The sequence below is a fragment of the Cricetulus griseus genome, chromosome 6 (assembly GCF_003668045.3).
Source record: "Cricetulus griseus strain 17A/GY chromosome 6, alternate assembly CriGri-PICRH-1.0, whole genome shotgun sequence".
Classification (NCBI taxonomy): domain Eukaryota; kingdom Metazoa; phylum Chordata; class Mammalia; order Rodentia; family Cricetidae; genus Cricetulus; species Cricetulus griseus.
Genome location: NC_048599.1, coordinates 142,853,371 through 142,997,084, shown reverse-complemented (window position 1 = coordinate 142,997,084; position 143,714 = coordinate 142,853,371). Strand labels below are relative to the sequence as shown.

The following is a 143,714-nucleotide window of genomic DNA, read 5'->3' as shown; positions in this document are numbered from 1 at the left end:
TTCCTGCAGGGAGGGACAAGCCTGAATCAAGCAGCCAGGAAGCTCGGGGAGAGGGGTGGGCACTGGAGGAACTCCCAGCTTCAGGCCAGGTTGGGGCTCAGCAGGGCTGGACCTAGCAGGGGGAACTCAGACTGCATAGCCTTTACCCACGGTGGGAGAGGGGTTTAGCAGAAGCCTGCATTTCCAAGTGCTTGCTCCACAGAGCCCAAGGGCTGCCAGCAGGAGGCAGGGAGATGTACAGACAGCAAAGCTAGGAAGACAGCATGGAGACAGGCTCAGAAGCACGGGCCGCTGAGGCAGCAAGACCTGGAAACCCCTGGGATACTCGGGAGGAAGTGGGTAAGTAGTAATAACCAGAGATGGATCAGCCCCTGCCCTTCTCCACCCCCACCCCCAACTCCGCACAGTGTCAGCTTCTCCCCACACCACCACTTCCTTGCCAGAATCCAGCCAGCTCATGGGCCTGGCTCTGCCCACCTAGCCAGGTCTTCAGTGAAAGCCAACAGAGCCAGGAAGGCTGGCCACGGCTCTGCCTTTCTGCAGCAGGGAATCTGATGTGCAAGTTTAGGGAACAGTCCCAGAGGACGTGGGTTCTTCTCCCCTCAAACACAAAGGTCTCTAAGCTCACCCCACCTCCATTCCCCCCCCCCCCCCGTTCACAGTGAGACCCTCTCCTGTCTGCCTCATATTACACTGTGACAGACATAACCTGCTGCTCACTTCCCCCTAGGTCCAGAGCAGGCATCACTAGCTCATTGCAGATTTCATTAATTCCTCACTGCTAAACTTTCTACCTGCATTGTCACATGCCACTTTAGAATCTTTCTTAACACAGTGCTTCAGATAGCCGCTACAGACTGATAGGAGATTCTCTCCTCTCTCAATCTCTCTCTCTCTCTCTCTCTCTCTCTCTCTCTCTCTCTCTCTCTCTCTCTCCCACTCCTCTCTCTCTCTCTTCTTCAAGACAGGGTTTCTCTGTGCAGCCCTGGCTATCATGGAACTCACTCTGTAGACCAGGCTGGCCTCAAACCCAGGAATCGGCCTGCCTCTGTCTCCCGAGTGCTGGAATTAAAGGCCTGCACCACCACTGCCTGTTCATCTAGTATTTTCTAAAACAGGCAACTGAGCCCCAGAGCAGGGAAGAGTGTTCTTGAGGCCCAGAGTGATTCTGTGATGAAGCCAGAACTGGATCTCAATCTCCTGACTTGTATCTCATGTGTGATGAGCAGGGTCTTCGATTAGCCAGCTGGATCATTTTAACTTTATGTGATGAGTGTTTGCCGCTTGTATGTCTGTGTTACCACATGTGTGCCTGGTGCCCAGAAAAGCATGCTGGAACTAGAGTTACAGACAATGGTGAGCTGAGATGTGGATGCTGGGAATGTAACCCAGGTTCCCTGGAAGAACAGCCAGTACTCTAGCAACTGAGCCATCTCTCCATCCTCTGGGCTGAGTCTTTTTTTTTTTTTTTTTTTTTTGGTTTTTCAAGACAGGGTTTCTCTGTGCAGCTTTGGAGCCTATCCTGGCACTCGAGCTGGAGACCAGGCTGGCCTCAAACTCACAGAGATCCTCCTGCCTCTGCCTCCCGAGTGCTGGGATCAAAGTCGTGCACCACCAACGCCCGGCTGGGCTGAGTCTTAATGGATACCACAAATTGGGGCTGGGGAGATGGCACTGCCGGCTAGATACCTGCCAGGCAAGCATGAGAATCTGAGTCTGGGTCCCCAGTACACATGAAAAATGCCCATGTGGTGGCATGCACTTATAACCCCAGTACTGGGGACATTGAAGAAGCAGAGACAAGGGCTCTCTGGAGCAATCTGGACAGTCAGCCTAGTCAGATTGGAGAGCCCTAGGTAGCAGTGAGGGACCTTGTCTTAAAAACAAATTGGCCAGGTGGTGGTGGTATGTGCCTTTAATCTCAGAACTTGGGAGGCAGAGGTAGGTGAATCTCTGTGAGTTCCAAGCCAGCCAGGGCTACATAGTGAGGCCCTATCTCAAAACAAACAAACCAGGGAGAAGGCTAGAGTGATGGCTCCATGGTTAAGAGCACTTACTGTAGAGGAGCAAAGCTTGGTTCCCAGCACCCATGTGGCAGCTCATGGGTACCCATAACTCCAGTTCGAGGAGACCCAATCCTTATTCGGACCTCCACAGGAACTGCATGCATACGGTACACATATGTACACGCAAGCAAAACACTCAAAGAAAATAAAAAACAAATAAATCATTATAAAGGGTAGAAAGAATCCACAAAACAAACAACAAACCAGGGGAGGAGTCACTGTCCTCCCCAGCCTGTTCAGTGGGCACTGCACAGCCCCGCATGACCGGGTGTGGATGTCTGTCCGTCCCCTGGACCCCTCCCTGTCCCACAGCCGTCCACCTGGGCCCCACACCCACCCCAGCACTCAGCAGCTTTGTCTACTCACCACTGCTGTACTTCCTTCTCGGTGACTGCAAGAGAAAAGAAGATGAAACGTTAGACAGGAGTCCCGGGACACAGGCTTTTTCGGGGGGCTCCTCCTGTCTCCTTACCACAGGCTGCCTGCCCCTCATGACTGCCAGCCCTCTCTGAATAAGAAAATGCGCCCCTAGTGAACAGTGGGTGAACAATCTCCACAGGCGCTCAGCCCAGGAGAAAACAGTATGCCCTACCTTCCCCAGGGCCACCTCCCAAACACCTTCAGACAGCGGGTCCCCTCCCTGCTCAGGAAGGCTGCTTAAGGTACATTCTTTCTGCCAGGTATGTGACTCGTGTCTTTAATCCCAGAACTTGAAAGGCAGAGGCAAATAGCTGAAAGCCAGCCAGAAAGGATGTCCACATCCTTTCTCCGCTCAGTCCTAGGACAGGAGAGCCAGAGTGGATGTTGCTTCCAGGCCTGGGATGGGGCAAGGAGCTTCTCAGAGCCCAGCACCCCAACCTCCTCACTGCCCTGCAGCCCTCTCGGTGGACAGTCCAGGTCTTTACTCTCAAGATATGACTGGACTGGAAGCTGAAAGGAGCTACATAAGTGGCTGAAGCTCAGCCAAGCCCAAGTCTTTACTGAACCACAAAATGAATGAAACCATCATTTTTTTTTTTCCTGCAAAGTATTGAATCAGTCTACAAGTCCATGTCAGGCAGCAGGAGAGAACGGAGCTGGGATATCTTCCCAGATCACAGGCTCAGGGAGACCCCTCTCCAAGAAGTGATCCAAACAAATGCAAACATAGCATCTACTAGCCTCCAGGTGCCATCTGTGCAGTGACTCAGCCACACCCCCAGCAGTCCCCAGAGAGCAATTTTCTGGCCTGGCTCCAGGTGGGCATAGCAAGCTACAAGAGGCCGAGAAGCAGCAGGTAGGGCTTCAGACCTGAGGTCTTGGCTGGGGACCCATGGTGGGAAGCCTGGATTGGTGCCTCCTCGCTCACCTGCACCCTTCCCTGTGGATCCTGGGAGCCACTAACCCAGAGCAGTAAGCTAATAGAGACTGGCCGGGCAGCTACATTTCCAAGAGCAGATTCTGGCAGATGTTACAAGGTAGGAGGTGAGGCATGGGAATGCAGAGGGGAGGGGACTGAGGAACAACCCAGCTATTGTCCTACTCTGGTTTCTGTTGCTGTGACAAGATACTGAGCAAAGCAATCTGGAGAGGAAAGGGTTTGTTTCCTCTTATAGCTTACACAGTCCATCAAGAGGGAAGTCAGGGCAGGAACTCCAGGCAGGAACCTGGAGGCAGGAACTGAAGCAGAGGCCACTGCTAAACTGGCTTCCTCTCCAAGATTTGTTCAGCCTGTTCCCTTATACCACCCAGGACGCCCTGCCCAGGAATGGTGCTACCCATCATGGGCTGAGCCATTCCACATCAGCCACCAATCAAGAAAATAGCCAAACATTTGTCTACAGGCCAACCTGATGGAGGTGTTTCCTTAGTTGAGGTTCCCTCTTCCCAGATGACTCTAGCTTATATCAAGTTGGCAAAAACAAACAAACAAACAAACAAACAACCAGCCCACCAGGCTAGGCTGTGCTGAGCTGCCCTGGACCTGCCACCCACACCATCTCTAGGTGTAGCTGATGCAGACGGAGGGACCTCAGGGCTCTGGGGCCAGACCTGAACACCTGAGCTCCAGGCCAGGCACAAGGCTTATGAGCTGGGTGTGGCTCAGAAGATGGCTTCCCTCTCTAAGCCCTGATTTCCTCATCTATAAATAGGCTTGCTGCCTTTCGTAAGAATCCCAAGGATAGTTGGGACAGCCCTACCTGTCAGGTCTACTTATTGTGCTGTATTGTGCTTATTACCAGAGGTCACTGTCCCAAGAGATGGGTGGTGCCTATAGGGCTCAGAATACATTGCTACTTCCAACCTTGAGTCAGCCAATGACTTCATGTGACCTTAGCAAGAGTGGCATCATGGACCATAAACAGCAGGAGGCAGTGGCAAAGGCTTGAATGGCTGGGCCTTTGGTGACCTCAGCTAGATCTCATGAGGCCAGAGAAGCAGACCTGGGAACCCTGATGCTTCAACTTCCCGCCTTCAATCTTCCAAAGCCTGCCCGGGACTGCCACCTGGCAGAGGGCCCTCCCTACCCTCCCTAGCCCATCACAGCTCCAGAAACTGCAGATGGTTTGGTAGGGTATAGTCTGCTGTTCTTCACCAGAATTGTCCCTAACATAGGAGATGAGTGACCAGCAGGCAGCCAAGCCTCTGGGTTGTGGAATGGGGTTGAAGAAAAAAGCCTTACTTAGTTTTAAGCAACTACTTTAGCTTTGTGACACTTGAAACTTCCAAGTGTCCCCTGCCTCTGAGATTCCTAGAGCTTCAGAGGACCCTGGAGGGTGGCAGTCAGGGAATCTTTCTGGGACCTGGCCACCCAGCCCAATCCTGGCAGGCCTATGTCACCACAAGTTGAGGTGTGTACAGCCTACACTGGGAAAATCAGTGTAGGGAGAAAATCAGACAGAGGGAGACACCCTAGACACGGGCAAAGGGGTCCCAGTAGTCACAGCTGCTCCTATGTTTTGCTTTGAGGAGCTGCCCTGTCACTTGTCCCAAGATTCACTGACTCTCTAAACTTTTTAAAGATTTATTTTTATTTATATGTATGTGGGGGAGGGCAGTCAGAAGAGGGTGTCAGGGTCTCTGAAACAGGAGTTACAGGTTGTGGTGAGCTACCATGTGGATGTTGTGGATAGAACCTTAGGACCTCTGGAAGGGCAGTACTCTTAACTTCTGATCCACTGTCCGACCGTGGATTCCTGTTTCATTGTCTCTGTTTCTGCTCACTTTTCTAGTTTTCCCCTACTCTAAGCAATATTGTCCACAAAACTCCCTGAGCCATGTGCTTGAGCTTAGTTTCCCAAACACAATAAAAAGTAACTACTAGGTAATGGTGGATGTCCTTCTGTATATATGTTTCTCTTATTGGTTGGTGAATAAAACACTGTTTGGCCAATAGAGACTGGGAAGATAGGACATGCCAGGCATTCTCTGGTAAGATTAGACCATGTAGAAATATGCACACTAGTAGTTATGGGTTAATAATTAAGACAAACCTAGCCAATAAGAAGCCCTAGCCTAGCTTTATAATTAATATAGTGTCCATGTGTTTATTTGGGGCTGAAAGTAGACAGCAGGAGCAGGCAGGACAAGAAAACTCCAGTAACAGCTAGGATGAGTGATGACCTTTGCTCAAGGTCATGTAGAGAGATGACAAGGGTTGGGTGCTGAGAGACAGATCAGCCATTAAGAGCGCTCACTGCTCTCACAAAGGACTTAGCTTTGGTTCCCAGTGCCCAGATAGTGGCTCACAACTGCCTATGTCTCATTCCACAGGATCTGATGCCCTCTTCAGACCTCCATGGGCTCCTACAATAAAAGATGACATTTGGTGCCCTAGATTGAGCACAATTAAGGACATGTTACCCATGGCACTCGCCTGTCAAATGGCCCTGAGTCTAATCAAGAAGCCATAATTGGGCTAATTTGGAAAGTGGCATCGATGATACTAGACCATCAGTCCTGCACCTTCAAATCAGAGCCACTAAACCCCAAGGAAGCCAGAGGAAGATTCTTGGGAAAGAGGCTGAAGAGTCACCCAGGCGTAAGTCACCCACACTGGGCTGGGGTGGGGTGGGGTTGGGGGTCAGGAGAACAGATGCTGATGTTGCAGAGCCTCAGAAGATAGCACTGTCCTGGGAGCCGCGCCCAAGTGCTTAAAGGTAAAGACTGGGGTGCTGTTTAATAAAAGCAGAGAAGCAATGCCCCTGGGAGGAAGCTGGCTGGGGTGGGGCAGGGGCGGGAAATGGTCTGGAGCATTCCTACACTGCTATATTCACAAATTTCAAAATAAAAGCTGAAGGGAATGACTCTTCCCCCAGTCTGTGTGCCCCCCACAATGTATGGAGGGCCAGGAGGCAGCCTGGGGGCCTATGCGCCTAGGACCAGATCACCACGGGCACTTGGAAAGAGCAGTTTCCCTCTGCCTCAGCCTTGGGACCAGATACAAGGGGAGCTTCCCAGGATGCAGCTCCCAGGATGCAGCTCCCAACTCCTCCCATCCCCCTTCTTTCCCCTCCTTCTCACCAAGCCTCCAACCAACTGTGAAATTAGCAGGGCCTCCCGCCTCTGGCTTCCCTCTACAGATCCATGCTCAGGGCTTAGGACTCAGTGTTCAGAGGCTCAGGCTCAGGGCTCAGGGCTCAGGGCTCAGGGTTCAGAGCTGAGAAGTACCAGTGATCATATATTGGCAGCCCCCAGCCAACACCCCAAATCAATGAACCTACCCAAGCTCCCAATGTCTCACCCTTGGTCACCAAAGGACCCATGTCCATCTTCCACAGCTGTGGTTGTTTGAATGAAATGGCCTCATTGGTTCATTGGGAGTGGCACTATTAGGAAGTATGGCCTTGTTGGAGGAAATGTGTCACTGGGGCTGGGTTTTGAGGTTTCAAGTGTTCAAGCCAAGCCCAGTGTCTCTTTCTTCATGCTGCCTGTGAATCTGGATGTAGAACTCTCAGCTATTTCTCCAGCACCATGTCTGCCTGCATGCTGCCATGTTCCCTGCCATGAAGAAAATGGACTAAATCTCTTGAAACTGTAAGCCAGCCCCCATTAAATTCTTTCTTTTATAAGAATTGCCATGTTCATGGTGTCTCTTTACAGCAATACAACACCGATTAAGACAGAAGTTGGTACCAGGGACTGGGGTATTGTGATGGGCCATACCATGTTTTTGCTTGAACTAGAAAAGTAATTGGACACTTTAAACAGAGCTCAATGGGCCATGTTAGTAGGATCATGGAAGACGGTGTTGAGGTGGGGGCCTGGCTCAAAAGGTTTCAGAGGAGAAAAATATCAATATGTGGCCTAGAGACTGTTTTTGTGATATTCTGCTAAAGAATGTGGCTGCTTTCTGCCCTTCTCCAAAAATATCTGCCTGAGGCTAAATTGAAGAGTTAGGGATTAACAGCTTTGGCAGAGGAGATTTCCAGACAGCCTAGTATTGACTGTGTTGCTTGGTTATTAATGGCCAGTCCTATGCAGATCTATAACAAAAGGGACAAGGTGGACAATGGAAAATACAAAATGTACAGTTTGAGGAGAAAAGCGGCACCAGGAAGTGAAAACAAATCAAAGAAAATCCTGATGCTAACTGGCATAAAGGGAGAGGTGCCTCAGAGCAAGACCCCACCCAGCTAAATTTCCATCTTGTGAAAAGGAATTGAAGAGAAGCTTAGGGCCAGCTTGGTACACCTTTAATCCCAGCACTCAGAAGGCAGACGCTGACAGATCTCTGAGTGGACAGCCTTGTCTACAGTGGGAGTTTCAGGAAAGCCAAGCTTAGGCTATGAGGGTACCCATCGAAAACAGAAAGCTGGTGAAGATGTGATTGAACAAGGGGACCATGTTCCAGCCCCAGCAAGCAGCAGAACTTGGCAGCCTCAGCCTCCTGGCTCTGGCTTTAGAGTCAAGGATAGAAGAAAGGGGTCATGGATCCTCCCTCCACAGCTAAGGAAAGCCGCTGAGGCCAGGCATGTGTCAGGGGTCTCCCTGCATGGCAGCGTAGAGAGGCCATTGTGTGACGCTGTGAAGGTGAAGCCTAGATTGCCTTGGAGACTCTAAGATGTTAGAGATGCCACAGCCATGAGATACCTGCTGAGGAGAGCTGCTAACAGGGAGTGGAACCAGCCCAAAAGAGAGAAGTCTGTTGCAGTCAACAAAGCTGAACAGAGTTGGAGATCTGAAGAGACGTTTGACATTAGACACGGAGATGCAGAGTTTGGAGTTTACCCAGTTGGCTTTTGGTCTTGCTTTGGTCCAGTATTTCCTCACTATGATCCCTTTTCTCTCTTTTGGAACAGTAATGTATATCCTGTGCCATGGTATGTTGGAAGTATGTGATTGCTTTTTTGTGATTTCACAGAGATTGCCATAATTGCCATGAGTCTCAGAAGAGACTTTTGAACTTTTGTTTAGTTGGTTTTTGGTTTTGTTTTTCAAGACAAGGTTTCTCTGTGTACACCTCTTGCTGTCCTAGAATTAGCTTTGTAGACCAGGCTGGCCTTGAACTCACAGAGATCCACCTGCCTCTGCCTCCCGAGTGCTGGGATTAAAGGCGGTGCACACACCACCACTGCCTGGCTTGATTTGGAGCTTTTAAACAGTGTGGAGACTTAATAGATTATGGATGAGAACTTTCGAAGTTGGACTGAATGCAGTTTTGCATTATGATATGGCTACAAGTGTACAGGGGCCAGGGAGTGAAATGTGGTGTTAGAATGAAATGGTCCCCATAGGCTCATAGAGAGTGGCACCGTTGGGAGGTGTGGCCTTGTTGGAGGAAGTGTGTCACTGGGGATGGGCTTTGAGGTTTCAAATGCTCAAGCCAGAACCAATGTCTGTCTCTTTCTACTGCCTGCCAACCCAGATGCAGAACTCTTGACTTCCTCTCCAGCACCGTCTACTTGCATGTCACCATGCTTCTCACCATGACAATAATGGACTAAAACCTCTGAACTGTAAGCCAGCCTCAATTAAATAAATGCTTTCCTTTGTAAGAGTTGCCATGGTCATGGTGTCTCCTCACAGCAATAGAAACACTAAGGCAACAGCCCTGCTGAAACCCGCTCTCAGCAAGCCCCTGACCCTTCCACGACCCTCCATAGGGACTCTGTCCCTCCAGTAACACCCCAGCACATGGCCAGTCGGAGGTCCAACCAAGTCAGGACAGGGTGGGGAGGACAAGGAGCCAAGAGGGAAGAACAGCAAGTTCTCTTCCCATCGGACACAACCCCGGGGCTCTGTCGCCATCGGAGCCAGCCCAGCTCCTGGGCTGGGGCTTGAACTTCCTAATGTGTATTTTGTGTAAGTGCACCTGCCTTGGGCTGACTTTCTTTCCCCAGCACGTTCCTGTGGCCAGATCAGGAAGCACTACTAATGGCAAAGCTTTTGACAAACACCAGCTGTGGGGCACCCTGAAGGGTGCGGTATCTTTTGGTCAAGACCCTGTTGGGGCTACTTGTAGGCTGGGTTACTTCTGAACAAGTTGTTTGGCCTCTCTGGACCTCGGAATCTTCATCTCTAAATCAGCATATAAACTCCCAGCAGGATCCTGAGAAACAGTTCCTTAGAATCCTGCAGTTGGAGGGCTGGAGCACAAAGCCATGAGGAAGGAGGGTGCTGGGCACCCACCTCCTTCCACTGGCCCCAGTGAGAGCCAGAACTGCAGAGGGAGAGAAATATCCAGGCCTCCCCCCCCTCCCCCCCCCCCGCCATCAACGCCACCTCAGGCCTGCTGACACCCTCCTATGTCCCCGTCTAAGTAGGGCCGCCCAGAGTACCCAGTGCCTCCTCCCACTCGCAGCAGCTCCTGAAGCTCCTTCAGGCTCCTCCTCCTCTCCACGCAGCTCTTGTCTGCCAGGAGTGAACACAAGAGCCGGTCCCAGGAGCCCAGGATAAACGTTGAGTCTGATTTTCATTTCCCTAAAGCAAAATACCTCTCTCCTGATTGAAGCTAAGCTCAAACATGGTGGGAACAGAACGCTAGAGCTGGCAGTCCCCACGAGGGGAGGGGCCTGCGGTAGCAGGAGGGGTGGAAGGCAGACTGCCTGCCAGCTTCCTGTGGCCAATCCGGATCCCACTTCAGTCTCTAGACACAAGGACTGCCCCCTGGGTCACCCACCCTGCCCAGGGCATTAGCAAGGGGGGCTTGGGAGATTACACAAAAGAGAAAAGAGGCCCTTGGGGGCCTGGCCTTCCACCCCAGTCTCTCCAATCCTGATGCCTTCATCACCAAATAGTCTCTCTCCAGAAGGGCAGTGAGCCTTCCTGTGCTCAAGTGCTGGAGCATTTTCCAAATACCCTCACAAGCCCTCTGGGTCAATCTGGGCCCCACACACTCCCGCCCCATCCAGGCTCAGTATTTATCCCCCACCCCCACTCCTATTGACTGTCTCACTGTAAACACCCCTGCCATGGTCATGGTCTTACAGTCCCCTCCTGGGTCCAAGAATAAAGCTCAAAGATCTCCATAGCCTGCCCCCTCCCTTACCCCTATTCTGGGTCAGTTCTACACAGACAACCCCTTTCCTTGTTGCCCACTCTGCACGGGGGTCCCCCTGCAACCCTCCTCCAGGTGTGTCTATTCTGGTTAGTTTTTTTTATCAACTTGGAATAAACTAGGGTCATCAATTGAGAGCTGTAGGCAAGTCTGTGGGGCATTTTCTTAATTAATGATTGATGAGGGAGGGCGGAGCCTATTGTGGGTGGTGTCAGCCCTGGGCACACTGTCCTGGATGTATAAAGAAGCAGGCTGAGTAAGCCATGAGGAGCAAGCCAGTAAGCAGCACCTCTCCATGGCCTCTGCTTCAGCTCCTGCCTCCAGGTTCCTGCCTTGCTGGAGTTCTTGCCCTGTAGATGAATGGATGTAAGCTGTAAGATAAAATAAACCCTTTTCTCTCCAGGTCGCTTTTTATCACAGTGACAGAAAGCAAACTGGGTTAGTGCTAATGACAGAACTTCCTCAGAGAAAGGGGACATGTCTGACCTACTCTGCTACACCAGCTAAGTCTGTACTCTTCCACCCTACAGATAGTGCCCCCATTCTCTCAAGGAGAATCTCCTAGAATGTAATCACTCACCCTCTCTGGGCCTCACTTTCCCAGTCTGAAAGTGAGGCAACTTGGGCAAGAGAGGGTTAAACTCCATGTGCCTCCCTCTGGGGCTAGTGAACAACCACCTGGCTTTCCAGCCCCCTTTGCTTCACTGGGTGACAGGGAGGTCCTGGCAGCCCACCCTGGCTTCTAGCTCAGTGAATAATCGTAGCCCTGGTGCTCCCCTCCAATCCCAGGGAAAGGCTCCAGAAAGTCCCCAGATGGATCCCTGCCACAAGATGACCAGTCCTAGAAAGTCAGCAGGGTCCACTAAGAGCATTCCCCAGAGAAGAGAATGGACAGGACAACAGCTTCATGTCCTGAGAAGAGCGGAGGGCCACCATGGGGACCAGAAGGTGGGCACTGTCCTGAGAGGAGAAGGGGACCCAAAGGTGGGCATAACTCTGATATGTTGGGACCTTGCCTTGCTCTAAGCTTCAGCACTGGGAATCACTGGCTCCAAGCAGACAGACCTAACATGACAGCACTTGCAGAGGGCCTGGCACCAAGCCGGAACGCTACTGTGATTACTACCCCACGCCTCTGCCAGAGGAAGAGAGGCAGAGCTCCTGCCCTACCCATTGCTCGTCCCCCAAAGAGGTCAGAGACTGACTCTGCCTAGACATATGCTGACCCCACCCAGAATCACTGGTCCCTCACTCAACATGACACAGAGAGCAGGACTCCTGGATCAACCCTCTGCAGGCCCCTCCTGGAACAGGGTGGCAACAGCCCAGCCTCCGTCTGGTAGGCGCTATTTCTACTCATATTAGTTGTGCCAGCCCACCTGGGCGGCTCAGGGCTGGGCACACCACAAATCAACAGGAAAGACATACAGGCCCTGCCGGCCTCCCCCACACTGCACCCTGTGCAACAGCTCTCCCCTTCCCCCACTCTGCTCACAGAGATACTATGGCAACTGGTAGGGACTGCTCTTTGGGTTGGCCACACACTAGGCCCTTCACCCAGGCCGCATCTGTGCCCCACATGGATCGGGGGTGGGGGAGGGTAGGGGAAGGGGGGTGTCAAAGGCTGTGGCTTGCTCTGATGTGGCAAAGCGATCTCACTCCTAAGCAAGAATCTCATTCCATGTTTAAGTTCAGAAGGCTAATCAGACTCAAACATTCCTGGCCTGGCTTCTCCCTGTGGCACCCAGCTGTCCATCTCTTCCCCTCACATCCCTGCAGCCTAGTGTCCATGTGTGGAGACTAGGGCAAAACACATAGCTTTGTTTCAAGGATGTTGAGTACAAGGTCTCTCAGCCTCTAAGGCACCTTAAGGCTGGACTGGACCAGCGTTGCTCCCTGGCTTCTAAGACCTCCTCACCTCCCCCACCACCAGAGCTCACAGCACTGGAACCCACACTCTCTCCCACCAACAGCCTTGGTGCAGATAGAGGCATAGCTACCTGGTCATTCTAAGACCCCAGTGGACACCTCTGTGAGCCTTGCTTGCTTCCTTTTGGCATAGGGCTGCCGACAGCGCCAATGGGTGAATACACGTGGCAAACAGCCCAGCACTGGACACAGGGACATTGCTGTTATTACACTGGTAACAAGTGGAGGTGTCAGAATAAAACACTGGGGCTCTCATTGCCTTCTGGGTGTGAGATGGGAGATGCAGCTGGCAGAGCCAAGCCACAGTGTCAGCACACACCAAAGCAGACAGCTTCTGGCTGCTGTCAAGGAGAGGAGCCAGGCCCTAGAGGGAACTCAGATGTGAGGCTGCTCAGAGCCATTCAAATCTCAAGTTCAATCCCATTTCCCTCCTAGTCCCTCAGATCTCCTGAGCCCCAGCTGTTTCCATTGGGGCTTAGGGGCTGCACCTGGCCCTGTGGAGAAAGAGCTCACTGCCAGCCACTGTGAGTAGAAAACTCCGAGGCTCCAAAGGGGCAATAGCATGCCACCAAAATCATACAGCCGGTGGCAGGGCAAAGTGAATCAGAGGCCCAGCAACAACCATGTCCTAAGCCGAGGCTCAAAGGCCTCAGCCTGGGAGCGTCACACCCAAGGAGAGCCTTGTGAGTCCCCAGGATGGTGAAAGTGTCTGCTGTGTGGCAATAGGAGGGGTGAGGCTTCAGGCATACTGTCCAGCAGGGCACATAGGCACCTGCCATCACTGCAGCCCTTCTGCTCTTAGATTCATCAGCTTCAATTCCATGCCGAGCCACAGTTCCCTCATCTGACAAAGCAATACTCAGAAGGAGACTTCTTCACCCCTGGAAGAGGGGGCTGATGGTGCCCTGGAGTTGGGAGACTCCAAGCAGCCATCAAAAGCAAGGTCTGAGAAACAGTGATGGCGGAGACAGTGCCTATCGAGTTCAGGTCCCCAGGACCCACATCAAAATCTGAATGTGACAGAGTGCATACAAACCCAGCCCTGAGGAGGTGGAGACAGGAGGATCCCTGAAGCTCATTGGCCAGGCAGTCTAGCCAATCAGTGAGCTCCAGGTTCATTGAGAGACCTGGTCTCAAAAAGTGAAGTGGAGAGGCACTGAGTAAGACACTTGATTATTGGCCACAGCATGTGTATGCACGCACGCGCGCGCACACGCGCGCACACACACACACACGCGCGCGCGCGCACACGCACACACACACCACACACCACACACGCACACGCGCGCGCTCACACAAACCACACACACACACACACACACACACACGCACACACGCACACCACACACACGCACACACCACACACGCACGCGCTCACGCACACACACCACACACACACGCACACACGCACACGAACACACCACACGCACACACACCACACACCACATGCACACACACACACACACACTCACGCAACGCAACACGCACGCGCACACACACACACACCACACGCACACACACACCACACCACACACTCACATAGGTGCACGCGCACACGCGCGCACACACACACACTCACATACGCACACACACACACACTCACACACACATACACACTCACATACGCGCGCGCACACACACACACACACACACTCACGCAACGCAACACGCACGCGCACACACACACACACCACACGCACACACACACCACACCACACACTCACATAGGTGCACGCGCACACGCGCACACACACACACTCACATACGCGCACACACACACACACATACACACTCACATACGCGCGCGCACACACACACACACACACTCACGCAACGCAACACGCACGCGCACACACACACACACCACACGCACACACACACCACACCACACACTCACATAGGTGCACGCGCACACGCGCACACACACACTCACATACGCACACACACACACACTCACACACACATACACACTCACATACGCACACACACACACACACACACACTCATGAGGCAAGTTTTGTTTGGAAGTTTGTATTCTGGCTCAAACATTTCTATAAATGTTACTATCTGCCCTATCATTTGTGGGTTTTAGTTTACTTCAAAAACAAAATTATAAACTATAGTGATTTTAATTTCTATGTCAACCAAAGTTTCCCCCAAAATTGTTGCAGTCAAATTACAGAAAGCTGCCCTTTGCTGTGTGGATTCCAGCAGTGGTACAAGAAGGAAGAAGTAGCTAAGAGGCACTCCCAGCATACCAAGCTAGCTCTCATCTAATTACATACCTGAACCATGCTGTCAGGCAAAGAGCTCGATGCTCTCCACTGCACAGATGAGGAAACCGAGTCACCCAAGGGTAAAACTCCCTACCCAAATTCATCTGCAGTAGAGGTGGAACCAGAACCAGGGTCTGCATAACTCCAGAACACATTGGAGAAAGTAAGTGTTTGAGACATTCCCCCAAGAACATGCTGGGAGTTGGTCCCTTAAATGTAATCCAACTCTTACACGGGTTTAGGATCCCTTATCAAAAGTTCCACAGATCTAGAGGTTCTTCTGGATTGTGGGTAATTTGCATATTCATAATGAGACAGCCCCAGGGAAGAGGACCCAAATCAAAACCCAATACCCACCCTTTACATACAACCTGAGGGTGATTTTGTACCGGATTTTTAGGGCAACTGAGTTGTTGCTGCTACCGTCCCATGAGGTCAGGTGTGGAATTTTCCACAGCAATCTCTTGTCACTGCTCAAAAGTGATGATTTTCAGAACAGGAATGCCCAACCTGCCCCAGCTCATAGGGTACCAAATCTCTGGCCCAGACTGACTCTCCAGTACCAGGTCTTGCTGGTACTAGACAGCAGAGGCCCTCAGCTTCTGCTGGTCCATCTGCTTGCACTGACTAACCCAGGTGCAGGTCCAGTCTTGGCTAAGCCCAACTGCATAACAGTGGACACATCAACTCATTTCTCTGAGTCTTGGCGTTTCTTTGTGGAAATGGGGATCTAAAACCTACCACAGTCTTTAACTATGACAAAAAGACTTACGGAAATGCCAATGGCCATGGCCTTGGGGAAGGAGCATGAAAATTGGCTCTGCCACTACTGCATGTCCAGTCCTACCCTTCCAATTGCTGCAAGCTCCAACAAGCAGGACATGCGGTTGAACGGTAGTGTTTGGTGTTAGCGGGTACTCAGTGTGCATGCTCCTGCAGAAGGTGTTCAGTAGCCAGGGTTGCTACTGCAGTTCCCAGCCTCCGTTCTCTCTCTTTGGGACACACACATACACGTGTACACACAAATGAGCAACACAACAGTGGCCCCAGGAACTGGCCCCTAGTCCAAGCCTTCTCCACTACCAGGCTGGGAACCTTGCAAGAGATGGGATCCTCTAGTGGTGAATGCCACCTTCTTCGTCCCTCAGGGAGATGCTGCAGTGAGGTGTTTCCTGCAAACTCCTGGCAGGGGGAGGCACTTCTCCAGGCTTCATACAGCCCAGTTCCACAATGCTTCCCAGACCACTTCTGCGGTTGCTTGTGCCAAGAGGCACCAAGACAGTATTCAATTCTTAGAAGAATCTTCCACTAAATTTAGTCATACTTTGTGTACCTTGTGACTTTGGGCAACTGAACCTGTTTCCTCATATGCAAAATGGGAGTTGTGATACCTTCCTGATAGGATGATCTTAAGAAACATGGGAGTTTTCTTTATCTACCCAAACCATTACAGCAGGCCAGACCCTGAGCTGGGCTTTGGAGGTACAGCAGTGACCTCCATGGGTTCCTGTCCTCCAAGCCCCTGATATAACCAGGACAGACCTTAAGTGCAGCCACAGAGCTGTCTAGTCACACAAGTGATAAGAAAGTAAAGAAAAGCCGGGCATTGGTGGCACACGCCTTTAATCCCAGCACTCGGGAGGCAGAGGCAGGCGGATCTCTGTGAGTTCGAGACCAGCTTGGTCTACAAAAGCTAGTTCCAGGACGGCCTCCAAAGTCACAGGGAAACTCTGTCTCGAAAAACCAAAAAAAAAAAAAAAAAAAGTAAAGAAAGATCAGAGTGACAAAAGTGAGGACATAGCTCACTGGGCAGAGAGCTTACTCAGCATGCACAGAGCCATGAGTTCAATCCCAACACCCTAATAAGACTGCACCATAATTGGTGCACGCCTGTGATCCCAGCCCTTGGGTCCAGCTATCTAGCAAGTGGGAGGCCAGCCTGGGCTACATGGGACTCTGTCTGAGATGCGGGGAGGCAAGCAGAACAGCATTTCACCCTGGCCTGGAGGGTGGAGGACAAAGCTATATGGAGGTTTACCCAGGAGCCGGAAGCAGTCCTCTGACAGGCAGAAGAGAGCAGAGGAGGTCTGTCAGAAGCGGCTGCCTGCACAGCTCAGACCTCACGGAGCACAGGAGGTGCCTCAGGTGGCCACATGCTGCTGGAACAAAGCTGTTGCCATCCAGAGAGAACATGTCCAGAAGCATTAGCAACTGCTACTGTCGTTAATCACGGTGTCACAGAAGCCACAGGAGAAGCATGGCAGGACCTACCAGCAGGACCTGGGCACCCCCACCCCACACAGGTCAGGCCACCTCCCTCCTGTCCCACAGCCCACCTCTCCACTTCAGTTAATGCCCTCCTTACATCCTCTCTCCGTCCTGGTCCTGGGGTGGGGACACACGGGGCTAGTCACCATCCACAACTCAGGCATGCCTGATCAGTCACGGTTGCTAATGTCACAACCCATGGAGCAAAGAAGCCCAGAACAGGAGTGGGGGAAGGGTGGCAAGGGATTCCTACTGTAGCACAGAGGAAAGGGGTGAAAAGAGAACACCCCAAAAGAAGTGTGCAAAGCCCCTACCCAGGGGATAACTAGCCAAACTGGCAGGGACACCGCTAGGGAGGGAAGCAGCTCCGCCTTCAGCAAGCTCCTCCCACCCCTCCCCTCCTGCCCCGGAACCAGTGACCCTGCTCCAGAAACCCATCTGCAGCCCCTGAGCTCCAGTTCCTGGGCATGAATTCCAAGGAATCTGGCCAGGGGGGGTTGGAATTCACATAGCTCCAGGCAAAAACTGGGCACAAGTGCGGCTTCTGGAGCTGGTCCTTTAAGAGCCAGGGTAGGGGCGTGGCTTTGACCTGCCCTCCAAAGAGGAGGCACCCCAGTGACTCACCACAGTGCTTGCAGTGCAGAGGAACCGGAGGAACCCTAGCTGGCTGGACAGGAGTTGGTTGCTGTCAGCCACCAGTCGAAGTGTCAGGTATAGAGGCACAGGTAGAAGCAAGTAGCACCAGAAGTCAAGCTGTGTGTGACCTTGACCACAGCATGTGCTGGTACCGTCCCCAGCTGCCTTACCACCTGTTTCCCAAGCTCCTCCTTTTCTTGGGGTGGGGGTGGGGGCTGGGGAGGGGGTAGCCACTGTTCAACAAGCTCAGCAGGACCTCCTGGAGTAGAGGCCACTGTCCCTCCCTCTGTGGACAGTAACCTGAAGCTCAGGAGGCTGCAGATGTTTGTAGAGCACTAGTCTAATGCACAAGGTCCTGGATTAGGTCTCCAGCACTTCACGGACCAGGTGTGGTAGCGCCGCTATTAAAGGCACAGGCATGAGGAATAGAGGTTCAGGTCATCCTTAGCTACTCAGGGGTTTTGAAGCCAGCCTGGGCTACAAGAGATGCTTCCAAGAAAGGAAGGAAGGAGCTAGGCGTGGTGGCGCACGCCTTTACTCCCAGCACTCGGGAGGCAGAGGCAGGTAAATTTCTGTGAGTTCGAGGTCAGCCTGGTCTATAGAGCAAATTTCAGGACAGCCAGATCTGTTACACAGAGAAACCCTGTCTAAAAAAAAGAGGGGGGCCGGGAGAAGGGTTCAGGAGATGTCTCAATTAGTAAAGTGTTTGCCCCCCTAGCACCCATGTAAAAATGTGTGGTTGTTTGTGCCTATAATCTTAATACTGAGAAGAAGAGTCAAGGACCTTGGGGCTCACTGGCAAATTGGTGAGACCTGGCTCAGTGAGACCTGTCTTAACAAATGAGGTAGAGAACAATTAAAAAAAAACCCTAGCCCTCGTCCGTAGCTTCCATATGTGCGCGCGCGCACACACACACACACACACACACACACACACACACACACACACACACCTGGAAGTTTAGAGGCAGATGTAGCTGGGCCTGCCTGTCCTTGCAACTCACCCTCTCACCTGTCCAGCTTGGAGTGCTTGGTAGGCACAGCACAGAACTCCAGCCACCAGTGCCCACTTCTCCCAAACCACTTCCTGGCCACAGGTCCTCAGAGTAGCCCCGTCCTGATGTTTTCATACCAGAAGCTGCTGCCAGGCAAACCTCTAGCCCAGATCTCCTCTACCCTTCCTCCTACTCGTCCCTCTGTCCAGGCTACCCACATCAGCAAAGAAATACACAAGAAGACACAAGCTGAACTGAGACATCAGCTAAGCCCTCCCGGGCGCCTAGGCCGAGTATGCCCCCATTGTACCGATGGCTTGCCTTGACATTTAAATGGCCTCACTTTTGCCTCTCCACCAGACGATGCATGCCACGTAGGCCAAAGAACCAACTGTCAATGCCTCCTTGTGTCAGCACCACGGGGTAAACTGAGGCAGATAATCTATAACCACTTTCTTGTCCAGGAAATGAGAAGTAAAGAGCAGCCCCAGGAACCCCTCAGCCAGCCGGGCCTCCCTCTGGGCCCTGGGTCCCCTGCCTTTCTCCCAAAGCTGCAGGGCATCCTTCCCAGAATGCCCTCGGGCACTGTCAGAGCCACCTTCAGCTCCTCCAATGTAGGGAAACAGCCATCCCAGCCAGAGCCCCTAAAGCAGGAGCCTCTATATTTTGATGGCCGCTGCTAGTTTTAATTAAGATCGTGTTCCCTTGAGCCCGGCAAGGGCCCTGTGACAAGCAGTGAGAAGACAATAGTGATCCTGCCTGGTTGGCTGTGTAGGCTACAGAGCCCCAGAGGATTCGGGGACCGTGGCAAGAGGCCCAGTGCCCAGCAGCACAGGCTTTGAGCAGGCCCAGCTCCCTGTTTGCACAGTGCACACCATGTATTTTTGAACAGAAGGAGAGCATTCGCCTCCCCCCACAGTGCCAAAAATAGCCCCATCTCCCGTTCTGAAGGGGAGCTTTGGTGCCTACCAAGAGCCAGGTGCGGGAGGGTGGGAAGGAAGGAGGAATGAGCAGCTGGCTGTCTCCCCAGCCACCCGAACTCACAGGGGACTGTGGTCTCCACTAGGCCTAGTCTGCTGAAGGCCTGGAGCCCCCAGACCTGGAAGAGGAGGTCCCAGGAGAAAGGAGCCAGTGCAAGTCGGGGGGAGGGGGCGAGAAGCAGGCTCCCGGATGTATTGGAAGAAGCCGGGACCATCCACTGGCTGATTGCTTCAGTCTTGGGGCGGGGCAGACAGAACCCGAGCCCTGCAAAGAGCCCTGTCTTCAGCCTCAGGCTCCACAGCCAAGTAGAGGTGAGTTAACACACTGTCACTACCCCATCCAAGACAGACACTGGCAGGGAGGACTGCCGGGCCTTGTTGTCGGCTGTGAGTGGCTGAGGATGGGTCAAGGGAGGTGGCCTATTCCTCTGGGCATCCGAAGCACAGTTCAAAGTTCACCACCCACATTGTATGGAGCCTGCAAGAGGTGTGACTCCCTCCATGGATTTGTGAAGCCACCAGGATGCATTAGGAGAGGGTGGCGTGCCCCTCAACAGTGTCCTCACATATACCCCTGCAGGCAGGGCTCAGTCACTCTGCCCATTTCACAGATTGCTCCTGGGCTCTGCAAGAAAGGGCTGACCTGAGTACCAGTAGGAAGTGGGAAGAAGGGTTTGAAGCTGGCCTTGGGGTTAGGGAATCCCTGAGCTGTAGTTCCCCACAGCAGATGACAGACAGGCCTCATGGCTCCACGTCCCTCCCTCCCTGGATGCACACAAGAGCAGGCTGAGGGCCGAGGAAGTAATGGCCTGTGTGTGTTTCCAAATCCAAACCATTCTCTGGTTTCCACAGCAACTCTTGGGGTAAAAAAAAAAAAAAAAAAAGAACTGGAAAAAGAGGTCACTGTCCCCAAAAGGTCAGAGCTGTGGGGGACCTGGGCAGCCATGGCCCTTGGCTGGAGTGAGAGTGGTGGCACCCTAAGCTGAAAACTGGAGCCCAAAATAAAGAAAGCAAAGTGTGCTATTTCTGCCCGGGTTAAACATTCCTCAGAGTCACATTCCTCCACTTGCCAGAATCCAGAACACGGGCCCTGAGGCCACCAGCTTCCTGGGCTACCTTGGGAAGCCATGCGTATCAGAGCCAGACCTTTCTCAGGCTCCCAACCTGCGTTCCTCAGGCCAAGAGAGCCCCCACCCCCCAGCCCCAAGCTGAATAACCCATCTTCCCAGAGTTGAGATTTATGACAGAACACCCTACAGACAAAAGGATAGATAAGAATCCACCTAAGAGGGGCATCAAGATACAAGGCCTTGGTTGGACCCAGCCCCAACAGTTCCCAGGGAACACTGCCTAGCAGTGCAGGCCAAGTGGGATCAAAGCAAAGGGCCCAGAAAGAATGGTCTGGAAAGCTTATGGGGACAATGGAAGTTACATCCGCCTGCCTGTCCCATAGCAGCTGTGTGCTATGGTCTAAGCCTCAGGGAGCTGTCAGTCATTGGGGATTCCATGTCACTGTATCCCCGAATCCACATCACATCCAGGAGGACTGAGTCTCTTTTATCTAAAGACACACCCTAAGGCAGCTAGGCTGTGCCAAGCACTGGGTAGGGCATCATCGAAGGCACTCTGGGACCTACCTCACCCTTGGACATCTCTCCCAGCCCCAGCCTACCATAAAAGCAGGAACAGGGGGCTGAGGAGACAGACAGTCAGTAAAGTGCCTGCTCCAGGATCTGAGAACAGCACCTGTGTAAAAGCGAGGCATGGTAAATCTTGCAACTGTGGTTGAGGAGACTCCAGATCCCTGGAACTCACTGGCCAGTCAGCCTAGCCAATCAGCGAGCTCCCAGTTCAGAGAGAGACCATGACTCACAAGACAAGGTGGAAGACAAATGACAGCAGCCTCTGGCCTCCACACACATGCACCCATCAAAAGCACATGCAAATGCACGCGCACGCGCGCGCGCGCGCACACACACACACCACACACTCACATACCACACACTCACACACACATACCACACACACTCACACACTCACATACACATGCACTCACACACACACTCACACCACACACTTACACACACTCACATACACACACACACCACACACTCACATACCACACACTCACACACACATACCACACACACTCACACACTCACATACACATACACTCACACACACACTCACACACACACACACACACACACACACACACACACACACACACACACACACGTAGTCTCGAGCTCAGAGGCTAGGGGGCCTCCATGAGATCCCAGAGCCAGGCACATTATCTTCATCTGCCTCCCTTGGGGTAGTTGGAGGTTGAGAGAGCCCTAAGGGCTGGAGACTGGGATCAACAGTCCCCTGCACGCTCCGGAACACAATCACTGGACACCTCCAGTGTTTCCAATAAGATCACTGCAGAACCAAAGCAAGAATTGCTCAAATATCCATGGGAGGCAAGACATCCAACTCACTGCCTGGCCCCACACCCACTCCACAAACACAGAACACTTGGCCAGCGTCTGACACTCCAGCAATGGGCACTCACTACCCTGTGCTCAGAGATCATAGGAGAGCATGCTCATGTCGGAAAAGAGCATGGTTTTGGCCATACAGAGATGAGATTAGCCTGGGCCCAAGACTGATGTTAACTGGCTAAAAGACCTCAGTATGCCCCTGGACCCTCCTGGGTCTCCTTACCATTTTCTGTAAAAATGGGTGCCAGTCCCCATTCTCAGCCTCGGGGGGCAGGGAGGGCACTATAATATGTGACATTTGCTCCTTGTTGATACTCCTGACACCAAGATCCGTCCTGATACACTAGTCCCCATTATATCATTCATCCCAATGATACTCTCTCATGCCCACCAGCAGCTGGCCTCTGATAACGACCATGGAAAGGGCAAGGGTGTGTGTGTGAGACACAGCAGCCATATTCCCCAGTCCCAGAGCCACTGGCTAAGATGTCCTCTGGCCAATGTGAGGTCTCTCTCTCCAGCTACCATCACCAGGTACATCTGCATTTACAACCCGCACAGAGCTACCCCCAACACACACACCTAGACACAATGTGTATTCATGCACAGACTGAGATGGCTCACCCACTCCTGACACATGGCATGACCTTGTCACACTCCGAATATGCACACGTGAGTCAGAGCTTGCACATGGGACCCTCAGCCCCTATCCAGCCTGCAACACCCACACAGGCACCCACACATGCTCACACTTAACCCCCACACCCCCACAGAGCCTTCTCAGTGCTCCCCACCAGCACAGACTGAGTGTTAAGTACTCAGGCCCAGGGTTCGATGGGACTGGGCTCAGGCTGGCTCTTGTCATGCCTCCACCTTACCCCCAAGCTTCTCTGTCCTTATCTGTGAGAGGGACCATACAGGGACTTGATGACGGATGCTCCTGGTCACTGAGCGTGGTTCTGGGCCACAGGGAACATGCATCACACGGGTCTCTCACGGCCACCACAGATCCCAGCCATGCAATGCTTTCAGAATTCGCTGCTGCCACCCCAGGTGTGAACAAGGGCGGGGCTGAGAAGAGCTGATAAATCCAACACTACACTTCCAGCCCCACCAACCCTGCATTATTGGGGTGTTATCATGTCAACTTCCAGATAAGGACACTGGGACATCAATAACCCAGAACAGGGCTAGGTGGTTAAGGGAACTCACTGCTCTTGTAGAAGACTCGGGTTTGATCCCCAGTATGCACACCAGGCAGCTCACATTGCCTGTAGCTTCAGTTCCAAGGGCATCAATGCCCTCTCCTGGCCTCTGCAGATATCTGTATGCACATGCTGCACATAAACTCACACAGATACACACGTAACACAAAGACTAAAATCAAACTTTTAATGACAGGCACAGAATGCCAAAAAACATTGGGTTTCTAACAGTGTTGTAGGAATTCATTCTGCCAACAGCTTGGAGTACCGGCCTTAGGGCGTGGCCTAGGATGCTACCTCAGGGGCTGATAAACCTGAGAGGAAAGCATGCTCACTGTCTGGTGCTCTGGCTCATGCTTGGTGTGGTCGGACAGGACGAGTGGCAGACAGGCAATGCAGAATCAGTGTCAGCTGGATCAGTAGCGGCTTCTGTTTTGTTCTGTATTCGTGAGTTTTGTCTTTCCATTATACCCCTTAATATATTGATTTTTTTTTTTTTTGGTTTTTGGTTTTGGTTTTGGTTTTTTGAGACAGGGTTTCTCTGTGGCTTTGGAGCCTATCCTGGCACTCGCTCTGGAGACCAGGCTGGCCTCCAACTCACAGAGATCCGCCTGCCTCTGCCCCCCGAGTGCTGGGATTAAAGGCATGTGCCACCAATGCCTGACTAATATATTGGTTTTTATTACCTCTGTGAGTTCATACATCAGAAGTACTTAGAACAAAGCACAGCACAGCAGACATTTTCAGTGAAGAAGCAAAGATAACACCCACCAAAAACCCAACATATTATGGCAAAATGGAAGGCATCCTGGCAAGAGTCCAGGGCCCAAGGCCCCTCATACTTGTTGTGCAATCTCAGGAGAGGTACTAAAGAATCCGAGCATGCACAAAGGCCTGGGTTCCATCCCTAGCATTACATAAAGGGTGGGGTGTGCTTGCCTGCAATCATAGCATTCGGGAAGGGAGCAGGAGGATCAGAAGTTCAAGGCCATCCTCAGCTACATGGTGAATTTTAGGTCAGCCTGAGCTACATGAGACTCTCAAAAACATGAAATATCTCAAAGACGGATGGATGGATGGACGGATGGATAGACAGATATTTGTACATGTCTCGCCTTAAAGATAAATAACACAAAATGAGATTATGGAGTTAAAGCCATGGTACATTTTGAAAGGTTTTTTTGTTTGTTTGTTTGTTTGTTTGTTTGTTTTGTGCAAGGTCTCCTTGTGCATCCTGGGCTGACTTTGAAGTCTCAATTCTTCTCCTTCCATCTCTGGAGTTCTAGAATTATAGCACGAGCTTCCATGCCTGGCTTGAAAGGCTTTTTGTTCAAACTGGCTGACTTGCTTTCCAGACGGGCACTCTAACCACGTTTTCAGCAACAGTTGGGTAGCACTGACTGTCACTGTTAGACTCCATCGCTGTCAATCTCATGGGGAGGAAAAGGAAGTTCATGGTCTCAAGCTCATCTACTTCATTATTATTAAATAGAATCGAAGAATCTTTGACCTGGAAGACTCTTGGAGCCACGTGGTTGGAGACCCTGTTGTGTGTGTACATACATACATGCATGAATATGAGTGTTCATGCAGGTTCCCTGGGCAAGGACTCTACCACCTGAGCCACATTCCCAGCCCATGTAAAAGACTCAGAACAGAAACAATCACCACAGCTCTATAATGGGGCTAGACACAATCTAGCTGTCTAGTAACAGGGGATTAAAGAAAAACATTCTGCATGTATATGTTGCAACATTAAAAACAAACAAACAAAAGTGATGTTGGCCAGTGGGATAGCTAAGTGGGTAAAAGCACTTCTCCGTTGCCTGGAGACCTGAGTTCAATCCCAGAACCAACATGGTAGAAGAAAAGAACTGACTCCCATAGTTTGTTCTCTGACCTAAACACACACACACACACACACACATACACACACACACCACATAGGTACACAAAATTAATAATGTAATTAACAAAAATTTTAAGTTGGAAATTGACAGCAGACAACCCCGACAGTGTGGAATGGTAAAGACCACCTATGGAGTCACTCTGAGCACTCCTGAAATACCCTAGACTCCGTCAGGCCATCCCCAGGGACACCCCTAGTTCATTGCCACGATCTTCCTCTGTCCCTATTACTGCTTCCTTTACTTTTTGGACTATATGCTCTTTCCAAACCTCACCTCAGAGGGCCCCCAACTCTGTCACCTGCCTTCCACAGCTTCCCACCCATCTTGGAAAATATCCACGTTCCTGCCTGTGACCTGATGATGACTCTGGTCAGGCCCACTTGCCCCCAGTGTCCACAGCTTGTGCCACAAGGGTCCCAACCTTGACCTGGAGCAGAGGGGGCTCAATCCTGATGTGGTGTGAGCTGCCAGGACAAGGGCCTGGCAGAGACACCTGGGGTTGGGAGAACTGTCTGGGCAGGGGACAGGAGGAGCCAGTCACATTCCACATAGAGCCATGAGTGACAGGGACAGGGAAGAGCCCAGGCTTCGTGGCTCAAGTCCTACACTGACCAGTCAGATGTGCACACCTGCAGCCTTCGGCAACTGTGATTGGAGATTGCCAGGGGAAGCATTAGGTTCTAGGTACCACACTGTCCTCTACATGTACCCTGAATCCTCCTCAACTCCTGGGCTCATCATGAAGCCCATTGTCCAGAGAAGAAGGGAGGGCCCCCCTCCTACCACAGGAAACTGCTAGAGCCTCCCAATATCTAGGTTACTGAGCCCTAATCCTGCCCAGGGACTCTGCTGCCTGTGGCCCCATGCCCTCTCTGGCCCTCAAAGCCTTGTCTTTCGCTGTCAGCTATGCTGACAGGTGTCACAGCTGAATACACTGGGGCCCAGAGAAGACATGTGACTAACTCAAGGCCACAGAGCCTGTGGGGGACCTAGCCTGCTCTCCACAGAGCTGGACTGTCACTGAGTCCCCCTAAGTTTCTCTTGCTGCTTTGTCCCCCTCTTAGTGAAGGAAGGAAGGCACTCAGGGACAACAGAAACCCATTCTCTGGTCCTTCCCTCTCCTGGGCAGGGATGAATGACCTGCCCACCACATTTCCATAGAGCCATCACTCTAGCTCTGGAAATTGTCCCAAGATGTTTGTCAGAGACTGCCTCCCTCAAGACTTCTCTCTGATTGATAGGAGTTGGGTAGAGGTAACTGAGCAGGGGACACATTTTTATCCTACACAACAGGTTTCCCTGGACAGACCCAAACCTGAGTGCCCAACTGGTCACTCCCTGAACCTCTCAGCATGACCCCATCTGGACCCTCCAAGCCAGGCCCCAATGGTGTCACCACTGCTGCACAGCCACCAAGTGCACTCATTCCCTCTTGTCCCTAATCTGCTTTGTGCCAGGAAACAGCAGGGATACCCAGGAAGCAGAAGAGGCTCAAGGTTGGCAGGCAAGGTCAAGGCCAAGCCAAAACTGATCAAGTGACAAGAAATGACCTCCCCTCCCCAACTCCTGAACAGCAGAGCTCTGGGTAGGAGCCAGCAGTAGTGTGGGATGGGGACAGACCATGGAGGATAAAGGCATCTCTGCCCCTTGCACACACTGAGTCCAGAACAAAGCATTTGCCTGTCCCTTGGCCAGTTTCCACTGGAGGCAGGAATTGTGTCTCTTCTTATCCATGGGCCCAGCAGAGTGGGACTCAGTGAATGGCAGGCTGGGGCAGTTCCAACATGACCAAGTGAGGTGGTAGGCTGCTATGTAAAAGTAAGAACCTCCTGGGCCTAAGGGAAAATAGCCCAGAACTCACTCCATCCTGAGTGTTAGGCACAAAGACTAGGATGGCAGGGAGAGCTGTTAGCAGAGATGAAACGCATGCACAAAGACACTTATGGCTGGTTCATATTGAAGCTCAAAGCTGAGGCTGGGGCTCATTTGATTATTGTGTGTGAAGCCCTGGGTTCCATCCCAGCAATGGAAGAGGAGGCGAATGGGGTGAATAACGCATTCAGAGCAATAGCAAAATGTTTGGGAATAGCCACTGGCTGCTTACCCAGCATGCAACATTACACTTCTGCCCACTTCCTACTGCAAAGACCATACCCATTTTGCAGAGGAGGAAAGCAAGGCTCAGCTAGGCAAGAGGGAGGGCTTGTCTCTCAGCTTGAATATATAGGGATGCAACAGCCTCACCAATCAGCTCAAGGAGAGTGAAGCAGACCCCCCCCCAGAACCCCCACTACTGTTCATGCCAATCTGTGAGTCTTGACTAGGCTGGGGGGCAGGCAGAGGTAAAAGGTAAAAGGGTTTTCCCCTCTGCTAATCTGCTGTCCTTAGAGATGGAGGGAATTCCTGGGAAGGTGGATACACACCATGTCAGCAAATAATCTCTTTGCATAGGAAGAACGCAGGAGGTTCCAGGGCATTAAGTGGCTGAAGCCAGGTGTATTGTCAACTCCTCATGGAGCCTTCAGCCCTTCTCCTGCACACACACACACACACACACACACACACACACACACACACTATAGTAGATCCATCTTACCCAGGATGGTACCCAGCACAGACACTCGGGTGGGAACATTGGGCCCCCAACCTAGAGCTTGCAGCACAGGACAGCCAGGGAGCCACAGTATCAGCATCAGTCGGAGCTATGGTTCAACGGATCTCCCCAGAACCAAGAACCAAAATCAATATAGGACTCTCTTGTCTCATTCCATGTATTGGTTGGTGTCCTGTGTGTGTGTGTGTGTGTGTGTGTGTGTGTGTGTGTGTGTGTGTGAGTGTGTGTGTATGCACTCTACCCTTATGAGTGCAGATGGAGGCCAGAGGGCTGGTATCTTCTTCTATGGCTCTCCACCTTAGTTTACTTTTAAAGGTTTTTGTTTTTAATTATGTGCAGGAGAGGGGTTCATGCATGTGAGTGCAGAGCCCATAGAAACCAGAGACTTTGGCTTACATTGAGCTTGAGTTACAGACAGTTGTGAGCTACAGATATGGGTGCTGGGAATTGAACTCTGGTCTTTAAGAAATAGCAGTGTGCATTCTTACCACTAAGCCAACCACTTCCACCTTACTGTTTGGGACAGTGTCTCTCAATGAACCCAGAACTCACCATTTCAGCTAGACTGGCCGGCTGGTGACCTCCTAGGATCCCTCTGTGTCTGTCTCCCAGTGCTGTCGTTATAGCCATGGGCCACAGCATCAGGCTCTCCCATGGGTGGGTATTGGGGACATGAACTCAGGCCATCATGCATGCACTGAGCCATCTCTCCACCCTCATGAGTCACACTTTTAAGGATTCAATCCCAGAGCTCAGCCCAGACCCAAGAGAAGAGCTGCCCAAGTACCAGGGACTTTGCAAACTCTTCAGTAGATGGTGACATTTGGGACTCCTTTCTGGATGATGCTTCTCTTGTCCCCTACTCAGAATCCCCTACCCCCAAGAAAGAGATGATGTCACCAACGCCTCATGAGAAAGAAAAAGTACAACTGGGGCCTGCCACAAGTTGCAGACCCTCCCTGTTTTACCTGATGAGATTATTTTACTTCCACAAAGATCTGCAGACCTATAAGTGCCCTCACAGGGAGAGATGGCTGTTGGCCACACAAAGGCCTGCCTGGAGGGAGCTGGCTTCCACAGGGAGACAGATGAAGGCAAGTGAATTCCCCTACCCCTAATAAGGTCTTAGTGGAGGAAAACTGCCCTGACCAAAACTGTTCTACATCACAAAAGCTCAGCAGAGCACCACCAAGCCCAAGCCCAAGCCCAAGAGTTTTGCTGGTCCCATTCTCCCCAAGTTGGTGGCCAGCCTTGCAGAGATGGGGCTGGCAAAGGATCTTGGCCCCTTGGTCTTCTGAATACAGACCCCACCAGCATGGGCCAGCATGGGAAAGAGAAGCACAAAAAGGCTGTTGCCATATGAGGTCTCTCCCTGGACATAGCAGGTGCAGAGCAACATACCCAGGTGCAGTTCCCAGTACTGCCTAGAGACTGTGACAAGCTAGCTATGCCACCTTGCCTGGCTCAGCCTGTTTCCTCTCTTTGAACAGCTGGAGTGGCCAGAACATGCCAACTTGTTGGTGTACAGTTACGCTAAGGATGAAGCTAATGGTGCATGACACACTCAATAAGCAGGACACTGACTTCACAAGGCTCACTGGTGCCGTCAGCCTTCCCACCATGGAGACAGTCTGGTACAACACACGCCACCATTTCTGGAGAAGTCCATGGAGCCCTCTGCCCTTCCCAGACTCTGGGGTCCCGGGGGCATCCCTACAGCCTACCTGCTAATGACTGGGCCACACCTTGGAGGGTCCAGTCAACCTCACAAACAGTAACAAGCTAGAGAAGGCCACCCACCCACTCTGGAAAGAGAGCAGAAGGCTTGGGCTGGGAGGAACACATCTCCAGGAGCAGTTCCTGGATGTGGCCTCCCTGATGCCCAATTCCTTAGGCCGGGACCAGGAGAGCCCAATCAGTAAGGCCCCCTTTGTTTTAAGTCTATGAAGAGTGAGGAGCATGGGGCTAAAGCACTGGGTTGGCCAAGACCTGCAAATGTGCACGGAAGACCGATATGGGGGAGTGGGGGGGGGGGAACAGAGGCCATGCACTGCACCAGAGCCTCCATCTACACCCAGCTGCCAGTCAATGCCTGTCCTTCTGGGTGGTGCAGAGATGGCCCAGTCAAAGCTGCGCAGATCCACTTCGGGGGGCTGGGTCCACCCCAAACCAGGCCACTGCTGCCTTGCAAGTCAAACAGCTTGGCAAAGGCCCTTGCACACACTCATCCATCTCCTGCTTCCCAAAGTAAAAGAAGGTGGTCGGGACCTATAGCCGAAAGCCCCTGGTGAGCAGGGCCTCCCCTGCCGCCCTTGGAGAGGCTGCTATAAGGGGGACACCTGGTGAGGAGACACTGGAGATGCAGAGACAGGAGATCTGTGAAGTTGGGCAAGTGGAGAGTCACACCTGGGACTGAACTAGGGGACTGTGGAGCGGGGCAGACCTTCCCTCATCCATCAGCTCGGGCTATAGAAACCCATTTCCTGGTGCAGCAAACAGGAGCAAAGGAAAAGAGTAGATGGGGAATACGCATCCAAGAGGGTGTCCAGGACCCTTGGACCCTTGCCATCACTACCTGAGCATTCTCCCAGTCTCGCCACCCCTCTCCCTCCCAAACACAGTCACATTTGCCAGGGAGGGGGCGACAGGCCAACCTCGCAGCGACAGGAGCCGCAGCATCATCATTAGGCATGAATCACCCACCCACCCCGCTCCAAGCAGCAGAGCCACACTCCGCCCGGGCGCCCCCTCCCGGGACCACCGCCCCCCTTGCTCGGGCACAGTCGGAGCCCTTAGGACTGGAGGGGGGCCGCGGGTGGGCTGGGGATGCCCTGAGGATCTGGGATGGTCCCTAGCTCACGCTGACAGGCGACATCCTGCCAGGGTCGGGGGCGGGGGTAGAACAATGGGCCAGGTGCGGGGCAGGGGCGCGGCCGGGAAGGGCGGAGGGAAGGTCGCGGTTCGACGGGGGATCAGGGATCGGGATCCGGGGCGCACTCACAGTAGGTTTTTCTGGTCAGCTCCTCCACAACTTCAGGCTTCAACTTGCTATTGGATTTCCCCATGCTCGGCGGCCGCGGCCCCCGCTCCCCGGGCCAGACCCGCTTGGGGCGCCCAGCGGAGCGGCTGGGTCGGGCCGGGGCGCACGGAGGCCGGCAGGCCGGGCTGGGCCGGTCCGGGGCCGCGCCTTTGTCTGGCCGTGCCCCGCGCGTCCCGTGCGCGGGCTCCGGCGAGCTGTGCGACCGCGGCTGGCGGCTCGAGGGGTCTCGGGGAACCGGCGGCGAGGGCCAGGCCTCGGAGGTACAGGCGGCCACGGCGCGGAGTTGCGCGGGGCTGGGCGCCGCAGCCGCCAGCACTCGGTAGCCGCGGTCGTCCCTGGTTACTGGGCTGCGCAGCACATGCTCGCAGCCGTGCGCCGCCGCCGCCCCTGCGCTCCCCGCCTCCCGCCCGCATCGGCGCGCCAGGGGTGGACTCGGAGCCGCCACTCAGCGCCCGGCGCCACCTCCCGCCCAACACCCGCCCGGCGCGCGCCCGGCGTGGAGGCGCCCCCTTTCCTGTTGGCTCTCCCGGGATGCCCGAGAGGTCGCCGCGCCACCCCCTCGGCAGATCCATCACCCTCTCCGCGGCGGCATGGGCGGGGAGGGCCCGGAAAATCGGACGTGAACGAGGCCAAGTCCCTGCCCGGCTCAATTCATTCATTCCACTCAGATATGTTGGGCGCTGGAGACGCAGCGGCCAACCCGAGAGGCTCGATCTCAGGCTTTTCCGGGAGCGTCCTGAAGTGCTGGCTGGCACGGGTTGCAGTGGGAACACTTAATGTGCGGCCTTGGAGGAAGTGACCTCTAAGATCAGGTTGAGAACGGGCTGGATCATCAACCCAGAAAGGGTCTGGCCTGAGAGGGAGAGCAGCCTCGGTACCCGAGGTTCCAGGCAAGGCTGGACAACCGTCTGCGGCCAGGAAGAAGAGCCAGAGCTTCTGGAAACCAAGCAAGCCGGCTTTCCCCAAGGACCTGACCTCTGTCCCAGGGACCCATGAGTACTAGCAGTTTAGGCCTCCACTGTTGTCGGGCTTGCTTGGAGAAGGTAGGGGAGCTGAGCCTGGCTGGTGGGGCTTCACACCTGGACTCTCAGAGGTTAGCACCTAGGGAGGGACTTTAGGGAGAGCCTGGTTGGCCTGGCCTGTCCCCTCCCAAAATGTCATCGTAATTAAGACCTACCTTTCCTGTCTTTCTGTCCAACACTGCATCTCCTTAACAGCTCAGGGAAACTTGGCCAATTTGGTTCAGTGTGGTTTGCTTCCTCCAAAGCATAAGCCCTCAGGGGCAGAAATATTCCCTGCTCCCAGAAGGCCCTCAGGACTAGTAGCCACCTCTGTCTTGGTGGCAGAAGCCTGGGAGCCCAGCTACCCAGGAAGCAGATGCAGGAGGTTGCCTGATTCACTACCAGCTTAGACAACATACTAGTACTCTCAGGGAAAGAGCAGAGAACAGAAGAGGAGGGAGGAATGACCCATGGCCGAAGCCAGAACCAGAGGTATGGAAAGACCGTGGCAGGGATGCAACCACAGACAGAAATTTTTCTCCCCCTTAGAGGGGCCAGAAGGCGGGTGGGTGGGGTGGTGGTGATCCCTGGCCAGGGCAATGATACATTTCAATCCCACTTGTCCCTTATCTCTCTGACCTTCAGACAGCCTCTGCTTCTGCCCTGACACCAGCCCACACCAGATGCAGGTCCCAGCTTGCTGGTGTGAAGGGCCCATTTGCTACAGAAACTGAGCGGGGCATGGACCCTGGAAGCTGGCACTCAATTCAGAATGGACACCAAGGAAAGGCCACAGAGAGAGGTCAGAGCTAGCCAGCCTAACCTGAGCCTCCTGCCCAGAGGGAAAACACGGACCAGTGATCGGGCAGCAGGGTTAACATTGCCTTACAGAGCTGTGAACCAGGCCTATCACTCCTCACTCAGGAGGTGGAGGCAGGAGGTTCAGCAGCTCAAGGCCAGCCTTGACCACATAGTGAATTCAAGGATAGCATGAGTTATATGAGATTTAAAAAATAAAAGGAAACCCAGGTGTCCTGCCATTTGTTGGGCACTGTGCTGAAGACGGGGGACACTACGAGTGGACAACATGAGAAATGGCATGTTTCAGCCAGCCCTGTGACATCAACAAAGCCACACCCGTCATGAACACCATACAAGGAACCAGGAGGATTCTGGGGGATACAAGGGTCAGGGAAGTGCCTGGCTTCTCACAGTTATCAACATTGGGCTAGTATTAACTGAGCACCTACTATGTGCCAGGTCACAATAGAACTGACAATTTAGTGATCAGAGGACAATAGAAAGCATGAACAAAAGAGATAATGTGTTCCATAACCTGGGGAATGGCACAAGTAAGATATGTCAGAGCTAAGGCAGGAACAAGGCCAGGGTCTGTGAGCCCCCTGGGAGGGGATCTGGCCAATGACCTGAAGCAGGGAGAAAGGAGTTGAGGACGCTGAGGACAAAGTGAGGCTCTGTGCAAAGCCAGGGCAGCACAGCTGGAACAAGAGAAGTCTCATGGTGGGTGGGTGGGTGGGCGTGAGGTAGGGTGAGAGGGCTAATTCATCAACTGTGGCAGATCAGTGAAATAACCAAAAGGGTTTATCCTGGCTCGTGGCTGTGGAGGCTCAAGGTCTAAAGACTGTATCTGGTGGCGGCCCTGCTGGTAGAGCGCCAAGCAAATAGAGGGAGAGGGAGAGCATTTGCTTTCTCTGCCTCCTCTCATAAAAGCCTCCAAACTTTCCAGGCACAGCGGTATATGTCCCTGGTCCCAGCACTGACACAGCTGGGGCTAGAGGCTGACTGCAGGTGAAGAGGGGAAGGCCAGCTAGGACACCAAGTAATAGCTCAGTGTGTGTGGAGTGGGGTGCAACTGAGATAATAGCTCAGCTGACGAAATGCTTGCCTCAGAAGCCTGAGGGTCTGAGTTTGATCCCCACAACACACATAAAAAAAAAAATACGGCCATGGACTGAGGAGACAGTCAATGGGTAAAGCACTTGCCACACAAGTGTGAGACAGGGGTGTGGCTCTCCAGCACCCATGTAAGTGTGAGGCAGCTCTCCAGCACCCGAGTAAGTATGAGGCAGCTCTCCAGCACCCATACAAGTGTGAGGCAGCTCTCCAGCACCCGTGTAAGTGTGAGGCAGCTCTCCAGCACCCGTGTAAGTGTGAGGCAGCTCTCTAGCACCCATGTAAGTGTGAGGCAGCTCTCCAGCACCCATACAAGTGTGAGGCAGGACTGCAGCTCTGCAGCATCCATGTAAGTGTGAGGCAGGAGTGTAGCTCTCCAGCAACCATGCAAGTTGTAAGACAGGACTGCAGCTCTCTAGCACCCATGTGTGAGGCATATGTGTGGCTCTCCAGTACCCATGCAAGTGTGAGGCAGGTGTGGCAGCCTACCTGTAACCCCAGTGTTCAGCAAGCTGGCTGGCTAGACTCACTTAATCCATGAGTTCTAGATTCCATGAGAGATTCTGCCTTAGTAAGATAAAGTGAAGAGTGGCCAAAGGTGACACTGATGACAACCTGTGACCATGCACATGCACACATGTGCACACTCACCCAACACATACGAATCCACGAACATGTGACCATGCATACATACACACAGCACACATATACACAGTGGGGTAGGAGAGCCAGGCATAGTGGCAAGCACATGACAGGCAAATCACTGAGCTCATTCACTGACCTAGCCTCTGGAGCCCAATAACACACCATCTCAAAAACCAAGGTGAGAGGCTGCTGAGAAATGACACCTGAAGCTGGCCTCTGATTTCACATACACATGTGTGTGCCCACCCACAAACCTGTACACACATGCACACTCATTTTTAAGCCCCCAATGCTGGCTCACAATCATTCATAACTCCAGTTCTAGGGGATCTCATGCCTTCTTCTGACCGCCAAGGATACCAGGCATGTGTGTGGAGCACATACATACATGCAAGCAAGACACTCACACATATAGAATAATAAAATAAATAAGTCTAAAGATTTTTGACCAATGTGAGCCACAACAGGCAAGTTAGAGGTGAGGGCCAGGTCAGAATCATGACAGGAAGGCTCACTCCAGGCAGGCATGCAGAGTAACTGGCTTGAGGACACTGCAATCCAGCCAAGAGCGATGATTGCCAGGCCAGTGTGGCTGGGGAGGACAAGAAGAGCCCTGACCAGAGCCAGACAGTGAAATCAGGAGCCCGGGGCACTGGGTAGGACTGTGAGATGGAGGCAACAGGGATAGGGCAACATATGTGACCTGGGCAGCTGGAAGGGAGGGAGGGGGCAGTGCGTAGGCAGGAAAAGCAAAGCCTGGTGATGGAGAGGTGACAGCCAAGGTCGCTGATAGACATGTACACAGAGGTGCATGGATGAAAGCTGAGGACATATGCACAGGGGTGCAGGGGTGAAGACTGAGGGGCTGATGAACACTGATGCACAGGGGTGCAGGGGTGAAGGCTGAGGCTCTGGTGGACACACAGGGGTGCAGGGGTGAAGGCTGAGGCTCTGATGGACCCAGAGGGTGCAGGGGTGAAGGCTGAGGCTCTGATGGACACATGCAGAAGGATGCAGGGCACAGGTGTAGGAGCCATCAGAGATGCAGGTCTAGGTGGAAGGCATTGTGCTGCAGACAGGGAATGGCACCTGAAACAAGGACAAGGCCACTCAGGGACAGCAGGGACTCTGGCAGGGTAGGGTGTCCTAGAAGTGACTTGGAAGAGGAGCAATTGGGAAGGAGGAAGCCCAGAGTAGTGCAAGAGCCCCTGGAGGCCCTGTGCAGACAGCCTGTTGTCCCCAGGGAAAGAGGACCCTTAGGTTGCTATGGGGGTGGCAGGGAATGGGGGAGGGTGGGGACAGCCCAGCACCTGTGAAAATCGAAATTGGTTGAGGAGCAATTGACTGTGTGTGGTGTTAAGAGGGCAGTCCCAGTGTGAGAGAGGGGTCAAGTGTGGGCCTGCAGAGTCCACTAGAAAAAAGCACTTTTGGGGGCTGGAGATATGGCTCAGTGATTAAGAGCACTGACTGTTCTTCCAGAGGTTCTGAGTTCAATTCTCAGCAACCACATGGTGGCTCACAACCATCTGTAATGTGATCTGGGGTCCTCTTCTGGCACTTACTGTATACATGATAAATAAATAAATAAATAAATAAATAAATAAATAAATAGATCTTTAAAAAAAAAAAAACTGCCTGCTTTGGAAACTCGGGGCCGTTCTCTTCCCAGGGAATGACCCCAAGGCGTCAGAATAAAATCCTGAAAGAAAGAAAGAAAGAAAGAAAGAAAGAAAGAAAGAAAGAAAGAAAGAAGAAAAGAAAAGAAAAGAAAAAAGCACTTTTGGAGTTGAGGACATCTAGGGGGAACAGGGTTGAAGAGAGTCATGAGCTGAAACACAGGATCCAAGATGTCTACAAGACATGCTACTGAGGATGAGGAGTTGCATGCTAAAAAGAAAAGCAGGGTTGGGGTGTACAGCTCAGTGGGCAGGGTGCTGCCTGGCAGGCACAGATCCCTGAGTGTGATCCCCAGCACTTCACAAACACTTGGGAGGAGCTCAGGACCAGCCTTGGTTACTTGGTGAGATTGAGGCTCTCCTGGCTTGTATGAGATTCAGAACCCACATAAAGGTGGAAAGAGAGAGTTGCCCTCTGACCTCCACATACAAACACCTGGAATAAATACATGAAATTAAAACAGAACAACAAATACACTGGTTATACTTCCCGCTCCACGGCTCAGGGAGCATTGTGGGGGAAAGTGGGTCAAAGAAAGGTAAGAGGCAGGCTGGAGACCAGGCTCAGGAGGTAGGAGCACTCCATGCTCTTCCAGAGGACCCCAGTTTGATTCCATGCACACACAGAAGCTCATAACTGTTTGTAACTCCACTACCTGGAGAGCAGACTCCCTCTTCTGGCTTCCTTGGATATTGCATGCATGTGATAAATGTGTACAGATGCAAACACCCACACAGATAAAACAAAATAAAAATAATTTTAAAAAATGTCAGTGCAGACAATAAGGAATAGAACCAAGAGAGGTTGTCTTATGGGCATGTATATAAATGATATTGTTAAAATTAATTTTTACAAAGATGGTATGTGTAGGTATTTTAAAAGACGGGATTTTGAAAAATTTGGTTGTTTGTTTTGAGACAGGGTCTCACTATGTAGCACTGGCTGGAACTCACTCTATAAATCAGGATGGCCTCGAACTCACAGATATCTGACTGCACTTGCCTCCCATTAAAGGCCTGTGCAGCCATACTATGCTTTTTAAAGGAGCATTTTTACTTTATGTGTATAAATGTTTGTCCTGCATGTGTGTCTGTGCACCATGTGTTTGTTTGTGTTATGTTCCTGTTGCTCTTGGAGGTCAGAAGAGGGAAATGGATCACCCTGGAACTGAGTTGTGAGCTGCCACATGGGTGCTGGGAACTGAACAGACAGTGTCCTTAACTGCAGAGCCATCTCTCTAGCTGGTCACATTATTTGGCTTCTGTGTAAACAGCATGAAGAGGAAGAGGAAGAAGAAAAAGAGGAGGAGGCCCTCCTGAGCCACAGGCACACCTGAGAGCTTGTCCTCTGCCACCCAGACACAGGGGATCAGAATGAGATGACCCATGGCCTGGGAGAATATAAAAACCCACCCTTGGCCGGGCATTGATGGTGCACACCTTTAATCCCAGCACTCGGGAGGCAGAGGCAGGTGGATCTCTGTGAGTTCGAGGCCAGCCTGGTCTCCAGAGCGAATGCCAGGATAGGCTCGAAAGCTACACAGAGAAACCCTGTCTCGGGAAAAACAAAAAAAACAAAAAAACAAAAACAGTACGGGTTGCTCTTCCAGAGGACTTGAGTTCAGTTCCCAGGACCATCACCCATAACTCTGGATTCAGGGATCCAATGTGTGGGCACAAGCACACATGCACGCACACAATAATAATGACAACAACAAAGGAATCTTTAAGCAGTCATCTGGGAGCAGTCATCAGGTTCAAGCCTCTGGCATGGAGGGCTGCTGGAAGAATGGCAGAGAGAGGAGACAGAGAGACAGAGAGACAGAGAGACAGAGAGAGAGAGACAGAGAGAGAGAGACAGAGAGAGGCTGGAAAACAAGTTAAGAAAACACAGTTAAAGGCTGGAGTAAAACTCAGTAGCAGAATAAGTGTCTAGCATGCCCAAGGCCCTGGGTTCCATCCCCAGCACTGGAGAAAAACAAACACAAAACCGACCAGACAGGAAAAATCAGTTCCGCAACCCTGAGTGGCAAAGGCTGTTGACACTGACTGATTATGCAGCGCATCACTCACTGGACTAGAACTCCCAAGCTCTCGTGCAAAGAAAGCAATGCCATTTGAGCAGCTGGGTGTACCACCCACCTGGATTTGATCGCTGGGCTTGGTACTGGGGTTGTCCTGTAGAGGATAACCACACTGTGCACTGTAAGTATACACCATTGCTGTGTGTCAATCAAATGTCTTCAAAAGGCATTGCACAAGCCCCTGGCAACATGTTACTGTCCTGAGGGCTAGGGTTGGGCTCAGTGTAGAGAGCTTTGCCCAGCATGTGCCAGGCCCCGGGCCCAACCCACAGCACTGAGGCAGTGTTTTACTATGTAGCCCTGATTGGCCAGGAATTTACAACATAGACCAGGCTGGTCTCCTCTAGCTCAAAGAGATACACCTGCTTCTGCCTTCCGGTGCTGGGATTAAAGGTATGCACCACCACCACGGAGCAACTTTAGCTTTCTAAAGTAGAGTTTTATCAGGGACTCAGAAAAAGATGAACCCCTCAATAGAACACTGGGGAAAGGACCTTGCGAGTGTGTCATCACTGTCAACCTGACTGAAATGGAATCACTGAGGGGACACGCCCCTGTCTGGGAGGGTATTTCCAGAGAGACACAGCAGAACACAGGGCCAATCCAGAATGCAAGTGGCACCATCCCATGGGTTGGGCTCCCAGACTGGATACAAAGGACAAAAGAAAGCCATGGTGCCCTGCTTTCTGCAGTGCTGGGATTAAAGATATGTATCACCATGCTGGGCCTCAACCACTTGTTTACCTTAGTTTTAGAGACAGAGTCTCTCATTCAATTTGAAGCTGGCCACTCCAGGTAGGCTGCCTGGTCTATAGCGTCCAGTCTACTGAGTCTGTCTTTCCGGCGCTGAGCTTACCGGTGTTTGTTGCCATGCCCTGATTTTATGTGGGTGCTGGGATCCAAAATCAGGTCTCCACGCTTGTATAACAACATGCTTCACCCATGAAAACATTTCCCCAGTCCCAGGTGTCTCCATAAACCATGAGCCAAAATAAATTCTTCTTCCTTAAGTTGCTTTCTGTGGGGCTGGGTGGTGGTGGTGCACGCCTTTAATCCCAGCACTCGGGAGGCAGAGACAGGTGGATCTCTGTGAGTTCGAGACCAGACTGGTCTACAAAGTGAGTTCCAGGATAGGCTGCAAAGCCACAGGGAAACCCTGTCTCAAAAAAACAAACAAACAAAAGTTGCTTTCTGTTCCTGAAAAGGCAACAGGAGCAAGTGCAGATGGAGTCCACCCAATCAGAGCTGTCCCTTACAAGTGGCCAAAGGGGCACAGAACAAATTGGAAGATCCTAGTGATGATGTGGACAGTGGTGATGGTGGTGATGGTGATGGTGGTGATAATATTACTAACAAATTTTAACAAAGAATCCAAATGTGGGCATGCATAGACCCCAGAATTCCATTCCTAGGGGAACAGTCTGAGATCTACATAATGCATTCAAAGGCATTGTTAGAACAGCATCAATGCCAAGGAAATGAGAGGAAGGTGCCAGGTGTTGGTGGCACACACCTTTAATCCCAGCACTTGGAAGGCAGAGGCAAGTGGATCTCTGTGAGTTCGAGGCCAGCCTGGTCTACAAGAGCTAGTTTTAAGACAGCCTCCAAAGCCACAGAGAAACCCTGTCTTGAAAGGAAAAAAGAAAGAAAGAGAGAGAGAGAGACAGAAAGAGAGAGAGAGAAAATGAGAGGAAGTCTAAAGGCTTGGCCTATCAGTTGGTACCATGAAATTCCACACTAAATAGTAGTTCATCAAGTATATTACATGTAATTCCGTAACTACAGCCTGATGGAAATGTAGTCAGCTATGATCTGCCTACAACATAGTGCACAAAGTTTCCAGAAGCCTGTAGGATGGCTCCAACAGTGTGAGGAAAAGAAAAATCTTTGTACTTCATGACTTGAATTGACTGAGACAAGGTTTCATGTAGCCCAGGCTAGCCTTAAACTTGTTATGTAGCTGAGGATGACCTTGAAGTTCTGATTCTCCTGCCTCTAATTCCCAAGTGCTGGACTTATGGGCATGAACTACTATGCCCAGTTTTGAATTAAGTAGTTTTAATCATGCCATGTTCTTATATTAGCCAGGGCTCTCTAGAAGAACAAAATTTATAAAATGAACACACACACACACACACACACACACACACACACACACACACACACACGGCTGGATGTGTCAGCTGGGCTTCAGTATATGCTGAAATCCCAAAGTAGGCTCTAATGCCAGTGAAGGAATGGACTTGCCAGTGACAGGCAAAGAGAAAGCAAACTTCCTTCTTCCATGTCTTTTTTTTAAGGTTTATTTACTTATTATGTATTATTATTATACAGTGTTCTGTCTACATGTATGTCTGCAGGCCAGAAGAGTGATTGGGGAAGTACTTCTGTGTATGTTTATATTGCTGATTATTGAATAAAGTTCTGTTTGGCCAATGAAACAGCAAGTTATACAGGACTAGGAGTCAAAGAGGATTCTGGGAAATGTAGTAGAGAAATGATGTTCCAGGCAGGAAGTGACATAGCAAGGAGACCCATATTTAAGAAAGGAGAAACAGGAAGTGTCCCTTTTTCCCCTTTGCATCCTCCAGTGGCGGGATGTGAGCCACCAGCAAGAGAGGGCACCAGCGAAAGGCATCCTCTATAAGATAAGTCTTATAAAATATATAGATTTATGATAATTGAAACTGAGCTAACAGATGAGAATCCTAGTCATTGGCCAAGCAGCATTTGTACCTAGTACAAGTTTCTGTGTATTAATTGGGGCCCTAACTCGGGCGGGCGACTGGTGTAAAGCACACACGTGGCGGTGGGGCTTGGCAGCTTTTGGCGGAAAAATTTATCGTAACAGAAGAGGGCATCAGATCCTGCTATAGATGGTTGTGAGCCACCATGTGGTTGCTGAGAATTGAACTCGGGACCTCAGGAAGAGCAGCCAGTGCTCTTAACCACTGAACCATCTCTCCAGTCCCTCCCCATGTCCTTTCTATAGGCTGAGAGCAGAAGGTGTGGCCCAGAATAGAGGTAGACCTTCCCACCTCTAAAAATCTGAATTAAAGGTGGATCTTCCCAGCTCAAATGATTAAATGTGTCTTTCCACTTCAAATGATTAAGAAAAACTCTCTCACAGGTGTGCCCAGCCATTTGGGTTTTAGTTAATTCTAGATGAAGTTAAGCTGACAACCAAGAACCACCATCACAGTTCTCTAAATTAGAAACTTCAAAAGTGCATTCTCCAATAGGCAATAAACAGTCTATGGGAGGCATGTCACATGGTAAAAAGTTTCCTTGATCACCTGTTTTTGGAGATCCCTATCTCCAAACGTTTGTTTTGTTTTGTTTTGTTTTGTTTTTTGTTTTTTTTTACATGTTTATTTAGCAGTGCTGGGAATGAAACACAGGGCCTCAAACAAGCTAGGCAAGTGGTCTCCCACTAAGGCACTGCCTGTACAGGCTAGTTTTATGTTGACTTGACACAAGCTGCAGTCGTCAGAGAAGAGGGAGCCTCAGTTGAAAAAAAATGTCTCCATAAGATCCGGCTGTAGGCAAGTCTGTAGGACATTTTCTTCATTAGTGGTTTACCAGAGAGGGCCCAAGCCATTGTGGGCTTGTCCTGGGTTTTATAAGAAAGCAGGCTGAGCGAGCCACGAGGAGCAAGTGAGTAAGCCGCCCCCTCACGACCTCTGCATCAGCTCCTGCCTCCAGGTTCCCGCCCTCACTGTTTTTGATGATGAACTGTTACCTGGAACTGTGAGTGACATAAACACTTTCCTGCCCAAGTGATTTTGGTCATGGCGCTTCATCATAGCAATGGTAACCCTGACTAGCACACTGCCTTCTTTTTGTTGTGATTTGCTTTTGTTTTTTGTGGGTTTTTTTTTGTTGTTGTTTTTATTGTTTTTTAAGACAGAGTTTCTCTGTGTAGCCCTAGCTGTCCTGGAACTCAGTCTTTAGGCCAGGCTGGTCTCAAACTCACAGAGATCCACCTGCTTCTGCCTCCTGAGTACTGTGATTAAAGGTTTTCACCAAAACATGGTTGGTGACACTGTCTTTGTAATGATTCACAGGAAAGATGTGTGTGTGTGTGTGTGTGTGTGTGTGTGTGTGTGTGTGTGTGTGTGTGAGCATACACTGTGCACAGGCATGTGGAGGTCAGAGGTCAACATCAGCTGTCTTCTCCCACTGCCCCCACCTTATTTTTCAAGGCAGGGTCTCTCCCTGAACCTGGAGCTTGCAAATGAGGCCAGGCTGTCTGGGAGCCCCAAGGGTCTGCCTGTCTCAGCCTCTCCGGCACTGGGGGTCACAAATGACAGTCCTGCATCTGGCTTTCTACATGGGTGCTGGGGACCTGAACTCAGAATGTCATGCTTGGACAGCAAGCAACCCCCCCTCATCTGAGCCGATCTCCCCAGCCCCCAACTTTGGCTTTTTAAATAAGTATTTTCATACTCATGTAGCTGTAGAACACACTGGTCAGAAGCTGGGTGTGGTGATGCACCCCGGCACTCAGGAGGCAGAGGCAGGAAAATCAGCCGTCCAAGGCCAGCCTGGACTCCATAGTAAGCCCCCAGGCTCAAATATTAGGAAAATTCCAAATGGCCTTTTGGAGACCCAGGTCCACGGGTAATTAACCTTGGGGAACTCATGGTCACAGGAGTTCCTGGAAGAAAGGACTGAGGAACTGGGCCTCCTTGTCTCAAGTTGAATGGGACATTGACCTTTGATGTGAAGGAGTGCAGCTTCTGGCTGTCAGTGGGTGCTGTGTAAGTTCCAGAGCTGGGAGGAGCCTGCCCAGCCACAGTTTCTGGCAATATGGGGTGTCAAAGCTGCTGGGTGCCTGGCCCACAGACGGTGCCATCAAACCATGTACTCGTGTCAGTAAGGCTCATCAGGGCTGTCCCCAAACCATGCTTTAGTGGGCTGCAGCTCTCCTCTTGGGCAGTGTCTGGGATAGCATTACACAGGGAGGGAGCCGAGGCAAGCCAGAGTTTAACTAGAGAGAATGGCATGAGACGCACGGAGGAGAAGCCAGGCTAGGGAGCAGGAATGCCTCAAAGAGTCTGCCCTCTTTCCTGATTACTTTGGCTACCAGGTTGCTGGCAGCACAGTCACCTGGAGTGAGTCACTTCCTAGCCAGTTTGCAAACCTGGGCTCAGGGGAGCCTAGGAGTGGGTTGCCCTCCCTCAGTGGGCCCTGGGCCGGTCTGTGTGCTTTAGGGACATACATAAGTGGCTAAACACCTCCTCCCCACTGAGGAAAGCCAGGAGAGCACTAGTTATCCCAGCCTGGTTGTAGGGGCAAACTACTTGAGCTTTAGATTCATCTGGAAAGTGGGGGAAGTGATGTCCTCATGGACAAGGTGTTACAAGACCACAGGGTCTGCATGAAAAACCACAGTGCAGGGTGCTGCTAATATTACTGACGTTGTTATTCATTTTCATGATGAAGATCATGATGGTGATGGAAATGGTGGTGGTGATGGTGGAGATGAAGAAGATGCTGATTGTGGTGATGATGATGATGATAGAAGGTCGGGCTGCTATGGACTGGACCCATGGCATTTCGAATGCCAACTAATCAGGCCCTCTACCACTCAGCTGTATACTAATTATTCTTGGCAGAGGAAAAAAAATCATAGGAACTTTCTGTGAAGGTGGCCTGAATCAGGTTTGTTCTAGCACTGGGACTAGGGATGGACACTAGACCCCCTTTGAGCCTCTGTGTTCTGGATTCAAGTGGGTACAGTGGTCGCCCCAAGAACCTGCTACTTTCAAGGCTATCTGTGGGCCTTGAAATAGGCTTCTGCCTTGAGAGGAGGATTTATGAACTCCACAGCCACCCATCTAGTCCAGGGACAAGTGCCTCCTTCTTCTGTCAAGTACCTGAAAGTGAGCATGAGCCTCTTTGCCACCTTGAAGGGAACCCACTGCCACCAGGCCAAGGACAACTTTTGCCAGGTGGAGGTTCTGCCATCCACAGTTGTCCCAGCCTGGGAGTTTGGCTTCATTTCTGGATGTCTCTGCCACAGCTATTCAGGCTGTGGGGGGCTGGGTTTAATGGGTAGCTGATGGTGAGCTCCAGGCATCCGATGGCAGCAATAGTGATCTGAGCTTATGCCTGTCTGTGGTGAAGGTTGGAATGGTGACACAGCAAGGCTCTCTGATGTGCACCTGTCTTTCCCAGCTTCATCAATAGCTTATGGGAGCTGGGCAGGGGAGGTGCATGCCTTTAATCCCAGCATTTGGTAGGCAGAGGCAGGCAGATTGCTGAGGTCAAGGCCAGCCTGGTCTACAGAGTGAGTTCCAAGACAGCCAGGTATACACAAAGAAACAAATTCTGTGTTAAAAACAACAACAACAACCAAACCAATAGTTTATGGAGATGTACACTCTTGCAGGGCTGCATCCCTGAGAAAGAAGAGGATATTATAAGCATAGGATAATTCTGGGCAGTGGTGGCTCACACCTTTAATCCCAGCAAGTAAATCCCTGAGTTCAAAGTCAACCTAGTCTACAGAGAGTTCTAGGCTGGCCAGGGATACACAGAGAAACACTGTCAAAAAACAAAACAAAACAAAAACCACAAAACAACAACAACAACAACAAAAGCATAGGACAGCAGCCAGGACACTGTAGCTACAGCCTGCAGGTAGGCCCCCTGCCAGGTCCAGCTGTTTATCGTCACAGCCTGGGGCTAAGACGTGGACTTCTCCAGTTTGCTGCATGGATGGGGCTCCCAGCAAGCCTTTCTAGAAGAATAAATAGAGTCTTGTTAATAATTCCATCTGAATCACCAGTTGCAGCCAGCTCTGGATGTGTGACGCCAAGAGTGGCTGCAAAAGGCCCAGGGAGACTCATTACGCAGAGGTATAACATGATTAAAAATCAACACAACCACCGTGCATGGATTTTATGAGGTCTGGACAGCAAAGGCCACAGGCAGAGCACAGTTACCCAAAAAGCATGGAAGCCAATGGAACTGGATAGGGGCTCCAGGTGAGGGAGAAGGGATCCTCTCAAAAGCAACATCAGTCACTCCTACCTGGGCCTCAGTCTGGAGGCTGTGATGCTACCAGTGAAGGGCAGGGGGGTGATGGATAGGACCAGCTCAGGGGACAAGCTCCTGAGATTCTGCCCTATCTACCATTCTGGGGTGACCTTGGGCAAACCAACTGGCCCCTGGATGAGGGGATGAAGTAACCCAGGAGGCAGCAACAGTTCAGCTTCCTTGTGCCCACACTGGGTCAAAGTCCCTCTGTAATAGCCTGTGACATTCAACAGGGTCATCTGTCCATATTCCTAGGAGAGAAGATACTTGAAGGCAGAGGCAGGCATATCTGTGAGTTCGAGGCCAGCCTGGTCTACAGAGTGAGTTCAGGACAGCCAGGGCTACACAGAGAAACCCTGTCTCAACAAACATTCTGATCTGGCACCTTCTTAGGATGCACTAGGAACCCAGAGAAGCCTGTCAGGCTTTCCCATGCCTCATGCAGCGTGGAAGCCCTGCAGTCATATGCATGGTCCAAATGTGCTGAAGCAGAAGTGGATTTGTGTAACTGGAGACTAGCAGCATCTGCCTTCAGACAAGGTTGATCCAGGGCTCCCAGGCTATACCTGAGTCTCAAGTTTTCTCTCTGCTGACTTTGCTCCATCCACATTGAGACCATTCTTGGAAACACAGCAGCTGAGGGATCCCATGTTGGGTTACATCTCACTGAGAGACCATTTCTCCCTATAACCTATTCTGCCCCCTAAGACTCCAGCGCTGGGTCCCAGTCTGCTCTGAATTTATCTGTATTCCACCTCACCCCATGTGTGTGTGTGTGCAGGGGTGCCTGTGCGTGCAAGTGTACATGTGCCCGCTTGGTGCTGAGATGGTGCTGGGAGCTTCTGCGTGCTAGACAGGCTCTCTTATTACTGAGTCACACTCCAGCTCCCATCTATCAATGTTTTGAATCAGTCAGTATATGGATAGGAAGGCAACGGACATGGCGACCAATTAAAACCAATCAGAGTTTGAGCCTAGAACTAGGCACATACTTGAGAAAGCAGAGTCTGATCTGGAATAGTGAACAGGGGATGAAGACCAGAGGAGAAGGCACATGCCTGGTGTCTGCTGCCCCTCTCTGAACACCCTGAGCCTCCTAACGCCTGAGGCCAATTCGTCATGTTCTGGTGCTTCCTCCATGCAGCCCTCTTTGACTGCATGTCACCAGGGTTGGGTAAACCCTTTTCTGCAGACACATGAGCTTGGTATTACATCGTTTTTTTTTTAATTTTTAAAAGATGTATTGGGCCGGGCGGTGGTGGCGCACGCCTTTAATCCCAGCACTCAGGAGGCAGAGGAAAGTGGATCTCTGTGAGTTCAGACCAGCCTGGTCTACAGAACAAGTTCCAGGACAGCCTCCAAAGCCACACAGAGAAACCCTGTCTCGAAAAACCAAAAAAAAAAAAAAAAAAGATTTATTCTATGTATATGAGTGTTGTATCTGCACATACAAGAACTGTGTGCATGACTGGCGCCTGTGGAGGTCAGAAGAGGGCATTGGCTCCCCTGAAACTGGAGTTAGGAATGGTTGTGAGCCACTAATGTGGATGCAGGAATCTGAAACTGCATCCTCCACAGGAGCAACAAGTGTTCTTAACGGCTGAGCTAGCCCTCCAGCCTCTATATGTTTTTTTAAAAAAATTAAAAGGGTGTGTGTTAGCCATTGTTCTATTACTGTGAAGAGATACCATGACGAAGGCAGCTTATGGCCAAAATCATTTAATTGGGGCTGGCTTACAGTGTCAGAGGGCTAGGCCATGATCATCATGACATGAAGCATGGCAGCAGACAGGCGGGCATGGTGCTGGAACAGTAGCTAAGACCTTACATCCAGTTCGAAAAATGGTGGCAGAGAGAGGGCAAGACTAGGTCTGGTGTGGGCTTTTGAAAGCTTAAAGCCCTCCTCCAGTGACACACCTCCTCCAACAAGGCCACACCTCCTAATCCTTTCTAAACAGTTCCACCACCAACTGGGAACCCAACATTCAAATATATGAGCCTATGGGGCCATTCTCATTCAAGCCACTAGCATGTATGTTATGTATGTGTGAGTACAAGTGCCCCCTCACATCTGTCAAATTTGTAGATCACCAAATTTAACACCAGCCTCAACTACATGAAGTTCTGTCTCATAAAACAAACAACAACAAAAGAGGGGAAAGTAAGAAAACCTTAACATGCTAGGTGAATTAGAATCACACACACACACACACACACACACACACACACACACACACACACACACACACACACAGAGTGCTTGGGGTGGGGAGGAAATGGAGACCTCTACTGGAGACACAGCATCAGTTTTTACAAGATGAACAAGCTCTCAAGACTGGCTGGCTGCACAGCAGGGTAAGCGTGTTCACATTATTGAACTGTGCACTCGAGAAGGCTAAGCTGGAACTGGACAGATGGCTGAGACATTAAGATTACTTGCTGCTCTTGCAGAGGACCTGAGTGCAGCGTCAGGCACCCATGTCAGGCAACTCATAAACCCAAGTAACTCCAGTTGCAGGGGAACTGATGCCTTTTTCTGGCCTATGTGGGCACCTGCACATGTGTAAACACACAGACACAGATACTCAGAGATATAAATAAAAATAAAATACATCTTTTTTAAGGCTATGATAGACCCAGGCATGTTGGCATATTCCTGTAACCCCAACACTCGGGTGTGAGGTGATGGTAGACAAATCTCTCTCTCCAAAATGTGTTGATCATTTTTAGAATAAAGTTTCCATTTATCAGCCTCTTCCCAGGTGTTTTGTTCTTCTCAGTAATGGCACTGTTTTCTTATACACTATTGATCCTAAATGTCTAGAAACATGATGGACTTCTAGGGAGTCCAGGCACGTCTTTAATCCCAGAACTTGAGAGGCAGAGGCAGGTGGATCTCTGTGAGTTCCAGGCCAGCCTGGTCTACAAAGTTGAGTTCCAGGACAGCCAGGGCTACACAGAGAAACCCTGTCTCGAAAAACCAAAAGTAAAAATACAAAACGAAACAAATAAAAAAGCCATGATGGATCATTTTGTTTGTGGCTGGCCTGGACCTCTTGAGTGCTGAGAAAAAGGGCATGCACCACCATGGCAGTTGGACTTCTTTACAATTAATTAAAGATATTTCTTAGGGTTTCTTTTTATGTTTGGGCATGAATATATACATAGGAGTGCAATGCTCTCTGGTGTCAGAAGAGGGTGTTGGATTTCCCAGAGCTGGAGTTGCAGGTGTTTGTGAGCACTATAGTGTGGGTGCCTGGAACCAAACTTGGGTCCCTTGGAAAAGCAGCAGCATCTTAGCCACTGAGCCTCTTCCAAGCCCTAAAATAATAATTTAAAACCATTTATTATGTATACATGCTTATCATAGCATGCAGCAGCGGAGGACAACTTTCAGGAGCCAGTTTCCCCCATCTTCCATTTAAGTCTTGGGGACTGAACCTGAGTCATCAGGCTCCGTAGCAGGTGTCTTTATCTGCTGAACCACACCCCTGGCTCCACAGTTAATTTTTGTGTATTGATCTGTTCATACCTCCGTGCTTAATCGAGGGGACAGGTGCTTCTGAAGTCACTTAGGCTGGCTCATACATGACAAGGCAAGACTGGAGGTGGGAGCCAGCTGGAAGAGGGAGCTAATGCTGTGTGGGAGGGGGGGCAGCCGGTGGGGAGAGGAGTGAGAAGGCTTGACCCATAGGGCCAGGATGGATGTGGAGCACGACAGTATCGAGAACAGGACAGGCTTTCCACTTAGGTCACACTGATCAGGGTTGGGGAGGGGTGTGGTACTTGGTTATGTGCCTTTGATGCACTTTTAAAAGAAGCACCAGGAAGTAGCGGGATAAGCCATCAGGAGCTCAGAGCAGCCGTAGGCTGAAACTAAACCAGTTATCGGGGAGCCTGAGGAGGATGGAGGAGCCTGCCCTGGGTGAAAGTTGGTGCAGAGCCAGAGGACCCAACACAAGGAAGGACACAGGAAGCTGGAACGGCAAGATGACTCAGACAGGAGCCTGACTTGCAGGTGGCAGAAGTCTAGAGGCAGGAGAATGTCTTATTGCACCCAAGCCACTCAGGTTAGAGAGACCATCCTATCAATAGGGCCTATTGCTGTTAAGGCGGAACTGAAACGATGCTCGTGCCACATGGACCACACAGGTCCTGGTGGCTCTCTCATTCTGTCTTGTGTCTCCCAACACTGCAAGTCAGATGTACCTGCTACTGCTCAGACTTGGCCGGGTGGGTGTTAGCACAGAAGGCAATGTTCAGCCCTCGCAGGCTGGAGCTGACTGAGGTAATCACTTCACGGTGTATGTACATCTAGAAAAGCTGAGGAGGCATGTTGTCAGTGTGCACCTCTATGCCTGGATAACGAGCACAGTCATTGCTTCTATGCAGGTCAGTCATGCCCTTGCAGTTCCTAAGTGGGTCACTTCTATTTTCCCAGATGCTGAGAAAATTTCTCTTGAGGCAGACAGGCCAGCACCAGGGGCCAGGGCTGAGTTCTCAAAGGCCAAGGGGCCTGCAATATCATGAGGTGCCCCTGGTGACACACAGCAGCATGCCTCCTTACAGGACACACCCAGTGTCTTGCTTGGGAGCCAGAGGAGCACACAGTTATTGTTCTGTCCACCTGACAGATTCCTGATGAAGGCCACCCAGAGGCAGCTGTGCCCACGAGGGAGGCAGGAGAGGGTGGAGAGGGCTCTCAGCCTGGCACATCTGAGCCAGACAGCTGCAGAAGCATAGCATCACAATGCTGCATTGCTTTGTCAATATGGGCAAATAGATGGCAGAAGGGCCAGCCCTCACATTACTTGGGCCAGTCAGCTCTTTGACTTCAGAACACTGCCTTTCAGACTGTCTTGTGGACAATACAATTATACCTCCTACCAAGGATGGCTGCCATCTGACTGGATTAGCCAAGGATAAGCCACAGTGTGACAAGTTTGTGTACTCGGGAAGAAACCAGGCACCATGGACAAGCACACTGAGCACTGGGATGGGTGTCCACAGTGGCTTTTGGATTTCCTCTTTGGGGCTGCTCTATGTCCCTTCCTGGGTCCTTGTGGAGGTTCCATTACCAGTCAGCATTCACTGTGAACTTAAAAAAAAGATAATACTATGAGGGTTTTTTGATCACATGTATGTTTGTGCACCACATGAGTGTCTGGTGCCTGAGGTCAGAAGAGGGCATCAGAGGCCCTGGAGCTGAAGTTATGGATGGCTGTAGGTTCTCTGTAAAAGCAGCAAGTGCTCCTAACCATGGAGCCATCTTTCCAGCACTCACTGTACACTTTTTTAAAAAAAAATTATTTATTATGTATATAGTGTTCTGTCTACATATTTGCCCGCACATCAGAAGAGAGCACCAGATCTTATTGTAGATGGTTGTGAGCCAATGTGTGGTTGCTGGGAATTGCAGTCAGGGCCTCTAGAAGAGCAGCCAGTGCTTTTAACCACTGAGCCATCTCTCCAGCCCCACTGTACACTTTTAAAAAAGATTTATTTATGTATTATGTACAGTTTTGTGCGTGCATGTATCCCTGCAGGCCTGAAGAGGGCACCAGATCTCATTACAGATGGTTGTGAGTCACCACATGGTTGCTGGGAATTGAACTCAGGACCTCTGGAAGAGCAGCCAGGGCCCTCAACCTCTGAGCCATCAATCCAGCCCCACTGTACAATCTTAGTGCCCAGGCTGAGGCCACTGCTGGAGCTCAGTGGGTACCAAACTTAGCAAATGGGGTTCTAGTGTTCAGTGTGTAGTAGGGTCAGGTGGGTCTCTTGGCCTTAGCAGGTGAACCCATGAGTTCAGACAACAGGCTTCTGCTTTCCCAGTGCCAAGCTGGGTCTCTGGTGTCAGAGTTCAGACAGCTCAGCAGCAGCATTTCTAGCTGGGTGCCCTAGGTAGCCCTGGGGAAAGAATGGGGAACAGCCAAGGGCCCCATTTAGGCTGGCTTCCTCCTTCTGCCTCTGCCCTGGCCAGCGTATGACACTTAGGTAGTCACACCTTGTTAGGTGGGCCTGCAGATATACGTTTTCACAAGCCATTGAGAGACCACCCCTGGATTAAAGGTCCTGATCAGAGCTGTTATCAAAATGCTAAGGACAGTCGCATCAACTCTGTCCAGCAGAGTTGGCTAGAAGGCAATCTCAGCCCTCTCCCCAAAAACCTTCAGAATCAGAAACTCTGGGCCTTGCAGGGCACCTGGAAGTGAGAATAGCTAGATTTGCTAATCTCCAGGGTTGCCTCTTTGCCATCCCTGCCTCAGCACTCTCTTTCTGGAGTCTTAAGACTGTCCCTGCAGCCTTTGCTGTTGATATAAACCCAAAATCATTGACAAGGGTTATAGCTGAGGCACTACTGCAGCAAACTCTTGGTCAATAAAATGCACCCTCAGGCTCTGCAGAACACAAGGCACATCTAACATTACTACAGATGCACAGTAGAAACCAGAGCCCCCCCACTCTGGCCTGGGACTGGACTCCATTCTCTTCTTCTACATAGATCTGGGCTTGGCTGCTGCCTGGGTGGCATGTGGCAGTGATACAGCTTTCTATGGATTCTGTGGAATAAGACCAGGCTTTGGGTGGACAAGTCACACAACGGGCAGGCTACCCAGGGGCCACTCACCCTGGAGCACCTCTGAGCAGGGAAAGAGCCTGTGGTGAGGCAGTGTGGGGTGGTGGTTGGCTCTGAAAAGCAGCATGGATGGGAATGGGATATGAACGTTCTACTCGGGGTGGGGGCCCCAGAATCACACTCTCACAACTTGGGACTGTACGCTGCTGCTTCTTCCTCTTCTCTGTATGTGATGTTTGTGTATTTGTGCCTGTGCACCCCACATCTTGACTCACCCTTTATCCCCTCCCCACCTTACTTTGAGGCAGTCTCTCACAGGACCCGGGACACACTGACCTACCTGTTCCCCATGTGTGAGGTTTACAGGCAGGCACCACCACAGCTGGCTTTTCTGTGGGTGCTGAGGACCCAAACTCAGTCGTCATGCTTGCATGGCTGGCACTCTATCCACAGAGCCACTTTTCAGCTCAGAGTTATAGTAAATGAACTTTTCCTGTATGGAGAGTGTCTCCACTGAAAACACTCCTAGTGAAGCACTCTGTGCCAACCGGATGTCTGATTCCACAGGAGACGACGGGCAGAGCCACTGTATAATCAGGAAGCCTGTCTCAGTGTGGGCTTAGCTCCAAATCTCTGCTGTCACCTCCCCCTCGGTGGCAGCAGTGCTGGATCCTGACCTGGAGTCTCCCATGACTGCACCTCAGTGGTCAGCATTTGTACCGTAGACCTGGTGGTGGAATTTTGCCAGGTAGGTACAAGGTGGCCAGCCAATCAGTACAAATCACACAGAAGCAATTACAATAGTTCTTAACCTGGGGTCTAATGGCCCTTTCTCAGGGGTCACCTAAGGCCATCTGCATATCAGATATCTATATTATGACTCATAACAGCAGCAAAATCACAGTCATGAAGTAGCAACAAAAATAATGTTATGGTTGGGAGTCACTACAACATGGGGAACTGTATTAAAGGATCGCAGGCAGCATCAGAAGGTTGAGAACTGCTGGATTAATAACAAAAAAGGAAACAGGGAGCACCCAGGCTTCCTTGGGACCACAGACACAAGTTTCCAGCATGGAATCTTTATTAGACATGTTCGCTTTGCTTCCATACAGTGTCCAGCCCACCAATCCTGAACACATCCACACCCCATGCTTGTAAATATTCAATGGTTAATGCTAAAGTTACTAAGTGGCCCCCCAGCCCCTCCACCCCAACCTGAGTAGGGCACACAGGCCCATAAGACCTTCTGCAGGTGAAATCTCTGGGTTACTCAGTCTGACAATTTGGGTCATCTAGAAAAGCTGCCTAGGGATTGGGAAATTCCCTTGTGTGGACAGGCTTTCTGGCCCTCTGCAGAGGGAGACAGTGCTTAGATGCTAAGGCTGACCCTCCTGCACAGCCTCCACTGCAAATGGCCATCCTGTCTTAGGAGTGAAACTGTCTTTGTTCTTGATGGACACACCAGGAACTTGTGTGCCTTCCCCAGGGGCCTGTCTGCAATCTCCTTATCCTCAGAATCACACCAGAGCCTGACATAGCATGACCATGTCTGCTCCCATGCTTGTCTCATCCCCCAGTGCAGCCTCTTTATAGTGCTGGGAAGTGAGGAGGTGGTCCCCAGCCCAGGCAGAGGGCCACCTAAATGTAGGATGCCTTTAAAGCATGAAACAGACACACCTCTACAAGACACAAGGGGCCTGGGGGAATTGGGAGACTCCTTGGCCTATGACCTGTGATCACATTCTAGGTGGTACAGGTATGAGCAAGTCTCCTAGGAACGTATGTTATAGATTCTCACTAGGGCAGCCTTAGGAAAGCTGGAGTAAAGGGCAGATTGTTGAGAACACCGGCCTGTTTCAAATGAACACCGTTCTTATAGCCAAGAGATAGGAATAAAGTCCTCAGCGAATTTCCAAGAGGAAAGGCGGCGGCAGCGGGCGGGGTGGCACTGTGATGCGGTGATGTGTTGAGGTGCCGGCAGGCCAGACAAGCTGAGGTGGGTGGTGGAGTGTGGGAGCAGGGCTGGGGTGGGTGGGGAGCTGGGATCTTCCTGTGAGGATCAGCAACTTGGCAGAGGGAGGCTGGAATGCTCAGCTGTCCTTCTGGATATATGGAGCGGGGCCAGCAACCTCATAAGATGAATGCTTCCTCAAGGAACATACTTGGGAATATGGAGGTGGCCAGAGGCCACTGAAAATGAACACCAGAATCTTTGACACTTCCCCTTTTCAAAGACTGGCTTTAGACTCCACTCCAAGAGTCAGATAGATGCTGTGGTATGGGGAGACCACCATGTGGTACAAAAGCAGCAGTACATAGTGTTAGTTTGCATAGTTTGCACTCTGGAGAGAATGCTCCCTGGTTTAGAAAATACATCCTGCACCTACCACTGGCAGACAATGCTGCAGTGCACCAGGCCTGCAGCCAGGATGCCAGGGAGGGCTAAGGGAGTCTGTGGGGTGGTGATGGTGATAGGGAGTAAGGGAGAGGAGAGGAGGGAAGAGAAGAGGAGGGAGAGGAAGACGGAAGGACCAAGAGGAGCAGAAATCCCACAAGCACCTCAGGAGCTGTGCGGGCCTGGCTGCTGAGCAGGCGGAGGGTTGGAGAGTGGGGACACTTAGGTATTTATTCTGAAGTGGTTTTTGAAGGAAAACTCAACAGACACAGGCCTGGTGTGAGGGAGGATCTTTGACCCTGGAGTGAGCTGTTCCTCCAGAGAGAATGAACCCCAGTCAGGCTAAACATTAGCCAACACTCTGCTATTCAAATGTAAGAGGCTGCCTGAGTCCTCGACACTATTAAGAACCAGGATTTGGAGTTTGATACTTGCTCCTGATGTCCAAGGAGTAATTTTCTAGCAGTCTACACTTTATTAGATGTCACAGCCTGCAGCTTCCAGTCCACAGCACTGTCAAAGGAAGCATGGACACCTCACACAGGCAGAAGCAGAGGGGGACACAACGCAGCGCAAGAGATAACACAGTGCAGTGCAAAGGGAACCCTGTTTTTGTCAGCCCCTCGTCCACAGGACTTCACCGTTCAAGCACGGCTGTGGAGAGCCAGGTGGGCTGGACTCAGGCTACAGAGGGCAGCTGTGAGCTGGGGCAGCTAGGCAGCCCTGCACTCCAATCAGCCTCTCCTACCCGAGGACACCACTGACTGCTGCCTCATGGCTCTCACACGATGGAGACGGCACATTTACAGTGCAGGATGAAGAGCTGCAAGGTCTCCTTCACAGTCTGGGCACACCAGGCCAGCCTTCCCAGCCCTGTGTTAGGCTTCTGACCCCATCACCCCTGACTTCCCACCTACAGCAGTTACAGGGCAAGACTTGGGAAAGGCACTGCCCTGGCCCACCTTCCTGCTTGTGCACCCATGCTCTGGAAGGACCAGGCTGTCCCCCTATAGCCACCCAGAGAGGCCTGTGGGCTAGGCTGTACACAGTTGCTTTCTTGTTCTCTGCCACTGAGCAAATGAGGCCCCTCCATAAAAACCCTGTCTGGGGGAGGCAGCCTCACCTCACACCTTCTGTGAGTCTAGCGCCTAGTCAACAATGTCTGCTGGCAGGGAAGCAGCCCCCCCCCCACACACACACAGGCTGCCATCTGAGGGGCAGGCCTAGATGTCACCACAGGAACATATTTCTGCAGTGCTGCTGAGTGCTTATGTGCAGAAAACAAAGCATTAAAAATTATCCTTGTCTCTTCTCCAACTCCCTTCCTGTCACATACCTTAAACAAATAAATAAGAAAACAAAACAAAACAAAAAGGACAAAGAGGTCCCTAAATCAACTCCTTCAGGCCTGTCAACCTTTCTCTAGATAGAACAGCTGTGGTAGAGAGGGGCCTCCTCAGACCTGGATGGCAGAGACGGCTTCTCACTGGAGGCGATGATATGGAAAGCTGGGTTGGGGCACGGAGACAGACACAACTGTTTTCAGGACAGATTTGATTCTTCTGCACTGGGAGGTAGTAACTGTCACCCCAGGGAGCCCTTGTTCCTTGAAGTTGTGACTCACCTACAAGTCCTGTGCACTAAGCAGCTTTGAGGTGCTGAGCTGGTCACCTGTGCCCTTGGTCACATGCCTTCTAAGATCGTCTCTGCGGCAGCAAACTGTCTCATGCAGGCAGCCGCTGGTGTTCTTGCCCAAGCTCTGTCTCAGATCCTCCAGCATGAGAGGCTCAACTGTGCTCACTTCCTTCACGCATGCTTGAACTACGTAGTTCAGGCCCAGAAGTCCTGCCTGGTCGTGCCAGCTGTGGATCAAGCCTTTCCTAAGGATTTGCTTAGATGCGGCCCTTTCTGCCCCCAGCGGCTCCTTAAGGAACATACTCCTGTTGAGAAGACACAGGTGGAAGGAGAGGAAGCCAGGTGGCTGGCTGCTCTGGACAGGTGGGGGGTGGAGTCTGGAGAGCCAGCTGGAGAATACTTCTGGAGCTCCAGGGCTCCTCTCCCCTTCTGACAGGCCTGGAGACAGCTATTCTCCACCAGCAGGGCTGTGTGTGGTGCTGGCAGCGGCCTGGACAGCAACGCCAAGGGCCCTCTTGGCTGGTCTCCAGCACCACAGTTTTACATCACGATTAGAAGAGGGGACAACATTTAGAGTGGTGCTTGGGGCCAGTGGCCCAGTCAGATGCTTCATACCACCTAGGGTGACTATTTGGCTTTCTAAAACAATTCCATTCATTTCTGTTGCTGTTGTTTGCCAAAGGTGGACAATCTCTCTCTCTTCTTCATGTCCTTGGCAGACATCTGCCTACATCCCAAAGTTAACTTCTTTCCCCACCCTGGTACTAGGAATTGAACCCAGAGCCTCGTGAATGCTTGGCCAAGAGTGAGCCACATTCTCAGCCTCCAAAGCTCTGTGAGCAGCGGCAGCCTGCCCTTCCCACCACCACAGCCTTTCTGAGTGGCAGCCGCTGGGGTTCCCCTGCATGGACCCCAGACTCCCAATTAGGAAGGTATATCTTTTACCCATCCTCTATGCTCCTACCCTCCCTGAGGGACAGTCCTAGCCGCCTGTAACCCACCACAATCCAGATCCTCTAAGAGTACAAAAGTAGATGTCCACGGCCCTCAGCCGTGCCATGAGCGAGCGCTGGGGTGTCACTGTTGGGAGATGCCACAGTTCTGTCAGGAACACGCTTGCTCACTGATAGGGCTATGAATAAGTTAGTTTTCATTGACAGTGCATCCTCAGAGTGGGTTCTATCACGCAGTGCCTTCCCAGTCACCCTGGGGCTCCACAACACCATTGGTTACTTTCCTGACTTTCTTCATATTCTCCATCACTCCTGATGTTGTCACTCTGAAAAAGAAAAGAAGCCAAAATGTTGGGGGAATCCATAACCCTGCAGTAAAGCTTCTAGGCCAAGTGGAAACCTGGCCCCCTTCCACTAGTGTGTTAGGTGCTGTGTGGTGCTGGCCAGGCCACTTGCCCTTTCTGAGTGTAAGGATAAAGAAAATTCCTACTTTCCAGAACCACCATGAGGAAAAGATTCCCTGTGTCTCCAAGCAAGCTATCATCACTGCCAACATTAATTTTTCTCTCTTTCACCACAGTGGCCAGAGATTGTAGGCCATATTCATATATTTGTTATGGTTATGGGACATTCAGGAAAGGGAGCTAACTAGTGGGGTGGACACCTACAGCAGCTACACACAGTCATTCCCAAGGCACAGGACAGAACCACGGCTCAGTGCTCAAAACTCTGCCCTATGAACAGTTACCACTACTTCCTTGTTGTCTGTCTGGTGTTCCCCAGCCATGGCAAGAAGCCCCCAGCTTCTCTTCCATGCTGCTGCTGCTGCTGCTGCTGCCTGATTCAGCTCTTTTTGCAGCTACCCTGCCCCCACCCTCTGCCTGCCCCTCACCTAGCTGACCAGCTTCATCTTATCTTTCAACTCAGGCTTCCAAGCTCTGTGTCCTGAGAGCTCTGTGTCCATGAGACAGCTGCTAGTGCCCACCTGCACTGCTGGGCCTGCGCTGCTGCTTTCATCCCTCTAGGGGCTGTGGGCTTCCTCAGAGCAGCAACAGAGCCTATACTTGACAAGCACTCTAGGGTGATCCTGCAGCCCTAAGGATGTGTAGATAGGAGAGACGGCAAGGTGAGGACAACAGCCCTCATAGACTAGGGGCAGTGGTACCAAGCGGGACAGCTGAGGGACACACTGTTGGGTTCATGATATGGTCACTCACCCTCTGAGGACAGGGAAGGTGGCCTAGATAGCTCCCCAGTGCTGCTGCTGGGCCTGGGTATGGAGCAGAATAATGCCCTACAGCCTCTGGACAGGACAGAGTCATTTCAAGTGCAGCTCTGTTCCCATCCAACTCCCAGCATCCACCCAGCAGCCCACACCGTAGCTGCCACTCTCTTCTTATGGACCTAGGGAATTCTAGTGACAGGCTCTGGAGCCACCCAGGTCACAGGTGGGAAGTGAGGCCTCCTGGGGGGCCACAGCTCCTACACAGGTCTGAGCAGCATGTCCCAGAGGGTCAGCCAATAGTGTGCTGAGAACAGAACAGTGCTGGGGACCCTCACCAGCTGTACCTCTGTCCACATTCCTGACAGACCTCCATGTCTCCCCAAACCCAAAGGGCAGAATGACCACAGATCATCCATCACAGCAGGCTGCAAGCAGACAGCTTGGCTGAAGCTGCCCACAGACACATCTATTTCTGTGTCTAAGACACACTTGGGGGCTACACTGTGAGAGGCCTAGGTAAGAGGATCCGGGCATCTAATTCTCCGTGGAATGGGAGCTTGGGGAGACCTCAGGCCCTCTCCACTTCTCCTACACACCACCCAGGTCAGGAACAACCAGATAGTAAGGAGCAAGGCAGATACTACCAAGGTTAGTCAGTGAAATATTTGTAACCAAAATTGGCAGGCTCAAGAAGAGATGTAAAAGAAATGACAAGGGAAAGCAAGCCCCTGTAACTTCCTTCTCAGGCTGAACAGAAAAGCCACAGGCCTTATGGAGTGACAGCCATGCGGACTCCACAGGCAAACCTGGGCCAGCACAAGGATGGAAGCAGTTCTGTCCTACACAGAGAAAAACAAGACAAGGAAATAACCCAGGACATGGTCACACAAGTCAGGGAGGGGCACCTACTGTGAGGTTTGTTAGGAAGGCCATGGACTTGTTCTGAGGATGTGGAAAGGAGAGGAGAGAGCACAGGCCATAGTTCTTTCACATACTGGGGCACCATCCATGGCAGGGTCAGACCTAGTTGCTCTTACAGAAGACAAACACCAATTGTGGCTGATGCCTTACAGAGAGCTAAAGACCTTCTAGAACATTGAGGCCAGAGCTCTGCTTGCATCTGGCACGAGTTATTTATGGAAGACTTAAGAGGTGCCATCAAGAACACACTCCCAAGCAGGAGGGGGTAATACCCCAGGTGCTGTGCCATTCACCTGTCCTGAGAGATCACCACCAGCAACAGGTGGGGGACCCCCATGAGTCTGTTCCTCCTTCACAGATTCTCAGTCTCCAGAACTCTCTCCTTCCCAGCCCGCCTCTCTCCCTTCGTCCTTAGTGGTAGAGATGGGACCCAGAGGCTTGTGTACATTAGAGAAGGTCTCAGTGGTGAGCTCAGGCCCATCCTATGTCCAGGGGTCCCAGTCCAATGTCCTTACTGAGCTAAGGTACTCTGCCTCCAACAGCTCCTGAGTTTCCGCTTCCCCTCAGAGTCTGGACTGCACTGAGGCTCCTGGTGATGCCAGTGCCCTAAATAAACAAACCTGTGTGGCCACCACTGCAGCATTCCTGTCACTGTAATGATAAGCCTCCATGAAGTCCCAAAAAATACCCAGCATGACCTGAGCAACTGAGGTCACCTCGGGATTATCTCCATCTCCAGCATTCCCCCTGGGCTATGCCTTGCCAGACTGGAGTATGTGTTCTCTCTAGTTACAAAGCTTCCCCTCCCTTCCTTCTAAGAGCCAAACACACTCAGAACTGCTATCTGTAAAGTTTATCCCTCTCACAGACACCAAAGTAAAACTTTAAAACACTGCCATGAAGGTCAGGCATGGTTGCTCTCTCCTTTAATTCTAGCACTTGGGAGGCAGAGCCTCTGTGAACTTTGAGGCCAGCCTGGTTTACATAGTCATCCACAGATATACAGTGAGACCCTGTCTCAAAAAATAAAATAAAACATTGCCATGAGACACACACATCCTCTTTCCAAGGCCAATGGTCTAGAATAGAAACACAGGGAACATAACTCCCACAGGACCACTTCACAGTTCCACTCAGCAGAGGATGCTATGACCTAGTCATTCAGCCAAGTACCCACCACCTTGCAGGAGAGGGTTAAGAGGGCCACCAGCTGACTTATGTTTGTGCCTCTTTCAACAGCCACTTGCAAAGACAATGCTACCTCTGGACAAGTTACAGCTGGAGGCTCTCCTGCTTCTCCCACTATGTGGAAAAGGAATTTCTGCATGGGGGATGAGATGTGGTCAGGGCCCAGGCCAGGATCCACTTTGCACTCACTGCCCTAGTGGAGCAGCCAACATGAAGAGCTGCCCTATGAGGCATGATGTGCCTGACAGCTCTGCCTGGGCTGTACCTCAGTCTTTGATCTGTGGAGAGGAAAAAGGCAAAGGACAGGGCAGTGGGAGTCTCAATCTGAGCTGACACACAGGTTATGGCCCATCTGGCATACAACTGCCTTTCCTGAAAATAAGGCCTGTAGTTCCTAAGTCTGTGACTCAGATGCAGGTCAGAGGTGCTACCTGCTGTCAACCTGTGGTGACTCAGAAAATGCCATTTTCAAACACTAATAGCAATGCTTGCAGCCTGACAACCCATTCTAAACTGGCCACTGGGAGCTGCTGCAGTGATGTTCAACAGTATGGCAAGTTCTAATTTTCCCTGACAAGACTGAACAATGGTTGGCAGATACTGCACTTCAAACTAGCTAAGCACACCAGGGGCTCCAGTGTCCATGTCCTTCTGCTAAAAATAGAGGCACCACCTCCAAGCTGCAGGATGATGAGACCAGGGGACCCACTGCACACCATGCCTTTCAGTTCAGAAGAGGGAGGGTGGGTGGGCGGGCAGCTTACACAGACTCCATCTCCAGGTCATCTTCCTCCTGAGAGAGCTGCAGGTAGGGGTTATCTGAAGCTGGGCGGAATTTATACCCCGTCAGGACAAAGAACACCAGTGTGGCTGTTTCATCCAGCAGCTGCAAATTTAAAATCCACCCCAAAATAAAAGGATTAGCAACACTGCTCTTCAGAAAGCAATAGAACTAAACAAGCTGCAGCCTCCTTCAGTCCCCACATGCTTTACCAAGAGCAAGAGCCAACTGCTTGGAGCATGGCCAGAGTGAACGCTGAGGTGTTCCATGGGAACCCACTTTTTATTTTATGATGAGAGGTTACAGTGTGCCATTACACTGGTTCATCTTATACCTTCTCTATCCTACTTGTTCTTCCTTTTCTGTGTATGTGTATGTGTGAGAGAGTGCGTGAGTGTGTGCGTGTGCGTGTGCGCATGTGTCTGTGTGTGTGTGTGTACACCATGGAGTTGAGTGTGGAGGTGACAGGACAACTTACTTATGGGACTACAATCTCTCCTTCCATCATGTGGGTCCTAAGGATCAAACTCAGGCCATCAGTCTTAGCAGCAGACACCTTCACCATCTAAGTCACTTCCCAGCTCAAGAACAAGGGGCGTGAGGTGATGATTCTATTAAATTAATTCTTCTTTTAAAAAAAGAAAGACTTATTTTATTTAAGTATGTGTGTGGATGTCTACTTGTGTGTGTGACCATCCGCACAATGGCTGAGCAGGCCAGAAGAGGGTGTTAGCTCCCTTGGGGCTGGGTCTACAAACCATTGTGAGTTGCCCACCCCATGTAGCTGCTGGGCTGAACTTGGGTTCTCTGGAAGAGTAGCAAGTGCTCTTGACTTCTGACTCATCTTTGCATATATAGTACTTGATGACCCATGACCAGTTCTAGTATCTTACAAGATAGTTTATGATTATAATAAAATGATAGGTCCACCCCCCCCCAAAAAAAAAAACCCACCACCAACAAAAACCAAATCCCCAAACCAAGAAGTACTGAACTCAAAACTGCTCAAGTTCTGAGACTGAGGGCAAAGACGGATAAATTCTAATTAAACAGGGCAGATCTCACTCTCTGTGCTTGAGGTTTCTCTCTTCAAAGACTTAGAATTAATCAATAATGCAATTACATCCAGATTTCTTGTGTAACCCAGCAGTTCTTCTGGGCACACAGATCATTGCACTTGGAGAGCAGAGGAGATGGAAGGTCTTAGCAGTCATTCCCAGGTAAGTCAGACACAATCTGAAGCTATGCCCCAAACATGACCCCCAGGCATAAATTCCAGACTGCCCCCAAGAACAGCAGACCTGGTAGAGCCACTTCCACTGGAATGGAACAGCGAACTTGAGAAGAAAGGCGATGATCCTGGTGAAGTAAATGTAGCACACAATCTACAGAAAAAGGAAGTCAGAAATTAGATACCGCTTTCTGCCACTAACTGCAAAGCAGAAAATAGTTCCCCGAAGGAAAAGATGTGGTCTATTGCCCCGGTTACCAATTCCCAGGGAAAGTGGGGGGCTCTGCTCTACACGTCTCCCTCATGGTGGCTATGGCACTGAACAGACCCTGCCGGGGAGACTAGCCCCTTTAGCATGGCTGTTCTAACACTTTCTCACAGCCCACATGTAGGCCCTTTGGTGTCAGTCTCCAAGGGCACTCTTTCCACTCCTTGGTGGCAGTTCCCAGCAGTTACAGCAAAATGGTCACATGGGGAACACACAGATGTAGTGAGCAGCTGAGGCCCATACTCCAGGACATACAGAACCATACACTCTAAGCTGCTAACACCTTCCTCTCCCTTCAATGAGGCCTCATTGAGCCGGCCATGAGACCACACTGAACACTAGACCAGGCTGGAGGTGGCTAGGTTTGAAGGCCAGGCCAGGTGGGTGTGATGTCTCCCTGGCCTTGTATCATCATAGCATCAGGAAATGCTCTGTGGTGACACCTGTTCTGACGATGACACACAATCCATGTAAACAAAACAGACACCAACACAGAAAGAGAGCAAGCAAGTACAAGAACACCAGCTGGATGGATGTCTGCCCTGCTTTTCTGCTGCCACCCCCAATGTTTGAACGTTTGCTAGGGCAGAGCTGTCAAGCGTCCCTGAGAGTCAAGAAAACACTGGGAGATTATACTCCATGTGTTCACACCACAGGGCTGCACTCACACAAAGCTTATGTTCATCACTGACTTGCTGGACGCAATGGTGCCCGCCTTTAATCCCAGCACTTGGGAGGCAGAAGCAATGGATAGAGGTTAGCTAGGGCTACACAGTGAGTGAAACCCTCTCTCAAACAAAAAACAAAACCCAAAATTCCCAAACAAAAGCAGCCTCAGTTTTCTGTTTTTAAGGGACGTATCACTGCAAAACAAGTAGCTCTTGCCTGGCAAATGGAGAGAGTGGTGAATACTCAGTAATTTTCTGTGGAGAGCTACAGAAAAGCACAAGAGTGCACCCAAATTTCTAAGAAGGGCAAGTTAGGGGATGGCTGGGTGTGGCCTAGGCCTAGAGATGCCCTTAGGGCAGTACACCGGACACTACACAAGGCCTAAGCCATTCTCTGCAGCTCTGGTTTCACGTCAAGTAGATGTGCTACTTTCTAAGTATTTAAAGACACTTCTAACACGAAGGCTTCAAAGCAGCAACCCAGTTTTCCATTTCCACTGTAAGAGAGGGGATGTGAGGTTGTGAGGCCACCGGTAGTTCCAGGTGCTGTCACCAGGCCTGTTCACTGATCTTATTACAGACTTAGTTGTGTTTCTACTCACCAAGACGTAGTAATGTCTGAAAAGCTTCAGCTTTGCTAAGTTAATGGCAGCTACAAAGAAAAGAATGAAAAGTACATTAACTTTCTTTTCATCCATTCACCGTCCGTCTATCCTGCCACCTACTCCCATTCATCCATATGGAGACAAAGTCTTGCTATGTGGGCCAGGATGCAATCAGGCAAAACCCCCCACCTCAGGCATAATCAGTTATGAAGCATAGGGCCTGAACTTCATCCATTTTAAAAACTGTATCCCTTCTATATGGGTGGAGGGCACACACACACACAAGAAATGGAGCAAGTTGAGTGCCTTCAAGATGCAATCAACCTCTCAACTGTTTGGGGCAACCCCTCACTTGCGAGATGGGCAGCTATGAGCACAAATTGATGCTATGGATGGGGTCTCAGTACAGACAAGGGCCAGGGCTAACCTCTCCAGCCCAGCACTGCTGCCCCTCTACCAGCATCAGCACGAGGCTGGCCTAAATGACCATCTGAGGGCCTCCCACAGGGTACAACTCTCAGGTACATTTGGGCAAATTTCACTTTAGTTTCTTTTACATGCTTCATAGTTAAGTCCTTTGAAATCAGGCTCCTTGGTTAAGCTCTACCTTCAAGAACATTCAAGGTCAGCCAAACCAGGACAACCAGCTTCCTGACACTGCCTATAGCAATGAAATATTGATGACCACAGAGAGTAGCCTAGCTCCCTCCCCGATTAGCAACCCTTTCATTCATCATAGCCTTCCTGCAGGAGGCAAATTAATTTTGCTTAATAGCATTCAATTACTGATTCAGTTTAAGAATGGGACTGTGGGTGGCAGACATTCAAATTTCCTCTTCCTCTCCCCTCTGGCTCATGATTAGTGGGGGGCAATGAAGCTTAGGATGCCCACAGAAATTCCAGGAACCCTAAGTCATCAAGGTGATTAGCAACTAAGAGTGCTGCCAGGTCTTCTGAGAGAATAAAGGCTGCCTTTCTGGAGAGTTCCAAAGTCTAAAGATAACATTGGCTTTTCATGTGTGCCTGTATGTGTGCAGTCATGCATGCATGTAGGAACAAGCATACACACCCAGCAAGCAAGGGAGGTGATAATTGGCAGATCACCCAACACTCTCATCTCAGAATCGTGGGTTTTTTTTTTTGTTTTTGTTTTTTTAAACAAACTCTCTGGTTCTCACCCTTTGTTTATCCAGTCAATTCTAGGTGACCAAGTCCTGACTTGCACTAGGCACTGGGTACAAGCAGTGCTCTGGGAAGCTGCAGCCTCCTCCCTGTTGTCGGGGACACTTAGAGGCTGAGAGGGGTATCGCTGAGGACAGATGCTAAATTTGAGACATAGGTGAATCAAACGGTCCTAGGACTTGGGTTTCGCCCACATGCACAGCCTTGCATCTCCTGCTTCCATAACAGGGCCAGCTCCCACCACACACTGCAGGAGAGCCAGCCAAAGCTTGAGGGTACTACAGCCTGTCATTCAGAGCAACCACTAACTGTCTCCTTTCCTAAGTAGCCATAAAGTGTTCCGTGCTCTCAATTTCTCTCAAAACTCTGCTGGCTAAGGGAGCCCTGCAAATGGACACTTTGCACCTGGAGAAAAGATTGCCTGGCAGGGGGTGTTCTGCTTTTCTTCAGAGTTCCAAGTGCTGAAACAAGGATGAGCTAACTGAGGGAGGATGGGACCAGGCTGTGAAGGGTGAGGCGGGGTTTTCCGGGGGCAGTGAATCAGGTAGGGATGGAACCAATGGGGTACCTCTGGGACAGTCTCATGGACAGGCAAGAGAGGGGCTCAGCATACTGGACCTTGGGGGAGCTGGCAACAGGGCTAGACAGAGTAAAGCAAGGTGAAGACACAAGACTGAACTTGTCCTTACTGGTTCTGAGGGCCTCAGGGAGTTTTAACAGAGAAAATCAATAGTAAGAGCCTAGCTGAGTTAATGCCCCCATAGACCTACAGTGACCCAGGTGAGGTTAGGGCATCGAGCAGCAGGCTTAGCCAGACACTCTGGCAGAGACAGGAAGGAGTCCTACAGGAACTATGAAGGAAATGAGGGGGGCACAAAGGGGTGTGAAGAGGGGGGACTGAGGCCCTGCAGATCTTAGGGCTAATTATGAAGAGTATGAGCAGAAAGTGACACGCTGGCATCTCCCTGGTACCACATGCCATGATGTCACACCTCCAGGCTACACAGATGCTTTCTGAAGGGGGGGGTAGTCTACAAACAGTTCTTTAACTGTGCCTGTGTGCCTCACACCCTCACATCAGAAGGGTTACTACAGAACAGCATTAGGTTACCCAGCATTCCCAGGGCTGACAAATAGGTCTTAGAAGAATATGAAGAGCTCTAGGCCATTTCCTAAATCAGTCATGATAACACCATGACATTAGTTAGCACTGCTGCTGACAGGGACCAGGCCCCTTAGCCTCTGGCTGGGTTTTCCTGCTCTGTTGGGGACAGACCCCAGAGCCTCAATCCTGTTAGTCAGCTCCTCTAGCCATCCCTGATGCACACTGTCCTGCAAGCTTCTAAGGGGAGGGGAAACAGGACAGCAGAGCACTCAACCATACAGGAGCAATGCAGCAGTACACCTAAGGTTCAAACCTCAATTCTTCTGCCAATTCTACTCATGTGATACTAGGCAAGTCACCTGCCCTTTCTGTCTGAACTTTAATTTGTTCATCTATTAAGGCAGAAACAGTAACATCTACCCTTAGGGTTACTGGAGTAATCAGCTGGGCAATACAGGTAGTGAACAGCTCATCACCTGGATGCTGTTCCAAATTTATCATAATCTTCTCAGGACTACATGGGGTTAGCCTGCATCAAGGGTGGCCACTAGGACTGGCAGAAACCCAGACTCTAGTAATGCTGGAACACGATATGAACCTGGGACTGCGAGCATGCCCAGGTTCTCCTGGAAACAGTGCAACCTGCCATATGGAGTTGATGAGTCACGACACAGAGCAGAGGAGCAGCTGCAAGGTGAATCTTCCCTGCATCATGAGAAGAACAGCCAGCAGCAGGTCACAGCCTGGAACCCCAAGCTTCCCTTTCTTCTATTCCAAAGATTTCCTGGGAGTTTAGGAGGCTGATGGCTTGCTGCTCCCTGGACCAGAGAGAGCTGGGCTCTCATGGGAGTGAAAGCTTGTGGAGGCTTGGCTGGCTATTTCTGACTCTGCTACATTGGAGTAGCGAATATGGTCAAAGAATGAGTAGGCAAGAGGGAGCCAGGCGCCCTCAATTCCAGCCCCTCCTCCACTGTAAATCTACACGCCTGCCCCTGACCTGTGCATCCTCCTGGCTCTGTGCTCCTCATCTGGAGGGGAGCTTCTTCGGGGCAGAGGCCCCTGCTCAGGGAGCACCAGAACGGCCAGAGCTTCATTAACTGAAGCATTTTATTTGTTTTCAAGACAGGGCTTCTCTGTGTGGCTATGGCTGTCCTGGAACTCACTCTGTGGAACTCAGAAATCTGCCTACCTCTGCTGGGATCAAAGGCATGTGCTGTCACCACCACCACCTGGCATAAATTGAAGGGTTCTTATGGAATTTGGTCAAATCTCATCGTGGAGGTTGGAGTTCCTGCTGGGAGGGGAACAAGCAGCATGGCCAGAGCTCCAGGGCTCCCCCAGTGAGAGCACCTGCAGACTCTTCCTGCCAAAGGCCTATGCCTTCCCTTCCCACCTCCAGGTCAGGAGTCAACTCACAGCCGCCACAGGAGGGGGGCACTGCTGACCTTCCCAGACTGCCACCCTCCCTCAAGTCATGGTGGCCAAGAAAACCACAGGGCAGGTGACAGCTACTTGGAGATGGTGGGCAAGAGACATTTTTCTTTCGGGATGCAGCTGGTGAGTTGCCCATGATCTTGGAAATCACCCCACACTAGGTTACCCAGGTAAGCCTAACTACACTCTGCTGGGGACTGGCCAGATGGCTCAGGAGATAAAGGAGGCCTGAATTTGATTCCCAGAACCCATGGAATAGATAAAAACAAACTATTATTACTCATAAGCAAACTTGTAACACTAAAAATTGTGGCTTGATGTTTGCCTGTAGAGGTTAGTGTTTATGTCTTGAGACTTCCCTAAGATTTAGTAAGAATTTTTCAGCTAAAAAAGAAAAACAAAAACAAAAAACCAGATACAAACAAATTCCTTAAAAAGTGTCCTCTTGACCCCCAATGGGAGCTCTATGGCTCACACACATTCTCCCTGTCCCTGTATATTAATGTGCACATTGCACACACACAATACACAAAATAAAAATCAAGGAGCAGAAAGATGGCTCAGCAGGTAAAAGCGATTGCTGCCAAACCCAACATTCTGACGTCATCTCTGGGACCCACACACTGCAAGGAGTGGATAGATTCAAGAAAGTTGCCCTTTGACTTTCACAACGGCACCCTAATACATGCATGTATGAAGTCTCATGTATTCGCGCATACATGCACATGCGCACGCACGCACGCACACACACACACACACACACACACACAGTGAAAAAAATTCAAAAATAAATAAAGGACAGGAAAGGAAGGCAATGTGTGGAGAGGAGTTCCAGCAGGGAGGCTAATGAAAGAAGATATGGGGCAGATGTAATCAAAACACACTGCAGATGTGTATGAAGTTGTCAATAAATTAAAAACCATTTCTAAAAGGAAGTTGGAAAGGGAGCTGTTATTAAGAGCATATGCTGCTCTTGCAGAGGACCCAAGTTTGGTTCCCAGCACCCACATGAGTTGGCTCACAACTGCCTGCAACTCCAGTTCCAGGGGACCTGAGCCCATCTTCTGGTCTCCTCAGGTTCTACATGCATGTGCATAACCAACCCTGTCCCTCCCCACCACAAGAATATACCAGAATTAATTTTTTTTCAGATCTTAAAACAAAACTCCCAAGAAGGCCAGAAACAGATCACACCTGCCCCCAACTGGCAGTTTTGAAACTACCCGGAAATGAGAAGCACTGCAACCATCATTGTCTGCTGAGTGATGTGAACATTGAGGGTGTCCCCACTATGTCATTTCTGCTTCTTCTCACAGGCGCCTTTGTATAGGAAGCCATGCTGTTAGAGATGTGCCTGGGTTGAAAGATCTGGCCTGATGAAAGATGGGCAGGCTAAGCCTGTAAGTGGAGGCCTCAAGCCGAAGGCCACCTTCCTTAGGACTAGTTCTCTCTGTCTACACTCCACATGAAGAGACAGACCAGCTCCACTTCTGACCCGCTGCCTTCAGGATTCCTGCTGGTGACAGCCAGTGCCACGCTCAGTAACAGCTGATGACTTACAGGCAGACAGAAGCGAAGGCCCAGGACAGCTTCTTCGTCTTTGCCTCCGTGTGAAGAAAGCCCCAGAGTTAAGACACTGCTCCTTGCTCTGCTCCCCTTGCTCCTGCTCCTCGCCACTGTGCCTTGGAAGCAATTCTTAGTCAAACACAAAGGCTGAAGGAGTAGTTTTTGCCAGCTGCATGAATCGCTCAGATTCACTCTGATTCTAGCCTTCCCTCCCCCGCAGTCTGCTTAAGTTGCAGCTCAAGCTCACCCTTCAGAGAGCAGAGGAGCTCTGTGCACTCTCATACATTTATGGCCTTAAAGTGTTAGTGGGGGGTCCTACAGCCTCCATGAAGAAATCCCATGGACAAATCTCAGACAGTTTGGAGAAGCAAGCACAGGGAAAGGGCTATAATTGCCAATCAGGATGGTAAAATGAGCTATGTTACTCAGAGCACAGGATACTTTCCTCTTCAAGCCATCAGGGGAGTGCTGAAAGTGATTAAAATCTATTCCTACATGCATCTAAACAACAGCCTAAGAGATGTCAAAGTCAGTGAGCTGAACCATTGGGGCTGTGCATGTGCACCGGACCATATCTTCAATGACAGAAATGAAAGTGGACCAGCTGGACAGGTGGCTCAGGCCTAGAGATAGCCCTGAAGTGAGAATCTCTAGTTTAGAAGTTCAGGATTAGCCCAGGCATTAAAGTTAAAAACCTGCCTCAAAAAAAAAAAAAAAAAAAAAAGTCAAAGACCACAGGGCAGGGAAGTGCAATGCTCATTTCCTGCTCCTCCTTCCCTTCGACTCCAGACCCCAACATCAGCACTGCTCAAGGAGGGGTACAAAGGGCTGGTCCGGACTGGCTCAGTGCCTTCACCTCTCCAGCACATAGCGTGCAGCTGCAGAGAATGAGCTCATCAGATGGACACAGTAGAGACTGCAGCCAAACTTGAGCACACGTCACTCTCAGCTCTCCACCCCCAGCTCTCCACGGCGGTCACAACCAGCAGTGAGCTAGGATGAAGGTCACACTTCTGCCTGCTTGATAACACAAGCCACCAATGCAGGCAACAATCTCTGGGTAAGAGAGCCCGACCTTCCTGGACTACTGCAGTGATCAATCAGGAAGAGCAAGCTGCGGTCCCGAGACATGCCAGCAGCCCTGGGCAGAAGCAGGACATGAGGGGGCAGCCACCACAATGCGGGCACACTGAGCTCCTGACACTTAATGAAGCGGTGCATCCGCCATCAGCTGCTTCTCAGCCTGTGCTTGAGAAGCCCCTGGGCTCTGGGCTGTGTGTTACATGACCTCAGGATGACATTTCTTATTAAGTAAGGGATTAATTGTTTCACAGTGTTGGAAGATACTAGTTGATAACAATTCAGGAATTTTCTGAGGGGGGAAGAAACCAAGTTTTTGGTGTATAACATAGTAAATATCCCTGTTTTAAACTGGTGTTATGACATATTCTTTCAACTGCTCTCTGAGCTGTGCTTGAGATTTTTCTAGGGTCCTGACCCTTTGATAATGTGAGAAAGTCCCAGCTTCCCAGATACCCTCACACCTAAACAACTGCACCCACAGTATGTGGCACCCGCAGGAGCCCTGCAGGAAGCATTTGCAGACAACAGCTTGTGTGAGAGCAGGACAGAACCCTCTGAGGCTTTCATAGGCACCACTGTGTGCCACAAGAGAAACCAGCCCATTTTTGGTGCTCCCAGGACAGCACTGAGAGAGAACATGTCTGCAGGAGGCTCTGGGGAGAGCACCCTGGCAAACAGACCTCTGGCCAGAGTGTTCCAACGTCCTTAGCTACAGGGACAAAAGGAAGGCGACAACGTTCTTTTATCAAATCAAGGAATTCATTTCTTTACCTCCTCTGTTACAAAACTCTGCTCTAGGTGACAGGGTCAACAACAGTGTATGCAAAGGCACTGCAGGGCAGGGAATCACACAGCCAGGCTGCACCAGCTCCAAGGCTGTCCCCACAGCAGGGAGGGAGGCTCAGAAAGAAAGATAGCTGGGAGGTCCCACTTCTCTTGGCCTCTTCCTTGAGGGTTTCCAGCTGGAGGTTCTAGGCTTCCTCTGGCAAAAGCTCTCACTGCCCACAGCATCATGGCTCCTACTTGGGAAGTGAAAAACCAAGGCTGGACAAGCCTGTTGCAAAGAGACACTGAATCGAAAGGGCTGGGGAAGAATGTGCTTACAACCCCACTAAATCAGAACAAATCTGTTCCATGTTCAAGGGCATCTGGGTAAGCAGAAGTACACAGTCCCCACATGACAGGCAAGGTAGGACAGCAGAGCAGCCTAAAGCTTCAAGAGCACAGCTCTGGCCACCAAGATGGAGCTCAGTAAACACTTAAAACAGCCAAGGTTTATGCTCAAGTACAGGACAGACCAGCAGTCAGTACTCAAAATGAAGTTCATACTATGGTTTGAAGCATGACATCTCTTAAATGTCTACAGCTGGGGTCGGCCAACTGTCTATGCAGGGCAGGATAGCAGATGTTAGACTCTGTGGACCCCAAAATCTCTGTGACTACCCAACTCTGCCACTGCAGGGCAAAGCAAGCCACCAGTAGACAGTCATGGCTACAGTCAAATACAATTTTATTTATAAAAACATGGGGATACAGGTGAGTTGAAGTTGTCTAGTGTGCACAAAGCCCAGGGTTTGATCCGCAGCACCCATAAAAATGGGTGTGGTAGTATATATCTATAATCCCAGCACATGGGATGTGATAGAGGCAGAAGTTCAAGGTCAGCCTTGGCTACATAGTTGAGTCGAGGCTAGCCTTGGCTATAAGAGATCCTGTTTCTTTAAAAAAAAAAAAAGCTAAGAGAGCAGTTTGAGTGCTAGAGGAATCACTCAGCAATTAAGAGCACTTTGCTCTTGCAGAAGATTCAATTCCCAGAATCCACATTAGCTACACCTCCCTGTAACTTCAGCTCCAGGGGCATCTGTACTCATCAGACACCCATGAGCACATGCACATACACACAATCAAAAAAAAAACAAACAAAAACAAAACAAAACAAAACAAAAAAACAAAAAAAACACAGCAACATGAACCAGTTCCCTAAAGCTAGCTCCAACAGCACCTATCATTGAAACTCCTCTACCACAAGCTTTGAATGGCCAGTAGAGCTCCAGAATGGCAAGTCACCGTGCTCTCATCTCTATGTGCAAAACAGACAGGCTGCTCTAAGGGTACAATGGTAGTAACCTGTCTAGGACAACCAGAAGACCCTGCAACAGCAACACCACCACAAACAAACCCAGCTGTGTAGCTCAAGGCTGGGACTTTAAAGAAAAGAAGACCTGTAACTCTCAGATCTGGAGGTCCCACAGCCTGACACCACACCTCCTGGTACATGGCTCAAAATGAAAACAGCAAATTCCTGTGGTGAATGGTGAGGGTGGGAAAGGCATTGGGGGGGGGGGTCAGGTGGGTTTTTAACATTGTGCTCTGGGGCCAGCAAGATGACTTAGTGGGCAAAGGTAGGTGCCTACAGCCAAGAGTTCAATGCCCAGGACCCACAAGGAGAGAACTGACTCCCACACATTGTCCTCTGACCACTACACATGTGCCACGGCGCACACATGCATACAAACACACAAATAAATGTAAAACAAAACAAAACAAAACAAAAACAAAAACAAAACTGTGTCCCTGTGAAACTGAAAACACACTCCCTAGAAGAAGCAGGCATTCCTTGTGTAGACCCAGTCACCTTCGACCAGGCCCATCTCCATCTCTTGAGCATCACACCACGGACCAAGCTCCAGCATATGGATCCTTGGAGGACAGAGTCATATCTAAAACACATCATGATCCAGTGAAAACATGGGCAAATGACTTGAAATGACATTTTTCCAAAGAAGATATACTAATGGCCATTAATCTCCTAGAAATATGTATAGTATCACTAATCACTAGCAAAATACAAATCAAAAGTATACTGAAATATCACTTCACCCTCACTAGAAAGCTGTAGCTTTCTGTCTCATTGCTGCTACAAAGTAACTGCTCTATCACAGCATGGAAGGCCTGGTGGTAGTGTCACTGGCCACTGTGTCTGCAGTCAGGGAGCAGAGAGATGATGACTGGTTCAGCTTGCTGTCTTCTCCTTCTTATGAAACCTGGAACCCCAGTCCAGAGAGGGTAGTCCCCACATTTAGGTCTTCCCACCATAACTTCCTCTAGATAATCCCTCACAGACATGCCCTGAGATTTGTTTCCACGGTGATTCTAAAGGTCAAAAGGGTTAACCATCTGTTTCGGCAAAATTGACACCTGGAAGAAGAGTCTCAGTGAGTCTAGATTAGGTTGGCTCTCGGGAGACTATTTGACTGACAACTGATGTAAGAAGACCCTGCCCATTGTGGGAGGCACCATTCTCTATATAGGAGGTTCAGAACAGTATGAGAGAAGAAAGCTAGCAAAAACAAGCAAGTAAGCAAGCAGGGATCTGTGTGTTGATTCTCCTGCTCTTTATTGTGAATGTGTGAATGTGCTGTTTTAAATTCTTGCCTTGACAGTCCCCAATAATGGACTGTAGCCTGGAACTGGAAACCCAAATTCCTTTTCTACCCCAAAAGCTTTTTACCAGGACATTTCTTTACAGCAACAGAAATAAAACTAGAACAGATGGCAAACAGAGCAATATAAAACAAAAAATAGGCTGTGGATATAAACCCCCTGGGTGGGAGAGTGCTGAGCACTGAAAGCCTCAGTTCAATCCTTGACACACACCAAAAACCCTCAAAAATAACAAGTGTTGGTGATGATATGAAGAGTCAGGATCCAACAAGGACCCTTGCAAGAGTCAGTAATGGTGGACATTTTGGCAAACAGATGCAGGGGTACCTTAAGATTCAAAATACCACCTTTAAGCAGATAAAAACAACACAGTGGACCTAAGCAGGTTTATGTACACCCACGTTCACCATAACCAAAATGTGACAGCAACTCAAGTGACCCTCAACACACGGATTGTGAGTGAAGAGGTACATACAGACAGTGCAATGCTATTCAGCACTAAAAAGCCAGGAAACTCAGATGTGGACCAACTTTAGGACACTGTGCTAAGTGGAATAAGACAGACACAATAAGGCAAATAGTACAGATAGCACTAACATGAGGTCCCAGAGAACCAAGTTTATAAAGGCAGAAGGTATGTAGTGGTGGCGGTGGGCTCTGCAGAAGCCAGGGTTAAGGAATGGGAAGGGCACAGTTTCAGTTGGGAAGTCAGGAAACTGTCAATGGACAGTGCTGACAGTTGCAGGACCATGAAAACCTGTGAAACAGCACAGAACTGGACACTCAGAAACAGTTCAGGTTTAGTGCTGTATGTATATCTCCCCAAGCAGCAAAAACAAGGAGAACATGGATGCTATAAGGGGTGGCCCGTGGAGGCATGAACATGGCAAGAGTGGGAGGTCACGGACAGGCTGTGTAAATCTGGCAGTGACTGTTCCGGGGGTCAGCCCTGAGAGAGGCACATCTCCTCTGGGCTGGATATGACCATTGCAGTGACAGAGTAGTGATGATCCACGTGAGACCCTCAGGAAAGCAGGCCTACTGTTCTCCAGTGGAGGGCACCAGGCTTCTTCTCTCCCCAGGGTTCCAAATGCCCCTAAATAAGGAGTAAACGAGACTGGCAGGGACATCTTGGCGATCTTGTCATCTGCAAGCCACCCAAGCTCTTTCATGTAACTTCAATAAGGTTGCTGGTTCACCACACTGGACTGAACTGCTTCTCTGGTTTTCCTATGACCTCTCCATCTCAGATGAATAGATGTTTAAGTCTCACCAGGAAAGACCCAAGCAGGGAGTTTCACACTGTAATCACGCTGTTGTGTTCCTACTCAAATCCAGCACAGGGGGAAGAGTTGAACTCATCTCAGGGTTAGTGGACATGAGCCCCACAAATCACACAAAAAGCTTCACACAGCCAGATGTGCTACTCATACCTGTAATCCCAGCACTTGTGGGTAGAAGCATCATCATGAGTTCTGGACCACCCTGGGCTACAGAGTGAAATCTAAGTCAGCCTGGGCTAAGGCATAATCCTGACTCAAAAACAAACACCAGGACTGGGGATGACTCAGCAGGTAAAGCACTTGCTGAACAAGCAGGAAGCCTTGAGGTTAGAGTCCCCAGAACACACGAAGGCTGGATGCAGTTGCTGCCCATCTGCAATCCCAGAGTGCTGCTCCTGTCGCATGTGGAGACCCCTGGTCTTGGGCACATAGCACACAAGAGCTGAGCCCTGAGGGAACCCTATGGCCTCCACCTGCATGTCATGGTGTGTACAAGCACACAGAGAGTGGAATGAAAATCAAATAAATAACCTTATGTAGACACAGGAAGTCTGTGTCTTCCTAAATCTTCCAACAGATCTACTGCCCAGAAAAGGGCTGTGAAGCAGCTCCCAAAGGGACGAGAGAGTGAAAACAAGAATTAATGCATGGCAGTCACCTTACAGTGTGCACGGAAGGCTTCTCATGCACATGCCCAAATAAAACAGCTCCTTGCAGGAGGCAATGGGACCAGCAGACATATCTAATAAACACAAGTGTCCTGGGAGTGAAGAACATTCCTCATTGCTGTTAAGTTTCATGGGCCCCGATTTTGCCTTTTGAAGTCTTGCCCCTGTCTGCCTGCGATGTCACCTGTCAGGTGGGACACAGTGTAATGTCATGTATCAGGTGGAGCACACTGTTTCAGTGAATGACACTACTCTCTCAAACACTGAAGCTTTCTTAAGCAACTCCACACTGGTAGTGTTCCCTCTGCACACCCTGGAGAACTAGGAAACTCGTGCTCATGGCAGCTGTGAGCTTTCCTATGCTGTATTCTGTACTTAAAAGCACAACTTGTATTCTGGCAGTAAACACTGCCAGCTGTTTCCTCTATGACATGCTTACTTCCCTTGTTTCTGAGTGACACAAACGGCTGTCCTTTTTCAGACACGTGGCTTGTGACACCCCCGCCCCCAGTGCTACATGTACTTTCTTTCTATTCCTTCACACTGGATATACAAACAAGTCCTGGGCCTAAGACTTGACACAAGTACTTGCTATATCATCACAGACATTCTGAAACAAACCTGGGCCACCCCATAAGTAGGTGCCAGTGAAGAATTTGGTGGCTTGGCTGGAGAGATGACTTTAAAGTTAAGAGCACTCGCTGCTCTTGAAGAGGACCTGAGTTTGATTCTCGGAACCCATGTGGCAGCTCACAGTCTGGAACTCCAGTTCCAGGGGATCTGCTACCCTTTTCTGGCCCTCGAGGGCACCAGCCATGTGTATTGCATACATATACACACATACATGCAAAACACCCATGTACAGAAAATAAGACAGATAAAGAACTCAGTGGTAGCTGTGGTGTGGGGCTGCTGCCCTGATCCCACACAGGCATCACTATTTGACCTGGGAACACATCTGCACATCAGTAAGGTCCCCAGAGCAAAGAGCTATATATGGCGGTTTGAGTAAAAATGGCTCCCATAGGCTCATATAGAAGTGGTCTTGTTGGAGCTTTCAAAAGCCCATGCCAGGCCCAGGCTCTCTTTTACTCTCTGTCTGTGGATCAGGATGTAGTTCTCAGCTGTTTCTCCAGCACCATGTCTGCCACCATGCTATGATGATAATGACCTAAACCTCTGAGACTGTAAGCAAGCTCCCAGTTAAATGTTTTCCTTTATAAGAGTTGCTGTGGTCATGATGTCTCTTCACAGAACAGTGACTAAGACACTAGAATGTCAGGCCATGAAGCCAATGTGACCCAAAGAGCCCTGAGAGTGCCAAAATGATGTCCTATAGCCAAGGTTCCTTCCTGAACATGACAACTGCTCAGAACGAGGCCATATCTCCCCCAGCCTGCAGTCATCCAATCACAACACGTTTCTGAAGTGATTGTAAAATGAAAGCTCTGCCTCTGCCTTTCCCTCAGGAACAGAACGCAAAAAACCAGGTGACTAGAAGTAGGGCCCATCAATCAAATATGCAGTATATTACCAAGCCACTCCTGTCAGGTAATGACGTCAGAGAGAGAACTGGAGAGAGAAGGAATCTGGCAGCAAGCAGATCTTAGCAGGAAGCTAGAGTACAGGCAACCACCATGCCCCTCAAAGGCTGTAGATTCCAAGACAGATGACCTGAGAGAACTCTCAGTGTGTGGAGGAAAAGAAAAAGGCAGGGCTCGGGCAGCTTCTCTTTAATGATTTCCTCTGTTCTTCCTCAGGTTCAGTCAGAGAATCCAGAGACAAAGGGGTACATAGGAGCCCAACACACACTCCTTGAAACCAAACCAACAGTGTTTTCTTGCTTGCTCAGCCTGCACTGCACCTACACATGCCCAAGTCACTGTTGAGATCAGGTGACAGATCAATGGGTGATGAGCCGAGAAGAGGCAGTGGAATGCTGGGCTCCATCTGACCATGTGCCTCCAGATCCCAGAGCAGACCTTCCCACAGAGGGTTACCAAAGGTCTGGAGGACCTAGTGCCACCCCTTAGCCAAGGCCATACTGTGGTGACACTGACCCTGGCCTGCCAGCAGACTACAGGTCCTATGCTTCCCTGTGGGGGCTTCCACTGAGGGAACATGGCCTCCTTGGCTCTGGAAGTTGTTTTTCAAAGAACAAAGTGAAGTGCACACTTATGGATCGGCTCAAAAACATCCTACAGAGAAGACTTCTCCATCTCTTGCCCTTCTTTAGGGGCTCTGTACTTCCTCATAGATGGGATGCAGGGCTACTTATAAAAGTGTAGACGTCTCATACCGCCATCTGGTGGTAGACATAGGAAAGACCTCATGTGTCCTTGGTCTAGATCAAAGGTTCTCAACCTGGGAGCTGTGATCCCTTCATAAGGGTTGCCTAAAACTATCTGCATATCAGATATTTATGATTCCTAACAGTAGAAAAATTACATTTATGAAGTAACAATGAAAATAATGTTATGGTTGGGGTCACCACAACATGAGGAATTGTATTAAGGAGTCTCAGTATTAGGAAGGTTGAGAACCTACTGTAGGCCAAGCCCTTTCTTGTCATCCTCTGCTAAGATCTGTGTAGGACCTTAACACAAGATGGAGGACACCAAGAGAGGCTAGAAGGATAAGCAGCAGAAGGAAGATAGTGGATTTTGCCGGGCGTTGGTGGTGCACACCTTTAATCCCAGCACTCAGGAGGCAGAGGCAGGCGGATCTCTGAGTTCAAGGCCAGCCTGGTCTCCAGAGTGAGTGCCAGGATAGGCTCCAAAGCTACACAGAGAAACCCTGTCGAAAAACCAAAAAAAAAAAAAAAAAAAAAAAAAAAGATAGTGGATCTTAATTTAGAGACACCAAAACATACAAGGAAAGAAGCTCAATGAGACAGGATAGCCAGCCCTACCCAGCGTGACCTGTCACAAACACAAACACAAACAAAAACAGAAAAAAAAGACATGGGGAGCTGGAGTGATGATGGCTTAGCAGTTATGAGCACTGGCTGCTCATCTCAGGTTCAATTCCCAGTACCACGTGGCAGCTCACAATTGTGTGTGTGTGTGTGTGTTGTGTGTGGTGTGTGTGTGTGTGTGTGTGTGTGTGTTGTGTGTGTGTGTGTGTGTATATATATATATATATATAATATATATATACATGCTATATATGGTATTATAGCCTATCTGCAGGCAGAACAACACACATAAATAAATTTTAAAAACACAAAATGTCCCATCTCAATACATCGAGGAAACCCTCTAGGTATTAAGTTATAAAAGCAGTAAGTCACCTTTTAGAATAATATACACAAAACAACAAAAACAACCAGCTCAGAACATCCCTAACAGTGCCAGGCAGGCCTTTCTCCAGGGCAGGTACTTCCTTAGAGTCCCACCTCTACACTGCTCATTCCCTGTGCTCCCTTCTGCTCACTGCAGGAGGCAGGGGGGCTCTGCCCCTGTCTGGGAAGTCACTCCCCAAAATGTCAAAGGCCTTCAGAAGGAAAGAAAACACATGATAGAGAGGCTGTACCTCAGCACTGCAGAGAACAAAGCAAGCATTAGGCACCTGCGGAGGCCACTGGGCCCTAACTGGACTCTGATCAGGGTAGTGTCTTCTATACAGGGCTGCCCAGAGCTGCAGGATCCTGGACAGCTGGATGGGCTAGTCTGGGTCCAAGCTGAACAGAACATAAATAACCCAGTGAGCACACTCAGGTCTTAAAGTGAAGTGAAACCCCAAAGCCAGAAGTCATGCAATTCAATATTTTAACACTTGGACGTGGGGGGGTGTGTGTGTGCAGCTCAGTGACAAAGCACATGTCTTGTTTCAATCTCAACACCAAAACCACAGAATGGGACTAGAGAGATAGTTCAGCAGTTAAGAGCACTAACTGCTCTTCCAAAGGACCCAGGTTCAATTCCCAGAATCCACATGGCAGCTCACAACTGTCTATAACTATAGTTCCAGGGAATCTGGCACCCTCACTCAGACATACATGTAGGCAAAATCCCAATTTACATACAAAGATAAATAAGTCTTTAAAAACAATAAAAAAATAGCCCCCCAAAGTAAAATATCTTGATATAAATGATCAAGCCTATGGAATGATTTGCAGCTAGTATATTATTTTCCACAAATTCTAAAATGAATCCATAATTTTTTAACAAAAACAAAACAAAATGCTCCGTGATGAAACCCTGGAATGCAGTCAGGTGAGCAATTTCATATGCTCTAAGAGCACTGTTCCTCCGCCTGGTAGGCCAGTCCACAAACTGGGCAGACCAGACACACCGCTCACTCTCTGCAACATAGATGGAAAAGCAAAACTGCCTGGAGTTGTAATAGTACAGGGCTGGGACACCAGGCAATACTTAGAAAGACTTTTTGGCCCCTCCAGACTCCCAGAGTGCTGCAGCAATGAGAAGGACGCCACTGCCATCAGTGATGGAAGCACTGCCATCACTATCTGTTGAGCAGTGCTCTTTGACCCAGACCCAAGTATTCCCTCATGAGACAAGATTTTCTATTGGATTTGGGTTTGAAAAGTCAAGATCTTGGACCAGGTGGTGGTAGCGCACACCTTATTCCCAGCACTCAGGAGGCAGAGGCAGGCAGATCTCTGAGTTCAAGGCCAGCCTGGTCTACAGAGTGAGTTCCAAGACAGCCAGGGTTACACAGAGAAACCCTGTCTTGGAAAACAAAACAAAAAATTATAAAAACTGGTAAATACCACAATCACAATGGACAGCAAAGGTGACACAGGGCTGCTGACCCAGGCCTCCCTGTGCAATTGTCTCTATCTCTGTAACCTGCTTCCCCACCAAACCATCCCTGATGCCCCTAAGGAGTGAGTCCCTAAGCCCCACCTATTCTGTCCCCCAGAATCTGGTGCTGGGGAGCCAGAATCTACCCCAGTTCTTAGCAGGACAAATGCCAGTGCAGTGGGAGGGACACAAAGGAGCACAAGGGAACTTGCCTTTTCCATCTGTGGCTGAGGCTTCTTGTAAATGTCTGATTGACCTAAAAATAACCATTTGGAGAACAGAGGTTAGTAGAGGAGCCTGCATTCTCTTCTATTTCTGGCTCTAGTAGCTTGGGACTTGAACCCCATTGTAAACCGAAAGGGTCGGACCAGATGACTGTACAGCACCCTCCCTAAAACAAGAGGTCTCTGCCAGTCCACACTTGGCCATTTATGGTGCTCAAACTGAGGTGAAGATGCCCTCTGCTGGCAGAATCAGGGCCAGCAGGAGGGGCAGTAGAAACACCATCATTTAACTCCACAGCCCGGCCACGGGGGAATGACCCAAGAGAAATCGGCTGCTGACTCCTAAATTGAGGTCTAGCAGCTGTGCAAGTCTAGGGCTTTATGTAAACTCACTGCACTTGGTAAGATTTATAGCTCTGGGAAAGGCCAGTCTCTGGCAGCCTTTTTCTGGCTGTGCTGCAATGATAACTAATCACCATACTATGCTCTAGGCAGGGGACATTAACATTATTAGCGATGCCATGAAGTCAGGCACTGTGATGCACACCTGCAATCCCATCATTTGGGAGGCTGACACAGGAGCCCTGCTGACAGTTCAAGACCACTGTGACTGAACTACAGGCTAGCCAGAGCTACACGGTGAAAGAACAAGATATAAAATAAGAAAGGCTTGGAGCTGCAGGCACAGCTCACAGCCATAGCGGAAGGCCTGCATTGAGCAGACAGACAAGGAAGTACAAGGGGAGTGGGCCAGGGATCTGAAGGCAGGGTTCTAATGTTGACCCTCTTATCTATGGATAAATCACTTCTAACCTCAGTAAAGTACCCCCAACTTCATGAGAAAGAGAACACATGAATGCTACCAGTATAAAGGCAGTTTATGCCACTGCTGAACCAAGGCTGGCTGAATCAAGCATTTCAGAAATTTATAGTGCTACTTATTTGTAATTAAGTATTTGTCTGGGGTCAGGGACAGGCTTGCTCTCTCTTGGTTCCAGTTGGGTCACAGAGAGCAGTAGGGCGCTGATCCTGGGTTATTGGTTTCTCTTGTAAGCGATTTCTCCCCGAATAAAATTAACCTTTATCATCCTAGTCCTGTGAATCTTAATTTGAACAACCACAGACCACTGGTGGCCTGGTGACTCTATGCTTGCTGTGGTTTGAATGAGAATGCTTTCCCCATCCACCCTACCCCATAGACTCATACACTTGACTACCTCCTCCCCAGTTGGGAAGGATAGGAGGTGTAGTCTTGTTGGAGGGGGTGTGTCACTGGAGGTAGGCTTTTGAGGCTGGGTTAGCACTTTCTGCTTCCTACTTACAGATGAAGATGTGAGGTCTCAACTACAACTCCTATGCCATGCCTGCCTGCCTGATGCTTATGGATTCTAACACTATGAAACCATAAGCCCCAAATACATTCTCTCTTCTCTTAAGTTACCTTAGTCATGGTATCTCATCATAGTAACAGAAAAGTAACTAAGGCAATGCTCATCTGGGACCTTTGTCCTTCAGGGTCCCAAAGACAGACATGAAGAATAGGACCTGACTCCTGCTTCTCAGCAAGGTCCACTACCTGAGGGTAGCACTGCCCATCCTGATGGTAATGGGGCAGGATGGCAGGGTAGCTGAGGAGACTGCATGGTAATGGTCTCACCCCCATTTCTTTCTTTGAGACAGCATCTCATACAGCCCAGGCTGCCCTGAAACTTGTTAATATAGCAGAGAATGACCCTTTTGCCTCTACTGCCTCCATGCTGAGATTCCAGATGCACCACACTGCCATGTTATGTGGTGCTCGTGAAGAAACTTATGGCTTCAAGTATGCCAGGCAAGCACTGAGCCACATCCCAGCCCTCCTAGTTCCCCTCTATACCGGCAGCAGCTGTTTGACATGTGAATGCTTGTGATATACAAAGACCAGGGGGAAGGTGATTCTAACTAGAACCATGCTCTTAATAATCAAAGTGGCTGGACAGTACATCCGACAGACAACCTTAGGGTTCTGGAAAGCACTGACTTACAGCAATGAGTGCTGCCAGAGAACGCACCTCACTCCTCAACATGAACTATGTTGGAGAAGCCATGAACCAAACACTAAGGATGAGTGGGGAGCTGTGTTGTCATCAGCTTGTTCTTTCCACCTGACTGCACTAACATAGCAACCTGCGCCTCTCTGCCAGGATTTCACAAAGACTCCCTTCCTCACAGAGCACAGCAATGACACCTCTTTTCACACAACTGAAGTACAAGCCTGAAGCCTGCCATTTCGGGATCAGAGCAAGCCACTCTTCAGAGCTCCCAAACCAGGGTGGCCTGAGTTTGTTTGTTTATTTATTTATTTATTTATTTACTTACTTACTTACTTATTTTAGAGACAGGTTTGTGGCTTTGGAGGCTGTCCTGGAACTAGCTCTTGTAGACCAGGCTGGTCTCAAACTCACAGAGATTCACCTGCTTCTGCCTCCCGAGTGCTGGGCTACCACTAGTATTATGTCAAAGTATAACCTCATTTTTCATCTAAACTGGCAAGAAAAATGATTCTCCTACTTAGCCCTTACCAAATTCGAGCTGACATTTTACACTGCCTCCCTTCTCGACTGGGTTAGAACTGGGCCCTGTAGCCCGTGATCCAGACCAGTTCTCTTGGAGTCCCCTGTGTACTCTCAGTAAGTAAGGCCTGGGGTACTATGAAGTCCCAGAATCCCACCTCTAGCTGTTATTTGGGGCAGCCTGGGGTCCTTTTCAGACAGCCCACGTGACTCTGGCTGCAGGCGAGCTGCCCTCCTAGGGTTACTTACCACACCACTGGGAAGAGGATGGCACCACAGCACAGCAAGTCAACCAGGAACAGAGAGTCCTTCCACAAGCTATACTCTGTCGTGCCCTCCTCGGTGGACTCTATGATGATGTAGGCCACATTTGCCAGCACCTACAGAACACGAGACCCCAAGGCATTTAGTGCTGTTATAACAGTGGCCCAAGTGAGACACTCACCCATGCTGTCAGCCTCAGCCAGTGGCTGCAGTGACATTGCCATCCAGAAGCCCAAACCTTCTCATACAGTATTCTGACTCCCTTAAACTGTCATGGTAGAAAAACTGTGAAGAGATACCCAAGGACCCTCAGTGTTTCTCTCTGTCCCATCAAGTCTTCCTAGCCCAGGAAACAGATTCAGGGAACACTACATTACCCCAGACTGCAGCCATATCAGCCTGCAACCAGGCCTCAGGTTAGGCTTACCAAATTAAGATGTCCCCAAATCCCTGGCCCATAGAAATGGAGATTTACTACTTGGCGTTGCCTCAGATCATTTAAGTCTGGGGTGGTACATAGCAGCGGGTAATGGAAACACTTTGTTTTGGGGCACTCAAAGCCTCAGAAAGTCCCAAAATCTCCTGGGCAGGTGGCACTTCCCATCGTCCCACATAGTCAGGATGCCAACACTCCTCAGGCCCAGCTCTTCCTGAGAACTCTTGATCCTCATGGACAACAATTCTCTTTTTTTTTTTTAAGAAAAGATATATATTATATATATATATATATATATATATATTATATAATATATATTAGATTTATTTATTATGTATACAGTGTTCTGTCTGCAGGCCAGCAGAGGGCACCAGATCTCATTACGGATGGTTGTGAGCCATCATGTGGTTGCTGGGGATTGAACTCAAGACCTCTGGAAGAGCAGCCAGTGCTTTTAACCTCTGAGCCATCTCTCCAGCCCAGGGACAACAATTGTAAGTGGCTGATACAGAGACCAGAGGTCGGATCAGCAAGATGTGCAGATTCCAGTGACTGTTCCGCTCCTCACAGGGGCTAGTCAGTCCAGGACCCCTACACTGCACACTGCACACATCTGCCTCCATGTCTTGCTTTTATTTCCACAATCAGGGCTTTGCCTTGATTTTAACCCTGCCCCTGGGCTTAACTGAGACCCCACTGTGTATCAGGGAAGTTTCTGGTGTATGACACTTTCTTTAGCAAGTACATGAACTATGATGCAAAGATAAACATGAGGCATGTTGAGGCTGGAGAGATAGCACAGCAGTTAAGAGTACTTGCCGGGCAACGAGGAGGATCAGAGGCTGGATCCCAGCATCCATTTATCAAGTCGGGGTCCTAAACAATTATATATATAACCCCAGCTCAGAGTGGGGTAGAGATAGGATGATTGTTGGACTTACTGGCTTCTAGTCTAGTCTAGTCTACAAATGCAAACCAAAATGCACACACTGTTCCCAGAGGCAATGCTGAGCCACACCCTACAGTGCTCTTGAACACCATGTAACTCATTCCTGCTTTCAGGTAAGAGTTTAGGGTGGGGCAAGCACAGTGCTTGCCTTGCCTATTCAAGGTTCTGCGTTCCATGTCAAGCACTACAAGAAAAAAAAAAAGAAAAAAAAAAAAAAAAGGAAAACTTTCTGGTACTCCCCATGACAAAAGGAAGCTGCTTAGACTTTGGTCAAGACTTTCCCAGACCAGACCCCATTGTCTAAACACTAACTTCCTTAGTTTTCTTGGGTGACATTTAACATGGATGGCCTTGTGTGTTCACCTTTGAGGAGTCAGCAGGATAGAGCTTCTTTATCATACCCCAGCTCAGGCCAGGGGAGGAGTCAACAGACAGGACAGCCTGAATCTGCCAGAAGGACATGAAGGACAATTCCCTAAGGGCAAGGAGAACTCAGGTTCTGTCAGGTACACACTCATAAAACCATGGCAGGATATGTATGGGACTCCATCTGCCTAGAGCTGGCCCTGGTGATTTGGTCACCAGAAGACCTTAGCTTGTCTGGTTCGCCTGACAAGTGTCACAGGTATCTGTAGCTACTCCTTTGCCTATCACATTCCTTTTCTTAAACATCCACGTTCTTTCTCCATTGCAAAGCCCTTCTAGATCATTCTGAAATGATCTAGATCATTACTTTCTCCCTGAAAACCTACAGCAACTGGTTTGTGTCACAGTTCAGGTGCTAACCCACCTCCCTCCCTGCTGAACAGCCAATCAATACCTAAACAGCCAATCAATACCCAGAGATGATACAGCCCAGGAAATTTCCCCTTTCTTCCTCTCCTGCCAGCCACACCCAAGCTATGGTCTTAAAGGAGCTGACCTCACCAAAGGCATGGCCGTGGCTAGGCAGCTGGGAAGAGGTACCTAGCTGTGGTGTCCTCGGCTTATCTCTGTTTCCTTCCATAGATTGCTGGTGTAAGACAAACCATGGGTCCTCCCTGAGGAGCTATGCACTTGTTAGTCAGGTCTCAGACCACAGCCTCCAAACACAGGATGAGTTTTAAAATGTTAGCCCTATGGGGCCACTCTTCTATTCCACTTTGCAGGAAAACTCACTGAAGCTAATCAGTCCTAAAATTCTGCAGGGCACCTGGGCCTACTCATGAACAGAACCATTTTGCTAGAGGCAGCTGAAGCAGAAGGCACAACAGCATTTGTCCCTCACTGTTCTGCAGCCCTAACCACAATCTAGGATGACCTGTCTGAAGGCAAGTGGCTCCAGGACTTCCAGCACACACCCGAAGTCTAGATCTGTCAGCACTCAAAAAGGGAGCCCCTATCTGCAGCTCACGATATAGAAGCTCAGGTTTACAAGTGAGCTGACTCCCTGCAGACAGGCCTGGAACTGAGCCTGCCCAGAGCTAGGGAGGACTGACAAGCCAGCCAGTTCCAGTACCTGGAGTGGGATGACAATCATGAAGATCTTCTTGTCTTTATCAGACAAGATGTGCTTGATGAAAGCCCAGCCAGTGCCAATGAGAGCGATGGTGATGAACAGCAGCGCCCCCTTTAGACTGGAAGACAGAACATTTCATAGCTACCACAAGGCTCTGCAGACTCTAGTCCCATCAGTCACCCTATCAACTCATTCCATGATCCCACACCCCCACCCCACTTCTTCTTCCTTCTTTAAGATTTATTTATTTATGTATATGAGTGCTATGTATGTATGTATGTATGTATGTATGTATGTATGTATGTATGTATGCCTGGACAACAGAAGAGGGCACTGGATCACAGATCACAGGATAGATGGTTATAAGTAACCATGTGGGTATGGGAAACTGACTCAGGACCTTTGCAAGAGCAGCCAGAGCTCTTAACCACTGAGCCATCTCTCCATCCTCCCATTTCTTTTTCTTCTTTTTTTTCACATAACCCAAGCTAACTCAAAATTTAATTTAAAATGCAGTCAAAGATGATCTTGAACTTCAAATCCTCTTGCCTCTGTCTCCACCTCCTGAGCGCTAGGATCACGGGTGTGTACTAGTATGCCTGGTTTTTGCTGGGGATGGAGTCCAGGGAGTCATGCATGCTTGGTAAGCACTCTACCAACTGAGCCACATCCCCAACTCTAGCCCGTAAGTATCTCTGTAAGGCATTTTATGATGCAGGCACTACCACACTGTCTCTTAGACCGGCATACTTACAGGTGAGTTATGTAGTACACAACAGCCCAGCCTTCGATTGGAAAGCCCTGCGAGGAGATATAGTGGTAGTCGATCTGAAATCAAACAGCTGTGATTCAGAAAGGTCATGCCACATCCCAGTGCAGGGTGAAGCAATAAATGACTCCAGGAGACCCCGCGATGGGGAATGGGTTCTGCCCAGCCACCCCACTGTCTGATACCTCCATTGCCAACTGACCAGCAAGTACACAAGTGTGCTAATACACTTAACTGAGACAGGTTGACAGAGGTTTCAATGACCTTAACAGCCAGTCCAGGACACTCTCTGGATTCACACTGGCAAATGCTCTCACTCCAGCCATGCATGCTGTCTTGAAAGTCCTGCTGCTCACAGATAAGACAGCAGCCAACTGGTCAGTAAAAAGACCCATGTACAGGGACCTGGCTTCAACAATCTCCAAGTTTAGATACTTGGGATTGTCAAACATTTTAACTTAAGAGGCAGATTCCTGTAAGAACCGGGAAGGTTGGCCATGGCACACAGCCTTCATTTTCTAAATGGCATCATGATTTTAAAGTGGCTCAGAGGCCTTCCCAAGAATCTCTTAACTTAGATCCAAAGGGGTAATTATCCAAGTAACTGCCATGTGTGTTGTTGTAAGTGGGTGCATTTTTGCTTTCTTCCACGACTCTATTTCAAGCATAGGAGAACCAACCACATGCACTTTATGTATATCTCAGACCCCAAAATCAGGGAAGCTGTGATCTTGGCCCCACAGACAAGCTCATTTTCATGTGCACTGGTTCTCAGTAGTCAAAGCTCAGTTCTTGGGCTCCTGAACTTTGTAAGATTTGTTTTTTTTTTTTTTTTTTTCCTTCAGTAAGTTTACTGAACTTCACTGGCAGGCATCCAGGGATGCTTAGTAAAATGAGGGAAGTCCAGGAAGTCCCGGCAGGGGGCGCTCATCTCCAGATGACATAAACAAGGGGGAAGTGTGTTCAATGTGCACAGAGACTCATATCTATAATCCAGCACTCAGGAGCTAAGCCAGGAGAATCACAAGGTTTTCGAGGCCAGCCTGATCGAGAGTGAGATTGTCTCAAAAACAACAAAATAAGAACAAAAGCCAGTGTTCTGGAGAGATTGTGGCCTGTAAGTAGTACAGGAGACTGAGCTCACTGGCCCCATGGCCAGTGCTCCACACAAGGGGCTTCATGAGAAACACATTCTATCCCCTCGATCCCACCTGTGTCCTGCCTTCTAACTTATTTCCCCAATCAAGTATGCACATCCATCATTTCATAAATGACCCCAAATACTAATACATACTGCATGGAACACCAAAGACAGAGACTTGGTGAAAGGAAGGGCCGCCATCAACCAGTGAATTTTAAAAACATCATTCCTACAAAAAGAGAGAAGAAAGAATTAAAAGACTCTACTTCCCCAAAGGCAGCCACGGTGTCAGGTACATTTCTTTGTTTTTTGAAACAGGACCTTTCCACATAGCCCTGGCTGTCCTGGAACTCACTATGTAGACCAGGCTGACCTCGAACTCATAGAGATCTTCCTGCCTCTGGAGTGCTGGGACTAAAGGTATGCGCCACCATGCCCAGTTTCATCAGATATATTTCTAAGCAAGCACCAAGTACAATCTGAGCAAACCATAAACATAAAGCCGTTTTCTTTTCTTTTTACAAACCAGTTTTTGCCCGCAGGAATGGCCTCAGATGAGTCTGTGGTGGTTTGAATGAGAATGGTCCCCATAGACTCACACAGTTGAATCACTGGTCTCCAGTTGATAGAACTGTTTGGGAAGGATTAGGAGGTGTGTGTGGCCTTGTTGGAGGAGGTGTATCACGGGAAATGACAAGTCATTCCTAGTTAGCTCTCTGCTTCTGAATTATGAATCAAAATGTGAGTTCTCAGCTACTGCTCTGGCACTAGACTTACCTGGTGGTCATGATGGTCATGGACTCACCCTCCGAACTGTAAGCCTCAAATAACCTCTCTTCTATAAGCTGCCTTGGTCATGGTATCTTATCACAGTGGCAAAAAGTAACTAAGGCAGAGTCCCACAACATTCCTAATACACAGTTTCATGCAGTGACTGGGAGTGATGCACTGCAGACAGGCAGGATGGATGCTGAGGTATGGATGAGGTTAGGATGGACATCTAACAAAGTCCACCAGTTTTCTCCCTGGAAACCACACTGAGTGAGTCACACAGCAATGAGGGAGGGCAGTCCTAGAGACAGTGTGAAATCCCAGGGAAGACAGGAAAGGAGGTGTAACTGCAGGTATCTGAGCCCACGCAGGTCTGGGACCTAGCCACTGTGACAAGTGAGGAGAAAGTGCTGGCACCAGCCCAGTGGATAAAGGTCCTACCCTGATCGCCCCTCACAAGCTCTAGGCCACCCTTGGGCTCCAGGCATTAGATTCTTCCTCCTGTGTCTACCCCTACTCCTATAGGAAGGAACTTGAGGCTATATGAAGAAAAATAAAACTCTTAAAGTATACACAGACTTGAGTAAGAGCCAAGGACATGAGTACACTCTCACACATCAAGGCACTGACAATCTCATACCGATAAGTGCATGGAATAGGAGCAGTATATTTGCCAGAGAGAGGGGTAAAGCAATGGAACAGACAGGAGAGTGCAGAAGGAAGATCCACAGGTGTAGAAGCTTGATGGAGGAGACAGTGAACTTGACGGGAAAGGATAGACTGGTAAGTGACTGTGGTGGCAAAAAATTAAATGGAAACTACACGTAGACGAAAGTAAGCTGGTCTCACTATCCACTTACCTAGAAGGGTTCTAGAATAGCTCAGCTGTGAATGAAACACACCTTGTGACCTGGAGTCACAAAGGGCCCCTTGGACCCAAGAAGCACTACCCTAAGACAAAATTAGATGGTGGGGCTCCATCACAATCAAAACCTTCATCCAACAATACGCACTGCTGACAAGCTGTGTGACCAAAATGACTGGAGACAAGGCCTGCATGTGGAGCCAGGTGAGGGATCAATCCAGAGCACACAAGAATTTTGTTCATGCAAAATGGGAAAACCCAACAGGAAAATATGCAAACAATACAGGCCTGCAACGATAGTGCCTAGCAAGGACATTCAGACATGGGAAGTTAAGACCCAGAAGTTTACACACACCAGACTGGCACATATCAGGGTCACTTGTGCTAAATGGATGGTGCCAGGGCTCAGGCTCCCCTGGCAAAAGTGAAAATGGTATAGCCACAAGGTGAGCAATCCAACAACAATGAAACTCAACTAGAGTAGGCCACAACCCTGTGGGCCTCTGCTCAGGACTGCTCCTCAGAGGACAAGTCCCTAGGAGATATCAAAAAGTAGGAGAACAGGATACAGCAGCACTGTCTAGGGCAGCAGGAAGATAGTGGCAACCTGGATGTAGACCTGTCTCTAAGAACTACAGGGGTAACACTTGACAAGACAGCTCATAGGACACTGTGGTGTGGCTAAAATCAGCCATCTGGATGCAGAGTCATCAGTGCAGCTGATGGAAAAGGCAGATTTAAACAGCTGCATCTGCAGACAACACTTTCTGTACATTTAAAACATACAGAAAACCCCCCAAAAAAACCCAACCAAACCAAAAAACCAGCATATCACAGACATTACTTACAAGAACATACAAATGTGCCAAACTGTATATTCAGCATATTGGGGTGACTTTCCATAGCTCAGGAAAAGTGGGCAAGGGACAGGAAGTAAGGGGGGATGGTCACTTGGGAGAGGAGCATGCACAGAGCAACAATGAGACCACAACACAAGCTGAGCTAATTTCCTGGGTACTTTCCTGTTCTAGTGACTGCTTACTTGAAGGTCAATAGGAAGTCCAGGCCAGAGCAGTCTGTCACTATTGAATGGCAGTGGGCTTTACCCAGAGTGCAATACTGCCTACTATGAAAGGCCACTCTCACATCCTGGCAAGTTTGACTTGAGTTTCTCAGTTAAGCACCCCCATGCTGAAGCAATGAAAGGCTCTGAAATCATGGCAACTTGATGATGACCTCTGCAATGTCAGAACTCCACCTCAACAAGCCCAGGGTGGCAGCCAACCTATAAGCACTGAAAATCATCAGCTGTCTCTCACTCTGCCAGCACAGCACAGCCCCCTTCTCCCACTGTGGGGTACACAGCATACTAAACCTGAAAGGGGAGGCAGGCACAGCAGGCATCCCTGGCCTCCAGCCCCAGCTCAGTCAGGTAACTGGCTGTCTCTCACTTCCACTCTCTGGGCCTCAGGACATTTATGTGCCAAAGATGTCTCATTCTTTCCAGTTCTATGAGAGTAACAAGTGTCCTAAACACTCCTGGCAGCCTTGGGGGTCATATGACTATGTGAAACACAAACTTCCAACCCCTGGACATTCGCAGGCCATCACATGGGGGTGGCTTAAATTGCATCTTTATGGATGCATACACATCCACACAGACCTAAAAGTGTGACAGGCACAAAATAGGTCAGCCCCACTTAACCACAGATTTTGTTGTTGTTTTTCGAGGCAGGGTATCTTTAACCTCAGATTTAAAACTGTAGCCACCATTTTATCCAAGTGAGCTGAGACAATGGCATCACCATTGCTGAGTAAAGGGAAATGAAACACCTTGTTTGCATAGCACCCTGATGCTAAGCCCTCTTTATCGGGTACACAGACATAGAGCAGAGCTCAGGATGTTAAGAGGCTCTGCAGAAAGCTGGGCGTTGGTGGCGCTCGCCTTTAATCCCAGCATTCGGGAGGCAGAGGCAGGCAATCTCTGTGAGTTCGAGGCCAGCCTGTTCTCCAGAGAACCCTGTCTCAAAAAAAAAAAAAAAAAAGAGGCTCTGCAGAAAGAATGGCAATTATTACTGCTTCAGTTTTGTAGATAAGAAAAAAGACTCAGGGAAGAGAAGCAGATAATAGGAAGTCACAAGTGTGTGCTTGGGGCAGAGTCATGTGCATATGTACAGGTCAGAGGACAACTTGCAGGAGTCAGTTTTCTCTTTCTACCACATAGAACCAGGGGGTTGAACTCAAGCCATCATTAGGCTTGGTAGCAAGTGCTTTTAGTCATTTAAGCCAGCATGCAAAATTCTTTTAAAAGGGTCCACATACAAGACTGAGTGTCTGCTAAAAGGCAATCAAGGCACCAGGGGTTTCAGCATCTGCCTCAGTGCTCCAAGGAAGGGGTGTCTGGGGCATCTAATTATGTGAGTTTTGGGTGGCATGGTGTATCAGATTTGCACACCCTAAGTCTATGGGCCTTTTAATGTGAAAATACTTTATACTATTTTGTTCCAAGATTTCTGGGCAGGGAGACATGGAAGTCATACTTATGTAGCCACTCTCCTCAACAACAAAAAAACAGAAAGCCAGAGCCTTAGGGTTTGGGACAAGGGTCCTGGTGAAAGGCAGAAGGACTCTAAAGGGTTTTTTCCCAGGCTCAAGCTCCTGGCAGACACAGAGAAAGTCCAGTGAGGTTTTGAGCTGAAGCTTGCAGAGCTGGAGGCTTTCAGCTTCCACTTGGGCAGTGGCATCCTCACTAACTCCTCTCAAGATGGATGATCCCTGAAAGGCACCACCCTGGTACCACACTCCCTGTGTGAAGCTTCCTGGGCTACAGTGTGTTTGCTTGTGTGTTTATGCTAACAGTTGGATCTGCTCTCTAAACAGAACAATAAGAGTGGCCAGCAGCACAGTAAGCAGAGCCTCCCACTAGCCTCTAGGTCTTGAAGAAGACACCCTGAAGCTGGCAGGGCTGTTCAGTGCCATCTACCCAGGGGCAGAATCCAGCAGGATGAAACACACAGCTCTCCACACACTGAGAGCACTTACCTTCGCTTACGAAGGATATGAATCCAGACGGTCCCAGATAGAAAGAAGAAGGCAGCCATGGAAACATACAACTTGGGGAGAGGGATCTCCCCAGCAGAGAGGTAGCTGTCAGGGTTCTTCTCAGTGATGTCAATCTGTGACCAGTGGAAGATGGCTCCCTCTTAGACAACACACATCCACAGCTGTCTCACTGAAGCTCAAGAGCATACGTGCCCACAGGTAACAAGCAGGTTGCTACTGTCTGGGATGAACACACCCCACCCAGCTCTACACTTCCTTCTGCAGGAGCACCCTGCCCACTTTCTCCAAGTGACATTTCACATGCCCTTGATTGCAAAGGGTGAAAAAAGCCCTGCTTCATCCCTAGCACCAAAACCAAAGCAAAATAAAACAGAAAAGCTCCCACAGAAAGCTCCCACCCTATTCTTACAGAGAAGCAGGTGTCTCACACTGACAGCATCCTTGTGGATGGCCCCATGAGGTACTCACATTCAGGCTGAATGAGACCTTCTCACTAGGCTGCGGCGTGTTGCCTGGGCACTTGTGGAAGTAAAGGCTGTACAGGCCTTCCTGGTCATCAGTGCTGATGTTAAAGAAGAACTGGGAAAGAAGAAGAAAGAGGTGCTCACAGCCTCAGCCACAGCTCCCAGTCTCAGAAATAAGTTAGGGGCCTGAGCACACAGGCTAGCTGGCCTCGGAACCTCCAGAGCAGAGGTTAGAGGGGGTGGTCCTCATCTTGTGAACCTCTAGTACCTTATGCCAGTGTTCAAGCACAGAGATGGCTCCATGGTGATCACCTGTACGCAGTGGCCTGGGTTCTCTAACTCACTTCTACCATAGCCACCTGCCTGGTTCTGCTGAGGTCAGCAGAGGTAGCCAAAGACACAGCATCTCATTTTCAAGTCGACAAACTACATCACTTTCAGAAACATTAACAGTGGGCCACTACTTGTCACAACTTATCAAAAGTCCTATACACACAGGACCAAAGTGTGCCACTGTAGGCTCTTCCAAGTTAAGAAAGGCACAGCTCTCATGAGGAAAGCAGCACCATGTGCCACTACCAGGAGACACCCACATGTACCTCACAACTGGGCTGCCTGGGTAGGGCACTCAAGGGCTTTGGGCCTCTCTGACCTCCAACTACATCACCTTCACTCAGCACAGGTTCTTCCAGGTGCACAGCCGTCAGCTTCTGTCACGCCTGGAGTGAGAGGCAGCATGACTGGTGGATGGGAGAGGCTGAGGGGTCACAAGAGGACCTAAGCAGAGCGGAGCTGGAACCTGGGCCTGTCACTCACACTGCACTGTCACAAGGTTTCTCACTGTCAGAGACTCATGGCTTCCTTAGCAGATGGAGCTAGCCGCCTAGTGGTGGGAGGGGGTGGTCCTGCAGCCAAGGGATCCAAGAGCAAGGTGCCAGTGAAGACTTAACCTCTTACATGGCAGAGATGGAGTAAACTTTACTCCAAGGTGACTCATACCTGAAATGAAACTGCACCATCAATCTTACGAATTGAGAAGGATTTCTCTGCTGTTGCCTAAAAGACACAAGAATCTATTTCAGGCCAAAAGTGGCAGAAAACAAGCTTAGAAAAATCAAAGTTAATTGGAGGGGCTGAAAACACAGCTCAATAGCTAAGAGCACTGGCTATTTTTGCAGAGGTGCTGGACTCAATTCCCAGAACACAGAATCCCACAACTGTTTTGTAATTCCAATTCCAGGGGGTCTGATGCCCTCTTTTGGCATCTAAGGGCACTGCATGCATGTGATACACATACATGCAGGCAAAACACCCAAACACTTAAAATAAAAAATTAAAGCAAAACTGGATGGTGGTGGTGGCATATGCCTTTAATCTCTCTTGGGAGGGGTGAATCTCTGAGTTCCAGGTCATCCTGGTCTACAGAACAAGTTCCAGGAAGGCCAAGGCTACACAGAGAAACCCTATCTCAAAAAAACAAACAAAAGCTAGTTGAGCTGGAGAGATGGTTTAGTTGTTAAGAACACTTGCTGCTCTTACAGAGAATCCAAGTTTAGTTCCCAGTACTCACATGGTGACTTACAAACTTCAACTACAGTTCCAAAGGATCCAACACCCTCTTCTGGTTAACATAGGCATAAGCACACATATACATACATGCAGGGGAACACTCATTGTACTAGTTAGTTTTACATCAACGTGATATAAGTCTAGAGTCATCTGGAAGGAGGGAAACAACTGAGAAAAATGCCCCCTCAAAATCTGGCTGTTGGTGCTGGAGAGATGGCTCAGAGGTTAACAGCACTGACAGCTCTATCAAGAGATCCTGAGTTCAATTCCCAGCAACCACATAGTGGCTCACAACCATCCCTTATGAGATCTGGTGCCCTCTTCTGGTGTGCAGATATACATGGAAGCAGAATGTTGTATACATAGTAAATAAATAAAATCTTAAAAAAAAAATCTGGCTGTTAGGTATTTTCTTAATTAGTGATTGATGAGAGAGGGTCCAGACCATTGTGTGTGGTGTCACACCTGGGCTGGTGGTCTTGGGTTCTATAGGAAAGCAAGCTGAGCAAGCCATGGGGAACAAGCCAGTAAGCAGCATCCTCATGGTCTCTGCATCAGCTCCTGCCTCCAGCTTCCAGCCCAGCATGAGTTCTTGTCCTGACTTCCTTCAGTGATGGACTATGGTGTAGAAATGTAAGCCAAATAAAATAAACCCTTTCCTCCCTGGCTTGCTTTTATTCATGGTGTTTCATCATGGCAAAAAAGAGCCCTAACTAGGACACTCATACACATAAAATAAAAATAAATCAAAGCTAGCAAAAAATAAAAAATAAAAAGTTCTTCAACACCAACTTGACTATAGACCTTCGAGAGCTCTCTGACAGAGCCTTTCACTGTCTTTCCAGATAGGTCTAAGATCCTAAGATCCTTTCTCAGAGAAGGCAGTTCCCTTTCCCATTTCCTTCCTTCCTGGCTACTCTCTAACCCCCTCCCCAGTCTTCCTGTGAGTGTCTTTCTACCCTACAGCTTCTGCAGGACTAAGGATGCTGCCCTGGGCAGAGCCAAACATCCCACCTAGACTCTGCTCCTGACTTGAAATATTAGAACACTGTCTTCTGCACAAGCCATGAAAAGAAATGGGCTACATATATACAGGAGCAGGATAAACTCTGATGGTTATGCTGAACAAAGGTAACAGACGAATACATCCTACTTGGCTCATTTCTATAAGGCCCCCTAAAGCTGCTGTCTACTGCAGTGACTGCTCCCCAGGCACAGGATGAAAGGGGGCAGGAGAAACCATTGAAATAATGAACACATCCACAATCTTGATTGACAGGTCAAATGTATCTAACTGCCCCTGTAAATTGTCACCCAATCTTAACTTTGCAAAAATGGTTAGAAGGAAGCAAGCAAGCAAAGCTAGGCCTGATATGTGCATCCGTGATCCTAGCTTGGGAGGCAAAAGCAAAGCAGGAGGATTAGGAGTTCAAGGCCAACCTTGGCTATGTAACAAGGTGAAGCCAGCCTGAGCTACAGGAGACCCTGTCTACAAACAAAAAATACAATCCCCACATTGAGGAATCAGGACATTGCAAAACAAACCCTTTTCTGCTCTCCTACTCACTTCTGTGCAGTAATATCTCTCTCTCTTCTTCCCTTCCACTGTTCCATCTCCCCCGAGACAAAACCTTGTTTACATTCCAAAGCTCTAGTCTAATTCATCTCAATCCTGTTTTATCACAGCAGGTCCTTCCCAGGCCTGGGCATCACTCTGTTGACCCTGCAGTGTTTTCAGAATCATGAGCTCTAATAACTAACCTAATCACAGGCTCCTGACAACCTCCCATGGCCTGTATGCCAGCATCCTGTACCACCTGTGCTCCCCAAGTCTGTCTTAGGGGGCACCCCCACTGCTTGGGCTTCCCCTGTGCTGTGCAATCCAGCACTCCATGTAAGTTTGAAAGGTTTTCAGTGTGTTGATGCTGTCTCTCCAAACACAAGCCATGTGTCATGCACACATAGATACATACATACATACACACACACACACACACACACACACACACACACACACACACACGGACACCCAAAGAAGCTGGAAGGAGGTCCATGCTTACCTTTGAATCCACTGCACTTCTTCTAGCCTTCGAACCATCTAGAAGCACAAACATTTAAAAGGTATCACTGTCTAATTCACCTCACATATCATACATCACAGTATCATTTTACAGGGCTCCAGCTAATCTAATATCCCATCACCAAAACAAATCTCAGTGCCTCCACCTCTTCAGGTCCCCAAACATAATTACTGGGCAGAAGAAGTAGCGAAACAAAGTGGAATACTGCAAGTGTCACTGTGTCAATCATTACAGAACCAAGGGAAAGGCTCTGTATAAATTATGTGGACTGCAGAGATGCCACATAAAACAGCTCTCCATGCTTTCTAAGCCAGCATGCTCAGAGGCAGTTTGACAAGCATCTAATTAGTGCAGTTGACTTGGAGAAAACCTCTGTGTGTAGTGCTGAGGATGCTGGGGATGACACTCAGCCTGTGTATGGGAAGCACTCTTCCCTGCGCTGTACCACCAGTCTCGATTTGCAGGTAGATGTCTTGCTGACTTCTCTTTTTCATTACTGTTGGTTTTTGGAGGTCCCCCCCAATAACAGTGGGTTAAGATTACTAGCGGAGAAAAATGACAAATTATATCTTAATTTAAAAAAAGAAGCTGACTAGTAGATGGCTGGGGATATAGCTCAGCTAACAAAGTGCTTGCCTGGTGTGCATGAGGCCCTCGATGCCTAGCACCCTATGAAATGGAGTGTAGTAGTGCACACCTGTAATCATAGTACTCTGGGTACTATGGAAGATGAAGAATAAGTTCAAGGTCATCCTCAGCTACACAGAGAAGTCACGGTTAGACTGTGCTATGAGACAGATCTCAAAATCCAAAACAAACAAAAAAAAAACATTGCTAGCAGCTTTTTTCATGGAACTTGCGTCACTATCCTTAGGAGACCCCTCCTGGGGAAGGAAGCTGTGGTAGTTTGAATGTAATTGGCCCCCATAATTGCATAGGAGTGGCACTATTAGGAGGTATGGCTTTGTTAGAGTGTACATGGCCTTGTTGGAGGAAATGTGTCACTGTGGGGGTGGGCTCTGAAGTTTCCTATGCTTAGGATACCACCCAGGACTTCTGTCAGTCAACATCCTGTTGCCAGCAAGCCAAGATGTAGCCAACACAATATCTGCCTACATGCCACCATGTACTCCACCATGATGGTAATGGACTGAACCTCTGAAACTGTCAGTAATCCACCCCAATTACATGTTTCCATTTGTAAAGTTGGCAGGGTCACAGCATCTCCCCACAGCAATAGAAACCCTAAGACAGCAGTGTAGCCCTGCTGCAGGAAAGAAGGCAGTGTTTCATGAGCACAAGGGATTTGGACAAGCAGAGCCAGAGCACAGGAATGGAACTGCACATCTCACTCCAGTTCTTTCCTGTGCTTCCTAATTTGCATCAACCTTCAGCAAATCTAGAGAAAAGTAAGTAGTAAATGGCCTTAAAAGGATGTATATGAACCATTGGATGAGACTAACAGTTAATACAACATATCAACATCCGGAAGGGGGTTACTGCCTCAGGAACAGCAGTGTGTATGGCCCAGGGCTCGGGAGGTGGAGGCCAGGAAGCAGGAGCTCAAAGCCTGGTCACACAAATCCCTCTCCCCAAAACACCAGAAAAGGAAAAATAAAATCAAACATGGTCTCTTCTGCCTTTTCATTTTTGCATTTCTCTCCAAACTGGGTCTCCCTTTGCTGCACAGGCTTGCTTTGACTGGGCACAAGTGCTCTTTCTGCCTCTGCTTCCCAAGTACTGGGGCTGTAGACATTCACAGTGCCCAGCACTTCAGAGAAACAAACCAACAAAACAAAAGCACTACCCAGTATCAAAGTGTTAGCAGCCAGCATTTCTGCACTCTGATGGATGCTGGCCATCCACCTGACAGGGAATGGAGTGTCAGTATTCTCAAAGGCTATTTATCCTTTAAGCCAGAGAATCCAGCTTCACTAACCCATCCTAAAAACAGTACTACACACACAATAATTTTCCTTTTTAAAAAGACTTACCTTAAATGTGTGGTGTGGCTTATGCCTTTAATCCCACTACTCAGGAGGCAGAGGCAGGTATAACTCTGTGAGTTCAAGGCCAGCCTGGTCTACAGAGTGAGAGTGAGTTCCAGGACAGCCAGACAGAGCTACACAAAGAAACCCTATTTTGAAAAAAAAAAGACAAAAAACCTTTGTGTGTGTGTGTGTGTGTGTGTGTGTGTGTGTGTGTGTCTGTCTGTCTGTCTGTCTGTCTGTCTGTCTGTATGTATGTATGTATGTATGTGCCACAAGCATAGGTGCCAGTGGAGCTCAGAAGGGCTTTGGATCCCTTAGGACTGTGATTGCAGGTGTTGTGAACCTCCTGATATGTGTGTTGGGAGGTGAACTCAGGTCCTCTGGAAGGGAAACAAGCTTTCTTAACTGCTGAGCCATCTCTCTAGCCCCCACACCAAGGGGTTTCTAGGAATGAAGAAGTTCAGTGGCCCAATACCTGGAGATAACAATGGGTCGCTTTAAGGAAAAGGCTGAGCAAGTGACAGCATCATTTTCTTGGGCAGTGGGATGAAATGACGTAAACCAATAGGCATGCATAGGCTGTCCATATGATAAGGAGTTGTGGGCACCGTGTTCTAGGCTGAGGAAATAAGCCTACTCAGGGACAACTACCAAAGTGCTAAGTGGGGACAGATGAGAGGCCTCATTCCTCTCTTCCTTCCACATCCTTCTTTGGCTACAGTTAGTTCTGTGTGGCCTATAGAGCATCAGGCTGCAGTTCTTGAAAACACAATCTCTACAAAGCAGGCTTACCTTGGGCTCTCTGCACCTCGCTTTCTGTGGGGATGGAGCTGACAGCAGGCTCCTGGCTCTGACCCAGAACTTTCTCATCCTTGCTGAAGACAATCTTTGGTAACTGGGTGCCAGCTTCTGGTGGAGATCTGACTTTGACTCTATATCCACAGAAGACAGAAAGGAGAGTTCAGAGCAGTGTTCCAGTCTTCACTGAATGCTGTGGCGGGCCCAGCTCAAGCTCTGTTATTTTTTGCATGTGTTTGTTTTCCAGATAGGGTTTCTCTGTGTAGCCCTGGCTGTCCCAGAACTCACTCTGGACCAGGCTGGCCTCGAACTCTCAGAGATCCGTCTGCCTCTGCCTCCTGAGCACTGGGATTAAAGGCTTGTGTTACCTCGCCCAGCTCCAGCTCAAACTCTGAATCTGGCACCTTGTGCTGTCCCTGTCACAGGGGAGACGCAGATTCTGCCAACTACATGCTGTGCTGCAGAAAGAGTAAAGCACTGGCCAAGGGCTGGGGAAACCATGTGAGGACAGAGCAATAGCCTAGCCCAGACCTGGACCCCAGCCCTGACAGCCCAAGCTAGGAAGTAACTGAGCAAGGAGCCTGAAGTGTCACTCTAAAGCCAGGGTTTAACAATACATTAATACATGATTATTCTGTTCAAAACCACAGAGAAACCCTGTCTTGAAAAACCCAATAAATAAATAAATAAATAAATAAATAAATAAATATCTGTGTGAATAGCCCTGGCTGGCTGTCCTGGAACTCTATAGACCAGGCTGGCCTTGAACTCACAGAGATCCACCTGCCTCTGCCTCCCAAGTACTGGGATTAAAGGTGTGCGCCACCACTACCTGGCCCTTAAAGGAATCTTAATGTGTTCAGAAAACTGGTGAAAGGGGAAATAGAATAAGACATAAGGCTCTATAATACAGTCAAGTGAAGTGAAGGGATGTGTGTGAGGAGCTGAGGACACTATCAATTACTGGCCTAAAAGCCATTTCCTCCTTTCCCCTTCCTTTTTTTTTTTTTTTTTTAAAGATTAATTATGTGTTTGTGTGCGTATGTGGGTTTATGTGTACTACATGCATGCAGGAGCCTGCAGAAGCCAGAAGAGGGCTTCCAATCCCCTAGAGCTGGAGTTGTAGGGGGTTGTGAGCCACCACTGTGAATGCTGAGAACCACACCCAGGACACTGCCTACAGAGTGAACACCAAGAATGGGAGAGCAGAGATTAAAGGCACAAATCCCTAATGTGAGCAAACTGCCACTGACCTGCCCACCACCTAGGGACTTCAGGTGGGTGGTCAATCTTTGCTTTCATTCCTCCTGCCAGGCTCAGTGAGACCTTTCTCTGCTGGTGCCAAATACCTAGAAGACTGCAGCGTTCCTGACAGATGTTAGCAGAGGTGACCAGGAGAGGCCCAGAGTAGCTCTGTGAAAAGTACTTTACTTTTTAAGAAACTTCCTCACTGGTCTTTCTATTTCTGACCTTGTTCATCCATCTCTACATTGCCCACTCTAGGCTGCTATCGGCTAAGTCTGAAAATAATCTGGACACAAGATTCTTAGCTTGGAACCCTTTGAAGGCCAGAGAGCTAGCTCACTGGGAAAAGCACTAGTGGTAAGCCTGAACCTGAGTTCAAACCATGAACCTTCAGGGCAGGAAGAAGAGAAGCAACTCTCACAAGCAGGCACGACAGACGTGCACATGCACTCACACAATACAGAAACGTAAGAAAAAAAAAAAAAAAAAGGAAAAGGGAGAAGTTACATACAAGTTGGAGTGGCTGGGCCATAGAGGTGCTTGACTGGCAGGTGCTTGCCTCAGAATTATGAGGACCCAAATTTGATCCCCAGAAGCCATGTGTAAAACAGTGGGGCATGTGATGTGAGCCCGCAACCCCAGGGTTGGGAAGGTGGCCAGAGGAGAGTGCTGGAGTTCACTGGCCAGCTAGCTTAGGTAAACCAGCATAGATCAAAGCTCAGTGAGAGATGCTAGAACAGCTGGGCATAGTAGTGTACATCTTTCTCTTTCTTTTGGTTTGTTGAGACAAGGTTTCTTCATGTAGTCCTGGCTGTCCTGAAACTCACTCTGTTGACCACGCTGGACCTGAACTCACAAAGATCCACCAGCTTCTGCCTCCTGAGTGCTGGAATTAATGAATTAATTAAAGTTGTTCACCTCTTTAATCCCAGCACTCAGGAGGCAGAGGCAGGAAGGTCTCTGTGAGTTCAAGGCCAGCCTGGTCTATAGAGCAAGTGCCAAGACAGCTAGAGCTGTTACACAGAGAAACCCTGTCTCAAAAAAACAGGAAGGGGGACCACACGTGGCAGACGGACTACAAAATCCCTTAATTCATCCTTCACCTGTGCTCTGCCACTAAACCTGATCTCAAAGACAATCTCACAAAAGATACACCACTACTCTGAGGTAGGAGGACCCTGAGCTCTGGAGTTACACAGCCTGAGTGGCATAAGCTGCTGCCTGGATCCAGTCTATTTTCTTACCTGTTCCCTCTAATGTGTCCCCCAACAGCAAACTTGGGTGCTAAGGCCATGCTGATCGCTCTCTCTTCTGTGGACAAGGACACCCTTCCTGCTCTCATTCATCTGGAAAAGCTGACTCACCAGAGGGCTGCCTGCCTAACCCTGACCTGAAACTGTCCTTCCCTGCGGTGGTGTGTGTGTGTTGGGGGTGGGGGGTTGGCTCTTTTCTCTACTTTGCTGCAGTCATTTGGATTGTGCTTCGTCTGCCGTCCTCCCAGGTGGCCCCGTGTCTCTCAACATGTAACTCACCTCCAGCACTCAGCGCAGGACTGGCACGTGGCAGCTATCGGGCGAGTACTGTTGTAGCCAGTGCCCTCACTGCACTGAGGGCGAGCAGAGAGGACTTCAGAATTACTTACACACTTGCAGAGATGTCTAAGATGAGAAGGGTAACAGAAGATATAGACTGTTTTCTTAGAATACAGTAATTCACATCTTCATCCTGCCAAAGGAAGAACAAGCATGTATCATTGCACTCACTGTGGCAAGAACAAGATAGATAGGAGGCTCAGGCTTCTCCCAACAGGGAAGCTAGAGGTTCAGTAGCTGCCACCTCCAGCATAGGCGCTGTGGGCTGAAGGGTATCCTGAGCTCTAGTGAGGACACCAGTCAGTCTGTGACCTAAAACTGACCAGGCACCTGCAATTCTAGCACCTAGAAGGCAGAGGCAGGGGCACCAGGAATTCAAAGCCAGCCTCAGTTATATGATGTATTTCAGGCTACTCTAGGATACAAACCATGGTGGCTCATGCCTGTAATCCTAGCGCTTGGGAGACTGAGGCAAGAGAACTGCTCCAAGTTTGAGGCCACCCTGAGCTATAGAATGAATCCCTGTCGATCACTACTGTCCCCTCAGAAAAAAAGGGGGCAGGGCTGGTAAGATGACTCAGTGGTTAAGAGCACTTACTGCTCTTGCAGAAGTCCTGGGTTTGATTCTCAGCACACACATGATCACAACTGTCTGTAACTCAGTTCCAGGGGATCCAATTCTCCTGACCTCTGATGGCACCAGGCAAATATGTGGTACACAGACATGCATGCAGGTAAAATACCCCTATAGATCATTTTTTAAAAAGCAACTTACCAGGTAAGAAGAAAAGCCATCGTTCTTGGTCCGATCTAGACTGAAGCCAATCTGAAGGCAGGGAAGAGAGAAAAGACTAAGTCCCTCACACTGTCCATGACTTTCTTATGCAAAGAGCAGGAAAAGTGAAGCAAAAACACCAGGCCTGGCTTCTCATCTTTCTTAAGTGCTCTCTTGAAAGATGGAAATAGCTACTCAAGTAAAATCACTAATTATACATTTATTCAAGAATTGCAGGGCTGGAGAGATGATGGCTCAGTGGTTAAGAGTGTTGGTTACTATGCTCTTCCAGAGGTCCTAAGTTCAACTCCCAGCAACAACATGATAGCTCACTATAGATGCAGTTCCCTCTTTGGTGTTCAAGTGTACATGCAGACAAAGCACTCACATACGTAAAATCATAAATAACGTTAAAGAAAAAAAAAAAAGAATTGCAGCTTAGGGCTGGGGTGTGGCTCAATGGTAGAGCATTTGCCTACCATGGGAAAGGCTCTGGGTTCCACCCCCAGCATCTCACTGACCACAGGAAGTATAAAGTAAAGCAGATTCCTGGTGTGTACTTTGGTACTACCATGAAGAATTTTCTCCAGTTAGGCAAGGGGGGAAGGGGCTGAGAGAGTAACCCCCATTCTATTGGAAAACACTTGCCTCAGCCTTCGTTTTCACGTCTCCCTTAGGTTCATTCACAGAGAGGCTGCTGACATTGACCACCATGTACCCGTCCTTGAAGAACCCAAAGGTGTTCAGATGGACTTTACGCCTCACGTCATCCTATAGAGATTGAGGTGGATTTCTCATTAGTCAGCCTGTTCATTTGCTTGAAAAGTTATGGTGTCCAGTTTCATGATGGCCAAAGTTCCCATAGGTGTGGAGACAGACAGTGGCTGTCACAGGTAGCCTTCAAAAGCTCTTCAGAAATCCCACAGATGTCAAAGCTTCACAAAAGGCAATGGTGGACTCATTCATTTCAGCACACTAGTATGGGCTCTGGAGGTAAATTGGTCAGGATCAACTTGACATGTGAATTCCACAGCCAGATGAACCACGGTTTAATAACCTGCTCTACCCACCCCCCACCTCCAATTTTCCTGACAGAACAGTGTCGGGCATCTGGCAGGTACTAAAAATGTGACAGAGGTACTCAAGAGGCAGAGGCAGGAGGTTCTCTGTGAATTCAAGGCCAGCCTAGTCTACACAGAGTTCCTGAACTAGCAGGGTTACAGAGTGAGACCCTACTTAAGAGAGTGGTGGCAGGGAGTGTAGGGGCTAGCGCCTGCTGCTCTTCCACAGGACCTGAGTTCCACTCCTAGAAACCACATTCAGGGGACTCACGATTACCTGTAACTCCAGGGATCCTTCACTCTGGCATCTGTGGGCACCTGCATTCATGTGCACATACCCACATGCAGATACACACATCTATAAGTAACTAAGAATGACTAAAAAATGTAAAGCCAGGTGTGGTGGCATACTTGGGAGGCAGAAGCAGCCACATCTCTGAGAACTTGAGGTCAGCCTGGTCTACAGAGTGAGTTCCAGGACAGCTAGAGCTATTACAGAGAAACCCTGTCTCAAGAAAAAAAAAAAAAAAAAATTCTGGAGGTGGGGTGGGACCGGTGAAGTGAGTACAAATGCACTACTGACCTCAGCTCCTCCCAGACTTTTCTAACCCACAACTCAAATTATAAAGGACATTCACCTGGAACCAAATGATACAGAGAATGATGACCTTCAGGACAGACGCTAATGCAGAAGCACCCTCAAGAATGAGTCAAGTGGAGACAAGACTCTACTGGGCATGGGGAAATCCTGGGCTCTGCTGAAACGGTAGCTCACAGGGACATGCCCACCCCTGCCTGCCTCGTGTCCCAATCTCAAGCAGGACCACACATTCTAGGAATGGACCGGGACGGGGTATCAGCAAAGCCCTCTCTCTAACACCAAGTGCCTGGGGTTCTTCACAGCATGAACATTACTGGGAATTATAGGAACTGTAAGTGACAGCTGGCTCTTCACACTTAGAGATAGAATTACCCAGACATCAGCAGCTATTGACGGGACCCTCCCCTACAGCTGAAGTTCCCAGGTTGTCAGGCTGTCAATGGGACCCTCTGAGGCAATCAATATAATTCACATCCACATGACCCAAAAACAATGCACTGGGAACACTGCCACCAGGAGGGTTTTATTTCCTGGCTGACTCTGGCCCCTCCCAGCTGGATCTGATGGTGGGAACATAGGCCCTCAGCAACAGCAATGGTCTAATCCAAGCTCCCTCCAGACTCCTGCAATATCTCAGAATGGCATTGGCTCCCTCCCCCTGACCCCCTTCTATTATCCACTGGTTTCAACTCCCTCTTCCCTTTTTTGGTCCTCTGGGAATTTCCCTTAGTGCCAGAGTTCAGCTAGGCATTTAAAGCATGTTTGCTCACTCTCACTTCCCAGTGGGACAGAGGAGCACGAGGCAAATCCATACTCCCACAAAGAAATAAACGTCTGCAGGGTTGTGAGGCCTGCTAAAGAGAAAACAGGAAGAGTGGAGGCCCCTGGCCCTTCTGGGGTGGAATTAAGTCAGTCAGAAAGTGACCCAAGTGACGATCTTCCCTGTTCTTCAGAGGACACGCATGCCCAATACCATTGCAGGTGCATAAGGGAGAAGGATTTGATAATATTCGGCAGTGAGGACATTCAGTCCTCCAAGAGCCCCCAGAATCTCCTCACACCATCTCAGGGAGAAGCAAGCCCACTCACAGAACACACAGGACAAGGATTGGGAGGGGGACTTTCGGGGTGACTGTCCCCCAGAGAAAGGGACTTTACTTCCCAGCTGCTTGAGGGAAGGCAAAGCTTCAAACCCATTCTTAAGGCGCTAGTTAATCATTCCTGCTGACACCGCATGCATATCATGGGAATAATTATGCTGTACATTTATATAACTTTCAGCCTGTAGGGAAATGTTACATTTTTCTTATATTTTGTTTATTTACCAGTGTGTATATGTACATGTCACAGTACAAAGAGGACAACTTGTAGGAGTCCAATCTCTCCTTCCAATGTATGAGGCCCAGAGACTGAACTCAGGTCATCAGGCTTGGTGGCAAATGGCTTTACCTGCTGAGATATTCCACTGGCTCCAAATTAAGAATTTAAGGGTATGTTTCTTTAGCTATCCTGTAGGAAGTTTACAGCAGACTTAGTGGCACACACCGTTAATCCCCAGCACGTGGGAGGCAGAGGCAAGTGTATCTCTGTGAGTTCAAGGCCAGCCTGGTCTAAATAGTGAGTTCCAGAACAGCCAGTGCTACACAGAGAGACCCTGTCTCAAATAAATAAAGGTTTACAGAGGCTCCATAAGGACTGCCCCATATGTACTTTTCAGGCACCTGGAACTGACATGGTGGTACACACCTGTAACCCCAACACTTGGGAGGCAGAAGGAGGAGGATCAGGAGTTCAAGGGGATGAGAGGCCAGGTGGGAGCTCAGCATTCCCACCTTTCCTCCCTGACACTATCCCAGAAGGGCAGCAGAGCCCCAAGAGCTCAACAGTAAAGGAAAAAGAGGCAGGAACATAGAGGGTCTGCAGGAGCACCCCAGCTAACCCTGATAGATACAGCAAAAGAGAAGAGCCTTCAGCACCTCCTTTGCACAGGAACCAGCAGGGCTCTGAAGAGCTCTCTGAAACACCATGCTGCCTCTCTACAAGGCAGGCGCTATTGTGCTCAGACTAATGATGAAGAAGCAGGCCCAGACTAGTAAAGCTTGCTTAGATCACAGCAGGAGCAGAACCGGCATCCCAGCCCAGGTGTTCAGGAGCTGCATGCCTGGGCTCTTACTCATTGCATACCTTTCACAAGCAAAGAAACAGTGAATCTTATTTTGCTTTGAACTAGCCTGCATTACACAGGTGTTGAAAGTGCCAGGTTTGTCCAGCATATACACACATAGCCCAGCCAATTAGAGGAAGAAATCCCAGACAACCTACAACTTCACCTACAGGTATCTGAGTGTGTATCTCCAATGTGGGCTTTAAGAAAAGACAGAAGTGTGGTGTACTCTTAGTCACAAGAAGCTGAATAACAGGTTAATTCAATAAGATCATTCAGTTGTAAAAAGTTTAGGTCACCGGGACATAAAACACTATACTGGACTGAGGATGCAGCTCAGAGAGACAGTGCTGTCTGGAGGGTGTGAGTAAGACTCTAGGCTGGACACTAAGCACTTCCCGAAAGTAAATTCCCAGATACCCAAACAAGGTCAGCGTTAAAAGTGTGTGGGTCTTGCCTGGCTCTCCTCACAGGCACTCTGCCAACAACACAAACAATGGGCAAGCCCTAGTTTGAAGGTGAAACACTACTGATTAAAGTACCTTTTGTTTGTTTGTTTTTGTTTGTTTCCTTGAAACAGGGTCTCCCTGAGAGGCCCAGACAGACCCTGAACTGGAAATCCTCTCTTCACTCTCTTGAAGCCACTGCTGGGGCTGCCAGTGTTGGCCAACACACCAAGCCTAGATATAATCATCAGAGAAAATTGCAGCCCCTGATTATTCTGGATTATGTGAAGTTATTCTGAAATGCTTGCTCATATTTTCAATAACCTATTTTGTTAACCTGAAACTTTATTTTTAAAGCTAGGTGTAGTGGAGGGTGCCTTTAATCCCAGCATTGGTGAGGCAGAGACAGATGAATCTCTTGAGTTTGAGGCCAGCCTTGTCTATATAGTGAGTTTTAGGCCAGCCAAGACTACACAGAGAACTTGCTACAAATAAATAAATGTGAACCTATAAGACTGCTCGGTAAGAGCACTTGCTGCCTGCCTGCTAAGCCTGACAACCCACATGGTGAAAGGAGAGACCCTATTCCCACAAGTGGCCCTCCAAAGCCTACATGCTCATGATACACACTTGCCCCGCTCCCCCACTAAACAAGCAAAAAACAAATAATTAAAGCCAGATGTGGGTGTGGTAACCCCAGCACTAGAGAGGCTAAGGCAAAAGGACCACAGGCTGAAGGCCAGCCTGAGCTACACAGACCTTATCTCGTTTGGTTTTTGTTTTTTAATTTTTTAATTCCAGCACTAGGGGGAGCAAAGGCAGATAGATCTCTGTGAGTTCAAGGCCACCCTAGTCAACTTTGTGAATTCCATGTTAAATAGAGCTACATTGTAAGATCTTGTCTCAAAAAAAAAATTTAATGTAGGTTGTATTAGAAGAGACAGACAGACAGATGTGGATTTCTACTAAAATAAGTTGCTCTAGAAGTTCAGGTTTGGGGGTGGAGAGATGGCTCCAAGGTTGAGAGCACTGACTGCTCTTCCAGAGGTCCTGAGTTCAATTCCCAGCAACCACATGGTGGCTCACAGTCATCTGTTGTGAGATCTGGTGCCCTCTTCTAGTGTACAGATATACATGGAAGCAGAATGTTGTATACGTAATAAATAAATAAAATATTAAAAAAAAAGTTCAGGTTTACAGAAAAATAAAATAAACCTGAAAGTAAAAAACAACAGAAAACATGCTGACATCCTGAACCTCACCAGTAGTTGATTTAAATGAGATGTCACCTTTTTACTAGCAGGCTGACAGCCGTTTGAGCACGGGCTGTGCTGGGAAGTACGCAGGCCACAGAACACTCAGTCCACTGCAGGCTGACTCAGTTAAAGGAGTGACACGTTCCACAGGTCACAGCGGCACATGCCTGCATTCCAGTTGTTTAGGATCACAGAGAGGGAGGGGAAAGAGCATTATTGACAAAATAAGTCCTTTGTATCTTTCTGGAACTCTGCTTTCATTCTACCTTTCCTTACTCATGAAATGCCTCAGTCCTCTTTTAGTTTTTAACTTATAACACCAAGCAAGGAATAGTGGCTCCTTCCTGTATTCCATTACTCTACAAACTTGAGGTAGGAGGACTACCATGAGTTCAAAGCCAGCCTCGACTAGAATAATGCCAAATCACCCTGGACTATACAATGCCACCCTTTTTCCAGATAAAGAAAAAGCAAACAAAAAAGTCCCTAGAGCAGGGGGTGTAGTTGTTAGAGGGTTTACATGCACAAGACCCTGGTTTTGATCTCCCACTGCTTAGAACAACCATGGTACATACCTAAAACCACAGCTCCAGGGAGATGGAGGCAAGAGGCTCACAAAATTAAGGCCATTCTCAGCTATTTAACAAGTCTGAGACCAGAATGAAAACCCCAGTCACTGTCAAGGCTTGGTGATACTTGCCTATAATTGCAGCTACTTGTCAGGGTGTGTCAGAGGATAGCAAGCTACAGGCCAGCCTGGGCAAACTGGCAAAACCCAGAAGATTGGTTGGAAAGTACCCAGATACAGACCCATAAACATCACATAGTATCAGTTTTAAAAGCTGGGTAAGTAATGTCTATATAGATCTGCAATGTCCATTTTTCAGGAACAATGTATTCTTTGTGAACTCTGTGTGGATACATTTTCCTGTTGTTGCTTGTCCATCTGCCCACACATCATCGCATAGCCCCAACAACAATGAGAGTGCAGCCATACCCCCCTCCCCCGCCCCCATAACTTTGCAGCCTGTCTTGGAACTTGCTCTGTAGACCAAGCTGGCCTCACAGAGATCCACATGCCTCTGCCTTCCAAGTGCTGGGATTATGGGATTAAAGGCCTGTGCCACTACCACCCAGTTGTGTGCAGCCATTTCCAAGGCTCTGCAGTAACACCGTCTGCCATGCATCTGTGCCTCCTCTACACATGCACTGTCTGTACTGTCTGTACTTCTAGGTTGTATGAATCTAGGCAGGATGCTTCAGTGCTTATTAGAAACTGCAACTCTATCTCTAAAGTCCAGGGCAGCCATGTTCCTTTCGTCCTCAGTATCCCCGAGAATGCCAGGCCTCACGGTTCCCAATTTCAGGGAAAATAAAGCTACTGGTGACTCAGTTTATATTTTTTGAATGTCTGTCTATGCTCCCTGTCTGTTAACTAGCTACTTCTGTTATGAAATATCTTTGTTTATATGTCTTATGTTTATTTCTATTAGATTTTTCTCAAAGTAGCTTTTTTAATGTTTATTTTTATTATTTATTGTGTCTGTCTGTGTACCTGCATACATGTTATGTACATGAGGGTATCCTTGGAGTTGCAGAAGAGAATGCTAAATGCCCTGCATAGACATGAATTTCAGTCCTCGGGGCTGGAGATATGGCTCAGGGATTAAGACTACTGGCTGCTCTTCCAGAGGAGCCAGGTTCAATTCCCAGCACCTACATGGCAGTTCACAACTGCCTGTAACTCCAGTTCTAGGGGACCTGAGACCATCACATAGACCATACGTGCAGGCAAAACACCAATGCACATAAAAATAAATAAATATTTAAAAAAAAAAAGAATTCCAGTGCTCTCTAAGCAGCAAGTGTTCTTAGCCTCTGAATCATGTCCTTTATATATTGTGGCAAGTTATCTTTTCATCATCATTGCCACTGTTGTTTTATTAGTAGTAGTGTATGGGCATAGTGCAAAGGTCAAAAGACAACTCTGTAGAGTGGGTTCACTCCTTCCACCTTTACAAGGGCTCTGGGGATTGAAGTCAGGTGGTTAGGCTTGCATGGCCAGTGTGGAACCTTGTTGTGAAGATATATTGCTGTGATTGGTATAATAAAAAGCTGAACAGCCAATAGCTAGGCAGGAGGAGATATAGGTGGGACTTCTGGGCAGAGCGAGAGGAAGCAAGAGGAGAGAATCAAATACCCTGAAGAAGATGCCATGGAGATTTGGGGAGTAGGACATACAGGGTAAAAGGCCACATGGTAAAATGCAGATTAATAAAAGCAGGTTAATTTAAGTTATAAGAATTAGTGGGACAAGCCTAAGCTAAGGCCAAGCCTTCACAATTGATAAGAAGTCTCAGTGTCACTATTTGGGAGCTGGCTGGCGGGAAAGATGGCTACAGTACCTGCTGAGCCATCTCACCAGCCTGGGAGCTCACCTTTTAAACTGTAGGTCTCTATTCCAGTCTTATAAACTTTTTTAATTGTACAGTACATGTTGTCATATACAGGTTTTTTGGTTTTGTTTTTTAATTCTGAAGAAGCAAACTTGTGAATCTTTATTGCTAGTAGCTTTTTCTGTTGTTTGTTTGATTTTTCAAGGCACAGTTCTCTGTGTAGCTTTGGAAGCTATCCTGGAACTCACTCAGTAGACCAGGCTGGCCTGGAACTCACAGAATGATTTTCTTAAATGCCAGATTTAATGTGTGATGGTTTGAATAAGAAATGTTCCTCCAGCCTGGCGTTGGTAGCGCACGCCTTTAATCCCAGCACTCGGGAGGCAGAGGCAGGCGGATCTCTGTGAGTTCCAGGCCAGCCTGGTCTCTAGAGTGAGTGCCAGGATAGGCTCCAAAGCTACACAGAGAAACCCTGTCTCGAAAACAAAACAAAACAAAACAAAACACCCCCCCAAAAAAAAAGAAAAAGAAAAAGAAAAAGAAATGTTCCCCCAGCCCGGCGTTGGTAGCACACACCTTTAATCACAGCACTCTGTGAGTTCAAGGGCAGCCTGGTCTCCAGAGCGAGTTCCAGGACAGGCTCCAGAGCTACACAGAGAAACCCTATCTAGAAAAAGGAGGAGGAGGAGGAGAAGGAGGAGGAGGAGGAGGAGGAGGAGGAGGGGGAGGGGGAGGAGGAGGAAGGAAGGAGGAGGAGGAGCTGCCTTGCTCACAGTGTTTTATCACAGCAACAGAAGAGCAGCTAATACATCATGCTTCTGGAGTTGAAATCTGTCGATTACTTCCTGTACTCCTTGAGAGGGAAGTGCATGGACACTAGCAAGCCAGACTCCTCTCTCCAGAGCTAGTCTCCTTGCCCTTCTTTCATATATGTATAGCTAGATGAATAAATAATAAAAGAAAGTCATTCTAGTGAGATGGTGGTGGCACACACCTTTGATCCCAGCATTCAGGAGGAAGAGACAGGTGGATCTCTGTGAGTCTGAGGCCAGCCTGGTCTACAAAGTGAGTTCCAGGACAGCCAGGACTATTTCACAGAGAAACCCTGTCTTGAAAAACAAACAAACAAACAAAAATAAAAATCACTCTAGTCAGATAGTTTTTTTAAGAAAATCACTCATGACTTTAATCCTAGCACTGGAGAGGCAGAGGCAGGCAGATCTTTGTAAATTCAAGGCCAGCCTGGTCTACAAAGAGACTTCCAGGACAGATAGAGAAACCCTATCTTGAAAGATTAAAAAAAAAAGACACACACACACACACACACACAGAGAGAGAGAGAGAGAGAGAGAGAGAGAGAGAGAGAGAGAGAGAGAATCATTCTAGAAACCTAAATAAGAATAAATAAAATTTAAACTTTATGAACTAGAAGAATGCTGGGACACCAGCTGCAAGACCACACTGGTCCAGGAGCCAAATGGGCGGCCCACAGGGATCAGCACCTGTGGTGATGACACACAAGAAGATAAGAGGACTGGGAGCTATTTAGAATGGTGTACAGAATTTGGTGACATGACAGATTTCCAGCTTGAGGAAATGAGCAGCCAGTGGTCTGGTTACTAAAGCAGGCAAAGTGGGAGGGAAGGCACACACGCTGGGGTGAGGGAGTGAGGACAGCCCAATTCTAACAGAAAGATGATGGGGGCATCTAAACAGACACAGTTCTGTGACCACCTCACTCCAACACACTGACCAGCTTCCAATGCAAGGTAAATAAGACAGATGGGGCAGCTTATCTTTGGAATCCTATAATTGAGAAGCAGAGCCATGAGACTGAGAGTTCAAAGACATCCTTGGCTATATAATAAGTATGAGGCACACTTAGGCTATGTGTGCCTTTCTCCAAAAAGAAAAAAAGTAAAAACAAACCAACAAAGGCTGTTAAGATGGCTCAGCAGGTAGAGGTGTCTGCTGTCAAGACAGATGACCCAAGTTTGATCCCAAGGACCCACATGGTGAAAGGAGAGAATCAATTCCCAAAGTTGCCCACTGACCACCACATTGTTATGTCATGAATGCATGTACACACAGACACAGACAGAAATGTATGTGTATGCCCATGTAAATATAGACATAGTCAGACAGGCAGACCACACCACACAACAAATGTAAAATAGTAGTAACAACAAATAGGGCTGAGGAGATGGTTCCGTAGATAAAGTCCACACAAGTGGGAGGACTGGAGTTGAATACTCCAAACACACATTTGTTATCCATCTCACCCAAGGCAAGAGACAGAAACTCAGAAACCCATGGGCCAACTAAGCTGGTTTACACAGTGAAGAGCAAGACACTTTGTCTTGTGTGAAAGGGTCCTGTGACAGGCAAGGACTAACACTCAAGATTCATACTTGAGAACATACAAACATCATATATACACATTAATAAATGAAGCAAGTAGAATAACAGCTCAGTATGTAGTTCTTTAAACTTTAGAAGCTGAAGGTCACCTAGCCAGCTGCTTCCTTAAACAGCTCACTGGCTGGTAACTGTCAGATTGTACTAGCATATCTGTTCAGATAAGGCATACAGGCTTTCTTTGCTTCTGTGATAAGTGCAACCAGAGCCTTGGATATGCTAAGCACACGTAGTACTTCTGAGTCACACCTCCAGCTCCTGCCTTGGTTTGATCTTTGAATCTTGGGGAGAAAACTTGGGACTTTATGCATGCGAGGTAAGTGTTCACTGTTAAAACTACATGCCCAGGTACTATTTTATCACTGAATTCATTGCAAGCTAATTTTGCATTAAGAATTCTAATTTCTGGCCGGGCGTTGGTGGCTCACGCCTTTAATCCCAGCACTCGGGGATTAACTGTGAGTTCGAGACCAGCCTGGTCTATAAGAGCAGGTTCCAGGACAGCCTCCAAAGCCACAGAGAAACCCTGTCTCGAAAAACCAAAAAATAAAATTATATGTATGTCTATGAACCACATATATGCCTGGTGTCTGCAGAGGTTAGAAAGAGGCAATGGATCCCCTAAAACTAAAGTTACAGACATTTGTGAGTTGCCATATGGATGCTGAGAATCAAACCCAGGTCCTCTCGAAAAGCAGCCAGTGTTTTTAACTGCTGAACCATCTCTTCAGCCCTCTAGGGTCGCCTTTAAAAAAGAGACAGACATACTATCCAGGAAAATGGCCCATAATCCCAGCACTCAGGATCCTAAGGCAGGAGGATTGTGAGTTTGAGCCCAAACTGGGCTATACAAGGAGAGCCTGATCTAAGGAGGGCAGAGGAAAGGAAAAAGAGGGAGATGCAGAATCTCTAGGGCACATTAATACAGCTACAAGAGTAAGTATCCTCTAGTGGACACTCCAGTGGTCCTCCAGCAGCCAGTTCTCTCTAACAGGACCTACCTGATTTCCTGAAGCAGCTGACTTTGCCACCTCTGAGCAAAACAATGATCAGATCCAAAAAAACTAAGCAAAAGCACTTTTAAGCACCACGGAACATCTCTCCATTAGAAAAGAACAATATCATATATCACATATTGGTTACTGTCTACAGGCAACAGGAGACCCTACCCTCAGAAGATTAATATTTAGAGTGTTGGTTCACTGAATAGATGCAGTCATAAGTGGAATGGAGTCAAAGTCTGAAGCTTTTTAAGATCAGAGAAAATCTGGACCTGATTTGATTTGCTCTTAAGGATTTTTTTGTTCTAATGACTTCTGAGTTTTGTTCTTAAAGTTAAGCGCCTTACATTTTCCAGGGATACAATGAGTACTTACAGATGGGTAACAGGATACTTTTGGTTTGCTCTAAATATGGAAAGACAATGACAAATGCAGCCAACGATGTGGGGGAAGGGGAACCCTCATCCATTGTTGGTCAGATTAAAACCAACTAGTCACCTAGGAAAATATAATGTGGTACTTTCTTTTTCTTCCTTTCTCCCTCCCTTTTTTTCTTTTACTTTTCTGAGACAGGGTTTCTCTGTGTACCAGCACTGGCAGTCCTGGAACTTGCTTGGTAGACCAGGCTGGCCTCAAACTGACAGAGATCTGCCTGCCTTTTCCTCCTGTGTGCTGTAACTAAAGGTGTGTGCCACTGTGCTCAGCTGATGTGGCACTTTCTTAAAAATTAAACCCAACCCTACCACAGAGCCTGGCAATTCCACTCCAGTCCTGGGTATCACCCAAGAAAAACAAAGACAGATAGTTTCATAAATTTGCATGTGAATGACAGTGGCAGGACTATTCATTGTACAGAGATGGGCATAGGGCACATGCCTGTAATCCTAGCACTGGGAAGACTGAGGCAGGAAAACAGGGCCAGCTGTACTAGAGAAAAGGTGGTCACCCCAGAGTGGAGTAGTATTCAACAATAAATAACATCAAATTACTGATTGGGTTAGGAGATGGCTCAGTGGATAAAATGCTTGTCATACAAACACAAGGACCTTAATTCAGATCCCATGGACCCACCTAAAGCCAGATGTGGTAGCCCTCATGTGTAATTCCAACATGTATGTCTATGAGAGAAGGAGACAGGAGTATTCCCAGAAACTTGCAAACTAAGCTGACAGATACAATAGTGAATAAATTCCCTCCCTCGTACAAGATGGGAGGTAAAAACATCCAAGTCTGTCCTCTGACTTCTACACAAACATCTCAATGTACACACACACAGCACAGGACTATACAAAAGATAAACTGAGCCATGGCACAACATGGATGAATCTAAGAAGTATAAGAAGCCAGGGACAAAAGCTGACCTGCTGTGTGACTCCATTTTTAATGAAGTATCTGGCAAGGGCAACTCTATGAAAACACAAAGTAAAAGTGTAGTTGCTTGGGGTAAAAAGGAGATTTATAAGTCAGTCAAAGATGTGTGGAGGGCTCCCAGAGGCAACAAGCTGGCAGATTTCCACACTGATTAGTCAAGAGTGAAAAATCTGAAGAGATAGATACAAGCAGGAAGAAAAGAAATTAAATTAGGCCTGAGGAGGGATGCCACAAGCATGATGGAGTGAGTCCTCCTAGTTGAACTTCATCTCCTGTGACCAGACAGGCCGTCAGAATGCAGTCCCTGACATCCAGGGTGACTCAAACTGTGAGCATGCAGAAGCTAGCTGGAGACACAGGAGAGCTGGCACTTGAGGGGCAGAAGGACAGGCATTGGGAAGTACCCCAAAGAGGCCGGCAGCCAGCCTGAGAGCAGTAATGCGAACACCTCATCTTGAATTTGGCCTTGGTCCTAGAGACTAGAAGAGAGACCTGATGTCCCCTCCTGGAACTAGAGCCCTGGCACAACACAGCAGCATCTTCTCTGAGCCCATATCCCAAGCCAGCCTCATGGAGGCCTCTGCGGGAAGCCCCTACTCCAGCAAAGTCCTCTGTCCACAGGCTCTACTTTCCCTCCACCTCCTCATAGAACCCAGGGACATCATCACCATAGTTATTTATTGAGCTAGGCAGGGCCTGAGCCAGGCCCTGCCCCTAGGTAAACGGGCCCCACATGGACAAGGACTGTCCCCACACTGCTCATCCCTTCAGTCAGCCATCTATGTTGGAAAGATTGTCTTTGCCCTTTTTTAAAGCCTCTTTACATTTTTCAAAAACATAATTTTTTTTTTTTCAGCAGAGAAGGGGGGAGCTGACAACCACTTTTTTCTGTTTTGCTTTTGGTTTGTTTGCAGCTCTAAGTTCCCCTGTGGAACCTCACAGTTCCAGTAGTAGGGAAAGGATTTGGACTCAAAAGTAATTGACCAATTCTTTGCCCTAGAGAGTGATATTTAGGTTTCAGGAAATAAATACTAACGATTTGTGGAGGGAGGAAGGGAGGGATATTGATCGATCTGTGGAAGGTGACAAAAATGGCCTATAGCTAGATAGTAGTATTATAATATAATAGTGACAATTATAGTAAATAATGAGTAATTACAAGGAACTAACAATTAAACATGTGACTTTTATGTACAGAAATTATACCTCAAAAAAGTTGCTTTTAAAAAGTAAGGAATAAGCCATGCATGACAACACACACCTTTAGTACTTGGATGGGAACCAGGCAGATGGGATCTGTGAGTTCAAGGCCAGTCTGGTCTACAGAGTGAATTCCAGGGCAGCCAGGGCTACACAGAGAAACCCTGGCTATTGAGAGAGAGAGAGAGAGAGAGAGAGAGAGAGAGAGAGAGAGAGAGAGAAGGAGAGAGAGAGAGGAATATGCAGAAAGGTCAAAAGACAACAACTGTGAGAAGACCAAGAAAACAAATGAGAGATGGAAAATACAGATAGTGAATTAAAAATGAAGAGATTCAGCCAGGCGTTGGTGGCGCATGCCTTTAATCCCAGTACTCAGGAGGCAAAGGCAGGCAGATCTCTGTGAGTTTGAGACCAGCCTGGTCTCCAGAGTGAGTGCCAGGATAGGCTTCAAAGCTACAAAAAGTCGAGAAGATGGGGGCTGGAGAGATGACTCAGCGGTTAAGAGCACTGGCTGCTCTTCCAGAGGTCCTGAGTTCAATTCCCAGCAACCACATGGTGGTTCACAACCATCTGTAATGAGATCTGATGCCTTCTTTCAGCTTGCAGGCGTACATGCAGACAGAACACTGTATACACAATAAGTAAATAAATAAATCTTAAAAAAAAAGTCAAGAAGAGAGACGAGACATCAGTGGGAGAGGGCAGGATTAGGATTAGCCACAGAGCAGGTACATGGGAGCTCATTATACAACTGTACCTACTCTGGTACATTTAAATTTTTTGGTGCCTAAAGGTTTTTATAAAGATCAATGCTATAGAAATGGCTCAGCAATTAACAAAATGTACAGCTCTTTCAGGGGACGCAAGTTCGATTCCCAGCACCCACATGGGGCAGCTCACAACTGCCTATTACTCCAGTTCCAAGGCACCTGCTCACACACACACACACACACACACACACACACACACACACACACAGAGATACACATAAAAAATGAATCTTGGGCTGGAGAGATGGCTCAGAGGTTAAGAGCCCCGGCTGCTCTTTCAGAGATCCTGAGTTCAATTCCCAGCAACCACATGGTGGCTCATGACCATCTGTTATGAGATCTGGTGCCCTCTTCTGGTGTGCAGATATACATGGAAGCAGAATGTTGTATACAAAATAAATAAAATCTTTAAAAAAATGAATCTTTAAAAAAAAAAATCAATTCATATTCCTGATACTTGGTGATCACTTCATGTTCTTGCAAGTCTGGGTTTCTAACCTGATCAAGTCTGTACTTCCCTACTTCAAGCAAAGCAAGACCATCTCGTTCTTCTTTGATAGACATTCTGCCACTAAACATCATGTACTTAGACAATAGTTAAACAGCCTAAGAAAAAAGTTTCTGGTACCAATTATTGAATAAGCTTAGGGAACATATTACAAGAGAAAAAAAACAAGTCATTTGGCACAGGAAAGAATCAATCACAGAACTACACTAAGTTGGCACAAGAGAGAAATCAACAGCAGAACTACTCTAGGTTTGCTTCTATCTCTAAGGCTGGTATTTAAGGTTGGTATATAGTGGGCACTAAGGTTGCCCGATATAAATACTGCCAGTGTTTACCTAATGACACCAGGCACCTGGCATTTTAATACTAGAAAGGTTGGTCAGGGAACTAGGAGACATGGTGTTAGTGTGTCCTGTTGCAAGTTTTATTTTTACTTCCTAAGCTTTGTGTGGCCTTCAAAAAGCATTTCTCTGGAGAGAGCTACTACAGCTCTCAGTGGATCTTCAAAAGGAGCCAAGACTGATCTGTCTTGCTGTGTGCGGTTAAGAGTCACTTTACTTGAGATCATTTTTATTTACAAACAAAAGCTGGCAGTGCAAGTATGCCTGTACGGATCTGGCCAACTTTCAAATCTAGAGTCTGTATTCTTTAAACTCTACATTCACAAGACTTGATGCTTCACGATTAATACAAGGTGCTGTACAAGACAGCTGTGTCCAGGTCCACCAACTTATTGGAACACTATTAGGAAAATGTGCAAGGCTTTGAGTCATAGCGATGTCATCGTCTGTTCCCCAAATATATTAACCTGCTGACAACCACGTGTAAGCCTTTAGAGAACTTTAAATTGCGGTTCCTGGTGTTCATTCCAGGTCTGTCACAAACATCTCCTTTAGGCAACGACCATAGAGAGAGAAAGAAAGAGCCCCACTACTTAGAAACACTTTGAATGCTGAATTTGAATTCTCAGAGACGTTCTGTTCTCACTTTTTATTTTTCTTTTCGAAATTAAGCCATATATTTCAAGCGAAATTTGAATACCTTTTGGGGATCCTCGCTTTGGTCAGTCAGTGGAGCACCCTAAAGTAAGCAGGGGAAAGGCACACACCTTCAAAGCGCCAGGTGCAGGCGAAGCGGAAGGGCGGAGAGGCGGACGGGAGGAACTGGGATTGAAGATGTGTGAGGGTGAGTAGGGAAGGGTGGTTACCACCGGCACGGATCCCAGGGAAGCCAGTGGGGATCGCAGGGGCGGCCTCCCAGGTCCTCTGGGCTTTAGGCCGCGGCTGAGCCCCTCCCCAAGACCTCAAACCCGCAGGGCCCAGACTACCCGAGGCACCCGTACCGCATAGTCCGTCCCCACAGGGCCGCGCAGACCCCTAGCTCGGGAGCCAAACTTAGAGACCCCGCAGGGCCGAAGTTGGCTCAGCCCGGAGCAGCTGTCGCGCCCCCGTCTCCACGCCCTGTCCCTGTCCCCAGCCCACCCGGCCTTACTTTGAGCGCCAGGTGGTGGACACGGCCCAAGCAGGGGTCGACCAGTAGCTCCAGCAGCGCCAGCAGTGGTAGCAGCCGTAGACAGCAGGAACTCGAGCGGCCGAGGGGCACCGGGACTGCCATGTTTGTTCCAGCATCACCAGCTACTTCCTCTCCCATCCACTTCCGGGTCAAAGTGCGGTATCCCGGAAGAGTTCTGGAAGGGGGCGCGGCCGCTACCTCTGAGGTCCCTAAGATCGTTTTAGTGCGAAATACGTCTGTTTGCTCACGGAGGGCCCCGAGCGGGCCATCTCGGGACTTTTCACTTAGCTTTTTCAGTGCGGACTTCCAGTGAAGGCCCTCTGAGAACCCTGAGCGTTTGCCACGACAGCCATGGCGGGGCAAGACCAACCCGGGCCTCCTTTTCTGCCTCGCCTGGCTTGGGGAGTGAGGGACCTGGACCAAAGGCTGGAACCTGCAGTGGCTGCCACGCACTCCCTGGCTGTTGATTGGCCTGTCGTTGGCGGTAATATCTTTGTCTTAGATCCCTTGATTTGTTATTATCCTAGGCCCCAAATAGTTGCAGTAATGGGATGAAGCAATCCACTTTAAAAGCGGTGGCATTTAATCTTTGGGACAATCTAATCAGATAAGAGGTAGGTGTCATATTTATCCCCGACTCTGCCTAAGCTCTGAGAAATGGCCTTTTGGTCCAGGCTGAACTGGGGATCACATGGAAATTTTTAACTCTTACATCATTTTTGGCTTTTGGTTTTTCGAGACAGGGTTTCCCTGTGGCTTTGGAGGCTGTCCTGGAACTAAGCTCTTGTAGACCAGGCTGGTCTCGAACTTACAGAGATCCGCCTGCCTCTGCCTCCCTGGTTCTGGGATTAAAGGTGCGCACCACCAACGCCCGCCCGGCCTGATACGTCATTTTGCCTCCTGTGATTTCATGCCACCACTAGAGTCTGAGCTGTAATGTCTTCTATTTTAGTGTCTGTGGAAACTTTGCTTCTGGTCCTTAGCACGTGAGGACTTAGTAGTGGTCCCTGATGCCATTGTTTATCAAGGAGATACAGGAAGCAAGTATATTAAAATTGCTGATAGTCAAGTTTGTTTAGTTTTTACATTCTTTTTTTTCCTTTTTTTTTGTCTATTGTTTTGTTTTTTTGTTTTGGTTTTTTTGTTTTTTGGGTTTTTTTTTTTTTGTATTTTGAGACAGGGTTTCTCTGTAGGTTTTGGAGACTGTCCTAGAACTCTCTTTGAAGACCAGGCTAGCCTAAACTCAAAGAGATCCTCCTGCCTCTGCCTCCTGAGTGCTGGGATTACAGGCATGTACCACTACTGCCTGGCTTTAGATTCTTGTTTATAAATGGACACACAAGTAATACATTTGAATGTGTTCATGTGTCTCTGTGTGTTAATTATTTAAACAAAACAGGACACAATAAAAACCACTAGGAATCCTACTACCAGGCAAACCACTCACGTATAGGTGTGTTGACACATAATACAGAATCAAATTCCTAAAACTTAACTGCAATTAGGAACAGAATATATAAGCATTGTTTGTTTGTTAATTTTTATTTGGGTGCTTGTGTGTGTGTGTGTGTGTGTGTGTGTGTGTGTGTGTGTGTGTGTGTGTCATGTGCAGGTAACTAAGGAAACCAGAAGATAGTGTCAGATCCCCTAGAACTGGAGTTAACATGCAGTTGTGAGTTGCCTGACATTATGGGTGCTGGAAACTGAATGCAGGTCCTCTGGAAGAGCAGTAAGTGCTCTTAACCATGGAGCAATGTCTCCATCCCAACATGATATATATATATATATATATATATATATATATATATATATGTAGATAGCTAATTTAGTTTATTTATTTTTATTTATGTATCTGTGTGTGTATATATGCCATTGGGGGCGGGGTACCCAAAGAGAACAGAAGAGGACAACAGCTCCCCTGGAGCTGGAGTTGTGATTGTGGTTGTGATCCACCCATTGTGTTTGCTGGTAACCCAAGCTCCAATCCTCTGGATGTCCAACAACTGTTGAGCCATCTCTGCAGCCCAACGTGATATACTTCAACGGCACAAAACAGTCAACTTAAAATTTTCATTTGGGGACTGGAGAGATGGCTCAGCGGTTAAGAACACTGACTGTTCTTCCAGAGGTCCTGAGTTCAATACCCAGCAATCACATGGTGGCTCACAACCACCTTGAATGAGATCTGCATGCAGGCAGAAGACTGTATACATAATAAATAAATAAAATCTTTAAATTTTTTTTTTCATTTGGAGCTGGCATTGGTGACTCATACTTTGATCCCAGCGATCTGGAAGCAGAAGCAGGTGGATCTCTGAGTTCAAGGCCAGTCAGGGATACGCAGAGAAACCCTGTCTTCAGAATGAATGAATGAACAAATAAATAAATAAGGAAAAAGGAAGGAAGGATTCACTTGTTTGGGACTATCCTGTCTAATAATAATAATAATAATAATAATAATAATACACAAATCACTTGGGAAAATGCTGAAGTATGGAACTGAAAGTGAGATGGGGTTCTAGAAGGCTCCTCTATTTCCCTATGTGTGTGCAAATCTAATCCTTCCCTTGACTAAAAACCAGTGTAAGCCCAGCCACACCCTCTTCAAAGGCGAAAGTAGAACATGTAGGTGGAGACACAAAGGTTTTCATTTATCTTAAAATACCTTTGAGTTTCATGGGAGGGAAAGGCAATGACTACTGGTTGGTGGCTGTCCTTCCCTTCCCTTCTCTTGAGTCTTGGGCCATCTCTTTTGAATATGCAATCTTCCAAGTTTGAACAGGATTTTCATCTGATCCCACCCCCTTACAGATAATGTAACCTAGAGCAGGAAAGTCTAGAATTAATCTTTTGCAGCTCTATGCAGAGAGATGAGAAAGTGTTTCCTGAGTGACCTGAATCAGTTATGTGATCTATATGTATGTTATGTCATCTAAAATCAGGAAAGTTACAGAGTGTATTTCCTTTTTTCAGATGAGGTTTGGTTGGATTAACTAACTCAGAGACAGTCTGTCCCTGTATAAATGATCCACCAGCACACTCACTTACCCTACTCACAAAGCCCAAGACAAAAACCTCTGTCCTGCCCTGCTGCAGAGAAAGACCATGGCATGCTGTGTTAGACTGGAAGGCTCTGTAGGTAACCCAGATTTGTTCACTTTCTTTACCAGGTGTGAAATCAATGCTAAGGGACACTGTGACTTTCCAAAGATCACACAGCTTTTTGGGGGTAGTTTTAGCAGGCATCTGTAAAACCAGGACTGAAACTTCAGTTGCTTACAGAAATGGATCTGGGCTTCTTGCCTGATATTATGAACAGCTTTGTGATTTTTTTAGAGAGTTATTATTCTATTTTTATTTTGTGTATGTGTATGTGTATGGGGGGTGCATGTGAATGCAGGTTTCCTGGAGGACAAAAGAGGGTTTCAGAGCCCCTGGAGCTGGAAGGAGATAGTGAGCCCGTTGATATGGGTGCTGGGAACCAAACTGAGATCTTCCACAAGAGCAGTACACATACTTAACTGCTGAGCTGCCTCTCCAGCCTCAGCTTTCTGAGTTTTGTAATTTTTTATTTTTGTTTGAGTTTTTCCAGACAGGGTTTCTCTGTGGCTTTGGAGGCTGTCCTGGAACGCACTCTTTAGACCAGGCTGGTCTTGAACTCACAGACATCCACCTGCCTCTGCCTCCTGAGTGCTGGGATTAAAGGTGTGCGCCACCAATGCCCGGCTGAGTTTTGTAATTTAAAAAAGGTAGCGAGCTGGCATGGTAACATAGCTATGACCCTAGGATGGGAAGTCTGAAGTAAATGACACCTGTTGGGGATGTAGCTTAGTAGTCTAGCTAGCATGTGCAAGAATGAGGCCTTGGATTCAGTCCCGTGTCTTCACACACACACAGGGAGAGAACCTTCAAAAATCATGAAAAAGTAAGAATTCGAGAACTCTGATACTGTGTTTTGGGAAGCAAGAAGAGAAGCTAAAGACAGCTACAGGAAAAATTACACATTTATGTATGCATATATGTGTGTGTGCCTGAGCGTATGTGTGTACATGCCATATGCATGCAGGGGCCTGTGGAGGCCAAAAGAGAGCATGTGTAGGCTGAGGGTTGAAACTGGGTTGTCTGGATGGGCCATCTATGATCTTAATTATTGAGCCATTTCTCCAGCCCCTACTTATGTGATTTTTTTTTTTTTTTTTTTTGGTTTTTCAAGCAGGGTTTCTCTGTGACTTTGGAGGCTGTCCTGGAACTAGCCCTTGTAAACCAGGCTGATCTCAAACTCACAGAGATCGGCCTGCCTTTGCCTGCTGAGTGCTGGGATTAAAGGTGTGCGCCACCACCACCCGTTAAGTGATTTTTTTACTTAAAAAAAAGTTAAGTAAACAGAAGACAGTTTTTTTAAAGATTTTATTTCTTTATTATGCATACAATATTCTGCTTCCATGTATATCTGCACACCAGAAGAGGGCACCAGATCTCATAAAGAATGGCACCATGTGGTTGCTGGGAATTGAACTCAGGACCTTTGGAAGAGCAGTTGGTGCTCTTAACCTTTGAGCCATCTCTCCAGCCCCAGAAGACAAATTTTTAAGTGAGTTTTTCCTTTTTAATATTCTAGTGCTGAGGATTGAACCAAGGCTTCATGCATGCTAGACAAGCCCTTGTCTACTGAACTATTTTCCCATCCTATTGTTACTTTTTAAAGACTGGTGCCTAATTGATAATACTAATCTAGACTAGAGAGATAGCTCAGCACTTGAGAGCACTTACTGATCTCATAGAGGACTGGAGTTTGTGTCCTAGAACTCACATGGTGACTAACAACCACCTGGAACATGAGTTCCAGGGGACCCAGTGCCCTCTTCTGGCCTCCATGGCCATCTGACACACATACATATATGCAGATAAACATACACATAAATATAATAATAATAAAAGCCAGGCTTGATGGCACATGCCTTTAATCCTAGCACTAGGGAGGCAGAAGCAAAGGCAGATGGATCTCTGTGGATTCGAGGCTAGGCTGGTCTACATAGTAAGTTCCAGGACAGTCAGAGCTGCAAAGTGAGACCCTGTCTCAAAATAATACTAATAAGGTGGGGCTGGAAAAATGACTCAGTGGTAGTGGCATTTGCTACTCATCCAGAGGACCCAAGTTCAATTCCTAGCACCCACATCTGGAAGCTCACAACCACCTGTCACTCCAGCTCCAGAGGATGCAATGTCTTCCTCTGGCTTCCATGGGCACCCCCACATACACATGTACACACATAAGTAAAAACAATAAAGAGCAATAAATAATAGAGTCCAATACCACTCTTTAGAAGATATGTCTTTACATTTGACTAAAACTAAAAGGGAGTGTCCGGGTATCCTCATTTCCTCTTTGTGGTAGTAAAATATCTATTCCAAAGAAGAATTTTGTCTGGTTCTGGTAAAAAAAAAAAATTTCCACACCTTAAAATTAAATCTTTAGGATTCCTTCATTTTTAAGCCTGGGAATTATGACAAAAATTCCACAAGGCCACATCTTGGTTTGTGAGGGTGTCTGTGTGTTTGGGAACCCTGTGGTTATTTTGAAATCTAGAGGAAGGAGCATGGAAGACCTCTTAGAAAGTCTTCGAAAACCTGTTACAAGGAGGCAGTGTAGAATGCTCTTCCAACCCTGGGGCCCAAAAAGGTACAACATGTGACTTCCTAGTTTCCAGCAAAAGTCATTTGTGTAATGAGGATGCTGCAACCTGCACATCTTGTTGAGCAACAAAACAAGTTTTGCCTGCTTCTCCCTGGCAGCGCCTTCCAGGGGGCATTAAACCAAGGCACTGACTGGAAAAGCCTGAGGTCAAGAAGGGCAGAGCTCCTAAACCCGGCTTTGAGCCTTGCTCTCTTTCTTAATCAAGAGCCTCTACAGTTTGCAGGATCAGTTCAAGGTTGCCACTGGTAGGAAACTGGTATTTAAATTCAAACAAATTCAAACAAGTAGTTTGAATACAGTGCTATTAATAATATTTAGCCTGGGCTTGGACCATTGGAGAAAATAATACATAACTGGTTTTCCTTTTACCAAAGTTTTTATTACATTTATTTAATGTATGCATTGGGGAAGGGGCACATGCATGGAGAATGTCTGGAGGTCAGAGGGGGATCTCAAAAGTCTGTTCTCTTTCTACCATGTGAGTCACCGTGTGGGGTAGAACTCAAGTGGGCAGGTTTGGCAGCAGCTCATTTACCTGGTGAGCTGTCCCACAGGTCTTCCTGTCTTTCAGAAGAGTTCTTTCAGGCCCCAAAGCTAACATAGCAAGGAACCAGAGGCTTCTCAGGGCCTGGTAACATCCATTGGGCTGTGTCTTCCAGATTGCGGTGGAGATTCTCAGGTATCTCCTAGGACACCAAAGAAACCCTTGAAAGCATCTTTTTTTTTTTTTTTTTTTTTTTTTTTTTTTTTTTTTTTTTTTTTTTTGTTTTTCGAGACAGGGTTTCTCTGTGTAGCTTTGGAGCCTATCCTGGCACTCTCTCTAGAGACCAGGCTGGCCTCGAACTCACAGAGATCCACCTGCCTCTGCCTCCCGAGTGCTGGGATTAAAGGCGTGTGCCACCAACACCCGGCTGAAAGCATCTTTTTTGGTCATTGGGAAGATGTCAGTCCAGTGGTCCCAGCACACCTTCCGAAGGCTGACGGTGTGATGGAAATGAACCCGAGAATCACTTTCAACCTGGGGACAATTGCTCTGGGTAGCCCCTGTTTCATAATTGATGGAGTCTTTACAGACCTTCAGACTACTCAGCCATTGTGCATTAAAATCTAGTTGCAGTTGCAAGATTGTACTCACTAGGAAGTTCTTAGTTTTATCCTGTTCCTAGTTTTTCCAGTTGGCTGTTTCCTGGGGTCCTGAATATGTACAGCCAGTTCTCAATTTACCATGGCTCAACCAACAGTATGGGGTTCCTGGAAGACTAGATGCATTCTTTTGGACTCAAGTCATTTTAAGCCAGCCTTGGCTACATAGTGAGTTTGAGGTCTGCCTAGACTACATGAGACCCTCTCTTAAAAAAACAAACAGTAAGCCAGGCTTGATGGAATACCCCTCTCAGCACTCAAGAGGCAGAGGCAGTGGATATCTCTGAGTTCAAGATTAGCCTAATCTACAAAGTGAGTTCCATACCAGCCAGAGATGCACAATTTTTTTTAAAAAAGTATATTGAGACTTAACTCCATTGTAAGTTAAGCTATGGGAAATTTTAAGCCAAACCATGTGGGGGATGTCATTAGGAAACTCTAGTGATAGACAACCAGTCTGTCTCACCCTGCATTGAGGCCCAGGGATCTAGCTATAGCAGCAAATTGTAAGACATTGCTTCCTTGCTGTGGCACATAGGAGGAAAGGAAACTTGTATTTGTGTCCTCTTTGCTAAGCACTTTGCAGATATTCTTTTTTAGTATTTGAAGAAGCCATGAGGTCATTGTTCCATTGTAAGAGAGGAAACTGAGGTTTGGAGAAGGGAAACTCTGCTGCAGCTGCCCACCCTGAGCTCTGCAGTGAACTACACTAAAGCATGTGCTCAACAGCCCAGCATTTCAGCCTCCTGGGCATCTGCAAAGCCCCCTCCCTCTTTGTGAATAAGGAAACTGAAGCTCAGACGGTGTAAGTTGTTAGAAACCACACACCTCTCATAAGGACTAGACACTGGGATCCCCAACAATGATAAAAACCCATGCTTCAGAACCCCTCATCCACTGAGCATGGACCTACTTATAAACCCTGAGTGAGATGTTCATTAATTCGGCACAGGGTAAGACCTGTCCAAAGCCCTGATAGATTTGTCTGTAACTACTCAGAAATGCTGACTAAGAGCCGGGTGTTGGTGGCACATGCCTTTAATCCCAGCACTCAGGAGGCAGAGGCAGGCGGATCTCTGTGAGTTTGAGGCCAGCCTGGTTTCCAGAGCGAGTGCCAGGATAGGCTCCAAAGCTACACAGAGAAACCCTGTCTCGAAAACAAAAAACAAAAAACAAACAAACAAAAAACAAAAAAAAAAAGAAAGAAAGAAAGAAAGCACACTAGCCAGCCAGAAGCTTATGCAGGTAGGGTCTGCACTGTGCTTGTTCAGGTGCCTTCCTTTATGTTTAACCCTTTCCATGCTATTAGATCATTCAAAGGCAGAGACCACAACTCTGAGAATCAAGGAACAGGTGTGCAACTGTGGTAAGCCTAGCATTTGCATGGGGTGAGGACACCTCAGCTAAAAGATCAACACTGCATTTCTCTTTCATTTTCTGAAGCTTTTGACTCAAAGCATTTTCCAGTTGCCATCCATACTTAACAAAATGAAAGATACTTTAAGTATGTCCAGTTAACTTGGCTCTTGCACCTCCTGCAGCTTTTAAGGGTTCCATAACACTTTCTGCTTACATTTTACATGTGAATGTAAAATTTCATCTTCAGGCATCTCTCTTTTCCACAGTTCCTTTTGTCTCTTTCTCTTTAGGGCACAGGCTGCTTTACCTCCTGGCTAGCCTATTTTTTGCAAGTGGTCATTCTAGTTTTCTGAAATCAAGATTAGATCATTTTTGTGGATTGAAAAGGAAACAGCAAACAAGCAGAGAGGCAAAGGTGTTGATGACGACAGCAAGACAAGGTCTTGCTGAGTAACTGTCCATTTCCATCTTTGAGCAAATAAAACCCCATGGCATTGTTGGGGCTGGGGAGATGGCTCAGTGTGGCTAAGAGCATTGCTTTGCTTTGATTTTCAACATCCACGTGGTGGCTCACAACCTATCTACAGTTCAGTTCCAGGGGATCCAGCACCCTCTATGGCCTCTAAGGGCACCAGACGTGAATGTGGTACACTGCTATATACATGCAGACAAAACACCAGTACACATTAAAAAACGAAACACAACAACAACAAAAAACCCTGTGGGATTGTTAATTAACATTGTTTACATTTTCTAGCCCTCTAACTCACCCTAGCCATAAATCGTGCTTGTCAGGGAGGTGGCTGCCGGTCACCTTGACTCTTACATATCCAGAAGTCTAGGAGTAAAGAGTGTTCAGACGTGATAAATGTGGGAGCAAAATATTTCAACAGACGCAAAGGATGGGAGGAGGGGATTGTAACTGACAATACAGCCCGAAACAGTGTTAATAGTTTCAATGTAACTACCCAGCAAAGGAAGTAGGAGGTGCTGAGGTTTGAGGCAAGGTTCTCAGCTCCACCCCTTCTTCCTTTTTCTTTCTTTCCTTTTACTTTTTAGACAGATGATTAGTGTGTGTGTGTGTGTGTGTGTGTGTGTGTGTGTGTGTGTGTGTGAGTGAGACAGAGTCTCACTATATAGCCTTTGGCCTGGAAGAGATCCACCTGCCTCTGCCTCATACCACACCACTAGAGTTTATTACTATTTTTCTTTCATTTTCTTTTAGTAAAGTTTTCACTTTAATGTCCAGGTCAGTCTGCTTGGTACTACTATGTGGCTCAGGTTGGCCTCTTCCTGCCTCTGCCTCAGGAGTGCTGAGACTACAATTACAGGCCACCACACACTGGGCTGAGATTCACCCTCCCAGGAGAATTAACTCCTTGGAGGAAGATGAACAGATCAAAGAAGACAGGGAGTGGAGAAACCGTTTAGAAGAGGGACCTGATCCAGAGGCCATGGTTCTGGAGGAAAGGACTCAGGAGCAGCATTCAGAGAAAGAAAAGCCATGGGGACAGTTTGAAGGATTCTGAGGAAACAGTTGGAAGTCCCCAGAATCCCACAGCCTGTGAGAAATGACACTCCATGGTGCTTTGGAAGAGTTAATGAGATGGTCCCCATTCCGCACCAGCTACCACCCACCGGCCAGTTCACTTCCTTGGTTCACACCTCTAGTCCTGGACTGGCAGACACTGCCTACCTTTGGCATCTGGAACTCTCCTACTAAAGGTGAAATCTATCCAAGACCACCCAGGCAATGAGCACGGAGGCTGAATTTGAACCCTCCAAGTTCTCGGTGGGCCCTAGAGATTCTGCTGTCCTTCCGCAGGGTAACACAACTTCACTGCTGATATTCTTGGCCGAACAAGTAGGAAAGAGCTTGTTCCACAGATTATAATTCTTTGGGCGCTCATCCCCTAGTTCCTTCCCTGGTTTTCCGGATCTGCTCGATCTCTATTGGCCTCAACGTCCCTATGTACACAGTGCACCGACGTCACGGTTCCAGGCCCCACTCCCACGCGCTCCTAGGGCCTCCGCAGTGGCTGGATGGTGGGAGAAGCCTCTTCAAGAACCTCTAAGGTGGGTATCGGTGGCCTCCAGGACAAAGTTCTGAATGCAAAGCTATGCTGGGAGGGTGGATGGAGGGCAGACAGTCTGCAGGCAGTGAGCACGGGTCCCGAGAGCGTAGGACGCGCTCTGGCTGCCGAATACCGACGACTTGAAGAGGTCCCGAGGGACTACCGTCCTTCTGGACCCCTGGGCAACAGGTCCAAAGGGAGCCTGGGGGCGGGACGGTACACGCGAGCTGTCAGTCCGGCCCCGCCCCGCCCCGCCTTTCGTCCCGCCCCACCACGCCCCTCGGCTCCGGTGCGGGGCGGGCGCGCTGCGGCGGTCGCTGCTGCTGCTTCCTCGGGCCATTTTGCTCCGCGCGAAGAGACGAGAGGTGGAGAGCCAAGGCTAGAGGAGGCGCGGGCTAGAGTAAACGGCGGGCGGCGTGCTTTCCGCATTCTCAGTGTCCGGAGGGGCTCAGCGATCACCGGCGAAGGGGTCGGGGGCCCCTTCCCGGTCCCTGCACCATGAGCTGGGGCACCGAGCTCTGGGTGAGTGAGGGGCCGGGCCGCAGGCGGCCTGGGCGGGAGGCGCGGCGAGGGGCCTGGGCGTGCGTCGTCTCCCAGAGAGGAGGGAACGCGGATCGGGTGGCCCCGGAGGCCTGGGGACGGCGCAGGGCTGGGTCCCGGATCCCCAAGCCGCGACCCGCGGGCGATCCCCGGGGGCGTGGGGCTGCGTAATTGCGCGCGCCCCTGGCCGGAGCTCGGGGCAGATCTATGCTCCGGGGTGCGGGCGGATCCCGCGCTGTTCCCGGGGGCGGGGCGGCCTGGCAGGCGCGGGGTTTCGAGTCTTGGGTTTGGGGGTGCCGCGAGCGAGAGGTGAGGTCTTCTCTCTGGAAGTGAGGACTTTAGCCCCAGGGCGGTTGGGGCGCACTTGTAATTCTTGGGGAACAGCTCAGATCCTCAATTTGAGGGGGGCTGCGGCGCTTGGTCCGCAGGGGGCGGCGGTAGGGGAGATCATAGGATACCACGAAGGGCCGGTTGCTGGGGACCTGTTTCTGCCCTACTGCCCAGAGGAAACGATTTCAAAAGGGCCTCTCAGGATCCTTCGTTTTGGGGTGCAGGTGGGTTAGCGAGCAGCTTGGTGTCTGGAAACGGTCTCACCGAGGGCGGTCAGAGGACGCCAGGGCAACCCTCAGGCCATCTCCAGGAAAGAGGCTGTTTGGCCGAGGGACAGGGCCTGTTGCCCTGCCTTCCTCTGGACTCGAGCACCGGGGAAAGGCTGGGCATAGGCTGGCGGTGCAGTGGCCTGGGTGAATGTGGGGACGAAGCCGCAGTTAGTGCGCGGAAATGTGCCCAAGACCAGTGATGGGTTCCAAAGTGCCAGCTGACTACCTTTCTGAATTCCATTTGTGAAGGGTGTGGAGGAGAAAGTGTGGGGTGGTGTTGTCGTCCAAGATGAGGCCAAGAAATGTCATGTCAAAATAAAACAAGGTTAGGGCAATTAGGGATGCAATGCATCTTCCTTAATTTTTTTTCTTTTGCTTTAATTGTTTTTACATAACCATTTCTTAGACTAAAGTATCCTGTTAATGTGAGAATCCTGGGAGCACTGGCCCTTAAATCAGAACTCATTTTATAAACATTCTCTGTCAAAGGAATTCCCATTCATTCAGCTGTCAAAATGTCAGGTGATGCATGCAAATATCCATTTTGAAAAAATTAAATTAACACATAGTTTGAAGCACTTGTACAAACCTGGGTTAGGCAAAACTGTAGGCCTTTGAATGCTCTGTTTTCTTTCCTTATTTTTACTTCCTTCAGTTTTGTTTTTTGGGTTTGTTTTGGGGTTTTTATTGTTTTTTGTTTTTGTTATCTGGGGTGGGGGCACATCAGAAGTCATGGTCAGTAGCAGAATGGAAGACTGGGCATGTGCTTTCCCTCTCTTACTCAAACAGCAGGATGCAGTTAGGAACATACATGATTCCCGAGTGGCTTAGGGAGGTAGACATTTCATAGACATGCCGGTGACTGTTCTAGCAGGGTGATCTAGAGGGCAGGGGGATGGAGGAAGAACTGACAGCATGGCTGTCCTTCCTGCCTATCTTTTGGGAGTGGAAGACAGGAAATCAAAAACCGGAGCAGCTGTGGCAGTTCACCCCTGAAATCCCAACATTGGAGGGGCTGAGGCAGGAGGATTGTTGTGAGTTTGCGTCCAGCCTGGAATACACAGTGAATCCCAGACCAGCTGGGACTACATGGAAAGACCCTGTCTGGAAAAGCAAAACAAAAGGATGCTGAGGATGTGACTCTAGTAAAATACTTGCCTGGCTGGCATGTGTGAGGTTCTGGGGTTGAACCCAGTGGAGACAAAAAAGAACCCTTGGGAAATATTGTTAATGGCAAGACATAGGAAATATTTGGATTTATTTTACTTGGTAAACTTGTGTTCACTTATGGCCAATAACTAATTGACCAAACATATTATATATGAAGTATATGGCAATGAAGAAAGGTGGTTTTGTTTTCTGTTTTGTTTTTAAGGCATGCTGACTTTGGGTGGTTTATAGTTTAATGGAGGGAATGGGTGAGCATGTTATGACACTATCAAGAAAAATTGGTGCAAATTTTGTTTTAAGACCAAAATGTCCACTATCAGTTATCTTAGCTTTTTAAAAGCAGGTTTATTTGTTTGTTTATTTTATGTATATGAGTGAGCTATCTGCATGTATGCCGTTATGCCAGAAGAGGTCATCAGATCCCACTATAGATGGTTGTGAGCTACTGTGTGGTTTTTGGGAATTGATCTCAGAACCTCTGGAAGAGCAGCCAGTACTCTCAATGGCTGAGCCAGCTCTCCAGCCCCCTAATTTTTAAATTATTATTATTATTATTTTAGCAGTTTTCAAGGAAAGGAAAAGACAGAAAGAAAGCTAGCCCAGAGGAGTAAAGGGAATTGGGTATAAAAAAGCCGTTTTTGTGTCTAGTGGTCAGAGGCTTGGCGATGTACAGTGTGCCTGACGGCCAGGCTGAGGCTCTGATTAAGGGCTTTCCTTACATGGTGGCTTTGGGACCTGGTTCGTGTGTAATGAGGTAATGATGTGGTGCGAAAGCCTCACTTGACGGAATGATGCTTCTGGATGGAGTGGCACAATTTGGGTGGCCGTGAGTGATGGTGGCAGGTGGCTGCAGCGTTCATAGACCTTCACTGATCTTAACAGATCTCATACAGTCTTGAGACTTTAATAAAAGTCCATCAAGGCCCTAAAAAACTTCTGGTTATGAACACTCATTTTACATGTCAAGCCTACTCTTAAGCCACATCCTGCTTTGTTAAAGAGTCAAACACTTTTCTCCTCCTAAAAACTCCCTAATGATAGAAAAGTTTTCACAGTCTCGGTGAGCTTTGAAAACCTGTAAAATGTCAGGAAGTTATAAAAGTTGATGCAAAAGTCACAGTTTATAACTCTGTTAGATTTCTGTATTCCTGTTAGACATGTATTTTGTTTTTGGGTTTTTTTTTTTTTTTTGGGTTTTTCGAGACAGGGTTTCTCTGTGGCTTTGGAGGCTGTCCTGGAACTAGCCCTTGTAGACCAGGCTGGCCTCGAACTCACAGAGATCCACCTGTCTCTGCCTCCCGAGTGTTGGGATTAAAGGCGTGCACCACCATCGCCCAGCCAGCAGGGTATTTTTTATGTGGGTACTGATGGTCATGATCTGCATGGTGACATGCTGAGCCATCTTCCCAGCCCCAGCTTGTTGACATTGTGGTTACTGTTGAATGACAAGTTTGTCACATTAAGGTCATTAGGAGGACTTTTCGTTGTTCCTTATTGGAAGGACAATGACAGGTTACTAAGCCATCAGCTCAATTAATTTTTTAGTAAAACCTTCTTATTAGTGTGAAATATGAAAAAATCATTAGAAAATTTAGTTTTGGGGGTGTGGAGAGATGGCTCAGCAGTTAAGAACACTGGTTACTCTTCCAGATGATCCGGATTCAATTCCCAGCACCCACGTGGCAGCTCACAACTATCTGTAACTCAAGTTCTAGGGGATCTAACACCTGCACATGAATGCACATAAAAAATAAATTTAAATAAATTATAAAGAATTTTTAAAAAGAAAATTTAGCTTTCATCTTTACTCCAAATTTGTAGCTGACTCAGTGACAGAACCAGATTTTGCTGTCCCCTGGTATCCTGTCTGCCATCTTTAATCTTTGTTCAGGATGCTCGTGAGAAATGAATGTTCCAAGTGTAAATGAAGGAAAATGGAGAAGCCTGAAGAGCACTCATTAGTTAGCATCCTAAGAAGCCACCGGCAGAAATTTTGTGTATGTTTTCTTTAGCTCTGTTGTTAAGATTGTGTCGGGCATATCACGTACATGGGAGTGCCCCAACCCATGTTGATAGTGGTGTCTGCTTTTTAAGAAGCAGCTTACGTGTGAGCTGACCAGGGCTTGACTTTAATCTCAGCACTTGGGAGGGCGGCAGAGGCAGGTGGACCCGGCCAGCCAGAGCTAGTAAAACCTTATCTCAAAAATGAGGTGTCCAGCTGGGCGTTGGTGTCGCATGCCTTTAATCCCAGCAGAGGCAGAGGCAGTCGGATCTCTGGGATCTCTGTGAGTTCCAGGTCAGCATGGTCTCCAGAGTGAGTGCCAGGATAGCCTCCAAAGCTACACAGAGAAACCCTGTCTCGAAAAACAAACAAACAAACAAACAAACAAAAAAATGAGGTGTCCGTGTCAGGTGTGCTTCAAAACACTTCCGAGGCAACTCAATGAGATCCTGTCTCTAAATAAAAAATACAAGAGGCTACCGATGTAGTTCAGAAGTAGAGAACTTGTGCAGTGTGTGTGAGGCCCTGGGCTCCATCTACTGTCCTGGGAACATGGCCTAGCTTGATGTAGGAACTTAATATTTGTTAAGTGATTGAGTGAATCCCTTCCTCCACTTTTGGCTTAACATTTGATTGTTAAAACTCAAGTCAACCTAATCACAATAACTTCCTGCATTTTGGCGAAAAAAATATATATGTATATATCATATATAAATTTATATGTAACACGCATATGTGTTATTATTGTATGTATATACATAATATATTCCTAGACATCTTAAAAAATAGGCTAACTTTTTTAAAACAGTTTGAGATACAGAGGTGACTTCCCCCTGTGCCCTTTGTCCCAAATGAACACAGTCTGGCCAACTTTTCACTTTCATCCTCCACACACATGCTTTGGCACAAGCTTCCACTCACACCACACACACAAACACATACATACACACAAATATAAAAATTGTTTTTGAAAAGCAATTTCTTCTCTGTGGGTCATAGCACTCATGCCTGGACACTAAAGAAGTTATATTAGGACACTTTATAATGTGTTAAGGTGTTAAACTAGGCAGTACTGATTCCTTTTCAGCCTGAAGCAGTGAGGATTAACTGTTTCTGGTTTGGGAGAGGCGTGAACTCTACTTCCCTTGACTTCCAAATGGGAGTAGAACATTAACAGCAGTTCACAGCTCTTCCTCAGCACTGTGGCCTTCACTCTTCAGAGGTTTCTGTTTGGGATGAGCCCTGCAAGGCCACCAGCACAGACAGTTGTCCCCAGATGTGCTGAGTAGAACAGAAGGACCTCAGAAGAGAGACCTCTGAGGTCTAGTTGAATTTAGTTACTGCTGCTCCTCCCTCAGGACAGGCTTTGCCCTCAGCCCTTCTGGTTATCAGAAATGAAGCAAAGCCAGCACAAGGCAGACCAGGGACTGACAATCAACTCACCCTGCAGTTTGTAAGTTGGTCCTGAAAATGTGAACACACTGTGTTTAGGCTAGGGTGAACAGGATCTCAAGTCTCTCTGAGACTTCTGTATCTGCCAGTGCTGGTGGTAGGATGCTACAGAGTTCCTGCCTAGCTTTGGTGCTCGTGGAAAGTGCTCCCGTGAAGGGCAGGTCCAGTTTGGCTCCTAGTTCAGCCCTTATGCTGTGTTCCCCTCCGGCATCACTCATGCTTACTTTGTCAGCACCACCCACACATAAGAATAAGGCTTTATTTTGACACTGAAAAATTGCACACTACCAAGAATACAGAGATGCCCTGGGATGTTAATCTAATTAGATTTTAAAATGTGGGTGTGAAGTCATCAGGAATTTGTATGGAAATATTTGTTTCCTGTTTTAGTACCATGATTTCATATGAACTGGACTCTTGGTGTGATAGTTAGAACATTTTAAATCCTAAAGGCAGAGTCTCACACTATATATATAGCTCAGGCTGGTCTACAACTCAAGATAAGTAGCCTGAACTTTTTCCCAAACGCTCAGAAATCCTCCTGCCTTAGCTTCTCAAGTGCTGGGATTACAGGTGTGAGCCACCATACCCAGCAGAATATCCTCCCTTTTTCTTGCAAATGGCACAATAGCTTTTACATTAAAATCGGAGCCATGGACCTGGGTTCAATTCTCAGCACCCACATGGTGGCTCACAACCATCATTAACTTCAGTCCCAGGAGCTTTGATGCCCCCTTCCGACCTCTGTGCTCACCAAGCATGCGAGTGGTGCACAGTGCAAACAAAACACTCATACACATGAAACTTAAAAATTCAAACAAAAATCCCTCTAACCTTGGTAAGTGCACTTGCTGCCAAGCTTGAGCTAAGTTCCGGTCTTGGAACCGCTGGGGGCGGAGAGACCTGATTGCCTCTTGTAAATTGCCCTTTGACTTCCTCTGCATACCACAATAGCACTGTGACATCATATCAGGGGGGTTAGTTAGAATATACCAACCTAGTAATTGGAATTGTGTGCTTTTTTGTTTGTTTGGTGGGGGTTTTTGTTTGTTTGTTGTTGATTTGGTTTGGTGTTTCAAGACAAGGTCTCTCTGTGTAGCCCTGGCTGTCCTGGAACTGGCTCTGAGACCAGCCTGGACTCAAACCCACGTATGCCATCTTACTTGGCTTGTTTGGTTGGCTTTTGTTCTTTTCTTTCTTTTTCCTTTAGTTTTTTGAGACAGGGCCTTATGAACAAGCTGGCCTGAACTTGAAATGCAACTGAGTATACCTTGAACTTCTGAGTGCTCAGATTATAGGAATGCACCACCACGACCAGTTTTAGGCAAGCACTCTACCGACTGGGCCACCGGTACCAGCACTTCTCAGTGTACAGGCTTCCATTTATATTCTTTTCTAAAACTGTTTATAATTGCCTCGATCCCTTATACCTGTAACACACCATGCACTGCCCTTTAGCCACTGCTGAAGAGTTTTGTCTTTTTATTTATTTATTTATTTATTTATTGGTTTTTTGAGACAGGGTTTCTCTGTGGCTTTGGAGGCTGTCCTGGAACTAGCTTTTGTAGACCAGGCTGGTCTCGAACTCACAGAGATCCGCCTGCCTCTGCCTCCCGAGTGCTGGGATTAAAGGCATGCGCCACCACTGCCCGGCTTTTTTTTTAAGTTTTATTTATTCATTATGCATAGTGTTCTGCCTGCATGTCTGTCTGCAGGCCAGAAGAGGGCACCAGATCTCATTATAGATGGCTGTGAGCCACCATGTGGTTGCTGGGAATTGAACTCAGGACTTGTGGAAGAACAGTCAGTATTCTTAACCTCTGAGCAATCTCTCCACCCTAAATTGCTGTGGTCTTGCTTGCCATTCATTGAAGGCGGCGGCTGCTGCTGCTGTTGCTGCTGCTGCTTCTTCTTCTTCTTTGGTTTTGTTTTGGTTTTTTGTTTGTTTGTTTTTCTGTAGCTTTGGATCCTACCCTGGAAAGCTTCGAACTCACAGAGATCCACCTCCCAAGTGCTGGGATAAAAGGAGTGCACCACCACCACCACCACCACCACCACCTGGCCTTGTTGTTTTGTTTTGTTTTTTGAAACAGGGTTTCTCTGTATTGTTTTGGAGCCTGTCCTGGAACATGCTCTGTAGACCAGGTTGGCCTCCAACTCACAGAGATCCACCTGCCTCTGCCTCCCCAATGCTGGGATTAAAGGCATGCGTCACCAACACCCCCCCTTTTTTTTTTTACCTTATTTTATGTGCATTGTTGTTAGAGCCACTGGAACTGGAGTTACAGTTGTGAGCTGCTTGTAGGTTCTGGGAATTGAACCTTGGTTCTCTTGAAGAGCAGTCAGTGCTCGTAACCCCTGGGCCATTAAGATCCAGGCGCTATGGGAACTTCCCGACTGTGGTCTAGCTGGAGGTGGGCCTGGTACCACTTGTGGCAGCTTTTGGGAGGTCACCCTGTGACATTGAAAGTGAGGAAACCAACAGACCTTACACGGTCTCCCCCAAGCATCAGGGAGATCCAGGGAGGCTCACACTGAGCAGAAATGGCCCATATCTTCCCCCCCAAGAACATGACCTTGACTCTCATCTTGCTTAGTCCTTGTTTGGGATGATGGTATGTGATCAAGGCCTTGACTTAGAAGATGAGCAAAGCCCAGAAAGGCTGCTTATCACACGCCTGAGCCACTCAGCAGGGAGTCCATTTTGGGCACCTCTTCACACAGACCATTCCATTGTAACAATCTAATCAGGCAGATTGACTTTCTTGTGGGTAAACAGCTCACCCAAGATAGTGAGTAGGGACTCATTCTCAGGGTCTTGGGCCTATGGCCTTAGGAAATGGTTTTATTTATTTATTTAGTACCGAGGACAAACCCAGCCTTCTCACATACTCAGTAAGCTCTCTACTGCACAGGCCCTAGTGCCTCTCCTTCTTTAAATTAAGAAAATAAGTTTAACTTTTTTTTTTTTTTTTTTTTTTGAGACAGGGTTTCTCTGTGACTTTGGAGGCACTGTCCTGGAACTAGCTCTTGTAGACCAGGCTGGTCTCGAACTCACAGAGATCCGCCTGCCTCTGCCTCCCGAGTGCTGGGATTAAAGGCGTACGCCACCAACGCCCGGCTAACGTTTTTATTTATTAATTTTATGCATATTTATGGAGATGCATATTGCCTCAGCAGGAGGAAGGTCAGAGGACAACTAGTTAAAGTCAGTTCTCTTCTTCCACTGTGTGGATTCCTGGAATCAAACTCAGGTCTTCAAACTTTGTGGTAGGCTCCTTTACCCATGGAGTCATCTCATTAACCCTAAAAATTATTTTTAAGCCAGGCATAGTGACTCATAGTTGTTAGCCCAACACTCTAGAAGTCAAGAAAGAGGGTTTCTGCAAGTTTGAGGTCAGTCTGGGCTGTATAGCAAGACAAACAAAAAACTAATTTTATTGCTTGAACATTTTGTTTTGTTGTTGTTTTTTCTCTTTTGTTTGTTTGAGTGTTTGAATATAGAAAATTTCTTTTCTTGTTATTGTTTTTTGAGACAGGATTTCTCTGTGTATCTCTAGCTGTGTAGCTAGCATGTAGACTATGCTGGCCTCAATATAAAGTAGAGAAATAATATCACGCTTCCTTCCAAGTCCTCATCACCCAGCCTCAAAGAATGGTAGGGCCTGCTATGCATGTATCTTTGTACCCAGTGTAACCTTGTAGTGTTCTCAGCAGTCTCACCTGAATGCCATGATGCCTTCCTGATCCCTGGCTTTCTGGGGGACCATGCCCAGATCCCATATTCTCCCTACTGCTTAAAATATGGAAGTAGAAGAGAGCTAGAATTCACTAAGTAGCTGGTGGCCTTAATGCCAGGGTGATAAGCACCTCCTAGCTGAACCTAAGGAGCTAGTTAGTTCCGGTTTCTAGATGAGTCTCCTTCTGATGGATCCACTCCCCAAGCTCACCCATGAGTGCTGCTCCCATGTAAATGAACATTTCTCTTCCTGGCACTGGAGTCAGCCAGTCAAAGTTGAAAGCTTGTTTCTGTATTAGTAACTATCACTCACTCCTGTTTCCCTTGTCAGTGACAGAGGGTTGGGTCTCTAAAACTTGTTTGTTTTTGGTACTGGGGGTTGAACCTTGGGCAAGACACCAGTTTGTTAAATATTCTTCCAAGGGCTGGGGAGATGGCTCAGAGGTTCAGACCACAGCTGCTCTTCTAGAGCTCCTGGCTTCAAGTCCAGCACCCGAATGGTGGCCACAGCCACCTGTGTGACTCCTGTTGCAGCAGAAGAGTGCACACAATGCACTCTTTTGGATTCTGAGGGTACTTTGCATACATGGTGCACAGACACACATGCAGGCAAACATCTGTCCACATAAAATAAAAATAAATATTAAAAAAAAATCTCTTCTAGCCAGGCATTGGTGGTGCACGCCTTTAATCCCAGCACTCGGGAGGCAGAGGCAGGCGGATTTCTGTGAGTTCGAGGCCAGCCTGGTCTCCAGAGTGAGTGCCAGGACAGCCTCCAAAGCAATACTGAGAAACCCAGTCTCAAACACACACACACACACACACACACACACCACACACACACACACACACACACACACACACACACACACATACACACACACACACACATACACACACACACACACACACACACACACACACACACACACACACACACACACACACACACACATACACACACACACACACACACACACACACACACACACACACACACACAACACACACACACACACACACACACACACACACACACACACACACGCTCACACACACACATACACACACACACACACACACACACACACACACACACTCAACACACACACACACACGCTCACACACACACACACACACACACACGCTCACACACACACACACACACGCTCACACACACACACACACACACACAAAAATCCTCTTCCAACAAATGTATCCCCCACCCCACTCCACCTGTTTTTTTTTAGAATCTCAGTATGACCTCTAGACTGACCTTGAACGCTGTATCCCAGACTAGTTTTGTGCTTGAATCTTCTGCCTAGTCTCTCATGCAGCTAGGATTGCTGGGTTTTGCCTCAGGCCTGGCCAATGAAACATTGATACTGTTACTGAGAAACTGTGGCCAGACTACTGCAGATGTGGTAGAGGTGGTTGTGAATGAAGCTGGGAGGTGCCTTTTGTCCAGCAATTCCTTCATTTGTCTTTTCTTTCTTTTCTTTTTTTGTTTTGTTTTTCCAAGGCAGGGTTTCTTTATGTAGCCTTGGCTATCCTGAAACTGGCTCTGTAGATCAAGCTGGCCTCAAGCTCAGAGATTGGCCAGTCCCTGCCTCCCGACTACTGGGATGAAAGGCGTTCGACAACACTCCCGGCTGGCCTCATTTGTTTGTATTTGTTTGGTCTTTGGTGCTGGGAACAGAACTGAGGTGTTTTTCTTTTCCTAAAGATTGCCTCTTTTTTCTATTTTATGTGTGTATGTGAGTGCCTGCATGCATGTGTGTGCACCACGTGTGTGCGGGTGCCTAGGAGACTGGAAGACAGTGTCGGCTCCTGGAGCTGCAGTTTCAGGTGCTTGTGAGCAGGGTGGTTGCAGGTGCCAGGAACTAGTTCTGGTTCTTCTGCAAGAGCAATTAAGCTCTGTCTCAGCTGAGCATCTTTGCCTCCCCAGAACCCAGGTTCTCATGGATGCTGGAAAGTCTTCCCCTGAGTATCCCATTCCCCAAAGAGCCCCCCCCCACACTTAAAGAGATTACTTCATATGGACCTTAGCCAGAATAGTAGAAAGGCTTTAGTTTTTTGTTTGTTTTGGTTTGTGTTTGCTTGTTTTTCTAACGAAGTATGTTTCAAAGGTATTTTTAATTGAGAAAGAATAAGAGGGAGAATAGTTACTGGCCACTTTGTGGGTGTGCTGGACAACATATGTAAGGCTTTCAAATGTTTTATGTATGTATGTATGTATTTATTTATTTAGGCATGGTGTGTGTGTGTGTGTGTGTGTGTGTGATGTGTATGTGTGCACATGTGCAGGACAGAGGTTGGCTTCATATTGTCTTTCAGTCACCCTTGATTTTTTTTTTTTAAGACAAGGTCACTCACCCTGCAGGTCACTGCAGTCTCCACTGGGTGGGCTGGCTGGCACCTGTCTCTGACACACCTCTCACACCTCCTCCCAGTGCACAGCCACAGCTGACTGTTTCTCTGTGGGAATTTGAACTTGGGTCCTCAGGCTTTGCTAACTGGGTCACCACCCTGTTCCCTCAGAGTTTTGGTTTTGAGGTATAATGCTTCCTCTCACATCCAGGACAAAAGGAAACATGGACCTTTAGAGGAAGCTGGTCCCCTTGGACTTGTATTTATTTGTGCACAGCCAAAGTTGTGTGTGGACTCCTGGGATGGGATGGCATTTCTCTGGAGAGAAATGGTGCATAGGCCTCTCCACTTGAGAAAGCAGCACTGGAGAGTGTGGGCTGGTGACACTGGGCTGGTCATCTCTGTCCTCGCTTTCTGACCTCTGCATGTGGTGATGCTTTCCTTCCCAGGAGGCTTTGGGGCAAGTCTGTTGGGTGAGAGACAGTGAGTCAGTGGGAATTATAATAAACGTGAGGGTCATGGGAAGAATTGCCCTGGTCCTTGGGAATGAGCTAAGGACTCTCCTGATGCAGGCTGGCTTCACAAAGGCTTGGCATCATGGCCCTCTACCTCCTGGTTTTCACATGGACTCTTTGTCCTTTGATTTAAAATTGATTCTTTGTATTTGTTAACAATAAGATAAAACAACCTGATATTTTGCTAGGTATGGTGTGCCAAGCCCAAAGTCCCAGCATGCAGGAGGTGGAATCAGGAGACTCAGAAGTTCAGGGGCTTCTCAACTACTTACCAAGTTTGAGGCCAGCCTCAGTATAAAACCCTGTCTCAAAAACCAACAAACATCTAAAAACAAAACAAAACTCCAAAACAAACAGGTCTTTGAAAAATGCCTGCAAGGCATTGTTTTGTGAAGCAGTCTTGCTCTCAGGAGGCCTCACCACAGTGCAATTTTCTTTTTCTTTAAAAAAAAATAAAATGAAGTGGGCAGTAGGGGCGCACACCTTTAATCCCAGCACTCGGAAGGCAGAAGCAGATGGATCTCTCTGAGTTCAAGCCAGTCTGCTCTACAAAGTGAGTTCTAGAACAGCTAAAGCTACACAGAGAAACCCTGCATGAAAAACCAAGAAAAAAAAAAGAAAATAAGGAACTTAAAGCCCTACACTGGGGTGACAGAGACACCTCAGCTGGAAGAGCACTGGCTGTTCTTGCAGAAGACTGGGGTTCAGTTTTCAGCACCCTAGCTCACAACCATCTGTAACTCCACTTCCAGGGGACCCAAACCCTCTTCTGGTATTTTGGGTACCTGCATATGTGGGGTGCACATACATGCAGGCACACATAAAACAAACAAACAAACAAACAAACAAATAAATAAAAACCCCACTTGTACTGGCTGGTTTTGTGAGTCAACTTGACACAAGCTAGAGTCATCAGAGAGGAAGGAGCCTCTGCTGAGGAAATGCCTCTGTGAGATCCAGCTGTAAGGCAGTTTCTCAATTAGTGAGGGAGGGCCCAGCATGGGGCCACCCCTCAGCTGGTGGTGCTGGGTTCCCTAAGAAGGTGGGCTGAGCAGGCCGTGGGAAG

General features: G+C 48.5%; 3 protein-coding genes, 1 long non-coding RNA gene and 1 pseudogene across 9 annotated transcripts in view; 3 read left to right on the top strand and 2 right to left on the bottom strand.

Moving 5' to 3' along the window:
- Ncs1 (neuronal calcium sensor 1) overlaps window positions 1-31,263 on the bottom strand; it is a 53,580-nt gene extending 22,317 nt beyond the window's left edge. The window contains exons 1-2 of one of the 4 annotated variants that reach the window (XM_027423884.2): window positions 30,846-31,263; window positions 2,433-2,457 (exon numbers count right to left, since the gene is read on the bottom strand). In XM_027423884.2, coding sequence (XP_027279685.1) covers window positions 2,433-2,457; window positions 30,846-30,909 — 89 coding nt within the window. In that variant the 5' untranslated portion in view covers window positions 30,910-31,263. Of the gene's footprint in view, window positions 1-2,432; window positions 2,458-6,789; window positions 6,895-17,115; window positions 17,294-30,845 lie in introns of those variants that run through there. The other 3 variants (XM_035446254.1, XM_027423883.2, XM_035446256.1) reach the window with 3 other exon arrangements.
- A 55-nt stretch (window positions 31,264-31,318) lies between these two features.
- Window positions 31,319-32,909, top strand: LOC118237911. The gene is made up of 2 exons (XR_004770467.1): window positions 31,319-32,377; window positions 32,531-32,909. It is a non-coding gene; the product is annotated as an uncharacterized LOC118237911 (long non-coding RNA).
- Window positions 32,910-52,893: 19,984 nt separating this feature from the next.
- Window positions 52,894-120,135, bottom strand: Gpr107 (G protein-coupled receptor 107). 3 transcript variants are annotated; one of them, XM_035446125.1, is made up of 20 exons: window positions 119,969-120,135; window positions 103,934-104,056; window positions 103,286-103,336; window positions 102,561-102,643; window positions 99,668-99,807; window positions 96,864-96,901; window positions 94,234-94,290; window positions 93,239-93,349; window positions 92,750-92,883; window positions 88,225-88,300; window positions 86,916-86,989; window positions 86,162-86,279; window positions 83,264-83,394; window positions 80,451-80,494; window positions 79,040-79,151; window positions 68,986-69,107; window positions 63,702-63,751; window positions 62,234-62,317; window positions 60,916-61,037; window positions 52,894-57,143 (listed from the first exon to the last, which is right to left on the bottom strand). In XM_035446125.1, exons 1-20 carry the CDS (start codon window positions 120,125-120,127, stop codon window positions 57,047-57,049), a joined length of 1,926 nt encoding a protein of 641 aa, XP_035302016.1. In that variant the 5' UTR covers window positions 120,128-120,135; the 3' UTR covers window positions 52,894-57,046. The 3 variants fall into 3 exon arrangements, with proteins under 3 accessions (XP_035302016.1, XP_035302017.1, XP_027279686.1); XM_035446126.1 differs by lacking the exon at window positions 94,234-94,290; XM_027423885.2 differs by lacking the exons at window positions 68,986-69,107; window positions 79,040-79,151 and having other exon boundaries at window positions 119,969-120,134.
- Window positions 115,945-116,457, top strand: LOC103162865 (annotated as a pseudogene).
- A 10,420-nt stretch (window positions 120,136-130,555) lies between the features above and the next one.
- Fnbp1 (formin binding protein 1) overlaps window positions 130,556-143,714 on the top strand; it is a 131,373-nt gene continuing 118,214 nt past the window's right edge. The window contains exon 1 of the mRNA XM_027423890.2: window positions 130,556-130,783. Coding sequence (XP_027279691.1) covers window positions 130,760-130,783 — 24 coding nt within the window. The 5' untranslated portion in view covers window positions 130,556-130,759. The remainder of the gene's footprint in view (window positions 130,784-143,714) is intronic.

Excerpts from the sequence above, each read along its gene's own strand:
- Gpr107 (XM_035446125.1), bottom strand. The coding sequence starts at position 120,127 with ATGGGAGAGGAAGTAGCTGGTGATGCTGGAACAAACATGGCAGTCCCG. Across the intron at positions 62,318-63,701 it reads TCAGACATTACTACGTCTTG|ATTGTGTGCTACATTTACTT; the intron begins GTGAGTAGAAAC and ends CTTTTTCTGTAG. Across the intron at positions 61,038-62,233 it reads AGTGGAAGTGGCTCTACCAG|CTGCTGGATGAAACAGCCAC; the intron begins GTCTGCTGTTCT and ends TTAAATTTGCAG.